Source organism: Perissodus microlepis, chromosome 8, assembly GCF_051167445.1.
Source record: "Perissodus microlepis isolate ML-2025 ecotype Zambia chromosome 8, ASM5116744v1, whole genome shotgun sequence".
Lineage (NCBI taxonomy): Eukaryota > Metazoa > Chordata > Actinopteri > Cichliformes > Cichlidae > Perissodus > Perissodus microlepis.
This window is the reverse complement of record NC_140468.1, coordinates 22,143,975-22,266,987: the sequence shown is the minus strand read 5'-3', so window position 1 is coordinate 22,266,987 and position 123,013 is coordinate 22,143,975. Positions and strand designations below refer to the sequence as shown.

The 123,013-nt window shown below is 40.4% G+C and overlaps 5 protein-coding genes and 1 long non-coding RNA gene across 10 annotated transcripts; 3 read left to right on the top strand and 3 right to left on the bottom strand.

Moving 5' to 3' along the window:
* Nucleotides 1–43,137: 43,137 nt before the first annotated feature.
* On the bottom strand, nt 43,138–49,321 carry LOC146382018 (uncharacterized). The gene is made up of 5 exons (XR_014801189.1): nt 48,971–49,321; nt 44,742–45,131; nt 44,437–44,589; nt 44,067–44,150; nt 43,138–43,966 (listed from the first exon to the last, which is right to left on the bottom strand). It is a non-coding gene; the product is annotated as an uncharacterized LOC146382018 (long non-coding RNA).
* A 24-nt stretch (nt 49,322–49,345) lies between these two features.
* LOC146382017 (urotensin-2 receptor) lies at nt 49,346–60,189 on the top strand. Its single transcript, XM_084938283.1, has 2 exons — nt 49,346–50,454; nt 60,086–60,189. The coding sequence occupies exon 1, from the start codon at nt 49,346–49,348 to the stop codon at nt 50,420–50,422; it is 1,077 nt and encodes a 358-aa protein (XP_084794409.1). The 3' UTR covers nt 50,423–50,454; nt 60,086–60,189.
* On the bottom strand, nt 59,513–102,069 carry ogfod3 (2-oxoglutarate and iron dependent oxygenase domain containing 3). Its single transcript, XM_084938284.1, has 9 exons — nt 101,891–102,069; nt 100,147–100,373; nt 98,284–98,359; nt 98,104–98,146; nt 94,925–94,989; nt 94,069–94,125; nt 93,460–93,613; nt 82,828–82,951; nt 59,513–60,272 (listed from the first exon to the last, which is right to left on the bottom strand). Exons 1-9 carry the CDS (start codon nt 101,956–101,958, stop codon nt 60,136–60,138), a joined length of 951 nt encoding a protein of 316 aa, XP_084794410.1. The 5' UTR covers nt 101,959–102,069; the 3' UTR covers nt 59,513–60,135.
* A 26-nt stretch (nt 102,070–102,095) lies between these two features.
* On the top strand, nt 102,096–108,338 carry hexd (hexosaminidase d). The gene is made up of 11 exons (XM_084938277.1): nt 102,096–102,439; nt 102,528–102,643; nt 102,837–102,924; nt 103,003–103,167; nt 103,246–103,429; nt 103,627–103,698; nt 104,075–104,273; nt 104,352–104,513; nt 104,607–104,714; nt 105,388–105,477; nt 106,510–108,338. The coding sequence occupies exons 1-11, from the start codon at nt 102,353–102,355 to the stop codon at nt 106,679–106,681; spliced, it is 1,443 nt and encodes a 480-aa protein (XP_084794403.1). The 5' UTR covers nt 102,096–102,352; the 3' UTR covers nt 106,682–108,338.
* On the bottom strand, nt 106,862–110,363 carry cybc1 (cytochrome b-245 chaperone 1). The gene is made up of 6 exons (XM_084938285.1): nt 110,252–110,363; nt 109,395–109,482; nt 109,230–109,271; nt 108,965–109,135; nt 108,716–108,860; nt 106,862–107,758 (listed from the first exon to the last, which is right to left on the bottom strand). Exons 2-6 carry the CDS (start codon nt 109,480–109,482, stop codon nt 107,608–107,610), a joined length of 597 nt encoding a protein of 198 aa, XP_084794411.1. The 5' UTR covers nt 110,252–110,363; the 3' UTR covers nt 106,862–107,607.
* Nucleotides 109,129–120,787, top strand: narf (nuclear prelamin A recognition factor). Of its 5 annotated transcripts, none has more exons than XM_084938279.1 (13): nt 110,370–110,459; nt 110,699–110,842; nt 111,724–111,798; nt 111,906–111,971; nt 112,267–112,395; nt 112,478–112,610; nt 112,901–113,035; nt 113,630–113,748; nt 115,089–115,221; nt 116,777–116,849; nt 117,049–117,186; nt 117,673–117,830; nt 117,923–120,787. In XM_084938279.1, the coding sequence occupies exons 3-13, from the start codon at nt 111,742–111,744 to the stop codon at nt 118,171–118,173; spliced, it is 1,392 nt and encodes a 463-aa protein (XP_084794405.1). In that variant the 5' UTR covers nt 110,370–110,459; nt 110,699–110,842; nt 111,724–111,741; the 3' UTR covers nt 118,174–120,787. The 5 variants fall into 5 exon arrangements, with proteins under 5 accessions (XP_084794407.1, XP_084794406.1, XP_084794405.1 ...); XM_084938282.1 differs by having other exon boundaries at nt 110,699–111,056; nt 115,092–115,221; XM_084938278.1 differs by having other exon boundaries at nt 110,699–111,056.
* Nucleotides 120,788–123,013: the final 2,226 nt, after the last annotated feature.

The following is a 123,013-nucleotide window of genomic DNA, read 5'->3' as shown; positions in this document are numbered from 1 at the left end:
CAATATTTCTGCTAAGTTCTGCTATGCTATTGTATTTCTGCCAAGTATTATGTTTCCTCTAAGATATTGCAGTTCTGCTAAGTTATTCCATTTTCGCAAAGTTCCTTTGCTTCTGCAAAGTTTTTACAATTTCTGCAACTTTTCAGCTTTTTCAGCTACTTTTTGCATACAGCTTCAGCTTTAAAGCATCCACACTGCATTTTCGCAGGAAATGCAAATTTTTCTAGTTTTATCTACTATTCTGATTTTATCTACTGTTTTTTTTTCTACTGTTCAATCAATTTTAAATCATGCTTTTTATTCGTTTTTGTTTTTTAATGTCTCTGTAAAGCACTTTGAATCACCTTGTTGTTGAATTGTGCTATATAAATAAACTTGCCTTGCCTTAAGAAGACTAAACACAGCAGATGTGACAACGCCCTTAAAACATGATACAAACCTTAAGTGGCATCATTTGAATTCCTCCTATGTAGAGTGACGTAGGAATCAGCTCTTACCTTCACAAGGGAGAGTAAGAGCTGTTAATGCAGTTGGTGCGATGCTTTAATACTGTAGCAGGTAACATCATGTTCCCAGCCACACAATATTGAACAAAGCCTATTATTTGTAATTAGGGTAACCAGTGAAAAGGCTTGAAAAGGTAAATGTAGAGCATTTATATCAACAGCAGTAGATTTTCTACTGTATCAAAAAAGGCCTCTGTTTATAACATGACACGAGCACCACCACTCACTGAAAAAGACTAACCATGGTTATTTTTATTAAGGCACTAATAATTGTATGATTGTTGTCTTGGAGCCTTGAGATTCCCTTCAACTGCATTCACTTAAAAATAGAGTAACTTAATTCTGGAATGATTGTCTGCAGTACCACCTGTGGCTCACTAGAGAGCCAAAAACTTCTGGGGGTCTTTTATTCTATTTTAATTTCGAACTACACTGCTTTGGTTCGGTCTCAGGGTTCTTATCAGAAATGTTTTCACAGAAGGCAGCTGTTCTTAGTGAAAAAAAAATTAAAATCCTGAATACTCATACTGTAGATCAGTGGTAGTCAGTCCAAAATTCACACTATATTCAGTTACCAGGAGGCCCATTATTTCCCATACTTCTCGGGTTTTGAAAGGCATAAAATACAGAACTCTGATTCAATATTGGCCCGAACAGACACAGAACTGCAAAAAATAGTATTGATGCCCTAAAGGTAATCGATACAATACACTTTCTGTCAATTCTAAGGTTTTGCATATAACAGCATAACATATAGCAGCCTGATTTTCAAGCTCACAGTCAGTTGCTAGTGGACTTTCCAGGCTCCAGTCTCGCTCTGATCATTGCCCTCTTCCTGATTTTGTAGTTTTTTGCATCTTTGTCACACTTAACTGTTTCAGACCATCAAATAAATGTTACTATTAGACAAAGAACACACATGGAAATACAAAATGCAGTTTTTAGATGACAATTTCATTTATTAAGTAAATCTATCCAAACCTAACTGACTGTGTGGAAAATAATTACCCCATAAAGCTAAAAACTGGTTGTGCCACTCTTGGCAGCAAGACCTGCAGTAACTGTTTTTACGATAACTGGAAATGAGTCTTTCACATTGCTGGGAACCATTTGTGGCCCACTCTTCTTTGTTAATTTGGTGCCACTAGGGAGTTTTTGAGTATGAACGGTCTGTTTAAGGTCATGTCAAAGCATCTCAATCTAAGTCTGGACTTGGTTACTTCAAAACCTTCACATGGATTTTTTTTTTATGTTTCAGAGGTGGACCTGCTGGTGTCCAGCTTCAAGGCACCAACTAATCCTCCTTTAGGATTTTTGGCACATTGTTCAGGTCCTGAAACAGCAAAGTAGCCCCAGACCATCACACTCCCACCACCATGTGAGTTATAAAAAGGACAAATCAAACAGGACTACAAAAATAGATCACTGGCAATTTAAAAAAAGGATGACTGCTAATGTGCAATTTTGATTCACAAAATAAATGCATGAAGCTCTTTTCAATAACATGAACACAATATTTTTTATATTTTTAAAGGTGTGGTGGTATCCTCTGCTAGTTTGTTTAAACTTTCACATTCTTCCCACTGAGTTTTATTGTTATGGCTGCAGGGAGAGACAATTATAATTAAGGGAACTTGGATATTGTGAGATTTTTCTAACAAAAAGATCAGAAGAATGAGCTAATTTTGCATTCTGACCTGATCCTTGATATTTAAGCATAAAGATTTTGACAATGTCTACTGAGAATTTAGTTGCTGTTTTTTTTTTTTTTTAAATTGAGTCTGAGGCACTTTTAGAAGATCAAATGATATTTGGTGCAGGAGAAGGATTTACTCAGGCAGCTATGATCACTTACAGCAAAAGAGACTTTACAAGATCAGACAGCAGGAGATAAGAGATGGGACAGAAACAGCGCTTGTGAGCATGGCCGTGCACGTGTGAGGTGTACATTTTACTTTTTCATCTTTCACATCAATTCTCTTTCATTTTCTTTTGTTTCTAGAAAACCAGCATTCACAATGAAATGTTATGCTATGGATTTGCTGGACAAAAACAGGTCTGCATTAGGGAGTCTTGCATTAGAGGTTACCTACAGGGTACCTACAGTCATAAGTTAAGGCATCTCTTCAGCTGTAAGACTTTGGGGTGGTGGAGAAGGGTGGAGGATTAATACTCTGTCAAATGCATAAGCCACAGTTCCTAATGAACCTCTTAACAGGTTGGCTTGTAGAGGTCATCAAGGATTTAAAGATCACAACTGACAAAGTTGTATGAGTGACTGTTTATACTATGCTCACATCATGGCAGATAACAGCATTTGCATGTGTATCTTTATTACTGCATCACTATGTGACAAGTCACAAAATAATCCAGCAACTGTACAACAATATGTTAGCCTCATATGAACCCCTGAAAGATCGGATCCTTTTTTTGAACTTTTAAGTAAGAGAGAGTTTGCATTATTTTATCAGATGGGGGAAAAAAGTGAAACAAGAAAAAGATTCTTTCGTGTGCGATTAGTGTGAAACTCGTGAAATTAGATCATGATGCAACTATGTGTTTGCTGTCTTTCTGTTTGAGCTAACTGATCAAGATACCAGTCAAGTTGATTAGCAGAGTGCTAATAGTTGTGTTAAACCAGACAAGTTCACCATGGAACAATGACACAGAATTTACAAGTACAGATAGATCTATCATATAAAGGTATGTATTAGATTTAGCTTTAAAAATGGCTAATAATAGTAGTCTGTGTATGTGGAGTGGATATTATGTGGCTCTTCACAAATACTTTGGAACAAAATCAGATGCCAACAAAATATAATAATAAAGAGACGTGTTCAGTTCATTTACTGCAATAAAAAAACACTTTGTAACAGAAGGTTAAACTCTGTTATTGAGGTTTTGTACACATGTGACGACTAACTATGTGACGTTAACTTGTCCACCTTCTGAATGGTTGAGGAGGTTCATAGCAGTAGTTGGGAAAAGTAGATTGCTACAGTCCCTGTCACAGATCCTACAGACAAGTTATAGTAATTACACTGGTCAGTAGACAATTGGTTCGGTTGTCCATAGTTTGCATGTCAGTAACAGACTTGCCGACAAACACTGGCCAGCTACCTTTTGAAAAAAGGTTTTAGCACTAGGGGACAACTAATCTCCATTGCTGGTTTGCATTGTACTATGGCCACTAAACTAGTAGTTAGCAAGTATTTGCAGACAAACATGAAAAACTACCAAAGCAATCAACTGGAGGTTTTTGGTTTCAGCTGATTTCTGACAGCCAGTAACTTCCAGGAGCCACTGCCAACCAGTGGGAATGTTCTCCACAAACAGGCAGTTTTATCATGTCCAATGTTGTAAATACCTCTTGAGAGTCATGTGCAAATAACAGTTTTAACTGTTATAGCACAACCATCTTTGACTACAACCTTTTCTCTCCAATTGATTTCCCATTTAGATATGTCCTTGTCTATATCACTTGATATTTTCTGATATTTATGAAAAACCCAAGAGTTAATTTTTGATTATCTTACCTGAACCTTTACCATGGTTTGTTGTGGAATATAGTTGAATAATGTTTGTGACTCAAGTCCTAATGCATAGCAGGTTGTTCATACAACAGTAGACACAATTATAATTTCATTTTCTGCTGACAGACAGAAATAAAAATGCTCACCTCTTTTGCGGCCTCAAAACAAAGTCATCATCACAAGCTCACTATGACGCAAATCCGTGCAGCAGCAAGCAATTTGTCTGCATCTCATTTGCTCATCTACTTTCACAAATTATCCACCAGAGACCACTCTGAAAGGGAGGTCAGCTGAAGTGAGTATTTAAATCAATGGATGTGCACTGGAGCAGCTACCTTTTTAAACCAGACCCCTCCTTGAAGCAGAGAACTACACTGCTAAAACAGGAAGTGGAAACACGAGGACTATGTTAATTAGGATATTTGCAATAAAAGAATGGAGAGTGATAGATAACAGATAACAGCACATCAACTTAAAGGAGACACAAAGCTTTTCTTTTTTTCTTTTATCATTGTTATCATTTTCGTGGATGTCATTTTTTTAAACTTTTTTATGCCGAAAGAAAGTCGATTCACATTTAAAACACCTTTACGAACTTCATTGACTTCTTGCTCATTAGTAGGAATCCTGCAGTCCTGAAGAACCAGTGCATCAGCACAATAGGTTGTCCACTCTGTTGCTGGAGCGGAGCTTGTTGTGACTGTAAAGTTGTTGGTTGCTTTCTCATCCTGTTAATGTATGTCTTCATCAACACCCTGGTGGCCCTGGAGCAGCCTCTGAATAAAGAAGGTATTTGGGGTATTTCTACCATCCTCTATAAAATGCACATGGCTGTGCCTGCAGAGGCTTCTCTGCTTAATGAGTGTGTACGTGGATAGGATCTTCATTGTGAAGAAAAACTCCGGCTCATTTCTTGGTGGGTCCTGTCTATTTTGCACCTGCATATAGGAGTCCTCTCGCCACATGAGATACCTTTTTTACCTGCTTTTAACATAATCTTACTGAGTATTTTAGCAGATAAATTTGAACAAGAACTTTTTTCCATCTTGTTTGAGTTTATGGATTATCAGTTTTTCAAGCAGCAGGTCAAAGTAAGAACTCTGCTTTCTGTCAAGTAGACCACTTCCCCTCAAGGTTGTGTTTTAGCTCTGTTGTTATTTATGTTGTACACCAACTTTTGCAAAACTCTTTTCCAAACTGACGTTTTATTAAACTGATACAGATTTAGTGAGCCTCTTACACAATGAAGTCCAAGAGCATGGGCAAATGTTTTGATTAAATGGTTTGAGGCAGTGTTGTCCTCAGCAAAGACAAAGGAAAACATCAAGCCAACCCACCTTTGTTTATGGGGAAATGATCCAGTCTCTAATCAAGTGCAAGTACCTCAGAGTTGCGCTTGATTAGAGACTGAAATGACTGTTGGACTGACTGCCTGGGAAAAGCGGCATAACACAAAAGAACATGTTTATTGAAGAAACTTTTATCCTTCAAGGTTGATTCTATGCCTCAAATTCTATTGTGTTTTTATTGAAAATGTGTTGAATTTCTGTGTTTGTTGTTTTGAAAATAGCTCTGAGGTTCAGACATAGGCGCCTAGAAAGACAGTACCAATGGCTCGCACAAGGCCTTGATGACCAGTGTGGAAACTGTGGTGATAATTCTGTACCTTAATGTAGTGGAACAAAAATGGACATTAAAAAAGGCAGTAAATTCAGTAGAGATTAATGCTCTGCATCCATACACTGACAAATATACTGGCATTTGCTTAGTGCTTTCTTAGTCTTGCTGACAACTCAAAACTTTATTGTTGTTCACCTGCAGCAGGATAAGACTGCACCAAGGGCTACCAGGCCCAGGGAGAATAAAGGCAGACTGGGAGTCAGGGCGGAGTGCCCACTCCGGGTCAATCTACGCCCCTACCCTCACCCTATGGTCACGAGCTGTGGGTAGTGACCAAAAGAATGAGATCGCGGATACAAGCGGCTGAAATGAGCTTCCTCTGAAGGGTGGCTGGTCTCTCCCTTAGAGATAGGGTGAGAAGTTCGGCCATTCGGGAGGGGCTCAGAGTTGAGCCGCTGCTCCTCCACATCGAAAGGAGCCAGTTGAGGTGGTTCGGGCATCTGACAAGGATGCCTACTGGGCGCCTCCTGGGTGAGGTTTTCTGGGCATGTCCCACCGGGAGGAGGCCCCGGGGCAGACCCAGGACACGCTGGAGAGATTATATCTCTCGGCTGGCCTGGGAATGCCTTGGTGTTCCCCCAGATAAGCTGGAGGAGGTGGCTGGGGAGAGGGAGGTCTGGACTTCTCTGCTTGGGCTGCTGCCCCCGCGACCCGGCCCCGGATAAGCGGAAGAAAATGGATGGATGGATGGATGGATAGAAGTCAGAACTTGAATGTATATCTTGTTTCTTTTTACATCTGATTGATCCTAAACTGTAACTTTAAAATGTTGAAGATATGGTGAAAATGTGTCAGGTCCTGTTTTTGTACTTTATTGGACCCTCAGATTACTGTTGTTTAGGTAGAGCATTTAGCTCTTGGAGGGTGCATTTCTGCAGGGACAGAGTGTACTGGCTTTCTAATCACTGAAAAACAATAGCAAGTTTCATACACTCATCTATTTGGATGGTTTTCAGAAATAATGAGGGTTTCTTTGTGACATGAAATTCAAGCACAACCGTTAGAATTGTACAAAGCTCAAGGTTTTATTATTCTGCCCCCATTGCTATAATAAGAGTGTGCTAATTCTTGTAAAAATATGTTGTAAGTTATAAAGTGATTAAGTAAAAATCATCAGTGCAACAGCACTGATGAAGATAAATTGCACACTTGGCTCAATAATTAATGCTCTGGACAGAAAGAAAGCTGCCAATATCAGTCTCACTGAAGAAAAGAATTCATAGTTGATAACTACACCAAATATCCCTGCTAATATGATTTGGATGACCGCCCATGTAGGTCAACACTGATGAATGCATATTTATCCAGTGTGAAGCCTGGTGACAGTACACTGACAGCTTTACAAAAGTCCCATATCATTTGTCATTGTGCACTTGATTATAACGAGAGAAGAGGTGCAGGATTATGCACTTATATGTTCATTTATTTCAGTGTATTGCATTGTGTTGCCATTTGTAGTCATTGTTAGGCTAATTTCTCTTTCAGGGAATTCTTGTTGTCAACTACACACTTTTTGTCACACTTTTTTCCCCTCAATTTCTCCCATATTTTAAAATGCATTTAAATATTTTAAGTGTAAAACATGCATTGGGAAAATGTTCTGTGTTTGATTAATGTAAAGCCAAGAGATCATCTATGATCCACATCTACATAGCTGGCAATCCTGTTAGATCCTTGCTATAGCTTTTGTTACTCTACTACTGTATCTTAAGAGTGGTCCTGGGTCTTGGGCCCATAGTTTTCGAGTTACTCAGTTTCCTTTGTTTTGGTTATCATTATGATTATTATTAGAAATTACCTCGTGGCTTTTTGCATATTTAGTGTATTGTTTGAGTCTTGATTCTTGGTTATCTGTTAGTATTTTTTGATTGATTGAGTTTATTTTGGTGTCTTTCTAGTAATTCATAGCATCAGTGGTTGAACTGAGTTCTGTTTCTTATTTAGGTTGCTTCAGAGGGCCACCTTTCCCTGAGGCTCATTCTGCTAGAGGGAAAAGGGAGTTTTTCCATCCCACTGTCGCCAAGCATCTGCTCATCAGGGGTCATTTGTTTGTTGGGGTTTTCTCTCTGTTAATGTCAGATTTTTACATTACAAAATAAAATACCTTTGAAGTGACAGTTGTAATTTGCTGTTATATAAATACAACTGAATTTAAATTGTATAGTTCTAAGGCATTTTAGTTTAGTAAGACAAATTTGTCCTTCTTGTTTCTATTAAATCCTCTGTGTTCCTTTGTCCTTCGTCATGTTTCAGTGTGAGTTCATGTGTCTGTGCTTAGTTGCCTGGTTTTCCTTCATCCCTTAGATTAGATTTACTTCCAACTTGTGTTTACCCTAAGTGAGCTCACCTGTAAAACTTTTCATTTATTTAATTAAATAAATGAAAAGTTCTGTGTGTGATTTATTGATTGCATTGTGTGTGGTCAGTTTTAGTTTCAGTCTTCCCTCTGTCCTTTGTCATATTGGGTTCCTGCTCATAAACCTTCGTTACCCACCGTTGAACTTAACTACTTTACATTTCATATAAGTCGTGATAATCTGCGACTTCAGGACATACTAATAACTTTCATTAGTTTTTGAGCAGTTGCAGTAGTAATAGTGGTAATGACAGGTTGTCACATGGCATGGCACATCTGGACTTGCCTCAAGTCACAACATTTTGGGACTACACTATGAATGACAGTTGCATGGAGGGTTGGAGGGTGTTCTGCTCAAAAAGGACAGTTCTAAGCAGATCATTAAAAATTCAAATGGAGTTCAGAATGAATTCTAAACTTTAAGTTACTAGATCATTTTAATCAGTGTGAAGTGAACTGGGCAAGCTGTTAGAAAGTTTGACCTTGAACAGCATTGGTCACATAAACAAACCAGTGTAAGCGGATGAATATTCTGGAGATTAGGTTGTTGTAGATTTGGCGACTCCTCATTAACCCTGAATTCTACAACTGAAATGAAGGGTTCAAGGTTAGGATTACACTTATAGCTGCAAATAGCACACTAATGGGAAAAAAAGCTAGGTTGAAATAAATGGGATTTTTACTTTAACTGCATGAAAAACAAACTCAGAGGAAATGAGTAATGGGCCCAACATCTCATCACAAAGCCCTTCCACAAACTACATGTACAAAGAAGTCAGCAGCTGATCATTTAACGGCTCAGCCTCTGAGCAAGCTTTACTGTTTCCATCCAAACAGTATAGCCTTTAGCCTGGCTTTGATTGCATCACAGAGACAGAGTACAGACAAGGCACCACTGTGCGTGTTTGATCCCTGTGGGGCCACACCTGCAAACTGCTCGTCACATGTTCATGCCCTTTTCATTATATCTAACCATCTGTATCTCTGATTGACTAGCTAATTAGCTGTCTGCATAAGTAAATGCATCACTAATGCCTCATTGCAAGAGCACAATTTTTCCACATTTCTGTCATCCGTGACGCTCTAATTACAGGGTAAGTGTGCAGTCAGTGTCTTTTATCTGATCACATTACAGCATGAATGAATGAATGAAAAGCATTCATCCTGGAATTCCTACTCAAGCATAAAAAAGCTTTTTACTGCATAAAGTTTTTACGATATTCAGGCTAAAGATAGGGAGACTCATTTGATGTGTTGTGATTGGCTGTGATGTGAGTTGTGAGCAATTACATAATCTCAAAGTCCATCATGTCATCTGAAAATAGGAATTAATGTCTGCTTTTACAGAGGTGCTCACACTTGCTGTTTATTATGCTCCCTAAATCCAGGAATCTCGGAGTATAAGATATATATGCCACAATGTTACTCCAGTTCAACAAACTTCTAATAATGAAAATATAGCTATATACAAAGAACAAACACGAATAAGGGAGCTGGGCGCCCAAGCAAAAACAGACAAAAGAGAAAGAAGACCACGAACCCACCACATAATGAGCTATCGGATTCTGGCTTTTCCCCTAAACTAATATTGGTAAGCTAAAGTAAGAGAACCTAAACTGAAAATAGGACTGGCCCCCAGATCAGCTCATAATAAAAACAAGAGGCACCACGAGAGCACAAACCTTCATCAAGGCAGCTCCCTCTCTGGGTAGTACACTCAAAAAAATAATTCATTGGATGAACGTAATTTTATCTTGCCACTTATATTCCATCTAAACAAATCATGTTATATTAATCCATCTTGATTGTGTTGTGTCAACACGATATATGTGTGTAGGTTTAACATAATATTAACATTAATATTCAATTAATTTGACTTTTGTTCAATCAACATGTTTGCACCACGTTAGTCTAATTACATTTATTTAAATCCATCTTATATTGTTTAAACACTTTGGCACATCAAAAGTCAGTCTTGTTACATGAACTAGTAAAATATTTGTTTGTTACACCAATGATAACCTTGTTGAATGAATGAAATGTAACTTATGTCTGTAGTACATGTTGTATTCATATTAAGTAATGTTCAACAAAAAAAAAATCAATGGATTTACAGCAACTTCCAATCCACCCATCTTCTTATCTTTATCTGGGCTGCGGAAGTGATAGGGCAAGAGGGACAGGGTACATCCTGGACAGGTCGCCAGTCTATCATACAGAGACAAACAATCATTTGCACTTTAACATCTTTGGGCAATTTAGAATAACCAGTTACCCTTACAACTGCAACTGTGGAGGAAACCAGAGTACGCAGAGAGAACCCACTGCAAACTTCAATACATTGTGGATTTGAACCCAGGATCCTCTTGCTCTGAGGCAACAGCACGAACCACCATGGCATTAATCTGTCAATACAGACTTAACAAAAGTAGGAAAGCTATGCTTGATGATGCTTTATGTTGTTGTCCTTGACAAGTTAAACCATAAGAAATAGTAACAGCCAGTGTTGGGTAAGTTACTTTAAATTAGTAACTTAGTTACATTACTAGTTACTTCTATCAAAAGTAACTCAGTTACTTCAAGTTACTCGTTACTTTCAGAGTAACTAGTTACTAGGGAAAGTAACTTTGGTTTTACTTAAAATTCTCTTGTTAATGTGTTGCTTCCGTAACCGGATACCCAGCAAGATTACCAGTCTTCTAGCTTGCTTACTTGCCACAAGTGCACTGTGCCACCTACCAATAGAAAGGAAAAAATAATGTGCACATTTCCACGAGAGAAATCCCACGCCTGATTCTATCCTAGCCTGCTTTTTACATCCAACACAAAAACTGCAGTTGTGGTGCTTTCGATTGTACTCAGAACTCGGAAATTCTGCCTTCTGAATAGGAAGATGTAGGTAACACCAGACTGCAGATGAGCTGCATACAGAGCTGGACTGGGACAAAAAAATCGTCCCGGGCATTTTGACTAGATACCGGCCCACCATTATAGGAAAAATCATAAAGCTTTTGAATGAAAATAAACACTGTTGTGACAGTGATGTACACTGTTCTGATGGTATATATGTATCAATCTATCAATTGTTTGTTGTAAGACTCAGATAATTATTTTTTTAAAAGTGAGACATTTTAAATGAGAATAAGAAAGTATTTCCTTGTGCCCCCCTTTCCCTTTTAATTCCCTACATGGACCCCTGGCAACACTTTGCTAGACCCGCCCCTGCACAGTTACCAGCTGTCAGCTACTTAGAAAAGGATCCTGGTGTTATTTGTCTCTCAGAAACAGTTCATAACTTCTCTTCAACTCATTCATGTTAACTAAAAGGTAAACCTGTTTCTCCATCACAGCTCTGATGATTCAGTAAGGACATCTCCTGGTTTCATCTTCATGTTTCCCTCTCACCACATAACCAAACCGATATCATGACCAGCAGGTTTACAGCTGTGGCTCCAGCAAACATCAGCTGATACTAGAAATTAATATTAAATAAATTCTAACAACAGCTGATCAAGCTTAAAAGTGCTGCTGTTGTTTACCGCGACATCCGCTGGTTTCCTCTTTCTGGCGCAAAGTGGGCGATAAATAAACAAGAGAGAAAAGCCGATCAGCTGATCATTGATCAGTTTCATGATTGAAGTAGAAACAGGAGAGGGAGGGTGAGGGGATGAGAGAAGAAGAGGCAGCTGTGCAGCGTAAACACAGAATAACTCCAGCTTTGTGTATTTTTTATTGTAGCTTAAGTCCGGGACAAACTGTGTTCCTTTTCACCTCAATACGAAACGCGTAATATTTTCTCTGAATACGAGATGATTCCGTTTTTTACGGGAAGGTTGGCAACTCTAATAATTAACCTTATGAACAAAATAAAGTTCAACATCAGTAACATAGCACCCATCCAGCTGTATAGAAACTCCGTCATGCTAGCTAGCACGCAGTACAAAAAAGTCAGCATAACGAAAATAAACTCCACCTAAACTTGGTTCATATCTGACCCAGATGGACTGCAGGTCATAACTTCTTACCTGAAGTTCAGTTCACCTGACACTCTCGGACCAGCGGCCGCTTCGGGTCTCTCCTCTTGCCTCCCTTTTCCTTCATCCACCTGCTGCCTCCACCACTTGCTAATGTTATTGAATCTGTGGAAGCTCCGCGATAGCCACCACACGAAGTAACGAATAACGAGCCTATCTAAATCCCAGTAACGAGTAACGCGTTCCTGGTTTTGGCATAATAACTAGTTACCGTGCTCGTTACCACAATAATAACGTAGTTACTGTAACGCGTTACTTAATAACGCGTTAGTCCCAACACTGGTAACACCATACACGTGGTGTGGTTGTCTGCCTCTTGTAACCCCACTGATTTTCCTGTGGTTTGACATCTAATGTGATCTTGTGAATTTCGTGAGTCGACTCACAAAAATGAAATTGGGTGGTTGTTACATGCATAAGATCCAAACTTGTAATTTGAACTAAATAATTCCATGTTTCTATGGTGAACGTAATTAAATCATGTAGCATCTGCATGAAATTCAGCAACTTAATTTGTTGTTGTTGAGATGACATCATACAATCTAGTAAGAGTGGCTGGATCCAGGCAACTAACCGCTCTTACTAGATTGTATGATGTCATCTCAACAAGAACAAATTAAGTTGCTGAATTTCATGCAGATGCTACATGATTTAATTACGTTCACCATAGAAACATGGAATTGTTTAGTTCAAATTACAAGTTTGGATCTTATGCATGTAACAACCACCCAATTTTATTTTTTTGAGTGTATTTACTTTTAAGGAAATAGTTTTTAAAAGTTCTTTGTTTGATTTGGCTTAGTTTTTTTGTTCTTTTTAAAAGTACATGAAGATCTTTGTAGAGCAATAAAAACAAGTGCGAAGTGCAGACTCTTGTTATTTGCCTTGTTGAAACACATTTTAATGTACATGAAACAATTTTTTATTTTGTTTCCCAAAAAACAAACAACTAAAGAACAGGAACAGTGTGTATGTATTCAAACCTTTTATGTATTTAAACGGTTACAACCTTTAACTGTAATGTACACAACAAAAGTCATAATACAGTAATTAGCTATATCCAAAAAAATATCCCATATTGTTATTTTAAAGAGCTATATATAGCATTACTGTCACTTTGACCAATGATAGCCAAAGAAGAATACATGTGCAAACATTACATGAGCTCCTTGGCAGTGGTCATAATGAACAAAAAACTGCGAAGGGAGAAGAGGATGACATCCGTGCTGATGGAGATGAGGGAGGAAGACAGAAGGACCAAGAAACCAAAAACAAACCTGCATGCCCCGCCTTACCTGGCTGGATACAGTATGCATGCCAGTGAGCCTTCCAATCAGCACTGGGGATAATTCAGTGGAGAGAGCAGGTTAATGAGGATGACACAAAGGCAGATGATAGATGTACCAGCACACTGAGGCTACGTGAACCACTGATGACCAATTACTCAAGTCTGTTTAATTAGCAGCACCTGGCTGCTACTTAATGTCTGTGGAGTGCACTTAGTTTTTGACACACTGCTTTTGCATTTTGGGTTAATTTTTGTTAAATAAATGATGACACAATGTCATGTTTTGCGATTTATCAGAGACTGCACTTGGTCTGCTAAGGACCAGTTTGTGTTTATGTAAAACCTTCAAACTGAGGGAGTGTACTTTCTGCAACATGACTATTTAAGCTAATGTAACAATAAAAATAAAGGTAGGTGTAGCCAGAGACATTATCAGGCTTCTAGGATTTGATGTAGCTTTAACTTTTCCATCCACTAACTTGTGTTTTGCTGAGCTAATGCGGCTACATTAGCCACATTAGCTCTAGCAATAGATATAGTTCCTGTAGAGCAGGGGTGTTGAACTCCAGTCCTCGAGGACTGAAACTTTTATATGTGTCCCTGCTTTAACACACCTGAATACATTTAGTATGTCACTGGCAAGACTCTATAGAACTTGACTGTATGCTGAGGTAGCACTTCAGCCATCTGATTCATGTTACAACAGCTCAAGAGTGAATGAACATGGTGCAATAAAAGTAATAAAAGGAAGTACTTTTTTTTTAGGTTGCCACCTCGTCATGCAGTCAAGTCCTGCTAATGACCTACAAATTTTATTCAGGCGAAGAATAATAAAGACATTGGGGTAGATTATAAAACAAATACAATTTTTAACACTTAAAAACAACCAAATTCCTGGGAAGTATTGAACAGCTATTTCAGAGAAAATCCGTTATATAAAAAAAGAGATTTCCTGAAATGGAAATGTTATGAACTGAGCTATATGGAACATTGAAATTCTTTGTGTTAAATATTACTGTGACTCATACAGGAGTGACAGTCTTGTTTTTCAGCTCTTAACTGTTTTGTTTTGTGGATTCACAATAATCACAGAGGAAGTTTAGTTGTCACATCAGTTGAGTTCAGTGTCAGTTGTCAGCTCAAAAACTCTTTAGGCTTTACATCGAGGAATAATCCTTCCTGTTACTCACTGACCTAAGGGGTGTCTGAGTGGTGTCAAATGGGATGACAGGTTCACTGGCGTACTCAGTCAAACGCACCTTCAAGCGTTCTGAGGGGGAAAAAAGAGGCAGTCTGTAGACTTCCAGTCTCACTGTTTCTGAAGAAAGGCCTGAAGAGGATTCGTTGTTTCACCCTGAAAAAGCTCTTGGCCCAAAAATAATTGTCTGACGCTCGCAGTTGTTGCAGTTTCACCCCGGTTCTTTTTATTCCTCGGGCATCCAGAGACGGCACCGGACTCAGTAGTCATTTTCACAAAAACCTTTATTCATCTTTATTCATCTTCATTTAAGCATGCATCTTCTAGAAGGGGAGATGTGCAAGGCCGGTGTCCCTCTGCAAATCTTCCACTCCTTTCTTTGTTACAGTCAGCTTTATAGAAGCGACCCTATCATAAAACCCCCATGGTGTGCTGCAAATTCTGTGTCTGTGTGTGTATGCACGAGCACGTGAGTGCCTGTGTGTGCGCGTACCCATGTGTATGTGTGAGTGCACGTGAGTGACTGTGCATGTAGGTGTGGGTGCGTCAGTCAAAGCACTGTGTGTGTGTGTCTCTGTGTACGTGATCTCCTCACCTAAGCTACACCAAATTCCTCTACACAACAGAGAAAACAGAGTTAACATATTACAAACACTGAGACCCCCACCCAGGTCTCCCCTGGGGAATTTCCACTCAACATTAACTTCTCTTTGTCTTACTTTCACAGTTCAAAGTGGGGGAGGGCCTCAATACGATTACGTTTCAGGAGCAGTAATCAGATAAACTTGTGTTCTCTCCACTCTGAGAAAGAGTTAAGTTAAAGTGGCAGCTTCAGGTGCACCTGACTGTCCTGCTTTGTTCTCAGCTGTGCAGAGGATTTCCTGCTCTCTGTGTCTTGCTTGTCAGGCAGCTATTTCCACTGCTGTTGTTGTAATTTTGTGCCTGATTTTGTTTGATGAACATCAACAGGCAAAGGAGTGAACAGTCTGAAAACTGGAAAAGGAAAAAATACGAATGCATTAACATGCGTTCACATACATGTGCTATTAAATAAAAATTGGACTAGTTGCCTTTAATATTTTGTGATAATCTTCTCCCTATATGCACATATATTCAAGGAAAAGTTCAGTTTTGAATGTTCTACATTTAGCCCCGCTGCAGACTGGTGACATGTCCAGGTTGTCATGTTGCTGCTGGGATAGGCTCCAGCCCCCCACCGCAACCTGAAATGGATAAACAGATGAAGATGGATGGATGATTTTATACAGTGTAGGCAGGGGTAAACAGGTGTACGTATTTAATCAAGTATTCAGCAGACTCAGAGTAAATAGAGTATAGTAAAAAGATTCAGCTTTTGCTTTGCTTCGATTTTTTTATAGCCTGTATTTGCATTTGAGGAACCATCTTGCTTTGCTCCATCGTCATAGCGACACCAACCAGTCCCTCACAGGAAAGGGCAATCTCACTGAGTTTAACAGTTAGCACGATCCAAGCTAGCGATGTCTTACTAACTTTATTCGTATACAGATGAGTCAATACTCATCAGTGATCAACTTCTCCTTTAATTTGATGCCAAAGTAAAGATGTGACCGCCTCACTCTCACTCACGCGATTTGATTGGTTCGAGGCATTTATGCAAAATTTGGAGAAAAAAAGTGTTTTTTGAAAAGTTAAACTTTTCTTAACTTTTTAGCGTGAGCTGGCTCCACAAGTCAGTTTGGCAAAGTGCATGAAAGGTGAAAGCACTGAAGCCTAAAAGTGTACATGTGTATTTTTTCCAACCCAGACGCTGGTAAAGTACAGACAAGACGCTTTTAGAGAAAGTTAGGTCCTCCATCTTAACGATTTTGTGTCTCATGGTATGGCATGACAAAAAACAAGCCCTAAATTTCATCTAAAAATGCCTCCCTTGCTGCATAACAGAAAACTGACTTCTTTTGAGACCCAGACAAAAGCCAAAAACATGAATGTAGAGGCTGCTCTGAAATAAAAGACTGAGCAACAGCAAGGGGTGTGTCAGCATCTGCTGTTAGCAGTGATCGATGCACTGAAAAACCTTGAGGTGGTTTACTTCATCATTGTGGTCGACTGTGCTGTGGATGAAAAAACTAGAAGCATGCTGAAGGTAAGCGGGTCTTCTCAGATTGTCGGAGAGACTCCAAATGGTACAGGAAGCAGGTTATGTACATATGTATATATCTGGTATTATATTCAAAGATAAACGATCAGGCACACCTTTGGTGAGACATTTGGACACACCAAATACTCTTTAATGAACTTTCCTAAATAATCAGCTACAACTTTACAAAAGACCACCCAGATAATGGTGATAGATGGTTTGTAAACATCTTAATGACAGTTTAGTAAACACTAATGATTATTGTGGCTGAACATATTTTTATTAACGATCCATTTTTAATGGCTCCCATAGTCTTTTCTCCTGTCACCCTCCCTCCTCCCAAACAGTTGTGGCAGATGGCTGCCCCTCCATGAACCTCCTTCTGCTAGAGGATTCTTCCTGTTAACAAGGAGTTTTTCCTTCCCACTGTTGCCAAGTGCTTGCTCGTAAGGGATCATTGGATTGTTGGGGTTTTCTCTTTATTATTATAGGGTCTTTACAACTGTTGTTTCGTTGTTGTGATTTGGCACTTTATAAATAAAGTTGAATTGAATTGGTCCCCTTCATAGAGCAGAAAACACTCAGGTTTCAGAGAAAACCAATCTGTAAAGTGTATTTCATTATTTTGAAACACACCCTAATGTACAAGACAGCTTATTCATACAGCACGTTCTATTACCGAAGCTATAATAACACAGCCATGTCTCTGTGTTTAAACTGTAAAGCCAAAGCTAACTGTATGATATTGTGAGGAATGGATTCATAACATGGCAGAAAAGTCAAAGTTGTTTATATTTTATTCTACACTTTTCTGGCATGTGTTTCCGTTACTGTGTTACTGTTGTTGAGTTATATAGAAAATTCTCTAGAAAATGCTTATTCCTGTTTTATTCCCCGTTTTCTATCGCTATACTTATTCTTAGACAGAGGGCCTCTAGGAGGAGCACAGAGTCGTGGAGTTTTGTTTAGAGCTTCAGGGATGGCAAATTAAGCATGATGAAACAGTAGCATGAATGAGATGTCCAAAGCAGCTCCATTGAAAATAAAGCTAACAGCATTCTTACTCTTACTGATAATGATGAGCTCAAGCAACTTGAGACTTGAATACACTGCTTAATAATCATATTCTGAGCTTTAGTTTATGTGACTTTTTGTCAGCAGTTTTCTCAGAGACAAGCCAAACTGTATCTATATAAAAGGTCTCATATTTAATCTTTAAAAGCACACAGGGACATAACTGCGACTGCTAAATTACCAAACTGACTGCGACTAAAAAAGCTGATCAGGAACAGCTCTGCAAATTGGCCGAGTGGTCAACATCCAGAATTTAGCATTTCAGCTAGTGAGTCATCACATCTCTAAAAGCAGCAGAAATCTGCAAACTACAAACAAGTCATCAGTCACTAAGTCCCTACCTGCAGTTTTTTTATACGAGTCTATGATGATGAATGGTAACACAGAGAGGTGATGTAAAAATAGACCTGTGCAATTTGTTTCTATTTGCTGCCCACACACGCGCTGCTGCAGTGCTGAAATTGGTCCGCTACAGTACTTTCATTGTAAACACTGGTACTTAGAACTTGTGTCAGGAGCAGTGGTTCTACTTTGAGCTCCTCACCCTGTTCACAATAGGGCTCCAAACCACATGTACCCATTAACCCTTACTTGTGATGTTATGACCCTGCCTTAGACTCCTTCACTTGGGCTTCACTTGGCAACCACTTGTGAATAAGGGAGGAGCGGAAAGTAGCAATAGAAAAGTACCTATTTCAAACTGACGGTTTAAGATACTAAGCTTAAACTGTCGAGCCAAGCACCACAAAGTTGAATGTGCCTAATCCGAGTTTCTGCTTTAAAGTTTAATATGATCTCTGCACGGCTTACATTTTAGGGATTGTCTCTGGGGTGAATGTAGCTCAGGTAGAGCAGGTCATCTGCTAATTTGAAGGCTGATGATTTGATTCCTGGCAAATATCCTTGGGTAAGATACTAACCCAAGTTGCTCTGCAATGCGTCCATTGGAGTATGAATGTCTTTGAATGGTAGCTAGAAAGAACACAGCACAAAATGCTTGTGTGAGTATGGGTGAATGAGACAATTTCTGTAGAGCGCTTTGAGTGCTCAGATTAGAAAAACAGTCCATTTAATTCAGCTCAATTAAATTTTATTTATATAGCGCCAAATCACAACAACAGTCGTTTCAAGGTGCTTTATATTGTAAGGTAGATCGTACAATAATAGATACAGAGAAAAACCCAACAATCATATGACCCCCCTATGAGCAAGCACTTTGGTGACTGTGGAAAGGAAAAACTCCCTTTTAACAGGAAGAAACCTCCTGCAGAACCAGGCTCAGGGAGGGGCGGGGCCATCTGCTGCAACCGGTTGGGGTAAGAGAAGGAAGACAGGATAAAGACATGCTGTGGAAGAGAGACAGAGATTAATAACAGATATGATTCAATGCAGAGAGGTCTATTAACACATAGTGAGTGAGAAAGGTGACTGGAAAAGAAAAACTCATCATCATGGGAATCCCCGGCAGCCTACGTCTATTGCAGCATAACTAAGGGAGGATTCAGGGTCACCTGATCCAGCCCTAACTATATGCTTTCGCAAAAAGGAAAGTTTTAAGCCTAATCTTGAAAGTAGAGATAGTGTCTGTCTCCCGAATCCAAACTGGAAGCTGGTTCCACAGAAGAGGGGCCTGAAAACTGAAGGCTCTGCCTCCCATTCTACTTTTAAATACTCTAGGAACAACAAGTAGGCCTGCAGAGCGAGAGCGAAGTGCTCTAATAGGGTGATATGGTACTACAAGGTCATTAAGATAAGATGGGGCCTGATTATTTAAGACCTTGTATGTGAGGAGCAGGATTTTAAATTCAATTCTGGATTTAACAGGAATCCAATGAAGGGAAGCCAAAACAGGAGAAATCTGCTCTCTCTTTCTAGTCCCTGTCAGGACTCTTGCTGCAGCATTTTGGATTAGCTGAAGGCTTTTCAGCGAGTTTTTAGGACATCCTGATAATAATGAATTGCAGTAGTCCAGCCTGGAAGCAATAAATGCATGAACAGTTTTTCAGCATCACTCTGAGACAGGATATTTCTAACTTTAGAGATGTTGCGCAAATGGAAGAAAGCAGTCTTACATATTTGTTTAATATGTGCGTTGAAGGACATGTCCTGGTCAAAAATGACTCCAAGGTTCCTCACAGCGTTACTGGAGGCCAAGGTAATGCCATCCAGAGTAAGAATCTGGTTAGATACCATATTTCTAAGATTTTCAGGGCCGAGTACAATAACCTCAGTTTGATCTGAATTAAGAAGCAGAAAGTTAGCGGCCATCCAGGTCTTTATGTCTTTAAGACATTCCTGCAGTTTCACTAATTGGTGTGTGTTATCTGGCTTCATGGATAGATAGAGCTGCGTGTCATCTGCATAGCAGTGAAAATGTATGCTATGTCTTCTAATGATGCTGCCTAAGGGAAGCATGTATAGTGTAAACAGAATTGGTCCTAGCACTGAACCCTGTGGAACTCCATAACTGACCTTAGTGTGTGAAGAGGACTCTCCATTTACATGCACAAACTGGAGTCTGTTAGATAGATATGATACAAACCACTGCAGCACAGTACCTGTAATACCTACAGCATGTTCTAATAGGATATTATGGTCAACAGTATCGAATGCTGCACTGAGGTCTAGCAGGACAAGCACAGAGATGAGTCCACTGTCAGAGGCCATAAGAAGATCATTTGTAACCTTCACTAAAGCTGTTTCTGTGCTGTGATGAGCTCTGAAACCTGACTGAAACTCTTCAAATAAGCCATTCCTCTGCAGATGATCTGTTAGCTGTTTGACAACTACTCTTTCAAGGATTTTTGATATGAAAGGAAGGTTGGAGATTGGCCTATAATTAGCTAAGACTGCTGGGTCTAGAGATGGCTTTTTGAGTAAAGGTTTAACTACAGCCAGCTTGAAGGCCTGTGGTACATAGCCGATTATTAGAGATAGGTTGATCATATTTAAGATCGAAGAATTAATTAATGGCAGGACTTCTTTGAGCAGTTTTGTAGGAATGGGGTCTAAAAGACACGTTGATGGTTTGGAGGAAGTAATTATTGAAGTTAACTCAGAAAGATCAATTGGAGAAAAAGAGTCTAAATTAATTTCAATGGTACTAAAAGTAGCTGTAGATGATGTTACATCTGTGAGATAATTATAGGTAATTTTTTCACTAATGATTAAAATTTTATTTGTGAAGAAGTTCATGAAGTCATTACTAGTTAACGTTAAAGGGATGGTTGGCTCAAAAGAGCTCTGACTCTTTGTCAGCCTGGCTACAGTGCTGAGGAGAAACCTGGGGTTGTTCTTATTTTCTTCAATCAGTGACGAATAGTAAGATGTTCTGGCTTTGCGGAGGGCTTTCTTAAAAAGCAACAAACTATTTCTCCAGGCTAAATGATGATCCTCTAAATTTGTGACACGCCATTTCCTCTCCAGCTTACGAGTTATCTGCTTTAGGCTACGTGTTTGAGAATTATACCACGGAGTCAGGTACTTCTGATTAGAGTTTTTAGTTTTCACCGGAGCTACAGTATCCAGTGTCGTACATAGTGAGGAGGTAAGATAATCGACCTCTGTTGGAGTAGCGTTCAGATAGCTGCTCTGCTCTATGTTGGTACAGGGCATTGAAGATGATAACAGTGGGTAGATTATATTCTTAAACTTAGTTACAGCACTTTCAGAAAGACATCTACTGTGATAAAGTCTACTCTCCACTGCTGTGTAATCAATTATTGTAAATGTAAATGTTATCAGGAAATGATCAGACAGGAGAGGGTTTTCAGGAAACACTGTTAAATGTTCAGTTTCTATGCCATATGTTAAAACAAGATCTAGAGTGTGCTTAAAGTGGTGGGTGGGTTCTTTTACATTTTGAGAGAAACCAATTGAGTCTAATAACAGATTAAATGCCATGTTGAGGCTGTCATTTTTAGCAATGGCTGCACTGCTAAACTCTTTTGGAGTTGTTTTTAATAATCCTGAAGAAACTCGTAAAGGTGCTGGTTTCCTTCCTGCTGCACCTGTTCATTATCAATTAACCATCAAGCTGCACTACTCAAGGTGGGGTTCTCCTGCCCAAGCTCCTCCATTTTCCTCTGTCAGTCACTGCAGTAGAAATGCTCGGGGTCTGTCTAGTTTACCAGTTGTGCTTCTGAGCTCCTAATTTTGTATTTCCCTTTACTGTATCATGCACCACACAGCTTAGCTCCTCTCTGCCTCAGCTCATTGCTCACCTGACTCCCCAGCCTTACCTCATCTCTTGGATCACCTCTGCACATTCCAAGTCTTGCTAATAAACTTTTAAACTGATCCCCATGTTATACTCTGCGTTAGAATTTGCCAGTTCTTGTTTCAAACACAATGCTTTCTAAATCCATAAATCCAGGCCTGTCTGCTGAGTCTCTGACCTTTCAGTTCAACCAGACTGATTACAGTATAACTGCATCCTTATAGCCGAATCCTTCAAACGAGGTAAAAATTCCAATGTGTTCTGCACACTGCTTTCTTTTCTCTGAGAAATAAAATGAAAACCTTTTCTGGAATGTTTGCAGGGTTTTGAAATGATGATGCACCCTGAATGTGTTTCAGCCTTTTGAGTTGTGCTGGTGAAAACAGCTTTAAGGATCCAGACCTTTGATCTAAGTAGAATATTTCTCCATTTTATTTCAGGAACCATTGGATGGACATAAAATTTGATTCAGATGTTTGTGATCTGCAGAAGAATTATGACATAAAAAAGAAGGGCATTAAACATGACTGAAAACACAATGATATTATTACATAATGGGATACCAAGACAGATTTATAAGTATGCATACTAACAGAGTAGTAATGTTCATGCAGCTGTAGTTTTATGTTCTGGGTTGTCATCTTGCTAAAAGACAAATCTTGTATCAAGTGGCAGTAGCAGATAGCAGCGAGGGACATTTATGCTCCCCTTGTACATTCATGAGCCTTTCAGATCGTTCTGCAGATGAATATCCCCAGAGCACCACCTGTCTTCCTGCTGGGGATGATGTACAACAATGAGTTACCTTTGGTTATAACTTTACTTTGTTTAAAAGAGCTCCCTGGGCCTTCTGGCACTTGTCTAGATGTCTCTTGAATTATTTGTTTACATTTAAAATAGAATCGGGGTGACAGTTTTCTGCTTTTGGATTATGACGGTGACAGTTGTGGATCATCCTTAGTTGCTGGGAAAAAAGGATTTCTTTGTGTGTATTTAGGAGGCTTTAACAGAGCATAATGTTAATAAAAATTACAATTTAAAGGATCCAGACAGCATGTTTAGATTCCTGGAGACAACTGATATGTTCTGGTATGTATTACATGGTCTAGTGGTGTTTTCAGGCACACATATAGATAGATAGATAGATAGATAGATAGATAGATAGATAGATAGATAGATAGATAGATAGATAGATAGATAGATAGATAGATATACATACATACTGAATGTGGTGATGATTTTACTTTACTATATACTCTTGGCTGACACAGTGATTAGCAGCAAGGAAGTTTGGGGTTTGAATCTGTGTACTCTGCATGTTCTCACTGTGCCTGACTCTGCTCTCTCAGGATACTCCAGCTTCCTCCTACAGGCCAAAGACAGGCTTGTTACTTGGTCCCAAAACGGCCTTAAATGGGGAGTGTGTATTTTAGTGGCTGTCTGTCTCTCTAGGTTAGCCCTGCAAAAGACTGGCAACTGTGTGGTTCAGGCTCCAGCAACCCTGAACAGGATAAGCAGTTGAGCCAGATATCTGGTGGCTACACTGGAAGCCCTGAAACACTGACCACTGCCATCAGAGGCTAATGCCAGTATTGTAGTTTGTAGTGAATTTCATCATCAGAGGGTGAATGTAGATATAGATATAGATATATATCTAATTTTCCGTGACCACAGTGTATTACAAAACCCATCCCCAAAAAGTTTGGACGCTGTGTAAAATGTAAATAAAAGTAAAATGTAACATTTTTCTTAATCCAATAATTTATTTGCAATAGAAAAAGAAACATATCAGATGTTTAGACTGAGAAAATGTAGCTTTAAAGAAAAGTAATTGCTCATTTTGAATTTTATGAAAGGAACATGACTCAAAAACACGCGGGCAGGGCCGTGTTTACCACTGTGTGGCATCACATTTTCTTTTAAAGTGTAATCAGCTGTGAAGTAAAAAGACCACCTGCTGGGCTTTTGGGAGAAGAGTGGTGTCCTGTTGTGGTCTGATATGGGATTCTAGCTGGTCGGCAGTGTTGGGTCTTTTTTTATTGTATTTCTTGTTTCATGATCCACCCAAATGTTTTCAGTTAGTGAAAAGCCTGGACTTTAGTTCTGTTTAGCACACAGACTCTTCTACGAGGGTCCAGTGCTGTGGTAATAACTGCAATATGCCAACATGTTCTCGCTCCCAAACAGAGATGGGCAGTAACGCTTTACAAGTAATGCATTACTGTAATCCGATTACTTTTTTCAAGTTACAAGTAAAGTAAGGGATTACTATTGCAAAAAAGGTAATTAGATTACTGTTACTTTCCCGTAAGCACGCTGCGTTACTGCGTTACTAAAACTGTGATTTTTTTTTGCTAGAGTGTCTCATGACAATGACGTAAGCGAGTGCGACGTTTGTGACAACAGCTGTGTGCAGATCAACAATGGATCATATATCGAGTGCGGGAAAGAGTATGAGCGTGCAGTGTTTAAAGCGTGGAAGTACTGACCTTACTTTCAGTTTGATTCCGTAAAAAGTGACAAAAAGATTAGCCTCCGCTGCTCACTGCGTGGGAAGAAAAATCCTTTTTACAGCGAAAAAAAACCCTAAACTTCCGAGCAAGCACCGACAGTACGCTGCCACAGAATGAGAAATTCACAGAGAAACTCCCGGATTCTTCCACTGACCGCTGCAGCACACCTGCACCAGGGCAAACCTTCGCCTGCCCCACTCCTGCGTTACAGGTGAAAATAGAGCAACAGGACCGCTGAGTCTTTGATTTTATTTATTTTCTGCTGTGTTTTACTTGCATTTATTTGACAGAGTGAGTGTAAACACAAAAACCTATTTTATTTTATGTGCTGGAATGTGCAGAAAATAGATTTAAATGTTAAACAAATTTGAGAAATTTGAGAATGTTGCATATAATTTAATGTTTGCTTGATGCATAAAGTTAAAAGATTAAAACTAATAAAACAAATTTTAAAAAGAGCCTTTTTTTTTTACATTTATATGATAGATTATGCAGAAAAAGTAGAATTGGGCTGAAAGAGCTATCGCTTTATTACCTATTCAGGTTGTATTTTTTTTAAAGTAACTAAGTAACCAATTACTTGAAAATATGTAATCAGTAAAGTAACGGGATTACTTTTTGGGGGAAGTAATTAGTAATCAGTTACTGATTACTTTTTTCAAGTAACTTGACCAACACTGCTCCCAAAGCGTAACATTTTACGGTAAGTGACAAATCATTGGTATATTACACTTCCGGGCACCCAACATGTATATTACAAGAAAACATGAGAACCGTTTGGAATGAATCTACACATGTACATTTATTTTACTTAAATCGCTTTGGAAAACACTATCTAACGTCATTAAAGTGCTGGTTAAGGTTAGCGATAAGGTTAGGGATAGGGCTGGAATACATGGCTGGAACGTCTATTACCGCAGGACCGCAACCCGGGGCGTAGCATAGGAACGTGAAAGGTCGCCTTTTGCATTCCCATGGAATGCCTCAGGATGTGGCAAAATTGTTGGTATATTAGGCCTCAGGAGTGAGAACGGTCTGAGTTTGCAGTTTAGAATTGTCTTGCTGAAATATACAAGAGTTTCCCTGAAAAGGTCATTGTCTGGTTGGGAGCATTTCTTTCTCCAAAACCTGTATAGACATTTCAGCATTGAAGGTGACTTTCCAGATGTGCAAGCTTCCAATTCCATAAGCACTGGTGATGATTTCTGGAAGTGTTCCCGAGCCCATGCAGTGATTATTTATTTATTTATTACCATGCTTGGTTTGAGGGCCCGAGGATCACGGGCACCAGTAACGATTGCACACAGAGATTTCTCCAGATCATTTGATCTGCTGATTATATTATGTAGTGAAAATGATGAGACATTCAAAGTGGTCACAATTTTACACCGAGGAACAATATTGTGAAACTGCTCCACAACTTTCAGAGACAGTCTTTTGACGATTGATGAAACTCTCCCCATCTTTGCGTGTGAGAAGCCCGTCTCTGTAAGAAGAGATCCTGTTACTGACCCGTTCTCAGTTAACCACATTAAAACGTTCCTCCAGCTCTTTCTTTTTAGTACCACTTACTTTTCCACCCTTTTGCTGTCTCTATCCCAATTTTTTTGGAGATTTGCTACAAATTCAAACTGAGCTAATGTTGTTCTGATTGTTCTTAAATCTGAGTTTATTTGATTTGCAAATCATTGCATTATTTTTTCCATTTACATTTTACACATCATCCCAACTTATTTTGAATTGGAGTTGTATATGTCCAAATAGACACAAAGTATAATAAGAACAACTAGTCGTCCACGGTGTGCACAGATGTCCATGTGTGCGTTTGCCGTTGAGGCCAGAACTTAATTTGTGCCATTTGTTGCAAGTTTCAGGGTTGATAACATCACAGGAATAACATCAATAATTCTTCTTTACATGTTCGCTTTGACAGCTCGTAATGAAAAAATGGCACTATTCAGATATTTAAAAGTAAATGCTGGTAAGTTTATCTGCTGGCAAATTGTATAAAAAGTTTTTAGCTTTAAATATTAATTAATTCTAAATAACATGGAGGAGATAAATATGTTAATTTTCTACAGGTTACTTTGGGTTTTCTGTAGCATTTTATAGTAGAGATGGTGCACGTGGTCTAATATTAAAAGTCCATTCTCCAATGCCTGAAGACATAATAACATTTCTATGATATACAGAATGAGGTCCATGAAGCCTCGGGGGAGGCAAACAGTGATGGTACTTCACACAGCCGAGAAAACACATTTATTCTCTTCTGTTGACTTTGCATTAATTCAGCACAGCAGCATTTTTGGAGTTTCTGAAAAAACGGGCTGAAGTTAGTTATAGAGAACAAGTTTTCCCTTTACACTGACCAGCGGGACTTTATATTCAGGGAATATCATCTGGCTTTTAATAATCTGATAAAACGAACTGATGAACCAAATCTGACCTGTAGTCATTCACATAGTTGGACCAGTGATCATATCATCCCACTCTAACCCAGTAAAGATTCTGATTTTGCTCCTGAGTGGAAAGCTTCTGGTGCCAAGGGAGCTCGACCTGTCCTGAATCCTTAAAGTAACAACTATCATTTTATTAGCAGTATACTAGCATTTTATAGACAAAATAGGCTTTACTATAAGAAAAGGACAGAGAAATCCCCAAAATCAGATAACCCCTATGAACAAGCACCTGGCAATAGTTGGAAGGAAAAATGCTCTTTTAACAGGAAGATGCCTCCAGCAGAACCAGGCTTAGGGAGGGGCAGCCATGAGCTGCGGGGGTGGGTGACAGGAAAAAAGGCACTGTGGAAGAGAGCCAGTGCTTAATAATGACTTATAATTAAATGCAGAGTGGTGTATGAATACATAGAGAATGAAAAGTGGTGAGTGACGAAACATCATCAGCTCCATCCACTCAGTATTCACTTAAGGCAAATCACTGAACAGCAGCCACTTTCTACTGTGGATTTTAATATGCAGTGGAATAGATGTCCTAAAAAATGACACTCGAGTTGGCTGTTTAGTTTCTCTAGTAAGTACAATGTTTAAAATTTGCATACCGTTTACTATGACGATAAATTATGGATCCATCTTCCTAAACAAGCCACAGTAGTCCACGAGCCAGTAGATGAGATTACCAATGCCACATCTATCATTTGTATGGATGGAGTCTATGGTTGAAACCTATCTTGGATACACAATCAACAGTGAAATTCGGGGTGAAATTAGAAGTCCATTTGTATTCATATGCACATGGTTATCAGAAAGTACCTGTTCTACAAAAGCAAAAAGTACATCAATGAAGTAAGGGATCCTTATGTCAGCAGCTGCACATTGATTTGAGCCTTTGTTAATCAGATTAAGTCCCACAGCGGGAAGAAGAAGCATTGAATTTGTGTTCTAAGAGGGTGGTCTATCAAGAAGCTGACAAGGGAGAATGAAAGCAAAGAGTTAGAGGGGAAACTAAAACTGGAATGAACCAGATAAAAGGCCATCGTGATAGACAGGAGCAAGATTGAGTGCATAGAAAGCAATAGATAAAGGTGCAAGATTATGATAATGAAGTTCAGCGAACACGTTTCTTTCTGCGAGCCGACATCAGGAATTTAAAATGTAACAGAACAAAGGCTGTGAGTTCTAGAAGACTTTTTTAATGCTAAGATAAGAGCAGAGAGGGCTTTACGAAATACCGGCATATTGGGAAATGTACTTGGTTGCTTTTTTGCCGCAGGTAAGATGAAATGATTGAAGGGGGTTCAACTCTGTGTACGAAATATTGACCTAGGGCTAACAGGTGATTAGCTTTCGCTGAGCATGAAAACTGAAGGACATAGATTAGATCTACATCAGATACTGACAATTTTTTCAAACCCAGTATTATCTCACAAACACACATAACATTTCTTTTTGCAATTATTGCCTGACACATCAGGTTAAGTCAAAATTATATCCAATGGGCTTACATTCTGACGCATTGGCAAAGTGTCATCTTTCAAAATGTAGGTTTAATGTTGTACAGCATTATATTTTAACTCGCCCAAGTCTAACCGTCTGTTTTTTCAATGCATGAAGAAGTTGTTAGTGTGTAAATTTCGTGTAAATTTCAAGTAAAAGCAGCATTAAGCTTCTATTATGGATTTTTTTTATTCTTTCAACACTAATACTACCATTGGTAATGGCACCAGGCACCAACACAGAAGAACTAAAAGCATTTTCTATGTACAGCATATGGGTGCTTATAGGCTTAATGCATAAACAAATTAATTATCTTTATTTACATATTAGTTTTGCAGGTTTTCTAAGTATTGCAAACACAATTAAATGCATCATGTTGTCAAAGTAACAGTCCTATGTCAAATGACTCATGCAGTAATTTTACGGATCAAAATGTCCTGGAAAGGTTTTGTATTTATTGACACTAATTGTGCAAGTTAGTGCCAGATATATACACGAGCTTCCTGCAGTACTCCATCGGTTTTGTACTTTTTGTTATTAAGCAATTTCCTTCTATTTCAAGTCACAAAAATAACCCAATTGTACTCTGACATAGTGATAACATCTATGAATGCCCAGATGATTACAGAGAATGGTCAGAGAATATAAAAACATCCACTGAGAGGCAATTCTTTGTGCAAAAATCCTCTGTTAAGGCCCAAGGACAGAGGAGAGGAGATGTTAACATTTACTCAGGTAACCATTAGTTACAACCAAGCATTTCTGAAACTAGCACACGTCAAACCTTGACGCAGATGCAGAATACCCCACCATGGGCCACTCATATCAGATAATAACAGGAAGCTGTGGCTACACTTCACAAAGACTCACCAAAACAAGAGAAGATTGGAAAAACATGGTCTCATTCATTATATCAACAGCTCAAGCTGATGGTGGTGTGATGATGTGGGGAATATTTTCTTCACTTTGGGCTCTTAGAGATAATTCGACATAATTAATCAAAGTGACATATTCTGTTTTATGTGACACAAAGAAAATCACAAAAGTCCCACCTGCTTGTTGTTGAAAGGTAAAATGATGCAAAATAATGCACCAACCATCACTGGGACATGCATTGATGAACAATACTAGAAAAAGTAAAGTGGAACAGATGGCTTTAATCAACAGCTAATTACACACTGTGCTGAATAAAAACTTAATTCTCCTTTACAATAATTCCCTACATGTTTATAGTCTGGTAGATAAACTCATTAATTTTCAATTCAATTCAATTTTATTTATATAGCGCCAAGGCGCTTCATAGATACAGAGAAAAACCCAACAATCATATGACCCCCTATGAGCAAGCACTTTGGCGACAGTGGGAAGGAAAAACTTCCTTTTAACAGGAAGAAACCTCCGGCAGAACCAGGCTCAGGGAGGGGCGGCCATCTGCTGCGACCGGTTGGGGTGAGAGAAGGAAGACAGGATAAAAGACATGCTGTGGAAGAGAGACAGAGATTAATAACAGATATGATTCAATGCAGAGAGGTCTATTAACACATAGTGAGTGAGAAAGGTGACTGGAAAGGAAAAACTCAATGCATCATGTAAATCCCCGGCAGCCTACGTCTATTGCAGCATAACTAAGGGAGGATTCAGGGTCACCTGGTCCAGCCCTAACTATATGCTTTAGCAAAAAGGAAAGTTTTAAGCCTAATCTTAAAAGTAGCGATAGTGTCTGTCTCCCGAATCCAAACTGGAAGCTGGTTCCACAGAAGAGGGGCCTGAAAACTGAAGGCTCTGCCTCCCATTCTACTTTTAAATACTCTAGGAACAACAAGTAGGCCTGCAGAGCGAGAGCGAAGTGCTCTAATAGGGTGATATGGTACTACAAGGTCATTAAGATAAGATGGGGTCTGATTATTTAAGACCTTGTATGTGAGGAGCAGGATTTTAAATTCAATTCTGGATTTAACAGGAAGCCAATGAAGGGAAGCCAAAACAGGAGAAATCTGCTCTCTCGTTCTAGTCCCTGTCAGGACTCTTGCTGCAGCATTTTGGATTAGCTGAAGGCTTTTCAGCGAGTTTTTAGGACATCCTGATAATAATGAATTGCAGTAGTCCAGCCTGGAAGTAATAAATGCATGAACAGTTTTTCAGCATCACTCTGAGACAGGATATTTCTAACTTTAGAGATGTTGCGCAAATGGAAGAAAGCAGTCTTACATATTTGTTTAATATGTGCGTTGAAGGACATGTCCTGGTCAAAAATGACTCCAAGGTTCCTCACAGCGTTACTGGAAGCCAAGGTAATGCCATCCAGAGTAAGAATCTGTAAAATAACCTCAGTTTTATCTGAATTAAAAAGCAGAAAGTTAATTAATATAAGCAACAATTAAGATCAGCGTCTGATGGAACAGTTGCATTAGAATCTGCAATCAAATGTGGCCTCTTATGAGTAAAGCTTTCATTGGGTTAGCTGTTTTCAGACTAATCTCCTGTAAAATTAATACGTTATGTGTTTTCCCTTCCTTTAAATGTCCATTTACTAACTTGCACTTATTAACTTGCAAGTCAATTTGAAATCAGGTCAAGAAGCCAAATTACTAATAATCCTGGTACTTGCAAGCAGAGATGGGCAGTAACACGTTACTGTAATCCCATTACTTTTTTCAAGTAACGAGTAAAGTAAGGGATTACTATTGCAAAAACGGTAATTAGATTACCGTTACTTTCCCGTAGGAACGCTGCGTTACTGCGTTACTAAAACCATGATTTTTTTTTTTGCGAGAATGTCTCATGACAGTGACGTAAGCAAGTGCCACGTTCATGACAACAGCTGTGTGCAGATCAACAATGGATAATATATGGAGTGATATATGCAGCGTTTAAAGCGTGGAAGTACTGACCTTACTTTGAGTTTGATTCCATAAAAAGTGACAAAAACATTAGCGTCCGCTGTGCGTGGGAAGAAAACTTCTTTTCACAGCGAAAAAAAACCCCTAAACTTCCAAGAAAGCACCGAGTGCGCTATGACGTAATGGGAAATTCACAGAGAAACTCGCGGATTCTTCCACTGACCGCTGCGGCACACCTGCACCAGGGTAAACCTCCGCCTACCCTGCTCCTGCTTTACAGGTGAAAATAGAGCAAAAGGACCGCTAGTCTTTGATTTTATTTATTTTCTGCTGTGTTTTACTTGCATCTATTTGAAAGAGTGAGTGTAAACACACAAAAAAAATTATTTCATGTGCTGGAATGTGCAGAAAATAGGTTTAAATATTAAACAAATTTCTTCCAGTCAGAGAATGTTGCATATAATTAAATTTTTGCTTGATGCATAAAGTTAAAAGATTAAAACTAATAAAACAAGTTTTAAAAAGGGACATTTCCATTTGATTACATTTTGTATGATGGATTATGTAGAAAAAGTAGAATTGGGCTGAAAGATCTATCGCTTTATCACCTATTCAGGTTGTAAATCATGTTTTTAAAAAGTAACTAAGTAACTAAGTAATTAATTACTTTTAAAAATAAGTAATCAGTAAAGTAACTGGATTACTTTTTTGGGGAAGTAATCAGTAATTAGTTACTGATTACTTTTTTCAAGTAACTTGACCAACACTGCTTGCAAGAGATGAGCACTGATTTGTGTCTGAGTGCAATCAGCAAAAATAAACCTCCACCACCCACCACCTCTTCCATACATCATGTCACATACACACCACATTTCCTTTATCTGTCCCTATAAGCTGTTTACACACATCCCCGAAGATCACTATGGAAACTAAGCATGCACATTCAGTGTGAACTGAAGATGAACAGGCAAAGACGACACATGCAGTTTCTCTGAAATAACGTAATTCTGAGGTTATGTAACACAACAACCCTGGCACAAAGTTAAGTCTGAGAGTTTGTATTATCCATAAATACACAGTAAAAATCCCTTTTTCAGGACAAGGACGATGCACAGCGCAAGATTTAGAGCAACAAAAGGAGCAACTCTGACTTTCCCAGATTTGTATACTTGTGTGTTCCAGTAATTTGGATGTAAAGGACCTCATAAATAACATATCAAACACCTCATCTCATTTCCATCTGTGGCAGGTGCTGGTAAACATAAACAGTTGATGTTGTTTCTCTTTCTAGCCAAAGCGTAATGTCATTTAATGTTCGCCCACAGTTTCTGCAGCATCTGCCAGTCAGCTGGTGATGCTAGCGTGTTCTTCCTGCACAGTGAACCTCTTTTTTTCATGTTTATTCCCCCTCCCTTCATGTATAGCTTGCAGAATGTTTTACTTCTTATGTGGGATTTTTTTTAGCTTATAGTGTCTGAAAATAGACCCTGGCCTTTGCTGTGCAAACCCATCTGTGTACCAACTGTAAACAGAAAGTCTTATTTTTCTCCCGCTTCTCATTCACAAAGATAGAGATGACATTTCTACTTCTTTCTCACCACAAAAATTAAAAAGTAAAAATCCAATTTCTTCCTACTTGCCTGATGCTCTCTATCCTTTTTTCTTTCCTCTGTATGTTCCCTTAATCAGGATGCCTCATTCCATTGAAACTGAACTTAAAATGCATTCAGTTCTCTGTTTACAAAGCCTGTAAATGGGGAAAAAAATAAATATATATGATCTCTGTGCTCTACTATACGGACATACTGTGTAAAAGGCCTATTTTTGAAACGTTACTAAATCTACGTTTTTTTCTGACTCTTGCTGCTTTTTCTAGATCTAAAAGTTGCTTTTATCAACACAATCCTCAGCAGTGGGATGAAATATTCTGAAATAGGTATGCCAAGTAAAAAGGAAAGTTAACTAAGTTATAAAAATCATATTCACAATAATAATAATCTTTATTCATGTGGCAAAAACAGCTATATTTGTAACTTTTTAAAACACACAGTTACAAAGTACTTCAAAGTTTGAATAAAACCACTATTAAACTTAAGAAGACATGTTATAGCATGCAGACGTGCAGTCAAACATACAATCTTACAAATATTCCAATGTACATATTTCCATGTATATGTTAAATGTGAACTATAACTATCTAAAACAATGGAAGAAAGATTAAAGAATTGATCATCTATAAAAATGTGATTTCAGAAGTCGTTTACAACAAACCACAGATCAGCCGACATGATGAGCTGCAGAAGGCTGTTCCAAAGTTTGGGTGCTTCAAACTCAAAAACATGGCTGCATTTATAATCAGAGACTGCAACAGTTGGCTGAGGCTGAGTGGTTGTGGCAAGGACCCCACGCACACACACAGTTGACAGTTTGTTCAGGTATCTTTTATTGTCTGTGGGCACCAGATACTGTTGCTTCAGTGCTCTGCACGGTGGAAGCAGTCACTGCAAGGCTGCTGCCACACACACGTCCTCCTGCTTTGCCACCGCTCCTCTGCAGCAGGCCAGACACCACACCTCCACCACAGTGGTGTTATAATGTCTTAGTAGCTCTGATATGGTAAATGGACTGATTCTTATATCGCGCTTTTCTCTCTCTCCTGGAGTTCTATACAACACTCTGCATTCACCCATACACACCCATTCACACAAGCACTCTATGCTTTGTCAGTGCTTTTTAACTAACATACACTCATACACATTCCTACTCCGATGGATGCATCAGAGAGAAAGACTGGAGGAGACTTACACTGGGGGAGTCAGGAATCGAACTTTCCCATCAGCAGATGACCTGCTCTACCTGCTCTACCTCCTGAGCTACAGCCACCCCCTGTATGCAGGAGCCTGGCCACATAGAGCTCCATATGTTATTAAAATGTTTTCAAATGAATTCTGAATTTTGCTGGAAGCCAATGAAGGCCAGCACGAACAGAGGTAATGTACGAGCTCTTTCATTCTTGTAAGTAGCCTAGCTACAGAAAGGCTAAGGGCCAAGAGTTGCATGTGAAAGGTGAGTTACAATAGTCACAGTGGGAGAAAATTTAAGTTTGTACTAAAAGTTCCAAATTATTAGATAACAGTAGAGGTTTGATTGCTTCAGTATTTCTTAGATGAAAGAAACCAGATTGGATGAGCTTTGAAAGATGAGGGTCAAATTTTAGATGCTGTCAAATAATACCAAGGTTCTTTGCAGACTTGATACTGCTCATTAGGCAGGAAACATTGTTGAGGTTGATGGGCTTAACAGAGAAATACTGTGTATTGTCAGCAAAGCAGTGAAATTGCCTTTCACGCTGTTACACAGATGGACCAGAGGTAACATATATAATGAAAATAGAATTGGTCCAAGGATTGAGCCCTGGGGGATTCCACATATAAGCGTGGAGACACGACATACAGTTGTCAATATAAATTCAGAAGTGTCTTTCAGTGCTGTTAAAGAATTAAGTCTAATAGTACTAAAGTGGGAAATTCACCCTTATCTAAGCACATAAGAATATCATTAGTAAATTTCTATAATGCTGTTCCAGTGTCAGTGTCCAGCCAAAAGAGTGATGTGTGACAGCTCTAAGTACTTTTGAAATCAATGGCAGTTTGGAAATGAGCCTATAATTATCTAAAACAGCAGGATCTAAGGTGGGTTGTTGTTTTTTTCAATTAGAGGGAAGAAGATGCCTATTTTAAAGTACCTTCAAAAACAAAGGTAACAAAGTGCTTTGACAGAACAGAAAACTCTGAGAGTAAATTCAAGCCAAATGTGACAAATAATTAAGCTAAAGTTGGCATAGAGTTAAAGCAGCCGTAAGATCAAAAAACTGAGAGGTGCAGAAAACAATGACTAATAAATGCCAAAGAAACAGTAAAAGCAGGGGAACTTGGAAAATTAAATAAGGCAATAATTAGACAATTTAAAAAAACTTCACATGTTATGGATTCACATAAAAGCAAGTCTATAAAAATGTGTGCTAAAAAGTGATTTAAAGGAGATGAGTGATTCTCCAAGCCTTACATTATTAGGCAGATAATTCCAAAGTCAAGAAACCCTGAGAGCAAAAGCATGTTTAAGTTTCACCTACTTACGGAAAAATCTGTGAACTGGCTTATATTGGCCAGTATTTGTACTTGTGTAGGATGAGACAAGACCCAGATGAGGTTTGGAGATTTTTTTATGACTGTATATGAAAAAGCTTTACTGCTAACATTTGCATTTTTAAATGTATTGATCAAATCATGCTGAAACATTTTGAACTGCGTTCGATTATTTTTGCCCCTATTTATACTTGAAAATTAACCCTAACTTAAGTAGACATGTTACTTCTCTGAGCATTGCTCCAACTAAATTAAAACAACAACCTCTATAACCTCTCACATACATAGTTGCATAGTAGGAAATGCCTATCATCCAGGGGAGGAGTCGCAAACTCCAGTTTGATCCAGTTTTCATTATTTTTCCGAGCAGCAATTTTTTTTTCAGTCACCATTTTCTGGCACTCGTTACAGAGCTCTAAGTGGTTGTGGATGATTGTGTGATGATGTATGATTCTGAGGCTGAACAGGCTAGTTTAGACCAGTTGTTTGGCTACACTGGGATATTGTCAGAAGCTGCTCCACACATCATTTCTTTCCACATGCATACAGGTCCTGCCAAAAATGTAATGCAAACCTATGTGACAGTAGACTGTGCTAATGTTTCAAGAGGAAAAAGAAAACGACTGCTACTGCCATGTGGTTTCTGTTATTTTTTCCTCTTCCTTTGTATTTGTGCCTCATTTCTATCCTCTGTCTTCATCTGTGTGAGTGTTTTTCTTGGTCTCTATTTCAGGTTACTTTTTGTTTTATTTTGAAGATTAGTAGCTTTGGGTGTTTTTACCTCCTTCCTTTGTTCTTTTCTCCTGTCTCTTTATTGTCTGGGTGTCTATTCACTCAGTCTTTGACAGGTCATAAATTATAACTCCCTAAAGTACCCGAGTACCTTAATTTCTCATGGAATCAACATACATGATCTTCCTTCCAGTTTTAAAACAAGGAGCATTCTGTTTTTTCAGACACCTTTCTTATACTTAAATGATACATAAATACTAGGGGTGCAACGATACACAAAATTCACGGTTCGGTTCGGTTCGATACTTTGGTGTCACGGTTCGATATTTTTTCGATACAAAAAAATGTTCATGCCTTTTTAATTTGTCATTTATTAAAATTATAAATATATATTTTAACTCAAAAGTACAGTTTTTAAATTTAATGTTGCTGAAACAACAAAGTAATAAAAAAAATAAATCTATCTGATCGAGAAATCAGTCATCTTTGGAAAAGAGAGTTTATTACAGAGAAATGGCTCTTTCCAAAATAAAAGCTATACTATACGCTTCTTCTGGGCTATATTCTCAGCAGCATATTAAACATATCAGGTCCCCATAAGGAGAATCATGTGCTAACGGCTGTCTAAATGACTCGGGTAAAGTTTGTAGCATGCGTGCTTGTTGTTTTTGTCTGCTTCCACTTGTCTTTGCACTAGGATGATATCGGCGTAAATGTGCAGTCGTAATCATTGTGTTCCCACTAGTGCTGTCAGCATTAATCTCGTTGAAATGACGTTAACGCCACAACACGGCAAATCTCCGTTAACGAGCTACCGCGGATCGCCCCGTGCATGGGGCTGGACGGCCAACACGTTAACGAGCTAACTGCGCTAACACACTAGTTCCCACCAATGTAATTGAGCATTGCGTGGCACATCCAACATACTGTTTTACTTTTGTCCATGACGCACTTACCTTCAGGGTCATACGTCACATGAAAACCAAAATAGTTCCAAACGCCACATCTGAATGAGGGTGGGGGAGGTTCAATTTGCCATGTTGCAAGGAGAGCTTAACTTCTGTCTTGCTAGCTTGCCCTGCGCTCAGTGAATCTGCGTTCGACTACTCCACCTAGGCTGCACTGTCGAGCGCAGATCCACTGAGCGCTCAACACAGACAGCATCGTCAGAAGGAAAGTTGATAAAATAAATTAAAAATTTTGTATTGTTCGATACATATGCGTACCGAACCGAAAGCACTGTATCGAACGGTTCAATATCGATACGAGTATCGTTGCACCCCTAATAAATACATAAATATTACTTTGTTTTTGTTTGTTTTTTTACTTTGTTTAAAGCTACATCGGTGAAGCCTTGTCTGTTAGCATTTACAAATGACTCAGATTGAATTAGCAGAAACTCATTCGGAGTCATGTTTTTTGGTCTTCACCAAACCATCAATGCTAAAATACACTCTGGACACGTTATAAGGTGCACCTGTTCAACAACAACAAATCTCTAATCAGCCAATCATCTGGCAGCAACTTAATTTAGACATGTAGACTTGATCAAGACCACCTGATGGAATGGTCAGCCTGCCTCGAGCTGATAGGACTCCAACAGTAACTCTGTCATTCATTAAAACTAAGAGCATCACTGGTCAGAATTTGGCATAAACAACATGAACGCACAGATCCATCCAGCCTCGTATCAACAGTTCTGGTTGTCGGTGGTGCTACAGTGATGTGTGGGGACATTTTCTTGGCACACTCTGAGCCCTTTAGTATACCATCGTATAAATGCTTCAGCCTATTACTAAAGTCCATCGTTTTACCCACGGTGTACCCATCTTGGTTCCAGCAGGAAAAGCATCATGTCACAAGGCTCAGATCATTTCAAGCTGTTTTCCTGAAAACAACGATGAGTTCATTGGTTACATTTCACTGTGTGTTATACTTGTATAACTATCCATGTGACAAATAAAGAACCTTGAACCTTCATTGTGCTTAAATAGCCTCTGCAGTCACCAGATCTCAATCTTTGTGGAACGGTAAAAACACGTGAAAGATGTGCACCTGAGAAATCGCAGGAACTGCACAATGCTATCTGGTCAAAATCTCTGAATTTTTCCAGCACCTTGCGAAGAATTATGGCAGGTTGTGGAAGCAAACGTGGGTCCAACTTGAGACTAACATGATGTACATAATAAAGTGTCCAGTAAGTGTACTGCTTGTTCCCCTGTTTTAATGGTGGCCTTGAGAAGAGTATGTTTCTGAATCTTTTTCAGTCTTTTTCTTTTTCAGTTTGATGACCCTGAGTCAAAACACTAAGGTCCATTCGCCAAAATGCTGACTGATATATGCTATTTTAAATGAACGACAGTGTTTCTGTGGTGTTTCTGCTGTAACCAGGGCGAAGAATTAAAAAATGGCTGTGACTGAGTTAACTGCCACCATGCTTAACCCTCTTTGCCTCTTCAGCTGCACTTGGAGTCCCACGTGACCCAGCTAATGACTGTAATATCTCTGGCTTCAGCGCTGCTCTTTTTTGGCTTTGAGGATGGATGGTACAGTATCAGAGTTGGCCACAGAGCTCTATCACTTATGGATGAATGAGTGTGAGGACACCTACGCTGTCTGGGGAAGATTATTGGCTCATGATTGCTGGCTCAGGACACACTCATCGATCTGGAAAGACAGGGGCTGCAAGAGAGAAAAGCCCAATAGCAAAGTGACGACAATAAAAGGACAGCTTCATGAATAATAATGTGTAATGTGTAATAATGTGTGTAGTGCGGTTTAATACATTTAGTTTTGGAGACATTCTCTGTCTGTTTTTCTTGTCTTGAATATAATGGGACCAGATGAAACGCGTCTTCTGGTGCTTAAAAATACAATTGAAAAAATAAACAGCGATACCTCTTTCAAGAAATCCTGACCCAGTTACAAAGCAAGTTTTACAAAACTAAAGAATACAAAACTTGTTTCAGGTAAGAACTTTGTTTGCACAGGGGCCTGATTTTTTGTACTTTTATTGATTAAATATTAATTATGTAGGAGGTTATTTGCCTAAAATTATTAGAACTCCACTGACTTATCTCATTTGTAAAATCTCTGTCATGATGATCTCACACTGCTTCAGTAATGTTGAGGTCCGAGCTCCGGGGAGGCTATGAGTGGGTTTTTTTCTGTCCTAACATGCGATTGTTTCATATGTCGGTGTTTAGAGTCTTAACAAACATAAAACATTCATCTGACAATAGTCAAGTGCAAAAGCTGAATGAAAATGAATTAAAATCAGCCACTGACCAACAGAAACCTTTGAAAGACCTTTACAAATCCTAAAGGCTCACTTTAGAAATTAAGAAAGTCTGTGTACTTGGAAGGAAAAATGTGAAGTAGTGAGAGTGGTTTGAGACTTTTGCACAGTGATCTATAATACTTGATGTTCATTTTATTGATACAGTGATCCATTCAGGGTAAAACTACGGTGGCCCTGAAAGGCCAAAAAGACTGCAACTTAAGAAAACACCAGCAATACGAAAAATGCTGGAAAAGCAAACAAAACACAAAAGAAATATGAAAAACAACAACGGAAATAGGAAAAAACACAAGGGAAGTGTTTCTGGGGAGACAATAACCCAGTGATCAGTTGCAGGAACCTAAAACATGGTAGGTGTGTTTTATCATAATTCATATTGTCAGGGTTTCTGGGTCGTTGACCCAGTATTTTCAGTTCACGTTCACTGTTTATCTACTGCCTGTTCCACTTCCTGTTTTATTGTGTTAGCCTTGGTCTGTGTGCATTATGTTCAGTCCTCTTCCCATTTATCATTAGTTCATTAGGTTCAGCTGTTCACTCACCTGTCTCCAATCGTTGTCATTGTTAGTCATGTATTTAAGCCCTCTCTTCCCTTCAGCCCTTGTCGTGTCATTGATGTTATGTTGTCGTTTCCACCTGCGTTCAGCCAGCCAGCCATTCAGTCAGTCCTTCAGTCCTTCAGTCAGTCGTCCAGCCAGCCAGCCATTCAGTCAGTCGTCCAGCCAGCCAGCCATTTCCTACCTCTGTTCTGTTCATCCACTCCTTATAATAAACCTTCACCAGTCTTCACCTACCTGCGAGTCCTGCGTTTGGGTTCCTTCTTCCTCACCTCCACACAACGCCTGACACATATAATACTGATGACGGATTTTTAGGCTAATAGTTAGGCTAACACACTTACCTCTCATCTTTTCTTTCCTCACAAAACCGATAGATCCTCCACTTCTTTTAAGTGTCTCCCAGCGCAATTCTTAGCATATTTTGGTTCCTGCAACTGGTCCGTCGGGTTATTGTCTCCCCAGAAACACTTCCCTTGTGCTTTTGGAAATCTGTTTTTTCTGTTTTCGTTTTCCTTGTTTCTGTTTTGTCTTATTTCCGTTGTGTTTTGTGTGCTTTTGCAGCGTTTTTCTTATTGCTGGTGTTTTCTTAAGTTGCAGTCCGTTTAGCCTCTCAGGGCCACCATATAAAACAGACAATAAAACAGAGCATGCTTTATGGTGTGGGTACCAGAGATGGGTAATCCGATTACTTTTTTCAAGTAACGAGTAAAGTTAGGGATTACTATTGCAAAAAAGTAATTAGATTACTGTCACTTTCTCATAAGCACACTGCATTACTAAACTTTGATTTTGTTTGTGAGAGTGTCTCATGACAATGATGTATGAACGTGCGACATCCGTGGCAGTAACAGACGTGTGTAGATCAAAAATAGATAATATGGAGTGTGGGAGAGAGTACGACACTGTAGTGTTTAAAGCTTGGAAGTACTGACATTACTTTGAGTTTGATTCCATACACTCTACATGGGAATTTTTTTGTTGTGTTTTACTTCCGTCTATTTGAAAGAGTGTAAACACAAAAAAATATTTTATTTTATATGCTGGAATATGCAGAAAATACGTTTAAATGTTAAACAAATTTCTTCAAGTCAAAGACTGTTGCATACAATTTAATTTTCGCTTGATGCAATGTGCATAAAGTTAAAACATTAAAATTCATAAAACAATTTTTAAAAAGAGACATTTGATTCAATTTTATATGAGGGATTATGCAGAAAAATTGAATTGGTCTTTATTACGTATTCAGGTTGTGTCATGTTTTTTAAAAAGTACTCTAAGTAATAAATTAACTAATTACTTTTGAAAACAGGTAATTAGTAAAGTAACAGGATTACTTTCTTGGAGAAGTAATTAGTAATTAGTAACCAGTGTTTGTCAAGTTTCTTGAAAATAGAAATTGGTTACTAATTACTGATTACTTCTAAAGTAATCCCATTACTTTACTCATTACTTGAAAAAAGTAATCGGATTACAGTAACGCGTTAAACATTACTGCCCATCTCTGTTCGTAACTAATTACTATTTTCAAGTAACTTGACCAACACTGGTGGCTACTACACTGAAAAAAAAAGTTCTTTCAATTTACTTGATTTTATTGTGTACATCGGTCCCACATAATATGAATAAGTATGACTGACTTAATTTTCCACTTTCCCTCAAGTAATTAATGCTTGTCAAATCAAATTACTTTATTTACATCAGATTACTTAAAAAAAATCATGTTTGATGTACTAATATTAATCTGTTATCATAATATCAATGTATTGCATAATGTCAATATATTTTAATGTTTAACACCAACTTATTTTTATTTGCCAGTGGTATGCAATGATATTATGTAATGTAAACACATTGCAATTATGTTCCTGCAACGCAACTTATGGCTTTAAATCCTACTTAATTTTTTCAACTGAAATATTAACTGATCATTATTGACAAAAAAGGCAAAGACTGTGAGTGCTACTGAACAATTCACATTTATTAAACTGTAACAGCAGTGAAAGCAGCAATTCTGCCATGAACAAGTCCAAAATCACATCCATATAAACTTGTTAACACATTTTTAAAGATAGCCTGCAGAAATAACTAAAAGAAAAAGTTAGTTTGAGAATATATTTACAAATATTTCACAAAAAACTGACCTTAGCAGCAAATAAAAGAAAGTGCTTATAGATGATCCTGTCATCTCTTACATATAACATTTGTATTAATTACACAATTGAAAATGTAAACTAAATTAAGACTACTTGAAAAAAAGCAACACGCTTTTATGAATAAACAGATTTACACAAATATAACTTGTGTATTATTTGACAACAGTTTCAGCTTCTGTACAAGTATTTATCTGTACAAGATTTCAACTAAGTTGAGCCTTAAATGACATTGTTACATAACTAATACCAAACACCTACATGAATTTTAATCTTCATTTTAAACATGTAAGCAGGACATTAAGTTTGACTTAGAACATATTGCTAAAAATCGTCAGTAAAAATTTCTTACAACATGATACCAAAAGGAAAAATCATCCTGCATTGCAGTCACATGAGGGGAAAGCAATAAAAACATAATCAGTATAACGTTACTGAACACAAAATGAAAAACTGCAAAGAATTGCAGAAGTGCAGTCTTTGACTTCTCAATGAAACAGATGGTTTTTGAAAGCAAGAACTTTAGAGAGTTTAGCTCCATCCAGTTCCATGAAAACCTTCTGGAAAACGTCAAAGTTGTAGCGAAGGTCAGCAGGGTAGGCAAGGTTTAATGCATACATGAGTCCAAATAGCATTATCACAGCAAATGCTACATTATCCAAATTCTTCGCCACCCTGATGCCTGCAAGGACAACTCTTGTTTATCTGCTGAAGCTTGCTCTTTAATCAGAATCAGAATCAGAATACTTTATTGATCCCTGGGGGAAATTATTTTTTGTTACAGTGCTCCATTGTAAACCAACATAAACCAACATTAAGACAAGACAGACAATACGCTAACTAAGAATAGTACAATATATATATATATATATATATATATATATATATATATATATATATATATACATACATATATACATATATACATAAGTCACTCATTAATAAATAGCTGGAAAAGAAACGTGTAGTTGTAGCAGTAACCAGTGTGTTAAGTGGATGCGTTGTACAGGGAGATGGCCACAGGCAGGAAAGATTTCCTGTGTCATTCAGTGGTGCTTTTCGGTAATCTCAGTCTCTCACTGAACGAGCTCCTGTGACTGACCAGCATGTCATGGAGTGGGTGGGAGGTGTTATCCAACATTGTCTTTATCTTGGACAACATCCGCCTCTCCGACACCACCTTGAGGGAGTCCAGTTCCATCCCCACAACATTACTGGCCTTACGGATTAGTTTATTAAGTCTGTTGGCATCTGCGACCCTCAGCCTGCTCCCCCAGCATGCAACAGCATAGAGGATCGCACTGGCCACAACAGACTCGTAGAAAATCCTGAGCATTTTCTGGCAGATGTTGAAGGACCTCAGTCGCCTCAAAAAATAGAGATGACTCTGGCCCTTCCTGTAAAGTGCTGTGGTGTTTTTAGCCCAGTCCAGTTTATTGTCAATGTGTACTCCAAGGTATTTATAGTCCTCCACAATGTCAACACTGACCCCCTGGATTGAAACAGGGGTCAAGTGTTTCCTGGTCTTCCTGAAGTCCACGATCAGTTCCTTGGTCTTTGCCACGTTGAGCTGCAGATGATTCTGCTCACACCACGTGACAAAGGAGTCGACCACAGCCCGGTACTCTGTCTCATCATCCCTGCTGATGCATCCAACCACCGCAGAGTCATCAGAAAACTTCTGAAGATGGCAGGTCTCTGTAAGAAGATGAATTCAAACAGTGGTGTCTTCAACAGTCTCACTGATGGCACGTTCTTCCATGCCCTGTAAAAAAGAAGCCATGTTAGTCATTTCATGCCAAGTAAATAATATGACACTGTGGAAAGTCCGAAAAAAAAAGAAAAAAAAAAAGACAAGTACATACCACATACTCCCGGATAAGCATGCCAGGGTCTTCACCCATGTAGATACACACTCCCTTGACAGACGCAGCATCAACATCTTCACACTGAAATGAAATGTATGTAATTAGCATCTTCATTCAGCCCTTGTCCTTCATTTAAGTTTTAATAGTGTACTTTACATGAATGTTTTTAAAGTAAAGGCACACAAATTAATAATAGGTTTACTGGCAATTAATAATAAGTTGACAAAGTGAAGGTTAAAAAAACAAGCAGATGTAAAAATACAAAATGAGAGAATTTATCATGGGAAAACATTTGAAATCTTCAACAATTATAAAGTTTCATCCAAAGAGGATCATGTTCAGTGAATGTTGAGGCTTAATCACTTACATTATCCATTTATGCCACAATTCTTTTCAGTATTAGTCCAAGCTCTCCTCTTCTGTTGACCAACTTCACCAGGTTGTCCAAGTGGAGAGCCAGCTGAGCCAGGAACTTTGTCTGAGGGGGGATGGTGGCAATTCTCTTAAACTCAGCGTTGATCTGAAAACATGAGCACAGAGGAATGAGCTTCAAAGGTTTAATGCCTGGAAGAAGGCTGCAATCACTCATGCTGAAGAAATGGGCTGTCAAATAACAACTGTGCCTTAACCATTTTAGGCTAATACCACAAGAACACCGTGTATCAGGCAAACCTTATCTCATGGAAATCAAGTAGATGAGGCCATCTTGCCATGAAAGCCTCCACCATTGGTGCATTACGAACAACTTCATGTCTTCTGTATGAAAAAGTCTTTTCCATCTTGAGTTTCACCAACTCTGTTACTTTTTTTTATGTCCATGTGGTGGGCTTTGACATGTCAATAGCTTTAAGAGTCCCTTTGTCTGCTACTTCTGAAACTGAGGTGAGGTTAAGAAACTCATTCCCAAACAAGGAATCCATAAACTGAAGTCTGAAACTGCCCTGAAGACAACACTGTCTCTTGACTTCAACGATGAGATCCTCAGTTGATTCAGGCGCTCCATTAGAGAGTGAGCCTTCGACAGGTTCTGTCAGCCAAAACAGTCTTTAGGACCATAGGACTCTGTAGGCAAAAAAGAATTACATATTCAGAAAGAATCATTTCAGTTTAGTTTTCATAAAGCTATCCATACCCAATAGTCAAAGTTATAAAGATCAGACATAAAAAAAAGAAGAATTTATCTAATGACATACATGAGACTGAACCTATTACACTTATATGAACACCTTTTATTTCTATATGCCTTTTTAAAGTCACAATGTGGACTGATCCAATCTCATAGTCAACCAATGGATAAGTATCAAGGAGTTCACAGAGTGAAATGAGAGTGAATATTCTCGTGGATACTGGGCTGAGCGCAAAAGCTCTGTCGTGCTCTCTGTACCAGCCACCAAGCTCTCTGACAATGTAGAATATGCTGTGGTACAATGCAGATATGGTTTTTCAGTATTCTGGCAATCCACCTGCTGCCCTTTCGGCCAGTACCATTCCCTTTCTATAAGTTATACTCTTTATGTCACACACTGTCCAAGGTCGACCTCTAGAATGTCAGGGAATATTACCTAATGATTTAAGCTATCTTCTCTTTAAGTCTTTAACTCTTTAAATCCACTAGAAAGGCCGATACAGCTGAGCCCTCTAATTCAGAATTGCCAAGAGATGGGGAGTTTAGATGGTAAGCTATCATCATCTGATGTTTTGACTTCTGTAATCATAAAGGTAAAAATTCCACCATCACAAAAAACATTAATTTTAATTGAAAAAAGGTATTCCAGTCCAGAAGAGCATCAATGGTTTCTTTAAAGTACCAATCTTTCTCTCATTTATACATAATGTTTTGAGAAGCAGCTCACATATGTTCTACACAAAGTAGAAAAAGGAGGGGGGGAAGGGTCCTAATTTTTGTTAGGATGATGTTGGAAAATTCACAATACATCACTTAATAAGACACTCTGTTGAACAAACTTATCTCCTTGTAGATATCTGCTGTATTATTTGAGCTTCACCAATAGAATAGTCAAGTAAGTGACACTTCACCTAAAATAATGACTAAATGGAAAAATGATTTGGCATTTATGGGCACAGGTTCTTAAACCCACGTCTAAGGTGGCAGGATCCTTATTATAACTTGAGTGCGTGTCAGCAGCAAGAATTAATGTATGGCACTGTGGGGCTCCCAGCTTCTTAAACTCTGACGGTTACAGCCGGACTAATTAGCCACTGTAGCCATAACTAGCACGAGTAACACAAACACTATTGCGGTCTCTCAGTGACGTTTTAACTTGCTAAGCCATCAAAAACGTCAGTGCTCTGTGTCACATGCATAAATTCCATATCTGACCGACAACAGCTGCAATTTGTTACTATTTTTCAGTTTTAGCCACAAAGCTAATACCAACTTTAGCTAGCACTGTAAAAACAACATGTAGATGGATTACAGATTACTTTTCATATAGCATGCACTACAACTATTCTGTGAAAACGTACCCAACCAAAACAAATGTATTTAAATTACTTACCTTCTCAGTATGCCTGACTCAGTGCCAAAGGTTGCATGTGGCTAAACAATCTTCCAGAATCTGGCGGTCAATTGCGCTCTCCTTAAATTATGTTGTTGTCTTATTGGATAAGACTCTAGGTCTTATTATCCAATCATATTTAGTTGTTGTCTTTGAATATATTGCATCATTTCCGGTTGTGGTCAAACATGATTACAATGGTTTTAGTATTCTAATTTAGTCACTTTAAATCAATGCAAGAAAAATGAGTAGTCTCAGTATTGTTTATAATCAAGTAAATGGTACTTTATTTAATCATGTAAATAAGAGAAACATGAAAGGCTTGTGTAGCATTAACTAAATTCATTTGTGCAAATTCAAAAGCCTGCCAATTCCCATTTTTTCAGTGTAGGGCTGGGTATCGTCACTGATTTCTAGAATCGATTCAATTCCGATTCACAAGGTCCCGAATCGATTCGATCCACGATTCGATTTAATTCGATTTGAATCTGGGAAATTTTGACAGTCAGAAATATTATAATTCAGATCAGTACATTTACATATTTTTGTATCTATAAAAAGGAAGCTGACACACGCAAGACTTTATCAAAGGTGTGAGCATCACAGCAGAGGCCTTTGTGTCAAAGTAGCTGAGGATAAAACGCAGAAAAACATGAAGGCGATTTTCCTGGCCTGGGATTTTATAAAAAAATATTCTGCAGTACATCAAAAACGAAAGAAAACCATTAATCAACATATGAACGTTACCTCTGAAGTTACAGCGGTTTTATTACAGACACAGCTAAGCGTTTTGCATTTTGCATAATTTTAAAAAGTTTAAATTTGTTCAATATTGAACGGCAGAAATTAGGTTTTCTTTTCGGAAGTATGTGAAACGAAAAAAAAAACGTCGGCCGACAGCGCTGTAAACAACGGTAGACTTGTGCGTAACAAGCAAGCGAATAATGAAGAAAACAGACAGACAGGGAGAGAGAGAGAGAGAGAGAGAGCTGTGCATGAAGTGTGATTTTATCGTGGTGGAAGCAAAACAGCAAAGGTAAGAGGGAATTAATGACGATATTTATGTGAAGCGTAGTTTGGATCTTCTTTTGCTGCTGGTTCGGTCAATATTGTTTGGAGAGAGATAAAACTAACAGCTTTAGAATCAGCGCAAAAAGGGCGTAAACAAAGCGCGGACCCGCGGATCAGAATCAGCGAGCTGACGGCTTTCAGCCCCGACCGTCAGCTGAGAAAGGCGACATCTCACTGATTCTGATCCGCGGGTCCGCGCTGTGTGTTTACGTCTTTGTGCAGAATCCGTGTACCTGCTCTCATTTACTGTCTTAGCTGTTTGGTGGTTGTTGAAATTTTGTGATCTTTCACCTGAGATTCTGGCGTTTCGGGCAAAATAAATTAATATTAAAAAATCGATTCAGGATTTTAATGAATCGATTTTACGTTATCCAAGCCAGAATCGATTTTAATCGATAAATCGATTATAAAAACCCACCCCTAGTGGCTACCTTTTCACATGTTGCTAACATATGAGCATTCAGTGTTTGTCAGTGAGATTCAGACGTATGTTGTAAATTCTGGCAACAAAAAAACAACATAACAAGATGACAACAGCCCAAAATGCCAGAGACCACAAACCAATAGGTCCATGTTTGTTTAGCCTATTTCACCTTGTCAGATTTGCCCAAAATATAAGCTGCTTTGCCGTCCTTCTGGTCACTAATTGGGGCTGTGATGAACAGAATAAACCAAATCAATAAGACCTGAAAATAGCAGCTGGGATAATAAACTCATCAGGAAAGTGTTTAATGAGGTCAGAGTTCAAGAGAGCTGGTTTTCCACACATTTCTTTACAACAGGATTTCATCTTTTGCAGACAAAGACCCCCCCCCCCCCCCCCCCCCCCCCCATCCACACACACACAATACTGGCACACCATCTTTGTTCACAGCCTGTGGGAAAAATAAAAATAACTTCCAACATAAGAGAGAAAAACAGATGACTGTGATTGTAGATAAGAGCAATAAAACCTATTTATTTAATCTTGAGATGATAATAAGTTTTATTATAATAATTGGAGATGTATTTATTTTTTTCCGTGACCTATAATAAACTATTTGCATAACTCAATGCCGACCTGAGTGTTTGCTAATATTACACAAACACCGAGCTGCACAAAGGAAATGCTGGCACAAAACAGCGCGTGAGGGGCTCCGACTGCGCTGCGGTCAGTGAAAGAGAAAGTTTTCGCTTTCTGCTCTGGTGAGTCTCAAGAAAATGGCACACTGAAATTAACTGCAGGGGATTTATTCTTTTTTTGTGTTTGGCGGTGGGTGGGTGGTTGTTTTAACACATGTTCCTCTAGCAAGTATCTATGCGTGACATTACCTGTGTCCTAGCTTTTCATATGACATTTTAGCAGACTCGGTCCTGCTTTTGGCATCAGGTGCGCGCTCAGTGCTGACTAAACTTTTAATAATACATTCCAGTCTCACATCGTTGCGCCGAGAAATCCACCCGCTCTTCAAGAAAGAAAAAAGAAGCCGATGCTTTCCTCTTCGTCCATCTGAGCATTGTTTACCGGTGAGACAGCTGACTGTCAGATGTATATGGAAGTAACGTTTGTGACGTCAGGAGCAAAGAGCAGCAGGCGGAGAGAGAGGAGGGAGGGGGGAGGGAGCGAGACACAACCTGTGCCAGTGCGCATCTTTTCCAAAACTTGTCCGGAGCTGTCAAAGAGCAGGGAACGGATCCGAACACGCCATGAGTAACAAATCTTTAAACCTGAACACCAGCCCGCCTCGGGCTGGCGGCACCGTGGACCACGAACTCGTCATCACTTCCACTTTCGGGACGCTCCTCTCCGTTGTCTACATCATCGGGGTCTCGGGGAACGTGTACACGCTGGTGGTGATGTGCCACTCGATCCGGTTCGCCACCTCCATGTACATCTCCATCATCAACCTGGCTCTCGCGGACCTGCTCTACCTCTCCACCATCCCTTTCGTGGTGTCCACCTACTTCCTGAAGGACTGGTACTTCGGAGACGTGGGCTGCCGCATCCTGCTCAGCTTGGACCTTCTCACCATGCACGCCAGCATCTTCACCCTGACCGTAATGTGCACGGAGCGCTATCTGGCCGTCACCAAGCCGCTGGACACGGTCAGGCGCTCTAAGAGTTACCGCAAAGCTCTGGCGTGGGGCGTGTGGCTGCTGTCGCTGGTGCTCACCGTGCCCATGATGATAATGGTCGCTCAGACAACTAAAAGCACGCCGGACGGGGGTGTGAAAAGGATGTGCGCGCCCACATGGGCTCCACTGGCTTATAAAGTTTACGTAACGGTCCTGTTTGGCACCAGCATCATGGCCCCGGGGCTCATCATCGGGTACCTGTACGTCAAGTTAGCCCGCACTTATTTAGAGTCCCAGCGCAACTCTGTGATCAGCAAAGGCGGCAAAAGGTCACCGAAGCAGAAAGTGCTGATCATGATTTTCACCATCGTGCTGGTGTTCTGGGCGTGCTTCCTGCCTTTCTGGATCTGGCAGCTGCTGCCTCTGTACCACACCAAGCCGCTGAGCCTGGCCTCGCAGACGCACACGTGCATCAACTACCTGGTCGCGAGCCTCACATACAGCAACAGCTGCATCAACCCTTTCCTCTATACGCTGCTCACCAAGAACTACAGGGAGTACCTGAAGAACAGGCACAGGAGCTTCTACAAGTACACGTCGTCGTTTAAGAAGCGACCGCCCAGCCTCTACTCGTGGGGCAAGTCGGCGTCCTCCAGCAATCAGTTCGAGTTCAACTCCGAGACGCTGGTCATGGGGTCACTGAAGTGAGGAGGAAGCGTCTGGAGCCGGAGCAGCGACAGGTAGGCGGTGATGTCTCCGTTACGCACGGGCTGGAGTCAGAGCAGCTCCGCATAAAGCAGGAAGCAGCCAAAGTTTGTTTTCTGTCATTTTAAAGTGCGGCTGTTCTTTAGTCACACACATGTTGTTTGTTATTTTATTCTGTCCATGATGGACAGCCCACTGAGCCACTCTCCCTCTCTGCTGCGCTCCTTCAGCTCAGCCTCAGTGGAAGAACTCTTCCTGCGGTGCTGTGTTGCAGTACAAGGCCGCGGCGGTAATTAGAGAAGCTGAAGCACCTCTTAAACGCAGAAGTGATTTTAAGAAGCACATTTGAATGTTTAATTTAAGGGTGTTTTAATCTGACATTACATTATTTGTATTAGAGCAGTTAAATAAAGGGGGCAGTCAGAATTTATGCTATTGCAGGTTTAACCTTCTACTGACACGCCTACACTACAAACCAGGGACGTGCGTTGGGATTATTTTAGGATCATTTGATTTGGTAATCTGAACCTCTGTAAACCACAAAATAAAACAGCCCCTACCAAGGACCCATTTTACAAACGGAATAAGTCAGCGGAGTTCTGATGCCTTAAAGTAACCTCATAGTCCCGAAATACATTCACATGTAGTCAAATTCCCACACAGTAAATTAAAAAAAAACGAATAACAATAAAAATAATCTGATTAGGGTATAGATTTTTTTGTCCCACCTTCTGCAAAGGTTATGTTTGACTGAAGAAAACATGTAGTGCACCTGTAGGTAGATGGAATTCCAAAGCCCAACTTTCACTCCATATTACTGATACATACACATGTCTCAATAATATGCACCAGAATATTAACTTTTAGAAGGACCAGAGGTTTACAAGCTCTATATTAGTTTATGCTGAGCACATGTAAAGTTGGTCGTCATATTTCTTCAAGCTTTTATTGTTTGAAGTAACTGATATAGATGTTACTGTGTTATTCCTTCATAGAGGTACTGGACTGCTCTAACAAGTATATACTCTCACCACTACTACATCTGACATCCAATATTATATTTGCATATACACAGAGAGAATGTTTGAACTACGTTGGAATGGGAAAACTGATTTTTTTTGTTGTTGTTGTTGTTTATTTCTTTTGTTTTTAGTAGCATTGCATCTCCCAAACTGGTCAAGGACTTAAACTCATTGCTGCTTAGCTATGATGCTACTCTGCTGCATGCACTGCAGATAGTGAAAAAAGGATCATAAACAGCTGAGTTAAAGCCATTCTGGTGGGCATACTATGCGATGATAACATTTCTTAATTACCCTCCATTTAAGGATTATAAATGTTTCACATTTGCAGTTATCTGACAAAAAATAAATAAAAAACAAATTTATAGACATACAATATGTCAGGTCACTATGAGCTGAGCTGATCCTTAGCAGGTCTTAAAACCAGGTAAATACAACCTCAGATGAAAAACAAAACATGAAATATTACACTGCATCATATTTTTTTAACCCAAAATGCAGAAACAGTGTGTGGAAAAACTAAGTACACCCTCACTGCTGTTATAGGAATAAAGAGGGTCAGTACTGCAGCAGGCAGGTGCTGCTAATTAAATACACTTGACTTACTGATCATCAGCAAGTGTGAGTGCCTCTATAAAAGCAGAATTTGGGGCAGTTTGGTGACCTGGAATATTGAGGTGTGTTAACACAATATCAAGCAGAAAACAAAACACACCAGCAACAATCTTAAAAAAGCAACTGTTGCCCATCTATTTGTGGAAAGTCAAAAACACTCAAGACAGCTGCTAATCTTCAGAGGAGTGGTGGTCCCAGGAAATCCAAAGAACAAAGAGCTACATCTCCAACTCTAAAAGCCTCAGTTAGCATGTTAAATGTTAAAGTTAAAGACAGCACACTATTTAAAAAAAAAAAGACTCAATAATTACGGCTTACATGGAAGGATTGTCAGGATAAAGTCTCTTCTTTCTAAAAAGAACATTGCAGCACAGTCCAGGTTTACAAAGTTGTATCTGAACAAACAGCAAGACTTCTAGAACAATGTCCTTTGGACAGATGAGACCAGAGTGGTGACGTTTGACCATAATTTACAGAACCATGTTTGATGAAAACCAAATACGGCATATCAGCACAAACATCTCATACCAACCGCATGTTGGTGGAGGGGTGATGAGCCTACATCTAAACAGGTGAATTGACCTCGATGCGTTGTGTGACAGCCATAATAAGAGCTGGTCAAATTCTCTGAAAACAAAAAGGTGCTTTAGTATTTCCTTTCTTACCTCCTTTAGTAGAAGACACTGGAACATCCCTTATGAGAGGAAAGGAGATAACTTCTTCTTCAAAGTAAGACAGCATCTGACTGTCACTAAAACAGCAGATCAACATAACTGATAAGCGACATGTTTCACATTGTAAAATGCTGCTTTTTTCAGTTTTAACCCACAGGTGAACGAGGAGTATTGCACTACTCTACTAAAACCTGCTTGATTTGAATTTGTTCCCTTGTGTGAAGCACTTTGTAAAGCGGATTTTAAAAAAGTGTTCTACAAATAAATATAATTACCCACATTAAAACAATCAAGCTGAAGTGGACCTAATTTGTGTTAATTGTGTCCTCATTCTGAGTTGCTGTATTTTCAGCTTTTAGAACTCATTAATTGATTTTACTTCAGAGATGCTAAAAACCTTAATAAAGGAAAAGTGAAAATAAGGGGATCATCTCTTTAGTGGGGGAAAAAAAAAATCTGATTGGATAGCAGCACGAGTATCTGTTAAAACAGCTATTTAATTTGAGTGTTACTATCATTACTTGTACACAACTATGCAAGCCTACATGAAGAAACACTCTAAGAACACAAATGGAGGAGTGTGTATCTAATGCTAGTTTAAACCATAGACTGTATAAAAAAGATGGCCACAATTACGTCACTCAATTGATTGAGCTAAGCATTTTCATCATCCTTTTTGACTCTAAGAGTGCTCTAATTTACTAACGCACTGCCCCAGCATAAACTGGGTTTTGGTGTAAATTTTAAAAGGTACTGTTGGTATTTACAAAGAGTGACAATCATCCATAAAGCTAATCATGCCCTCACACGCTACTTTGTCCCGTTTTAGTAAATTTGGCCCAAAGTAGAACTGAAAATTAGAAAATTGTTGCATGATCATGTTGCAAGAGGACTTAAAACTACAGATAATATAAGCTAATAGGCAAAGAGTTTACTGAAGTCACTCATCAACACAGTTGAGGGTAGGTTTGAGTGATATATGAGTCTGGAGCTATTTGTCAATATATTAGTCCCAGAGAGTAACTTTAAAAAAATTTTAAAGAAAATTTAAAAAGAACAGATGGAAGAAACACCTTTGTTGATGTTGTATAGTTTGTTCACCAGGGCCAGCACACCCGTTTAAAATGCCTCAAACATGATAATCAGTTCATGTGAGCAGAATTATTCAGAGTGTAAATAAGCAAGGTACAATTTGTTGTTCCAATAAAACCAGTTTATGTTTAAGATACATAGTCATATTTTCCTAGTAGGGAGTGATGAATAACTACATGTAACAAATGCTAGGAAGATGCGTTTGTTTTGTGTCTGAAAGAAACAAAATATTGTGCAGTAAATCACCAAATATCAACATCAAAAATCTTATATTTTCTGACTTCTTCTTATCCCAGTCAGAAATGCACCTCCTGCTGGTCATTAGAATGAATGCAGGTTCAATGAATTTCAAATGCCAGGAACCTTGGTTCATCTTTTATATACAGTTTACAGATTTTAACTGCAGAGCCATCACATTATTAAGCAAACAAGTACGAGCTGAACCCTCTGAGCACTATAATTATCTTTTCCTAAGTTCTTATAAATTCTCCCTTACGTCTTACTTTAAGACGCTCCCCATCACCATCAAGGAAAAGTGATTAGCAACAGAGATAATTTTCTGAATATTTAATTGGAATCCTGAATTTTGGCAGGAAATGGAAAAAGAAGAGAAAAAGAAGCACACACATGGCATGTCACTGCCATTGGATTTGCATGCATCCACCCGCAGAGACAAACACACTTCTGCTGCTGTGGTAAAACCTGAGCCAAAACACCTACTCCTCAGCGTGCTCGCATCCAGGCTTTGTGCGCTCTGTTTACTGTGGCCCACTTACCTGAATGGACAGACAGGACTTCCTTTCATGCCGTAGTGTTTGTGTGGTAATAACACAGTTAATAGCATAGCACCTGCACCCATTAACAATTACTGCAAAAGTTTAGAGGTTGGAAGGCCTCAGTGGCAAGCATGCTAACAACAGATGCATAAAGTGCCTGTGTTTTATGAAGAGTTCACAGTCTTTAATTAAGACAGCTCTTCACTCTAATCTGGCATGTTGTTTCCAGCTCACGCAGCCTTCAGCTGTAAAGCCACTGTCTTCTTAGATTCATAAGAAGCATGGAAAAAAAGACTGTTACACACCAAGAGTGGTGGAAATATTATGCACGTCTAGGCAGTAAAAGTAAAATGTCATTAGTGACAGATTTCCTGTCATTCTAAAACATATCTGAATATCTAGAAGTGTGACATTTTGCAAATCATGTCCCAGGTGGGACTGGGCACTTTGGTACACTGACCTTTTTGTGTTTGCATGTCAAATTGTCCAAACTCATGCATAAATTCATTACAGCTACATCGTGCCACATCACAGATATGGAAATCCCCCACCCTTTCTTCCTTTTTCTTCCTTTCTCCACATATTGACTGACAAAACTTTGCAGAAGTTTGAAAATTCTGGATAAGACCAGGTCTGTGTGGGATTTAGCAGCTTAAATATGCATACATTTGAGCTGAGAAGTTTAGCCTGGATTTGTAGATTTCTTCTAAGCGTTATCTTAAGAGCCACTTTTGGGTTTCCTGTAAAAATGTAATACGTTAATCCCAAAAGAGAAATTAGAACAATGGACGTTAAAGGTCTTGAAGAAATTTGTGCCATTTGATTCTGTTTAGTTTCAGCAGAGGTGCAAGCACACTTTTTTTTTTAGTGTGTAATCGTTTTTTTTATCTTACATCTTAGCAGACAAGCATCAGCAGTAAGGTATCCAAAATTCCTATAAATAAAGCCATAATTCAGTGTTTAACCTCCATGTAAAGCTCAGCAGGTTTTTGAGCTTGTGGATGAAAGAAAAAAGGGAGAAAATCCCTCCTAAAGCACAAAGTGCTAGATTCTTTCTTTACTGTAACGTGGTACAGATAATACTGCTGTCTGTGTCTGCAGAATATTGCATTACATTAAACATTACATTAACTTCCAGCGGTTTACAGCTCTGTGTGAACTGTTTATATTGGCGGCTGTTTCCCTGCATTTCATTAAAGTGGAATTTAGACAGCTCACTAGAGTCTGAGTCCTGTTTAAGCCTTGCAGAGACTATCTAATGGCGCCAGTTAGCACAAGCCAATGATAACACCTGTAATAATCAGTCACATCTAGACTATTAATTACACAACCCATATCATGATAAAATACTGCTGAGGGCAATATGTTCTACAAAGAGTCTGTTCTTTGTTTAAATTACCTTAAATAGGCCTCAACTGATCCTGCATCAATGCCTACAGCTGTCAAAGCCTTAAAAATAATACTTGGCACAGTCTGCACCATACATTTATTTGCAGTCCAAATCAATTACACCCACTCCTGCACAAATTTATCCTGGCATGCATGATAATAGTTATTGGTAAGTAGAAGTATTTACTGTGTTATTGTCGGGCAAGGCCAGACGGGTCATTTACAATCAACTATTGGCTCAATTCCATTCCCACACAGTATCAACAACTAAAATAAATCACATTTAGAAGCAGTGTCCTTGATATTTAAAGAGATCAGAAGGCAGTGTTTGTTTTTCCAGTCTGTTCAAACCAACAGGAAAGATATAAGGAAATGAAAAAACTGTGTGTCTGCTTTAATATAGGCTAGTACAGACCTTCCCAAAATATGTGGCCCCCTAGGGGGGGGGCGCAGAACCATTGCAGGTTTGGGAACCACTGGGCTAGTACAACCTTAACGTAATCAGCTAGCAAGTGATGAAAAGCGAAAAAAAAAACCAAAAAAAAAAACCAAGGCTTGGACACTGCTAGCACGGGGCGCCCACACAAACGCAAAGCAGGAGATGAAGCATCGCTGAATATGTTTCCAAACCAACTTCATTCTAAGCCAAAGACTAGAAAATATGGTGAAGCATATCTTCCCTTTGGTTTCACCTGCACAAGTGCCGAGGTAGGTCTCTCTGCAGAATTGGTTTTCCCTTCATCGGGAACACGTGCTGGGCTCTTCAAATCACAGACAAACAGTATCCCACATTCTTGATTTTTAGTTCACAAACACTTCTTGTAATGACTAACTACTCCAGACATGTTGGAGATGTTAGCTCTTTATACAGTAAAGTTACAGCGGGATACAAATAATATCAGGCTGATCCTGCCACGATTTGTTCCCCCTGTCTAAATCACGGACAAACAGTATCTCACAGTTGTTTATGTTTTTAAACCCATTTTGCACAGAGAGGCATTTTTTGAAAAATGTATTGATAGCAATGTTGAATATTATTACACAGAAAAAAACAACTACATGTAAAATAATCGTGTGCACGCGCGAGAATGGGGGGGGGGGGGGCGCGAACATTTTTCTTGTAAAACAAAGGGGGGCCCAGCAAAAAAAGTTTGGAAACCACTGGGCTAGTACAACCTTAACGTAATCAGCTAGCAAGTGATCACAGTATGTCACTTTAGAGCATAGGTGTCAAACTCTGGCCCGCGGGCCAAATTTGGCCCGCAGCCTAATTACATTTGGCCCACGAAGCCATACCAAATTATTATTAGAGCTGGCCTACTGGTATTATACAGCTAATATATATATTGTTTAGTATTAAGCTTTGCTTGTTCCATATTCAGTTTTTCAGCAAAACGTGTTTGAGTCCATAAGAAAAGATTCATTATTATATCTGGAGGAATAAATATATTTCAATAAATATTAACGTTAGCCCGCGACTTTGTTCCAGTTTTGAATTTTGGCCCACTGTGTATTTGAGTTTGACACCCCTGCTTTAGAGGGAAAAAAGCTGACATCAATTCAGTTCAGTTTTATTCATAATCAATCATGAATAATCAATTCATAATTGTCTGATCAAATTTACATTCCAACCACAGCAAAGCCTCCCAACCTGCAGTACAAGGACAACGCAATTTCTTATGTTTTTTTGTTTTGTTTTTAAATAAAGCTTTGGCATCTTTCAGCATCATTAGCCAGAAAAGTACAAGTTGGAAGATTCTTTTGCAAAAATTTGTCTTAGAAGTTTGTGAAGTGTGCTGAATTAGTTTGCTAGCTAAAGCTGATTATGCAGAAGCAGCTACAATATATATATTTGACCATTTCATTTATGTTTATATTTATTAACAGTTTCATGTGGAAATGTCACCACAACAGTAATAGATGAAGAGTACAGTGACTGGAACCATTATTTATAAGGTTAGAGGTAATTAATGGCTTCTTTATTAGTAAATTCATACGTGGACATCTTTATCAGATCAGTTATAAACTCTGAACAAGGTGCTGCCATTTAACAGCTGTGTGACCTTGTCACATCAGAGCATAAATATATATAAATATGCAATGTATATATATGTGCTATTGCACAGTGACCCAACACCATGCTCATTTCAAATAAACTCCCACACAGCACAGCACAGCATAGAAAGACTTACCTCTGTTCTTTATATCACCAGTGAATGTGCTAACAGCTGTGCAGCAAGGTGAGAAAAGTGTGAGAAAAAATGTTTTTTGTTTTTTTTTACATGTATCTTTGGAATATGTGAGCTCACTAATGATAAATTATAAATGTATACTTACATTTTTGAGAACCAGTGTGCAACTGGCACATCTTTCTGTAGCACAAAAGTTGCAATTCTTAGCAACAAACTAACAGGGAAGCATCACCTCACTTCAGTTTTTCATGACCTTTACGAGCATTCTTCATTTACCATTCATCTATTCATTTATTCTGCTTTATCGTGCAGGTATTTTTAATTTAAAACTAAAAATCTGTAATAGTCCAATGTGCAACGTACACAACCAACAACACCCAGACAAAATTAGTTTGGGGTTTTTCAGAATCTATCTACACAGCCTGATATTTTCAGTAGGAGTTGGAACAGAAACAAAAAGAGCTTAAAAAAAGAGCGAATATTGGACATGCATCAGACTGTTGCACACAAAGAGAAGTGCACAGAAGCAGCAGTTTACTAGCATATTTATGTTAATGAGTCAACTATATACAAGTGAACCTAGTGCCAAAAAAATGAATGGATCTGTTAGTGTAGGCGATTTATAAAACTTTTACTTTCAAATGCCAAAAAATGCAGAATTGCACACCTGATTTTAAATATACACTAAAAGATTGTCCTAGTTTTTTATTAAGTGTAAAAAACCTGCTGTTATTTTAAATGACATGAAGAGCCGTTTTTTTGTTTTGCTTTTTTTTTTTAATGGAAAATGGCACCACGTAATAATATTTTGACTTTCTCTTTCTTTCTTTCTTTGATGGCTGGCTGACATTTTGTTTCTGCTACCTTTAAAAAAAAAAAAAAGAAAAAGCCCCAAACACACCACTGTTAAATGTTGACAAAGAGAGTAGCATTAACATTTAAAATCACATCAGAGCATAAAAACTGAAATGGGTGTTGGCATATAAAATAAACACAAAATTGTGGATCCTAAAAACAAAAAACTCCAGAATCGATAAAGAAAAAATGAGAATGGAAACGGTGGGTGGTTCGGTGCAGCTGTGTGAAAAATAAGAAAGGTGAGGATGATGACTTCCCAACCACACGATAGTCTCAGATCAATCAAGAGATTCCTCAAGTGGCTGGCTCACAAAGGAAGGGCGGATAAGACTCTAGTAGCAACCAGCAGGAGCAGAGATGGGTATAACACTGATTAATTGAATTTAAAAAGTAGTAATACATAAAGGTTTAATATTCCAGGCTGCTGGGTTTAAAATAGAAAAGTACAGAGAAGTATGACTAACAAAACCAGGCAAACTTTTGATGTCATTTTATTTCAAAACATCCTCAAGACTGCACAGAAGCATAAGGTAGGAAAAACCAAACGAACAGGACAGAGAGACGGTTCTTCTTAGAAGAAAATACCTCAACGGGTCATAGGACGGGGTATGAGTGGTACTTGGTGATGAAACGTTGATTATTCAGTTGGCAGTTCATAAGTTTCAGATCTCTTCTTCAGGGAATCAGCAGCTCTCTTAAAATAATAAACAGAAAGGCAGAAAACAATCCTGCTTTGGCAGAAAGCCTGCAGGGGAACTGAAAAACCCTTAAAACCAGAGATTAAGATGGTGCAGGAAAAAAAGACATATCTGTAGAAAACAGGATAAAAACACAAGGGTGTGTAACAAACAGGAAAGCACAGAGGGAGACCACATGTGGCTCTTTTTTTCCCTGTTGCACCATCAGCAAGTCAATACTTGAAAAATAAACGGAGAAAATCGAAGATATTGACCGAGCAGCTACAGAATACCAATGTAAAAATCCATGTAAAAGCTCTTTTTCCTTCCCCTTGTTCTTAATTCCTGCCTATCCTGCCTCTTTGTTGCAGGGCCTATCGGAACCAGTGGGCAGTGCCGTCATCCATCATCCGTGGTTGCCTCATGGCAGGGCAGGGTCAGAGATGGCGTGTGCAGGGTCGCAGGTGAAGGACACAGTGATGGCGTAGCGTGTCCCCCACATTACCTTCTCCACGCGGTGGAGGTTCTCTGAGCCAGAAGAGAAGAAAGAAACTCTCCCTAAGGGTGGGGACAAAAGGAACAAGAGGAACTCTTTAGGAGAGAGGAAATATAAAAGCTGTTCAATATTTACCGATTCAGATCCAACACACACACAGCTGGTGTTACCATGTGTTGAACAAGGCTTTTAAAGTCAGAGAAAACCTCTATTAATCTCATGGTCAGTTGTTACATCAGAGGTATTGGCAAGGCAGAGACACGGCACTTGACGAATAGAAATCTTGAAGCGAAATCTATTGGAGAATGCTGTAAACCCAACTATAGAAGCTGCCAACCATGCCTCTTTTACGAGATGCGATCACAAAGTTCTGGGATTACACTTCTACAAATCAAAAACAGCATTAGATTTAAATTTAGACGATCTGTCCTTCAAGGGCATCTTCTCGTATATCTCTGGACTAATTTAAGCGCCTCTGTGCGCACGCTGGATCCTCCGCTGTGTCAAAATGACGATCAACTTGAATTAAATCATAGGTGTCAAACTCTGGCCCGCGGCCTAATTATATTTGGCCCGCGAAGCCATACCAAATTACTATTAGAGCTGGCCTACTGGTATTATACAGCTAATATATATATTGTTTAGTATTAAGCGTTGCTTGTTCCATATTCAGTTTTTCAGCAAAACGTGTTTTGAGTCCATAAGAAAAGATTCATTCTTATATCTGGAGGAATAAATATATTTCAATAAATATTAACGTTAGCCCGCGACTTTGTTCCAGTTTTGAATTTTGGCCCACTGTGTATTTGAGTTTGACACCCCTGAATTAAATTGTATGAAAGTGGGGGAAGTTGCAGGAAGATAAATCTGGCAGTGAGGCAGGTGGTGAGAAACGATTATGCTGTCATGGCCACAAACCTGTAGCATTTTTCATGAGCCGTGGGGGCTCACAGACACACACGGCAGTGCAGGTCATTCCAGCTCAATATTCTTTCACAGATACTTCATAGCTTTAAAGCAGCGGTCCCCAACCTTTTTTGCGCCACGGACCGGTTTATGCCCGACAATATTTTCACGGACCGGCCTTTAAGGTGTCGCGGATAAATACAACAAAATAAAACTAGTACCGGTACCGAAAAAAAGAAAATTTATTCATAACACACGTGAAAAGACCCAGGAAAACCGAGTAAACGATAAAAACGATAACAAAATAACGCTGAAAACTGATAAAAACCCTGAAAACTATATATTTCACACCTGAGCCTCAACTCTCGTGGCCCGGTACCAAACGACTCACGGACCGGTACCGGTCCAAGGCCCGGGGGTTGGGGACCGCTGCTTTAAAGGAGAACTCTGCGCTGACAGCTCAAGCCCCGCCCACCCCCAAAACCCCCCAGCAGGTATGCTCCTATTTACAAAACTTAGGTGATGTGCTGTGCTGGAAACTGGACATTTCAACAAGAGAAAGAGAGGGAAAAAGAACATGTAGTCTCTGTATCATAATTCAATACAACAATGATCCTCTTCAAGAAAGTGTTTTCAGTTTGACACAAGCTGAGGTTTGCTTTCTGTGCACACTTGAGTCGCTGAACTTGGATCATGGTGAAATCACAGAACGCACAATGTCGTTTCCAGGGATTTATATCAGCAGCACTGGAAGCTGTTCAAAGGCGTATGAGAAGATGACTTTAAAGTCAAACTAATATTAACAAAAAATGTTAATTTTTTTAATTATGATCACATCTCATCTCAACAGTCAACCTAGGAAACATATAAGCGAGTTGACTGGTTTAAACTGTCATAGTAAAAGATGATGATGGTACGTCTGCTTGTTTTTAATGGCTGATCATTCACATGATTAGCATATTAACATTCATTACAGAGCAATGCCAGGGTAAGAGAAGTGATTGTGTCAGAAATCTGGGTAGAGGTGTAGATGAAACTTGGGGCATGTGTACTAGAAATAAACGTGTGGGGAAAAAAGATTTTTAAAACCTCTTTCTGGTGAAAAGTCAGCAAACTTTTTAAATGATTCTTATGAGATTTAACTGGCTGCAAACATTCAGTTTTTATGAATTACTGATCATGTATATAAAGTTATGGCCTCCCTAACCTTCTTTCAGATACGTATCTGGTCTTAACCCAAAATAAATGCCTAAAGGGAGTATCAAGTGGCAAGACATCAAGAAAGGACGCAGCTAGCGAAGCTTGGTATACACACCAGAGGCAGCATAAGCAGTTATTCTGGTTAAACACTTCTCATTAGTTTAACAAACCCCACTGTGGGGGTGGGGACAGAAAAATGTCAGTTTGGGCTTGGGTGACCAGGCTAAAAACCCGGAGTCAAACTGTATTGAATGAATATGATAAAAAATTAAATTGCTGATACTTTTGTGCATACTGAAATTTTCTTTTATATTGTTGATTTATAAAAAATGTTTAAAATATGAGGCGTGTGAACTATTATTGACTTCTAAAGTGGGACATAGTGGAAGTAGTTTGCAATCGATTGGTTTAACCTGTTCACTGAGAAGACAGTCGTCCCTGGTAGAGCCCGACCAGAGATTTTTAACACTGATATTTGGTGATTTTAAAATCTGGCATTCTGAAATAAAGGCTGATCGTTTTAATAAATTCCGATATCGATATTTCGGCAAAATGTTAATATCAGCCAATAATATCAACTCGCTGGTAAAATGGTAAGGGTCTCGAGACAACTCCAACTCTAACACCATACCAACACCATAGAAGCAGAAGTTTAATCAACTTGATGATAGCTTACTAAACGGCTATGCTGTTCATAGAGAAACTGCTATAACATCCAATTTGAAAGTGTTGGTATGCACTTTTTAAAAATTATTGTTATTATTTTAACCTTTCGACAGATTATACCTTGCTTATTAACCATGCTTCCAGGTTTAGCCTAATATAGCTTATAAGCCTTAAAACAGTTCAAACACTCCCCCTAAAACTCTCACTACAATCACAAAAGCTGGATGTTTATTTCGAGCCAAACTTGCTGTTTTGTAGTTATTATGCAAAGCAAGGTAAACCATGTCCTCCCTCTGTCTGGTTGTAATATTTTCCTTTCATTTGCAAAAAGAAAGTAAATAAGGTGAAGCTATTATTAAAAAAAAAAAAAAAAAAGTATTTGCAATGATGGTGGAGTCAAAAACCATTGATAAGGGAAGCGAACACAAAGACAAGCAGTTGGTAGCAATTTACTTATTCTAGGGTTTCACTTTATTGGACTGAAATGCATTTCCTTTGACTGAAAAGGTTTTTTTTCATTAAATAAACAAACAGTCTGAGTCTGGTGAGGTTTCCTCGGGATAAATTTTCTTCACTTATCAGAAGCTCTGCGTCACCAGGTCATCTCATGAACTACTACCAGTTACTAGCCAGTGTTGTTTTACCTGTGCTCTGTGTTAGATAAGACATTTCCATTCAGTTTGGAAAGTTTAAGCAGCAAGCCCACAGTTGTAGATTTTTATTCAGAATTCTTTCAGACTCTTGGTTTGCTAATAAACTTACAGTGTCTCAAACCTTTTGAAGAGAATATCTCATTATCTTATGCCATGAATAAACAGCTGGAATCACTGAGCCCCCATTCTGTTGCTATAATTTCCCTTACAGGCGCTTTATACATTTGTGTGTCTTTGTGTATCTGTGTAAGAGAGTTTGAATCCCCCTGGATAGCATTAGCTGACGACATCAGAGGTGCTCGCTGTATAACAACACAATTTATGCTGCAAACTCTGAGAATAAGGGAAAAAGGAGAAGGAATTAAACAAAAAAGCGCAAGCGTGAACACAATAAATACTCTAGTGTAGATAAGATAATAATAGTAATTCAAGATGCAGGGAAAAAAGCATTTTGAGAAAAAATAATTGCCCCCTACCCCTAATAACTGGTAGTGCCATCCTTGGCAGCATGAACTGAAATTGGGCACTTAAGATAACTAGCAATGAGTTTGTACGGCTTGATGAAGGTCATGTCAAAGAATCTCAATCAGATTGGACTGGGCCACTTCAAAACCAACAGTTTGTCATTTAGAGCCATTCAGAGATGGCCTTGCTGCTGTGTCTCAGATCATTGTCCCGCTGCATAACCCAATTTTGCTTCAGTTGAAGGGCTTTCAGGGTTTTCTGGTAGAAGTCAGGTTCAGTCAGTTACAGCAAGTCATCCAGGTCCTGAAGAAGCAAAGCAGCCACATAACTTCCACCACGTTTGACTGTTGGTATGATCTTTTTAGTTAGTTTTACACCAGATGGAACGGGACTCAAACCTTCCAATGATGTTTTGTGGCAAATGTGAGACTTTGTTTTCCGTTTGGTTAACAGTGGGTTTCTCCTTGGATCTCTCACATGGAGGCCATTTTCGCCCAGCCTCTTTCTTACTGTTGAATCACAAACTTTGACAAGTTAGCCGTGGAGTTCTTTAGATGTCGTTGTGTGGATAATGGCTCTTTGTGGTTCAGTGGAGTCCCAAAGCCTTAGAAATGGTTTTGTAACTCTTTCCACAGTGATAGATATTACTGACTTTGTTTCTTTTTGTTTTCTTTTTCTTTTAGCCTACTTCACTTCATTCTTTTTTCTACAATAAAATTATCATTTAAAAAATAAATTTTGTATTTAATCTAGGGCAGGAGTGGGCAACTCCAGGCCTCAAGGGCCGTTGTCCTGCAGGTTTTAGATATCACTCTTGGTCAACACACATGAATCAAATGATTAGTTCATTACCAGACCTCTGGAGAACGTCAAGACATGTTGAGGAGGTAATTTAGCCATTTAAATCAGCTGTGTTGGATCAAGGACACATCTAAAACCTGCAGGACACCGGCCCTTAAGGCCTGTGGTTGCCCACTCCTGCTCTAGCCTATAAAATACTGATGACCAACGAGTAATGCATTTTTTTAAAATTATGTAACATCAAAACATCCACTTCTATAATTACCTAATAACTACCTTACAATATCAGCCACATCATCTTGTCTGCTAGAGTCTAAATAGTACTTTCTTCATTAAAAGCACAACTAAAAAGGTCTTCATAATAAATACAACATGTTTATTAGCAGAAAAAAGGCAAAACTGCTACTTCTTAAAAACAGAAAAACTATATGTTGTAATTATTGCTTTACCTGCAGTCTTTCCCAATAGTATTTTAGCACTTTGCGGTGTCATGAAAAGGAGTAATGCATCAGTACATTTCTGTCATTTAAGGATTTAAATAGAAATTTTCCCATGAAACAGAAAACTTTAGAGAAACAATTCCACTACCTGAGCTTATTCTTGAAGCACCTGGGTCAACAATAAGTTCTGTGGAGGAAATTTATCCTCCAAAGCTAACGCTTAAGTGATAGTACTTCCTAAAGATTGAGAGTATTCTGGGTTTAGCTTGAATATGCTACCATTTACAGGATACACAGCACTGCTAAACCTCTGACGTGGCACTTAACATTGTCTTCATTAAATGTATAAGGGAAGTTTTGCCTCATGCTACTCATGTGTCATGCCATTAACCCATGAATATTTGCCCATAATCACCAACGGGATGAGCAAGAGTACAGGTCTAACAGTAAAGCTGAACCATAGAGCTTCAACTGCCATCAAATGGCTTTAATAAGCTTGTCCTCTATTTCCGATTGTGATTGTCAGAAGCATCCGGAGAGAAGGTGATAGATTTTTGTGACACAGCATGACAGGAGCTAAATCTTTTAACTTGCGTATCTACGGATTTGCCTCTCTTTAAATACCCTGTTGTAAAATTTATTTTGATCTCAGCTTCCTTTATTATTTCCTGTGTTAGTTTATCACTGGTTCTTGAATATAATATCCATCCATCCATTTTCTTCCGCTTATCCGGGGCCGGGTCGCAGGGGCAGCAGCCCAAGCAGAGAAGTCCAGACCGCCCTCTCCCCAGCCACCTCCTCCAGCTTATCCGGGTGAACACCAAGGTGTTCCCAGGCCAGCCAAGAGATATAATCTCTCCAGCGTGTCCTGGGTCTGCCCCGGGGCCTCCTCACTGTCGGACATGCCCGGAAAACCTCGCCCAGGAGGCGCCCAGGGGGCATCCCTGTCAGATGCCCGAACCACCTCAACTGGCTCCGTACGATGTGGAGGAGCAGCGGCTCTACTCTGAGCCCTTCCTGAATGGCCGAACTAGTGCGAGCTGGAGGCCGTCACCTGATGAAGCCAACAGAACCACATCATCTGCAAAAATCAGAGATGAGATCCTGAGACCACCGAAGTGAAAGCCTTCCGCCACTTGGCTGCGCCTAGAAATTCTGTCCGTAAAAATTATGAACAGAATCAGTGACAAAGGGCAGCCCTGGCGGAGCCCATCACCCACCAGGACCAAGTCAGACTTATTGCCGGCTATGCGGACCAAGCTCTTGCAATGGTTGTATAGGGATTGAATGGCCCGTAGCAATGGGCCAGACACCCCCATTGCTGAATATAATATGTACTTAATAATGTATAGCATTGATATTTTGTAGTACACTGTATGATTTTTTTAATTCTTTAATTTTATATAATAGAAAAGTCCAATGTATATAATTTTAAAGTCAAGTGAAAAAAATTGTTTTTTTTATTATTTCATGGAAAAGTGGTTTGGGAACTAGTTTGCTTCTCTTGTACGTCAACAACTGAGCATCATGTCAGTGTTTGACTGACAGCAGGCTGCGGTCCGGTAGCAGAGCGAGAGAAACTGTGATTAATTTTTGATGGATGGAGTGAGAAAGTAAGGACCACACGCCTCCAACTAGACCTCAGTGAGAGCTGCAGCTTTGTTTACATGGAGTTTAATGCGCTGCAACCAAGCAGCAAACTAGGCATCTAGCCTTCAAACTAATGTTAGCGCACTTTTCCCTGGTGATGTGTGCTTTTTGAAGCAGGAATCTCCTCCTTGAATCGCTACCTTATCGTGGTGGAGGGGTTTGTGTGTCCCAGGGATCCCAGGGGCTATGTTGTCTGGGGGCTTTTGCCCCCTGGTAGGGTCTCCCATGGCAAATTGGTCCTGGGTGAGGGACCAGACAAAGAGCGATTCAGAAGACCCTTATGAAAAGAACATCGAGGGAACAGTTTACCCTGCCCGGGATAGGGTTACCGGGGCCCCGCCCTGGAGTCAGGCCCGGGGAGGGTGCCCGAGGGTGAGCGTCTGGTGGCCGGGCCTTAGTCCATGGGGCCCGGCCGGGCACAGCCCGAAGAGGAGACATGGGCCCATCCTCCCGCAGGCCCACCACCCGCAGGAGGCGCCATAGGGGTCGGGTGCATTGTGTGCCGGGTGGCGGCCAGGAGCGGAGGCCCTGGCGGACTGACCCCCGGCTGCCAAGACTGGCAATAGGGACATGGAATGTCACCTCTCTGGTGGGGAAGGAGCCTGAGTTAGTGCGTGAGGTTGAGAGGTACCGGCTAGATATAGTCGGGCTCACCTCTACGCATGGCTTGGGCTCTGGAACCAGTCTCCTGGAGAGGGGCTGGACTCTGTCTCAGTCTGGAGTTGCCCCTGGTGAGAGGCGGCGGGCTGGGGTGGGTATTCTAATATCCCCTCGGCTTGCTGCCGGTACGTTGGGGTTTTTCCCGGTGGATGAGAGGGTTTGTTCCCTGCGCCTTAGGGTCGGGGAACGGGTCCTGACTGTCATCTGCGCTTATGCGCCAAGTGGCAGTTCGGAGTACCCAGCCTTCTTAGAGTCCCTGGGGGGGGTGCTGGAAGGTGCTCCACCTGGAGACTCTGTTGTCCTGCTGGGAGACTTCAATGCTCACGTGGGTAACGACAGCGAGACCTGGAGGGGCGTGATTGGGAGGAACGGCCTCCCTGATCTGAACCTGAGCGGTGCTTTGTTATTGGACTTCTGTGCTAATCACAGTTTGGCCATAACGAACACCCTGTTCGAACATAAGAGTGTCCATAAGTGCACGTGGCACCAGGACGCTCTAGGCCGTAGGTCGATGATCAATTTTGTAATCTTATCACCAGACCTGCGACCATATGTTCTGGACACTCGGGTAAAGAGAGGGGCTGAGCTGTCAACTGATCACCACCTGGTGGTGAGTTGGATCAGGTGGCGGGGGAGGACGCTGGACAGACCTGGTGCACCTAAACGCGTAGTGAGGGTGTGCTGGGAACGTCTAGCAGAGGCCCCAGTCCGCGAGATCTTCAACGCACACCTCCGGCAGAGCTTCAACAGCATTCCGAGGGAGACTGGGGACATTGAGTCCGAATGGACCATGTTCAGCGTCTCCATTGCCGAAGCTGCTGCATTGAGCTGCGGCCGCAGGGTGGTTGGTGCCTGCCGTGGTGGTAATTCCCGAACCAAATGGTGGACACCAGAGGTGAAGGGAGCCACCAGGCTGAAGAAGGAGTCCTATCGGGCTTGGTTAGCCTGTGGGACTCCGGAGGCAGCCGACAGGTATCGACAGGCCAAGCGGAATGCGGCTCGGGCAGTGGCTGAAGCAAAAACTCGGGTGTGGGAGGAGTTCGGAGAGGCCATGGAAAAAGACTTTCGGACTGCCTTGAAGAGATTCTGGCAAACCGTCAGGCGTCTCAGGAGGGGAAAGCGATGCTCTACCTGCACTGTGTATAGTGCTGGCGGAGCGCTGCTGACGTTGACTGAGAAAATTGTCAGGCGGTGGAAGGAATACTTCGAGGACCTCCTTAATCCCACTGACACGTCTTCCGAGGAGGAAGCAGAGTCTGGGGATGAGGGGAATGACCCGCCAATTTCCGGGGGCGAGGTCACTGAGGCAGTTAAACAACTCCTTGGTGGCAGAGCCCCTGGTGTTGATGAGGTCCGCCCCGAGTTCCTGAAGGCTCTGGACGTTGTAGGGCTGTCCTGGTTGACACGCCTCTGCAATGTTGCGTGGAGATCAGGGGCAGTACCTGTGGACTGGCAGACCGGGGTGGTGGTCCCCATCTTTAAGAAGGGGGACCGGAGGGTGTGTTCCAACTACAGGGGGATCACACTCCTCAGCCTCCCTGGGAAAGTCTATGCCAGGGTGCTGGAAAGGAGAGTTCGTCCGCTAGTCGAACCTCGGATACAGGTGGAACAATGCGGTTTTCGTCCTGGTCGCGGAACACTGGACCAGCTCTTTATCCTCTCGAGGATACTTGAGGGTGCATGGGAGTTTGCCCAACCAGTCTACATGTGTTTTGTGGACTTGGAGAAGGCATTCGACCGTGTCCCTCGGGGTGTCCTGTGGGAGGTGTTGCGGGAGTATGGGGTGTCTGGCCCATTGCTACGGGCCATTCGACCCCTATACAACCGTTGCAAGAGCTTGGTTCACATTGCCGGCAATAAGTCGGACTCGTTCCCGGTGGGTGATGGGCTCCGCCAGGGCTGCCCTTTGTCTCCGGTTCTGTTCATAATTTTTATGGACAGGATTTCTAGGCGCAGCCAAGTGGCGGAGGGCTTTCGCTTTGGTGGCCTCAGAATCTCATCTCTGATTTTTGCAGATGATGTGGTTCTGTTGGCTTCATCGGGTGAGGGCCTCCAGCTCGCACTGGAACGGTTCGCAGCAGAGTGTGAAGCAGCGGGAATGAGGATCAGCACCTCCAAATCTGAGGCCGTGGTTCTCAGCCGGAAAAGGGTGGAGTGCCCACTCCGGGTCGGGGATGAGTTCCTGCCCCAAGTGGAGGAGTTCAAGTATCTCGGGGTCTTGTTCGCGAGTGATGGGAGAAGGGAGCCGGAGATCGACAGATGGATTGGGGCTGCAGCTGCAGTAATGCAGACGCTGCACCGGTCCGTCGTGGTGAAGAGGGAGCTGAGTGTAAAAGCGAAGCTCTCAATTTACCGGTCGATCTACGTCCCTACCCTCACCTATGGCCACGAGCTGTGGGTAGTGACTGAAAGAACGAGATCGCGGATACAAGCGGCGGAAATGAGCTTCCTCCGAAGGGTGGCTGGCCTCTCCCTTAGAGATAGGGTGAGAAGTTCGGCCATCCGGGAGGGGCTCAGAGTAGAGCCGCTGCTGCTCCACATCGAAAGGAGCCAGCTGAGGTGGTTCGGGCATCTGACAAGGATGCCCCCTGGGCGCCTCCTGGGTGAGGTGTTCCAGGCATGTGCCACCGGGAGGAGGCCCCGGGGCAGACCCAGGACACGCTGGAGAGATTATATCTCTCGGCTGGCCTGGGAACGCCTTGGTGTTTCCCCGGATAAGCTGGAGGAGGTGGCTGGGGAGAGGGAGGTCTGGGCCTCTTTGCTTAGGCTGCTGCCCCCGCGACCCGGCCTCGGATAAAGCGGATGAAGATGGATGGATGGATGTGTGAAACAAGACATGCTCATCTTTTTAGGACAAGGAAGAAAAAGACTTAAGTAGTAAAGCTAAAGTGAGTTATTTTCAATATGCAGATGAAACAGTGCGTGGGCTCTGTGTTTGGCAGATAGCCGACATGATGTAGTAGTGGTAAGTTCAAGGTTTGGTATCTACCATTGGTTAGTGAAATTTTAAAAAAGCAGACCTTTAAATTCCAAGCTTTTATGTATCAGAACACTTGAAATAATCAGATCCTTATTATATCTTAAACATCTGAATCCCACTGAAGTGCTTTTGGTTGATTTTAAACAGGCAGTATAAGCGCTACTACTTGTGCTTCTAAAAGACACGGGGCTGGGTATCGTCCCTGATTTCTAGAATTGATTTGATTTGATCCACGATTTAAATTCGATTCGATTCGGGGAAATTTTGTCAAAAATATTATAATTCTGATCATTTATCAGTACTGACACTTGTGAGAGCTGTGTGAGAGCTTCTTATCGTGGTGGAAGCAAAACAGCAAAAGTAAAAGGGAATTCGTGATGATGTTTATGTGAAGTGAAATGTGAAGCTTAGATTTGACCTTCTTTTGCTGCTGGTTCAGTCAATTTTGGTTGGAGAGTGATTAAACCTGCAGCTTCAGAATCTAGTGCAAAAAAAGACGTAAACACAAAGCGCTGATCCGCCGCATCAGAATCAGTGAGCTGTCGGCTTTCAGCCCCGGCGGTGTGTCCGTGTACATGCCGTCGGGTGAGAAAGCAGACATCTCACTGATTCTGATGTGTCGAGTCTGCGCTTTGTGTTTATTTCTTTTTGCGGAATCCGTTTACCTACTCACGTTTGCTGTTTTAGTTGTTTGGTGGTTGGTGAAATAGTTTTGTGAGGTTTAACCTGAGATTTTGGGTTTCTGGCAAAATACATTTATATTTAAAAATCAATTCAGGATTTTAATGAATCGATATCGCTTTATTCAAACTAAAACCGATTTTAATCGATAAATCGATTATTGAAACCCACCCCTAAAAATACAGTAATAAACTGTTAAAATTTCCACATAAGATTTACTTCTACTAATAGTTTGTAAAATGTTTTTTTTAGGTGATTCTTACTTTTGACTGTGTTTAGGAAATTCTCCGTTATCTGTGGGTATCCAGTCATTAGGATCAAAAGTTTGATGCCATATAAGGGCATGCAAAGTCAAACATTTTCCCTGAATACACGTTTATTTTTTAACATCACAGTGAAATCTGCATTTTGGAGTCTCATAAAGTGATTATGTGCACCATGATGAATTTTTTTCTTTTGTTGTGTATTATTCAAATGAACGAATTTGCCTTGAGAATCAAACACGGTTAAACATTCAGAGAAACAACGACCACGTACAAAAATGTCTTCTAGATAAATGTAAACGCCATCAACGGGAAGTGAACAGAAAAAAAAGTATGTCATAACACTTGAGACAGTAGGAGAAAAAACCTGCAGAAACACTGCCGTCTCTCTTGGACCTGCTAATAAGAGACTTAAAAAAAAAAAAAAGAAGATCCAATTAATACCATCACAGAGGTACTACGATGCATAATAGTGATCAGCATGAAATGCTTCAAGTAACGCCACCAGACTGTTTTTGTTTTTAATAATAAAAAACAGCCACATGCTGCTGATTAGCACTTAATGAGCTCTTGAACTTCACAGACCCAACTGGGATGAGTGCACAATTCTAACAAGATGCTAAACAACGCATGACTCATCCAGTGCCGATAACAAAATCGCCTGCTGGAGCGAAACGCCTCTTTAGACTGCCGGCACAGTCACAAGGTGCGTGGCACATTGACACAATGTCCAGTCAATTTATTACTCCCATAGCCTTATAATTAATCAGCTGGGGAAGAATTAAAGAGGGTGTTTGGTGTAACCAGAGATGAAAGGGATAAAAGTAAGATAAAGATAGATCACATTAAGCTTGAGCAGACAGGACAGAAAAATGTGCTCCCAGATGCAATTACCTGGATTACATTGTGACTGACTTCAATTTAAAACCCTTGAGAAGGCTGAAAGGAGTGTGGTCGCTTTCCATTTGTCACCATGCGTCAGTCTAAAGAGCAGCTTAAGCAGATCCGTTTCACTCTTTTCTTTTAACGATAACTGGATACAGCTTAAGATGGCGAGTGCTGGAAAATGTATGCCTGCTAAACATCATCTTATTAGCATTATCACTCTGAGAGTGTTATCACCGTGAGCTTCAGACAAGAACAGAGCTGCAAAATGTTCTTGTTTTATTCACTGTGAAATTATTCTGGACATTTTCAGTAGCATTTGGGCGTCTCACCACTGGCTGTCTGTCGGTGTGTGTTAGCTGTGTGATAGACTGACAACCTGTCCAGGCTTCACTTCAGCTCCCATCCAGTGACAGCCAGGATAGGCTTCAACGCACCGCAAAGCTCAATGGGAAGAAAATGCATGGAACTCGAGCTCTCAATACATTTATACAGGCTTACACTCGATACTAAAGTCATAAATGATTTCACAAGAATCAAGTACAGATGTCATCCAAAGCTGTTTCCCGTCATTTGTAGAACAAGAAGGAGAAAATCCTCTTCAGGCGAGCTCTGACTAGACAAGTGGAGGGCATGCAGCAGGACGCATGACGCACAATGCACAAACAATTACTGTGAATTCTCTGGTCAGTTAGTTGTGCTATTCTCACATCTCTGCAGTCTTAATCCACACTGACTTTGGATTCCAGAGCTGGGAGGCTAAAAGCTAACTTGCTTTCTCACATCCACCTGTAGAAAACTGTAGGGCAGTGCTGCAGGCATGAAAGCATCTTAACACAAAATCTGTTTGTCATTGAAAAGAAATGAGCATTAGACAGGAGTCTAACAAACAGCTACAGAAATGAGAAGTGTGGGATCCAGCCACTGTTACGTTGATGTTAATCATTCTGTCTGTGATGAAACATGAGGAACCAAATTTTATACAAAATTCAAGGACTCTTTTACCTCTTAATTCTATAAATAATTCTCACTTTAACCAAGTGGCAGCCTCCAGAGATGAAAAATCAACCGAGTGCAGACATGCTAAAAGTCTACAGTTTCTTCAGTTCAGTTCAGTTCAGTTCAATTCAATTCAGTAATAGTTATATATCGCCAATTCACAACAACAGTCACTTTATATTGTAAGATAAAAACCTTACAATAATACAACAATCAAAGACTCGCTATAAACAAGCACTTGGCGACAGTGAAAAGGAAAAACTCCCTTTGAACAGGAAGAAACTTCCAATGAACCCAGGCTCAGGGAAGGGCAGTCATCTGCTGCTGGGAGTGAGGGGAGGAAGACTGGACAAAAGACATGCTCTTGTATAGAGCCAGAGATTAATAATAACTAATAATTAAATGCAGAGTGGTGCGTAAACGCACAGTGGATGGAGAAAAAAAAATGTGGGTGAAGAAGAAACGCTTAGTGAAGCTCCCAGCAGCCTACGCCTATTGCAGCATAACAAAGGGAGGATTTAGTGTCGCCCTAACTATAAGCTTTATCGACAAGGAAAGTTTGAAGCCTAATCTTAAACGTACAGAGGGTGTCTGTCTCCCGAATCCAAACTGGCAGCACAGAAGAGGGGCCTGAAAGCTGAAGGCTCTGCCTCCCATTCGACTTTTAAATATCCTCGGAACCACAAGTAAGCCAACCGTATGAGAGCGAACTGCTCTACTGGGATGACACGGTACTGTGAGGTCATTAAAATAAGATGAGGCCTGTATATTAAAGACCTTGAATGTTAGAAGGATTTTAAATTAAGTTCCAGTGGCCACTTGAGGCTGTATACAAAAGGAAGTTGATCCCCAAGTGCCCAGCTATGAAATATATGTTTAGACCCTGGCAAAACAAATGGTTTTGGTGTCCTTTCCCTTTATGGCAGTTGTGTAGTAGGTACATTTAAGTAGCCAGTCGGCGTCACTCTGTGCTTCCTGTGCCTTTAATTAAACTACCTGCAGAATCCTACAACTTCCTGTAACACTGCGAGCTGATCTTCCACATACGGTCATTTCTGACTAACATTGAAGGCATCATATCGACTGTGTTCATCTTTTACATTCAGTCTATGATTTTGCCCACACACACTAGCAGCATCTTTAAAACAACACACCTTCTCAGAGTGAGAGATTAATGCACATATTTTCACTCCATACACTGTGTGTGTCTGTACAAGCACAGCGGGCAAGGTCAGACCGGCCGTTTTAAGGTGTCTGCCCAGCTGAGGTTATCTAATTCCCCCGTGGTTATCCAAGCAGCTGGAGCTGCTGGCTCCTCCAACTGGTAGACGTGTCTTTTTCGCTCTGTCCTTTTATTACCCTGTTTGTATCTGCCATTCCCAGCCAAACACCATATCTCTCACGCCATCACACACTGTATTTACTCTTTATCTGTCTCCCAGCCATTTTCTGTGTCTGACCTACCTTCTTGCCCTATCGGGGGCACTTTTCACATTCCACAAATCTATCCATCATCTCATCTAATCCTCCACTTTTTCCTCTGCAGTCTGAACACCTCCACCTCTGTCCCCCTACTGCTCGTTGTCATTGCATCCTTGACTGTTGCACTCTCTGACAAAGTCCTGATTGTCTTCCTGGTGTTATAATTACACCTTGTTCATTGCAGTCGCCTTGAAGAGACATGATTATCTCGGCAAACTAATCATCCATCCAGATATGAGGATCAGACTCTTATCAAGTCAAAACATGTCAGTGAGCTACCCGGGATCCATCCCAAACAGTTTCTTGATGAGGTGATGGTGGATTTTAGTGGAGAAAATAAAATGATGGGATGTTGATGCATTATGAATGAGCCTGTATCATGTCTACTACTCGACGCACACACATAGCAGGTTAGGATTTACCAGCTTTACAGATTGCCAAGCATTTAAAAATCTATCAAGGGGACAGACTGTACTTTTCCTAGTTCACTGTTCCATGACCCTCTTCCCCACCTTCCTCTTCCTCCTGCAATGTTCACTGGGTTTAAAAATCCTGCTCATGTCGCCCTCTTTGCTGTCTGGAGGTTATTCTCACCTCGCCGATACAAGACAGCTGAGCTATTCACCTAAACCCGTCACAGGAGACTAGAAGGCAGACACGCTGCAGTCACTCTTTATTATCATACGTCCTTCAGTCGATGTCCAAGACAGTGTCAGCAGCCCAGGATCCTTCACTGCAGCTCACTGAGTATGACACATGAGCGAGAGGTAGCAGAGATTAAATGGAGGTGAAAAAAGGCACACAAAAAAAAGCATTTAAGGTAAGAGAAGTAGTAAAATATCCTATTTCTGAATTGCTTTTGATTAAAAGTGGCAGAAGACTTGGTGTAAATGGCACGAGATGATGGACAGTGGGGAGATAAAGGGAGAGAGCAAAAAGTGGTGAAGAAAGAAGTTCAAGAAGGGACAAGGTGAGCGGAGGCAGTCTGGGATGGTTTGCTGTCAGAAGTAATCGAGAGGAAGTTTTACTTTGAGGAAGAAGGAAAACGCCTCAGGCGATGTTTCCCATACAGAATCGTTCAGGAGTAATGCCGTACGTGGGGGAATATGAGCCGAGAAGGAAGCTGCCCCGAGTTCTTGTCACACTTTTTGCACAAAAGCTAGGTCACACAAATATTACAAACCATGACACTTTGGAGCGTCACCTCTTTTCTTCCCCCACAGTGAGGCCTCCACGATCAGCAGACTATACTGGCTAACCGAGCTAACGCCACAGGCTAACGTAGACCTATGCGGTTTCACATCCGTGAGAGCCGATAGGGACACGCAGGCCAGCGGAAAAAGCAGAGGTGGGGGACTCATTGTCTACGTTAACAACAGATACTGTAACCCTGGACACGTCTCCGTTAAAGTTTCGGTATGCCGTCCGGACCTGGAGCTGCTAGCTGTTAGCTTGCGGCCATATTATCTACCTCGGGAGTTCAGTCATGTGATCTGTGTGTGTGTTTACATCCCTCTGAGGGCCGACGCAACAGCTGCCTGTGAGAAAATACACACAGTCACAGCAAGACTTCAGACACAAAACCCCGAGGCTTTCATTATTATATCTGGAGACTTTAATCATGCCACACTGGATTCTACTCTGGCTGCTTTTCAGCAGTTTGTGAATTGTCCCACAAGGAGCAACAGGACAATTGACCTACTGTATGCCAATGTGAGAGATGCATACAGAGCCACCCCCCTCCCCCCACTAGGGAAGTCAGACCACAACCTGGTTTACCTACAGCCACAATACACACCCCTCGTCCAAAGGCAGCCTGTCACAACGCGCTCCATCCGGAGATGGACCCCAGAAAAGGAGGATGCTCTGAGAGACTGCTATGACACCACAGACTGGGATGTGCTTCTGAGCCCACATGGTGAGGACATAGAGGGGGCGACACACTGTCTTACAGACTACCTCAACTTTTGTGTGGACACAGTCGCCCCTGCTAAGACAGTACGGTGTTATCCTAATAACAAACCGTGGGTAACACAGGAAGTCAAAGCTGTCCTCAACATGAAGAAGGCGGCTTTCAGGAGCAAAGTGAAGGAGGAGATGAAAGCAGCACAGCAGGAGGTGAAACGCTGCCTGAGGGAAGCAAAGGACACCTACAGGAGGAAGGTGGAGCAGAAGTTGGAGAGGAACAATATGAGGGAGGTCTGGAATGGTGTGAAAACCATCACAGGCCACAACACCAAGAAAAGCACAGTGGGGGGGACTGTGGAGAAGGCAAACAAACTCAACAACTTCTTCAACAGGTTTGACCAGCCCACAACCCCCCCACCCTCACCCTCACCTTTACTACAGAGTCCTCTCCCCACTCTCCTACCTCCCTCGCTTCCCCCCCTTCCTGACACTATGACACCCCCCTCCTCCAATCCCTCTCTCAGCAGCAAGACATCTTCTCCCCCCCCCTCCTCCCAAACATCTCCCAGTGTCACAGTGGATCAGGTCAGGAGACAACTGAGGAAGCTTCGCCCCAGAAAGGCAGCAGGCCCAGACAAGGTGTGTCCTAGGATGCTAAAGGCGTGTGCTGCTGAACTTGGGGAGCCGCTACAACGAGTCTTCAACCTCAGTCTGCGACTGGGGAGAGTGCCCGCCCTATGGAAGACATCCTGCATCGTCCCGGTCCCCAAAAGGAACCGGCCCAATGAGCTGAATGACTTCCGACCGGTGGCACTGACGTCACATCTTATGAAGACTCTAGAGCGGCTCTTCCTCAACCTCCTCCGACCACAGGTACAACATGCCCAGGACCCACTACAGTTTGCATACAAGGCGGATGTCGGAGTGGAGGATGCCATCCTGTACCTCCTACACAGAGCCCACTCACACCTGGATGGGGGAAAAGGCACGGTCAGGATCCTGTTTCTGGACTTTTCCAGTGCCTTTAATACCATCCGGCCTTGTCTGCTTCAGGAAAAACTGAACAGGATGGAGGTGGACCCCTGCCTGGTGGCTTGGATCTCCGACTACCTCACCGACAGACCACAGTACGTCAGGCTGAAGGACATCACGTCTGACACTGTGGTCAGCAGCACAGGAGCACCACAGGGAACTGTGCTGTCCCCTCTTCTCTTCACCCTGTACACCTCTGACTTCTGCTACAACTCTGAATTATGCCATATTCAGAAGTTTGCAGACGACACGGCCATCATGGGGTGTATCTGGGATGATCAGGAAGAGGAGTACAGAAGTCTGGTGAGGAACTTTGTCGCATGGAGTCACACAAACCACCTGCAACTCAACACCTCAAAGACTAAGGAACTGGTTGTGGACTTCGGGAGGTCCAGAGAAGGTCCACTGCCGGTTCAGATAGAGGGGAAGGAGGTGGAGGTGGTCAACAAGTACAAGTACCTCGGGCTGTGGGTGGACAATAAACTGGACTGGTCATGCAACACAGAGCACCTGTATAAAAAAGCCCAAAGCCGACTGTACTTCCTCAGGAGGCTGAGGTCTTTTAACATCTGCAGGAAGCTCCTGAGGATGTTTTACCAGTCAGTGGTTGCTGGAGTACTTTTCTATGCTGTGGTGTGCTGGGGGAGCAGCACAGCAAAGAAGGACTCATCCAGGCTGGAGAAACTGATCAGGAAGGCTGGCTCTGTGGTCGGCATGAAGCTGGACACTCTGGTGACAGTGGCAGAGAAAAGGACACTAAAAAAAACTGCTGGACATTATGAACAATGCTGGGCATCCTCTGCACACGGCCATTAACAACTAGAAGAGTCTGTTCAGTGACAGGTTGCTTCTCCCCAAGACAAGAACTAACAGACTTAAAAACTCCTTTGTCCCACACGCCATCAAACTGTTTAACTCCTCTCTGGAGGGGAGAGGGAGGGGAAACAGGAGGACAAAGGAGGGGGGAACAACTAAGCTGTAGTGCCTCTTCACCTCACTGTGCAATACCTTTTGTGCAATACTTTTGTTAATAGTCAATGGTGCAATAGACCTCAATACTTGAAATGTGCAATTCACTTGTATTTTTATTTTTATTCCTATTTATTCTATTTATCCCCTTCGTATATTTTATTTATATATGTCTCTGTATTTATATATATGTGTGTGTGTGTGTGTGTATATATATATATAATATTCTGTAACTGTAACTTCTGTCGGTGCTGTGCTTTAGGAAACAGAATTTCCCAGAGGAACCCACCCGAGGGATTAACAGTGTTGGGACTAACGCGTTATTAAGTAACGCGTTACAGTAACTACGTTATTATTGTGGTAACGAGCACGGTAACTAGTTATTATGCCAAAACCAGGAACGCGTTACTCGTTACTGGGATTTAGATAGGCTCGTTATTCGTTACTTCGTGTGGTGGCTATCGCGGAGCTTCCACAGATTCAATAACATTAGCAAGTGGTGGAGGCAGCAGGTGGATGAAGGAAAAGGGAGGCAAGAGGAGAGACCCGAAGCGGCCGCTGGTCCGAGAGTGTCAGGTGAACTGAACTTCAGGTAAGAAGTTATAACCTGCAGTCCATCTGGGTCAGATATAAACCAAGTTTAGGTGGAGTTTATTTTCGTTATGCTGACTTTTTCGTACTGCGTACTAGCTAGCATGATGGAGTTTCTATACAGCTGGGTGGGTGCTATGTTACTGATGTTGAACTTTATTTTGTTCATAAGGTTAATTATTAGAGTTGCCAACCTTCCCGTAAAAAACGGAATCGTCTCGTATTCAGAGAAAATATTACGCGTTTCGTATTGAGGTGAAAAGGAACACAGTTTGTCCCGGACTTAAGCTACAATGAAAAATACACAAAGCTGGAGTTATTCTGTGTTTACGCTGCACAGCTGCCTCTTCTCATCCTCTCACCCTCCCTCTCCTGTTTCTACTTCAATCATGAAACTGATCAATGATCAGCTGATCGGCTTTTCTCTCTTGTTTATTTATCGCCCACTTTGCGCCAGAAAGAGGAAACCACCGGATGTCACGTTAAACAACAGCAGCACTTTTAAGCTTGATCAGCTGTTGTTAGAATTTATTTAATATTAATTTCTAGTATCAGCTGATGTTTGCTGGAGCCACAGCTGTAAACCTGCTGGTCATGATATCGGTTTGGTTATGTGGTGAGAGGGAAACATGAAGATGAAACCAGGAGATGTCCTTACTGAATCATCAGAGCTGTGATGGAGAAACAGGTTTACCTTTTAGTTAACATGAATGAGTTGAAGAGAAGTTATGAACTGTTTCTGAGAGACAAATAACACCAGGATCCTTTTCTAAGTAGCTGACAGCTGGTAACTGTGCAGGGGCGGGTCTAGCAAAGTGTTGCCAGGGGTCCATGTAGGGCATTAAAAGGGAAAGGGGGGCACAAGGAAATACTTTCTTATTCTCATTTAAAATGTCTCACTTTTAAAAAAATAATTATCTGAGTCTTACAACAAACAATTGATAGATTGATACATATATACCATCAGAACAGTGTACATCACTGTCACAACAGTGTTTATTTTCATTCAAAGGCTTTATGATTTTTCCTATAATGGTCTAGTCAAAATGCCCGGGACGATTTTTTTGTCCCAGTCCAGCTCTGTATGCAGCTCATCTGCAGTCTGGTGTTACCTACATCTTCCTATTCAGAAGGCAGAATTTCCGAGTTCTGAGTACAATCGAAAGCACCACAACTGCAGTTTTTGTGTTGGATGTAAAAAGCAGGCTAGGATAGAATCAGGCGTGGGATTTCTCTCGTGGAAATGTGCACATTATTTTTTCCTTTCTATTGGTAGGTGGCACAGTGCACTTGTGGCAAGTAAGCAAGCTAGAAGACTGGTAATCTTGCTGGGTATCCAGTTACGGAAGCAACACATTAACAAGAGAATTCTGAGTAAAACCAAAGTTACTTTCCCTAGTAACTAGTTACTCTGAAAGTAACGAGTAACTTGAAGTAACTGAGTTACTTTTGATAGAAGTAACTAGTAATGTAACTAAGTTACTAATTTAAAGTAACTTACCCAACACTGGGGATTAATAAAGTTTTATCTTATCTTATCTTATCGTATCTATACGACACACAAAGCTTTTGAGTTTATCTTTCAGATTTTCTTCAGTGACGACCTTTTTACACTGAAGGGGAGCTATTATAGTTTTCTTTATTTTCTGTGATATATCTACTGTTACAGTGATGAATGCGCAACCTACAAAGTTTAAAACATGAAGTCACCATATGAGCGTGGATATCCCTAATATTTTGACTTGCTGCTTTTTATTACCAAAAACCAGTTTCCAAAAATCAAACGTCAGCAAAGTGTTCTCATATTTTTTCCTCTTCTTAGTTCAGTTTAAGAAAACAAACTGCTGCTGTCATCTGTTCAGTTTTTCTTATTTACACACGTTTTAGTCCTGATGGAGCGCTTAGTTACGCTTAGTTACACTTCGTTACGAATCATGTGGACAGATTTGTGGATAATAAATGATTGAAGTGGTCCTATTATTCTTCCTAAAGCTTCATATTTTTATCCCTGGACTCCACATAACTTAATCACAATCATTTTATTTATATGATAGATAGCCCCTCAGTTGATCCATCCCCTGAAATGAGCCGTTTCAGCTCCTCTCCCTTTAAGCCAAACTTTTTCCGATAAAGAAACCAAAAAAGGATCATTTAACAGCGCTCCATGTCTGCTGGCTGTGCAACAGTGCATATATTACAGAAGACAGGAGATATTTGCCATTTGTTTTAATATTTGTGCCCCCTGTAAACTGTGCTACATCTTAAAGCTGTCAGTGTGGCAGGTGGATGTTGTTCACTCTGCCTGGAAGCATCCACAATTTTAATATGACAAAAATAAGGAAAAGTAAAAAAGGTGCACATTACCAACGACTCAGTTATTATCTATTTAATAATAATTCCTTATTGATATTTGATAATTACTTCTGTCTTACATCTTTACTCTCTTCTTAAAAGCAAGTATCTTAAGTGTGTCTGTATATTGGAGAGCCTCTATTAAGTATTGACAGAGCAAAATGTGAGGTAACCAGTATTTCACCCCAGAAAGCGCAGACATTACATTTAGACTTAATGGACAACAGAAATAATTAAATAAATGTGATTTTTTTAAAAAGCCATGTTAGATCTATAACTAGAAAAAGAATCCAATCACTCTTTATAAAGCATGGCGTGCCATATGTTAAACAGGAAGAACAATTTATTGCTCACTTTCAATATCATCCAATTCAGTATATAAATAAAACAGGTTTACATGTTGTGTCACATTCCTTTAAAGTGACCAGCTTGGAAACTTTCCAGATTTCCTGCATGCTCCCCCTGAGGACGGATTCAACTCCTCTGCTTTAAAATGTCTGAAAAGCAGATGCCCCTCTAGGCTTTTCTGCTTCAGTCTTCAAGGTGTTCATTTGCTTATAGTGTTGCCCATTTTCTTTCCTTAATGTGAAGTGTTGACACAGACAGATCATACTGACAGATCACGTTACTTCTAAAAAAAGACCACGTGTAGTTACTTCTAACTTTTTAGGTCCTAAAAGCTCAATAAAAAACCAAATCCCCTGCATGCGCACTGTGCTACAGTCTGTGCTGCTGATTACCCACTTACAGAGGATTACGCCCACTTTGCTGCACATATTAGTGTGCTAAAACCACCTCCAGGCTCCCTAATGCAGCTCAGCAATTATAATTTTAAACTCTGCTGTGATAATGAAATCATTTATCTGTCTCACATAATTTACTTTAACTTTTAGGCTTATGAGAACAAAAACAGCTATCAGGTGTTAACGTCGACGGCCTGCGTTTACACCATCCTGTCTTTAAGCAGGTCAAGCATTAAAAAAAGGCTTAAAGCTAAAGAAGAACGTGTGTTAGGTAGATTCAGCTTCTAATACCTGCCCGTGGTTCCACAGTCCGGTTGCCATTCTGGTCCATGAAGACAAATCTACCTCCAGTGAAGTCAGAGCCGTAGTCAGACAGGTACAGGAGGGAGGTGTAGTCGAAAGAGCCATAGGTCACCTGGCAGACAGGGAGAGAGGAGGAAAGCACGAGTTGAGAGCTGAACCCTGCGCTGGTAGTCCAATCAAGGTTGTGTTGATGGATGATGGTGTTGGGCATCAGCGATCACACTGTTTTTTTTAGCTCATTTTTCCACTGATGCATCACAATTATATTAGCATTATAATAAGACTCAGAGTCAATCGAATCTGCCCCGCTATAATTTCATGTCTCATCTCCATATTCAACCAACACTCACAACACACACGTGTCACAAGTTCATTCCCAAACTTCTGCATGCTTTAAAATTGAATGTGTTCATGTGGAGCAGCAGCACCGCTCCATCATCATGAGCTGACGGGTAAAAAACACAAGCAGAATATTTCTGACTGCTGGCTTGATTTTTGAATTAGAGCTAGTGCAGTGTTCACTATGGCGACTCCTAAAGGGAGCAGCTAGAAAGAAAAAGAAGAAAGGACGAGTGACACTGCGCTTAGTAAAACATTTTTTCTCCTTTGTTTGTCCTTGAGAAACAGCGCTGTAGACCTATCAGTCTATCAATCTAAGATTAATAAATTATATTCTGATTCTGATCCTCGCCCCAACAGAGGACTATAAACTGACCAGCAGCCTGTGTGAAAAAATTAATTTATCAATATGACAAAAAAACAACAAAAAAAAGGATCAGTTATGTCAGTTTTGTTTCATTTTAATGGCGATGGTAAGGAGGTACAAACTAGTGTTTTTGGAGCTTGCCTCGAGTGCATTACAGTTTTTATATGCACATTAGAAGGTTTTCGAACACAATTGTTCCTAAATGGTGTGGCTCCTGATTCTGCAACACACAGACATTATTACTGCCAGTGCAGAGGCCAATTCTGTACTCTTAAAGAGAGCCCCAGTGGCCAGCAGCCATATGCTGGAAAGTATCACAGTGCAAAACGCCACATTCCCGGCACAAGCATCAAAAATTCAAGACGGGCAGAATGGATTACTTTATCATCCAAAACTAACAACTAGCACAGTACAATCTCTATATATCTAAAGAAAAGAGGGAGAAAAAACTATCATATAAGCCTAGCTAATGCTGCTGGTTTCACATGTATCAAATGTGTTCCCAAAATACTTTCACAATACAATGCCTTTGGCTTTTGCTTTGTTGTATTCCTCCGTGACAAAACGTTTGAAAAGCACTAACCTAAGGCTCCGGTAGAGTCTGCCTATGGAGCGTCACTCCGTGGATTCCCAAAGTTATTGTATGGATTCTTACTCAACACTGATTTTAAAAGCTCCAAAAAGCATTTACAGCTGTGGAACCGTTCACGCATGCATTCAATGCATATCACTTCATGAATCATATCCCTGAAGGTTTTATCCATCACACTGTAAAAGAAGCAGCAGCAGCTCTCTTTCTGTACATTTTGGCTCCGCGTGAGGTCCCCAGGCTCTGAGGCACAGTTTGGATCTACTCACTGCAGTTTCACACATAAAGATTAGGTAAAATATCCCACCTGCATGTTCTTTACAGGCAGGTGGATTTGTTACTTTCTGCATAAACTCATTGTGAAGTTCCTTTGTGTATACACCACACAGCTTTTCCCACAGCAGGATGGCAGCCACCTGTTTGTGCCCACTGTGTCGGCGGCTCATGTGGAAAAAGAAGAGCTTTGTCTTTACGTCTCTCAAAGATTACCTGCTGCCAGGTCCTCCCTCCCACTCCCCCCATCGTATCTGTAATCACTCAAATACATGTCAAAATGATGCCGCTTTGAGCAGCAGCAAGCTTTATTCATGGGAAGTGAACTGTTGCCTGTTTCTGCAGAACAACTAATAGCAGTGCTAACGTGAAAGCGCCTGATCTCAAAACCTTAATATATCATCTGAAAGTAAGCTGAGAGGGAACAAGAAACGGCTGCCTCTCTTATTTCAGAGCAAGAGTGCTCTCACTTCAAAGAGAGAACAAAAGTTAGCTGCTAAGAGTTTTATGAATCCCTGAAACGACGTCAAACCGGCATCGTTCACAAAGCGCTCGTAAGTGTTTCCAATCGAGTTCTACAATAGGAAACTTTAACAATTCATGAACATTTGTCTCTTTGTGTGCGTGTGCCCGAACGCCTGTGTTCTCTAATTAGAGAAGAGTGTGAAATGGAAATATAGTGTAACCATGGGGACTGAGAAGCTGCCTGAAGTTAGAATCATGTTATGTAAGATGTTATTTTTGGCTAACGTTTAAACACATTTTACTAACATACACTGTAAATCTGAAAAGTTAACATATTAATGAGATTTACAATGCCAGGCAACACACCTAGCACACATCTGTTAATAGTAAAAGCCAATTGTTGCTTATACACTGTTACTGTAACAGAAGCTCACAGCAAACGCTGCTGAAGTTTCAAAAGGATTTTGCAGGTCTGAAAACCAAACTAGTGAGTTTGAAGATGCTTAAAATCCCCTAGGATTTAAAGTCATGTGAAAAATAATTTACACTCCATTGAATGTAGTTAAATGTAGACGCTAGTTAGAATATCTAACTGGCTTTCTAGACTTGAAGGAATCCACAACTTTGAAAAAAAAGAAAATGGTTTAGCGTGTATCTTACAATGACTGCATAGAAAGCAAAGAGAACAGCACGCCTTAAACATCAGTTTTAAATAGGACAGGTTCCACCTATCTCGAAACACTGAGTTATGAATTTGACATTCTGACACATTTCTATGACACATTTATTGACAATTATTTCCAGACACCGATTCAAAGAAGTGCAAATGTTTACTTGATCATTAAAATTTAAATTAAATAAAATATTCTGCAATAAATCAAAAACTGAAGAAAACCATGAATCAACATATGAACATTACCCGATACTGCTGAAGTGAAGCAGAGTAATGTTTTATTAGAGACACAGCCAAGCATTTTGCAATTTGGCAGAATTTTAAAAGTTTAAATTTCTTCGGTATTGAACAGCAGAAATGAGACTTTCTTGTCAGAGGTTATTTTTGAAAGAAAGAAAAAAACAAGGTGAGAGCTGTTGTTGCGATTATTCAAAAACTTTAAGAAACAAAATGACCATCGATCTTCCTTGATGGGGTGAGGATGATCATGAGAAAGGAGGTAAATTATCTCAAAACTACACGATGGGAGCTTGTTAACGATCTGAAGGCAGGTGGTCCACAACTGGTAACACACCTGCAGGGTCTCCTGCTCAAGAAGGCACAAGTTTGCTGACTTCTAAATAATTTACAGGAGCTATGGAGAAAGTGCTGCAGTTAGAATTCATGCACTAATGCACCAAAATCGAGCTGTTTGGCAACAACTTGACCCGCCACGTTTGGAGAAAGAGAAATGTTCCATGATCCAAAGTAGTCTAAGGAGCTTGGAAAGAAAAGCATCTAGACTTCTTTAAGTTGCTTGAAGACGTTTCACCTCTCATCCAAGAAGCTTCTTCGGTTCTTAGGTCAAATGGTGGAGAGTCCCAGATTTAAACCCTGTGGAAGTGTCCCCCCAAGAGAGACATAGACCCCCTAATGATCCTCTACCTAATCACACGAGCCAAGGTGTGAAAACGGGTGTGGGTCACAATCAGCCAATCAGACTCAGGATGTGAGTGGGCGTTAAGGCGTCTGGGAAGGGATCTCAACACTGGATTATAGATGGCAGACAGTTGGTGTCGTAAACCACCGCCTCTGTTCAAAGATGGTCATTCACAGTGGACATAGATGGCTTATTTCACTCCTCCTTCAAACTATCTGTCCTCTCTGTCCAAAATGTGAACATTGGCATCCTCGAAAGAGTGTCCTTTGTCCTTTAGATGCAGATGGAAAGCCGAGTCTTGTCCTGTGGAGGTGGCTCTTCTACGTTGTGCCATGCGTTTATGAAGTGGCTGTTTGGTCTCTCCAATGTAGACGTCTGGGCATTCCTCGCTATGCTGTACAGCATACACTACATTGTTAAGTTTGTGTTTAGGATTTTTGTCTTTGGGATGAACCAGTTTTTGTCCGAGTTCGTTGCTTGGCCTGAAGTACACTGGGATGTCATGCTTGGAGAAGACTCTCCTGAGTTTTTTTCCGATACACCGGCTACATAGGGGATGACAATGTTGTTACATTCGTCTTTCTGATCCTCCCTAGTTGGGATCCAAAGCACGCCATGTCCACAGTCAAGCACAGAGGTGGAAGCGTTATGCTTTAAGCCTGTTTTTCCTACTAAGGGTACAGAATGACTGCATTACAGAGCCACGTACCAAACAATCTTAACAGATAAACTTCATAACTAAGAACACTGGTGGGTCATGGATGAGTCAAACACACAACAATGTCCTTTCAACTGATGTGGGGCTGATCAGAACTGCACCATTTTATATGTTTGTCACGACACACATTCATCTGACCCATTGTCAGTGTAAAATAATGAGTGTATGCAAGATGCCATCTTCGTGTGATACAGTGAGACACAGCCTTTGTAAAAAATGGACCAGGTGCTATTTGAGGCTGTGAAAAGATCTGAGTTTTGGTGAAAATGCGTTTGTTTGGTGGAGTTGCAAACATTGTCTGAAGTGAGTGCAATTATCCTTGGTGGGTGCATCAGAGCGGTTGTATTTCAGGGTAAATCCAGGGTGATTACCATGTTAGTAAGTTGATGTGCAGCTTTACTCCAGCAAAAGTCAAGGAAGGGTCAGGAATGAACAGACTACTTGACACTCGTGTCTTCACCTTCAATTCCATTTAATTACAACTCCAGATATGAGATAAAACACACTCTCTGTGCTGTCACACCCCAACTGCTGCTATGACACCGTATCAGTGCTATGATCGATGGGAAGAAAAATCGACCACCCAAGACAGCCAAGGGCCATTTACATTTAAATGAGAGTTGGGTTGGCCAATTAGCCCCAAAATAGCAGCAGAGACAGATGGAGGAGAAAAAGTGGCTCTTTCTGATTAAGTTTTACCAGCTGTCAAAGGCCAGCAGGAGACGATAAGGTGGCAAATATTAATATGGCCACAGGGCTCACATTAGGTGTTAAGTATACACCAAGGATGAAGCGAAAGCAAACAAGAATAATCTTAGAAAGATAGCACGATCGTCACAAGCAAAGTGAACACGTAACAGAAACATGTCGTTTCTGCCTCGTGTAGCAGGAGAACCACAGAATAATATTCAGACTGACGTGCAGTTTAAACACTATTGCAAAAGCAGCATTCAGGGACATCTCTTAAATTTTAAAGTGTTTTTCTTTCACCAGCTCTTCAGTAACACATTAAAAAAATACAATAATAAATCCTTACAATAAGAAAACTCATTTCAGAATTTACTTACTAACACATTTTTCACTCTTAATAACATAATTTGTAAGCCATGAAAAGTTTGTTGGTCTTTTCCTATCAAAACACATCTAACTCAGTTGCCTCAAGGTCTTCTTTCAAACGCAGAGCAGAGAATGTCTCATGTAGGGCTGCCACAAACGATTATTTTGACAGTCGACTAGTCACCGATTATTTCTGCGATTAGTCAACTAATCAGATCATGCATCCATTGGATGTAAAACATACAGCTTATTGCACCAGCATGCATCTGCTCTTATATAACTATCATTAGCTTACAGCTTGAAGTGTTTAAGGTATGCGCTAACTAAAAATAAAGACAAGATGATAGTTTATTAAATTTTAATGACATCTGCAGATTGTTTCGGTGGAGTTTAATAAACTCAGCCGTCTGCTCCTTGCTATCTAAAATATAACAGGACACCGGAGTATACTCTCGAGCATCTCACACTTCTGATAATCAGTTGTCTGCTTGACGTTTATTCAGCTGTGTAAAAACTATAACTTTATTTCTCAGCCAAACCGATTTACTCAGGAACAAATAAAATACTTAAAAAAAAAAAGCCAAACAATAACATTTTTAAGTTATCTAAGTGACTTATATTAAATGTTTAACCTGAGTAGCGAAAGACAGCGGTGGGTTTGAAAACGATTTGCCGGGAGTCCGGTGTTCTCACAGGCTCGAGTGAGCCTTGAACCCCGGCTAGCTATCGAGCTAGTGGATAACAGACCTCTCAGAAAACGTCAGAGCGCTTTTGAAAATATGTGGTGTCTTGATAAACTGAGCAGATATTTGAGGTTTACACAGCTACATTCTCGCCTGAAAATATGTTAAACTTTATTTTGTGACCCAAAAAGAATAATAAGAGTAATATTAAAACTAACTAGCTGCCGCCATTGTTGACAAATGCGCTGGGCCGCGCTATGAATTCTGGGACACAGCTTCTTCTTCTTAACGGCAGCTGGCATCCTTGTATATGCAGTGCTGCCATCTTCTGTTTCAGTCCTTTATTACACTCTTAAATACTACTACTTATTCCTGCGTCTTTTGGGATCTTACAAAGCTTCAAACGACGCGTCGACGATTTTAATAGTCGATGTAATCGTGACTAGTCGACTAATCGTGGCAGCCCTAGTCTCATGACAATGACCAAAGTGTAAAATGAAAGAGCGAGATTAAAGCAGCGAGCTTTAAAGCTGCACCTCATGAATAGAAATTATGACTGAATGATGTAGGATGTGAAGAGTTTACATAACAGAGACATGGGCTACAGGAAATTAACAACCTGCCTTGCATGGCAATGTCACCTATTTGAAGCCATGATCTATGTAAAATCATGTCTAAATGTGAAACAGCAGCTGTTTTAGAACTGCTGAACTGATGATATAAGGGATGATCAAAAAATATTAGTAGGTGTTAGGGCTGGGCCATATCATACCGTTCATGGTAATACCGGTATAATGTTGGGCAACGATAAGAAAATGAAATATCGTGATAGAATATGGGTAAAGCGTGCATGCGCAGTGCCTTTGTTTTCATACGCACATGGCGGAAAAAGCATGGCGGCGATGGAGAATGAGGAGGGTGAAAGCGGATCATTGAATGAAACGGATGAACCAGAGTTGGTTTGTAAAAATGCTGCAACTTCAGTGGTGTGGAACTGGTTTAGCTTTCGTCCGTCAGATACACAACAAAGCATTTTTTGGTAGAGCATGCTAGCGGGCCGTCGTTAATACCGTGTTTTTTGGGAAAATACGGCACACTTAAAATCAATCCTTTGATTTTTCTGAAAATCGACCTGGGTTTGGGAGTAGGGATGGGTATTGATAAGATTTTCACGATTCCAATTCCATTTTCGATTCTGTTTAACGATTCGATTCTTTATCGATTCTTTTTAAAAAAGGAGAACACTAAGGTCGATTAGCTTAGAACTTTGTTTTATATCTTCTCTTTGAACAAGATAGAAATTTAGGAGTAACATGGCCTTACAAACCCAACAGTGAGATCTTAAGAGATCCACAGCCTACGGCTCTTCAATGGGGTGTCACAGGGTCCCCAGGAAAATAAATTGTAAATGTAAAATAATAAAATAAATATTCTTCTGTAGCAATAACAAAGTATAACATAACTTATTCTGTAGAAATTACACAAGAATATCCAGTAATGTCCCTGCCTACAATTAAACACATTCACTTACCGAAAATCGGGGGCATCTGCTGTGGCAAATGGGTGCAAGGCTTTGACCACAAACTTAGTCACTGCTCGGTGACATTCGTCTATCCTGGCCTGAAAGGAGACGCTAACGGTAGACTGCAGCGAGAACTGCCAGCATCTGAGCCAGCCAGACTCTGTCTGTCTCATCATGGTCACCTAAATGCACAGTAATGGCAGGTTTTGTAATAAGGCAGATCGCGCTAACATAATATGCACTGTTAGTAGATTATTTACCTGCCGCATTAACGGGAGAGGACGTACAAACGTTACCGCTGCTGCTGGGTTGAGATTCACGAGTCCGGAGCAGAATTAAAAACACGACATTCATTTAAGGTCATCGCGTGTTTTGTGAGCAAATGCTTTTGCATATTCGTAGTGTTTCCTCCCTTAAATAAAATATCTACTTTGCAAGTATTGCAAGTTGCCCTGTTGTCATCCGTTCTCGTAAAGTATAATCAAACTTTTGAGCGTCTGAGCCGCCGTGTTTCCTGCCAGGTAAATGACGCTCCACAACGTGGTGACGTCATTCGGGGCGACTGGAATCGATAAGGGAATCGTTTGCAAAAATGGCAAACAATTCCAAGGAATTGAAACAGTGGGAACCGGTTCTCAACAAGAACCGGTTTTCGATACCCATCCCTATTTGGGGGTACATGCTTTGGAATTTGTACGTGCTTTTTGCAGTTTGTACGTGTTTGTACTCTAGGGGCCACCGTATATATTTATATATAAACATATATAAATAAAACCACTTTTTTTTTACATTAGTAATTCCTTTTGTGCATAATTTTATATTGTTGTTAATAATAAATTAATTAAAGCAACAAAACAACCTGAAGAGCCGGTTGGGAGCCGAAAGAGCCGGCTCTTTTTAGTGCGCCGAACCAAAAGAGCCGGTTCTCTAAAAAGAGCCGGAATTCCCATCACTATCACATATGTGGCAGATACAGACCGGAGTGGGCTTGGCACTACATGTTTGCAACCTCGCTTAAAGGTAGAAGGAAAAGTCTTCCAGTACTGACAACCTTCTCTTCTTTGAAAGTGACCTGGTAGCAAACAAACTGAGCTTAACAGAAATTCAGATCTTTGTTCATTTCAGAAAAGTCTACAATACATTTTAAGTGAGAACAAGATGTGGGTGGAGAGGCCTTGAGATCATTCTCACTGTTGCTTTGATGTTGCAAAAAGGTTCCCACCCAGTTCAATAAGCCTGGAGATAATGAGATACACCCTTTTACTAACCTGAATGGAATCACTGGAGACACAAAATCCATGGGGCCACTGTTTTCTAATCTCACTTGATCTTCATCCTCTATGGGGGTCTCTCTGCCAGATAATTGACTTTAGCCTTCAATAAGAAACCATTTGCTTTTTTGCGCTCAGCTGCTATCTCGATAATTCAGCAATCCGGCACTGAAATTGTCCTGTTAATATTCGCTCTGAGTTTTGCGTCTATAAACAGTCTTGATAATTCAGGCCATGAGGCTGTAATTGCAGCCATTATCATCTTATTACAAACCAAAGCTGAGGCGAGTGAGTTTTTTCAATTTTACATTAATACCCACTAAAACAAATGTACAAGTGCAGCATTTTTCAGTGAATCCTGGAGAAATCCACCACTGTGTCAAGGCATCCCCCCACCCCCTACCTCCACCCTCTTCTCACACTGTATGTATAGATGAGAACAGCTCCCCCGTGGAAACTCATTTCAGCGGCTTGTATGTGAAATCAAATTCTTTCTGTCACCACCTAAACCTCAAGGACACGGTGAGTGTTGGAGGGTAGACTGACTGGTACATCAGAGGACTTTGTTTACAGTTCAGCCAATCCTCTGAAGATATCACCGAACATGATTCCCAGCAGAACCATTTAACAGCAGATGATTACATTTTGGCCCTGGTTTGTATAACATATAAACATGTTTAAATGACGAGTGGGGTAAAATGAGCAGATTTAGCTGAGTTTAACAATGCTGTGTTTACTAATCTGAACAAACCAACAACAGCTTGCTTCATAATCATTTCCAGATACACTGATCATTATCCAAACTAGTTTGAGATGATCTTAGCTTCTTGATATGGTGAAGCAACAATCAGTGCGCTGTAGCCATAAAGGGATGGACGCTGTCAGCAACGATTCTCAGCTAGGCCGTGGTTTTAAAATGATGCTCAGACGGTATTAAGGGCCCAGACTGTGCCAAGAAAATATCAACCACACCACTACACCACCACCAGTCTGAACCACTGATAGAAAGCAGGAAGGATCCATGCTTTCATGTCATTTCTACCAAATTCTGACAGTACATGTCAAAGTTACAGGTCAAGTGGTTATTTGAGTTACTGTTACCTTCCTATCAGTCCCCCATTCCCCTCTGATCTCTGGCATCAGACATTGTCACAAACTGGATTCACTCACTGGATATTTTCTTTTATTTTAAAAATTATTTTTAATCCCTGGAGATGATTGATTGGGAAAAAAATCCACAGTTCATAAATAGTTTCTGAAATACCCAAACAAGTTCACAATCATGCCGCGTTCCAAGTCACTCACGTCACCGTTCGTCCTCATCCCGATGCTCAATTTGAACTTTAGCATGTTGCTGTCACCATGTCTACATGCCTGAATATATTAGACTACTGCCTTGTGATTGACTTATTAGATATCTGCATTAATAAGCAGCTGAACAGATGCACCTAATAGGTTTCCAGTGAGTGTATACCACAATATAAAATTCATTAATCGCCTCTATTGCACAGACTACTGACACGGACAGAGATAACTCACTAACATTAGTAAAAATTCATTTTTATTTCCTTATTCTGTTAATTTAATGATTAATGAATTAGCCTACCTTATGAAACCTACCTTGTGGAGGGCTTTAAACTTAACAAGGTAACGTCGCTGACAACAACACATAATGTCGGACTGGTTCTTTTAGTTTTTCTTGCTTGTTCTGAAAAACAGACGAGGATCCGGTTTTTGTGCCTTACCTTATCAATGTGCGGGTGCCAGTACTCGTCGTGTTGGGTCTTGGCTGTCGTGCTGTTGATCCTGGAGAAGAAGGTGGGCTTGGTGAGGTACATCAAAGCTGGGTCCAAACCAAACGTCTGAGCGATAACTTCCTGGATTCGCCCACGCACATTTCTACCGGGGAAAAACAGACACAATATGACAGGTTGAAAGCTCTGACTTTATTTCTTCAAACAGAATGATTTATGACACCGTCAGGCAGCGCTGCTCGAGCTTTTAAAAAAATATCCCAAATAAAGCTCTGCAGGGCTCAACAAGCACTGATATTTACACAAACGCTCGAGCACTAAAACTGCTATTAGCAAAAGGTTTGTGACAATGTTCAGTCATTTTAGTTCTGTGTTACTTTTTAATAATAGAAAGGTTGTATGTGCACATTGGGAACAATGAAACCTAAATATGTGTACATCTAAATGATGTAATAGTTGTATATTATCGATGCAAATAAAACAGGACATGTATTAACAACTAACATTGCGTATGTCACAATTTTAAAAATTCAGGTGTCTCTTTTTGGTTTAAACTCTAAAAATATACAGAAAGATTTTTAATAACGGTTCCTTCATCACCTGTAAAGCTGGAAATCCTCTTGTGTGAATACATCCTTGAGCCGTTCCCCAAAATACCTGCAGTCACATCCCCACCGCACAACCACAGGCAGGTCCAGACACAGCCAATCAGAGACACAAACACAGAGAGGAGGACGGGGGGGAAACAGAGCAGAGGAGATGGGATCTGTTAGGAGAAATTAATATTTCACAGCACAGTGCGCTATTATCCAGACAGGTATTCCCACCCAACCGTCCAAACGCAACAGATTCTGAACATCTGACTGTTTCGCATGAGGAAGTCCCCAGCTGAGGGGAGGCTAATAGGGTGGGAAGTGAGCTGGGAGTACCACCGTCACTGTTTCCTGATTAAAGTCAGCCAGATGGTCCCTGAGGATCTCGTGTCAGCCACCTGCGCTATGTGACTAGAGAGCGACGGAAGGAAACTGAGGCAGAAAACTGATTGTACCAGCGGTGATGAATGAGATTCGTGCAGGTCGCTGAACCTGGAGAGTTCAGCTCACAGAGTCCGTCATCATTAAGATTGATTGTCAACTCGATAGTACGACTAGATTTCTGCACATGATGTTGTAGGCGGTTCCTGCTAGGGAACAAACTGGAAAAACCTTGTAGACATAAGTACTGAGTGTCTAGGGCTGTAAAATGAAGCCAATGCAGAAGCACCAAAATCTGCAGTTCCAAAACGGAGTCAGTCCCCATAAATCAGCATGTTAAAGTGTTTTCAGCCTGGTATGTAACACAGTTTTGCCTTTATGGATAGTTTCCCCATTCATAAAAACGAACAGTCTATGTTTGTTACACAGTTTCTGTGTCGATCTATAGAAGAACAAATAAAAAAACTGATGTACTTTCCCACCTGTATACGTTAACAAACTGTTTTCCCATCGACAAGGCTCCAGAGTGCAGGTCCAGTATGGAGGCCTGCAGGGTACAAACAAAAAAACTGGAATGTGTGCAAATAACAACAAAAAACAAGTCAGCTGAACAAATAATTCCAAAGTGTTGATGTGCACTGGTACAAGCATGACACAGTGACCGTTTCAAGGGTCAACACTGATCCCTCAGTGGCCTTTTTGTGGCGTTCTCCCTCTGCCCTTTACTTGTTATTGCTTATCAACTCCTCGGGGACACTGATCTGAAAATAAGTCATTTTCAAAGAAGTCTCTCTGTGGCTTCCCCTCGGTTCATGTGAGTGTCTTAACACTCCATAAACAGCTCCTTTATTGGCTGTGGACCAGGCCTGGGGGGAGTGGAAAGCATTACTGGAGAGTGCCCGGAACATCCAGGCAGTCCCAGTTTCATCTTCCACAGCAAAAGAGCCAAAGCTCTAGTTATTGCTCAAGCCTGCCCTCAAGTGCTGAGAGGGCCCATTACAGCAGTGGTGGTTTCTACGTTCATACTGGAGTATTATTTCATTCACATCCAACAAAAACACAGATGTAATAACTACAGCACATACACATTCCTGTTGTTGAACAGGCTTACTAGAACTGCTGATAAAACTTCATTAGACACTAATTCCTAATAAATGTGCCACATACCAATTAGTTTTCTAAAAACTACAGTGCCCAGGTGTTTAAGAAAACAGTTTAGACTTTCTCAAAAGAAGCCATTACATACCGAGTCATTTACATATCACACAGCCCATGACAAATTCAATGATTTTTTTATTTAAAGAAAAACAAAAAAACAGCTGGATTTCCTTCTGTTCCCCTGTCAGCTTTTTCTTTTTTTTTTTAAAGACGGATGGGTTATTCAAAAGCTCTGCTCACACTCCCAGATGGATGTAGACAAATGCATACATTAATCATCCGAACAGTGTGGGATCATTTTGACGTAAAATACAAAGTTGAAGGGAGATGGCTCATAGTCACCCTCAGTGTTCATTTACCTTGTTGTATTAAAGCTTGCCCTCTGCAGATTGCTGCTTTGCAACAAAACCCACAATAAAGCAGTCAAACAAATACTGACTTTTAAGCTTTAAAGAATTGTTTTTGCCTTATAAACTGTATTTCCATCTATATTTGCACATTTCAATAAATCCCTGTGCCCAGTTCTCGTTTTCCTGGCAAAAGAAAGAAAAATGTGTCTCTTAAAACAAATGTTTACATTTTTCTTGTTTCCGTTATTGTTCTCTATATTGTCCTCTGCTGTCCACTCTTCTTGTCATTGTTTGTTCTAATATGATGTCATCACTGTTTTTGTCCTTTTTGGCTGTAAATAGTGTCTGTATGTTTTTACTAACTTGTGTGTAACACCAACCTGCCAGAGGGTCTGCAGATGGAAATTAAGGGTATAGGCTATAATCATTTGCATTTGTTAAAATGTTCATTAATATGCATTGTCCCTCTTTCTAAATAAGATAAGATAAGATAAAATTAAATTAAACTGTGTGGTCTGAAATTGGGTTGCATATAAGCATCCACATACCTGTATAACATTTTTGTCACTATGATCCAGGTGTGACAGTCTTACTAGACTGAACCTACTAATGTATCAGTTTCAACATGACAGTATGAGAGGATCCCATCTTACTAACTGGGTAAAGTTTCTGTCACTACTAGGGCTGCCACGATTAGTCGACTAGTCACAATTACTGATTTAATGGTCGACGCGTCGTTTGAAGCTTTGTAAGATCACAAAAGCCGCAGGAATTAGTAGGATTTAAGAGTGTAATAACGGACTGAAACAGAAGATGGCAGCACTGCATGTACAAGGATGCCAGCTGCCGTTAAACCCCGAAGAAGAAGAAGTAGCTCTGTCCCAGAATTCATAGCGCAGCCCAGCTCAGTTTCCAACAATGGCGGCAGCTAGTTAGTTTTAATATTACTCTTACTATTCTTTCTGGGTCACAAAATTAACGTTTAACATATCTTCAGGCGAGAATGTAATTGTGTAAATCTCAAATATCTGCTCAGTTTATCAAGACACCACACACAAAAGGGCTCTGACGTTTTCGGAGACATCTGTTACCCACTAGCTCGATAGCTAGCCGGGGGCAAGGCTAACTAGAGCCGGTGAGAACACCGGACTCCCGGCAAATCGTTTTCAAACCCACCGCCGTCTTTCGCTACTCAGGTTAAACTTGATATATAAGTCATTTAGATAACTTAAAAATGTTATTGTTTGGCTTTTTTTAGTATTTTATTTGTTCCTGAGTAAATCGGTTTGGCTGAGATTAAAGTTATAGTTTTTACACAGCTGAATAAACATCAAGCAGACAACTGATTATCAGAAGTGTGAGATGCTCGAGAATATACTCCGGTGTCCTGTTATATTTTAGATAGCAAGGAGTTTATTAAACTTCACCGAAACAATCTGCTAATTTCATTAAAATTTAACAAACTATCATCTTGTCTTTATTTTTAGTTAGCACATACCTTAAACACTTAAAGCTGTAAGCTAATGATAGTTATATAAGAGCAGATGCATGCTGGTGCAATAAGCTGTATGTTTTACGTCCAATGGATGCATGATCTGATTAGTCGACTAATCGCAAAAATAATCGGTGACTAGTCGACTATCAAAATAATCGTTTGTGGCAGCCCTAGTCACTACTAATAAAAAATGATTCTGTCATGTTCCTCTAATACTTCTGTATCTATAAAGAGACTGAAATGTCTATAAAATGAAACTTTACATGACAGCATTTACCAGGATAGGATGAATTTCACAACACTGCACATGAATGCACTCTCATTACAAGTTATAGGACCCATGTGTAAATATCAAACTGGCTATAAAAATATACCAGCCATGATACAAAAACTCTAATGCAACATACAATCAACACTCAAGCTGAGTAAACAAGGTGGGAGTGGATGTTTTGGAGTGACGTCCATATTTCTCATGTTAGTTTTAACTTCAAAGGCTGTTTGTTAATATAGTTCATGCTTTATTAGTATTAAAAACACAAACCACCCATTTAATCCTGTATAAATGCACTTGTTGAAAGCTTGCTGTCTCAGAGACAGCCGGGTTATCCCTGCTTCACTGTCATGTTATTCCAACAGCATTATTTGGGGATATACTCACTCCTCCCTCTGACCCAGCCAGAGCCAGCCCCCTCTCAGCCAACCTGTGTGCCAGAGACAAAAACACAGAGAATAATTCAGCTGCACTGCAAAACACAGAAGATGATGAAGGGGAAAAGCACAAAGGTAGCAGGGAAGGGAGGGAAATGAGACACAGCGCTCTCAGAATGACATTGTTTACCTCCTGAGTGTCTGAGCCTCCTCCCTCGTCACCACGGCATCTGTGACAGCACGGCCACACTTCTGAGGGGTGCATCCTGAGGAGAGGACAGCCAGGAGAGGTTTTCAAAAACAACAGGAGCATAAAGATAATTGTCAGTAGACAGGGAAAGTGGGTAATAATAAAAGCAGTACTGCCAAAACATGTCCAGTCTTACTTCCAGATTCTTGACTGGTATAATTTCTTGCTTAAAGCTTCTCACTTCATTATCTTTAGGCACTGGAGAGGCACAGTTTGAGCTGTGGGCAGCCCTCATGTTTAAGAGAGAACAAATACAGATGCAAGCCTCGATCAATTATCCATGACTTCTGGGAATGCAGATTATTAACAGTTCTTCAAAAGTGGCACATGATATGCTCAACTTCTGTTCTACAACACACCAGTACAGTACCACTTTAGTACACAACTGGACAGGACAGCAGGCTCCATATCTCCCAGTTTGAGTGTATATCATTAAGACAGCATTATATATCACAAAGAAACCTGAACCTGGACTATGACTGCTAAACCCTTAGTGATGGAACAGAGCACTGCCTAATGAGGTTAGATGGACTTTTGTCATTTTATTTAATATTGTTTGTTTAAAAAAATGCAAATGTATAGAAAGTCTTTGAACTTATACTCTTGGAATAACAGACAGAATTATTTGCCGTCAAGATATTTGATTTGCTGAAATGCTTAGCAGCTAGATTGACTATTTTGCTAGAATAGATTAAACATTATCAGGCTCCTCCTCCTCATCCCTACGAAGAATAATATTTTTTTAAAAACAATACTGAAACTAATAATAAAACCTAAGCTAAAACTTAACACTAAACTAACACTTAACACCATAAAAATACTAGCAACTGCCAGTACTACCCCTCAAAACTTGACCTCTGACCTTGAGGTCGCTGAGATTCGAACTTGTCTGAGATTTTGGTATCAATTTGAAGCTCTTCCGTCACCTCGTTCTCCAGCTATCCCCTTCACAAACTTAGGTGTCCTCTGCCTGCCCAAGCAGCAGGGTTACAACAATAAATACTGAAGTGAAACTAGAAAATCCACTCTAGAAGCTAAACTGAATTAAAAAGAAAGTCAAAATAAAAACTAGAATAGGTCAGATTTCCACTGACATCATACAAAGAAAAACGTAAAAGAAAACAAAAAAAACTTTCTAAAACTGAGCATTTCGAGTTTTCGCTTACAGGGATTACTTACACACATGTTGACAAAAGTTTTTAACTTCATCATGTAACAGTAGATATATGCCAGAAAATAAAGAAAAATAATAGATTCTTTTTTAATAGAGTGATCAGTGCTATAAGTAATAAAAGAAATCACTTATTGCCACATTACTCACAATCCAAGTAGCAGCAGATTTCCAAACAGTCTGTCACTCATTCCAAAACAGGGGGATGTTGACTCTTAGCTGTATTCTTTTTACCGTGATAAAGGCCTAAGCACAGATGCAGCGATACAAACCACAAACACACCGATGGCCGCAATTAGCATATTTGGGTACAAGTACATAAATTTGGGGCGTCACCTTACGCACTGTAGCTTTGTAGAGCCTTGTAAAGAGATGTGCAAGAGATACTGTACTATGCTGCCATCTAGTGGATGAAACCTATGCTGTTTTAAAATCAACCATTTGAGAAATTTTAAAAAAGCAATTGTGAAAAACTAATAATAACAGTTCCAGTTTGATTTTAAAGCCAAAAATGTGCTGCTGGATTAAAATGTTATTCATTAACTAGACAGAGCCTCAACCCTGTCATGTTTACACAGCACAGGAGTGTCAGCTGATTAGCTGACATTATGCAGTAAGAACAGGAGCCTTACCTGGGTAGCGTTTGTAGTTGTCATAGTCTTCAGAGCACTGGACGCTGTAGACTCTGGGCTGAGGTGCGACCAGCTCCCCTTGGCTGACCAGAGTTTCTGTGACGTCACTGTCCAAAGAGGTCATGTACAGCCACGTTGCCGCCCCACATGCAGACAAAGCGACCAGCAGCAAGGCCACAAGCAAACGGGACCCCCGCCATGACGATCCTTGCCTCAGCGCATTACCTCTGACCAAGACATAGAAAAGCTCCAGATAATTAGCTGAAGTTGAATTCTGAGAGAACTTCCATAACATGTTTAGATGAACTAAAGCCATTTCTCTCTCAGGTAACAGTTAGAGGGATGTACTGAGTAATTATTTGACTTCTAAAAAGATTCCCACATTTGTGTGTATAATAGGAAAATCTGAGATTGTATTGTTTCATACTTGTTTCCATTTCTAATGCACAGAAACTACATAGCAAATTCAAAACAAATGACATTCTTCATTAAATGTCATGGCTAAAGAAATATTAGCTTGAAATAACAGTGAAATACATAATTATGTGGCTATAAATGAAAAACTGCCTTAAATTGATGAACAAATAGTTGAAGTAGTGAAATCTATCAGTGGAAACTAAATAACACTAATAACATCAAAATTCTGGGATATTGATCTGGTCAGTTAATTAGTTACAACTGGTTCATTAGAGGAACCACAGGTTTTACAGGTAGAGGCCACTGACATTTTCCCCCATCTTATCTGTCTTATCCCATCTATTTCTGGCTGTTTTGTTTTTTTTTTTACTAGTTTTGCATTCCACACAGCTTCAAGAGCATGAAGGAAATTGCATGGAGACAGGTAGGAACTCTAGACAGAGCCATAGAAGCTCCTTAACCCACAGATGAGAGCAGGTTCCCCCAGAGCCCATGTGACATGTGTGAAAGACTCTGGTGAAGCCGTGGAAAACATTACGCTGCCTGTAACGTTTTTCAGAATGACCGGTTTGGGGGTGGGTCAGTGACAGTCTGAGGAGGCAAATCCATGGAGGGATTTAGGTCTATTGATCTAAATCCAGTAGAACACCTCTGGGACGTTATCTTCGGTCCAATCCTTGCTGCCAGTTCACACCTCAGATTGTGCAGGAGCTCAGTGATGCCCTGGTCCAGATGTGGAACGAGCCTGCTGCGTTTTTTCCCCACTTAGATTTTTTGGGGTTTCTTTGATCTCTGTAGGTTGATCATTTTCATTTCTATCAAACAGCTGGCATCCTTTCACTCCTAACACATTACCCAGTCCATATCAGTGTTGTGACATGATTTTTTTCCCCCAGTGAGTTGTGATGTGTTTTCAAAGTGTTCCTTAATTTATTTTTAAGCAGTATATATGCAGTGTACATATACATATAATACATGCTTAATGACGAAGTTTTTAGTTGGGGCTGGATCATTGTTGAACCGGGCATTAATACTCAGTCAATAAATGTCACTACATAATTATGTGAAATGCAAATATTATGTGCATATTATTAATTCACTTATGAGAAAACTGTGTACAGGAAAGCACAACTTCAAAGTATTTGGTTCACCTGAACACTATACCTGTGTTATTTTAACATTAGCTTAGCATTTAGCCAGCTGACGTTTCATCGCGGTCAAACACGGTGACAGCACCTGACTGGCACACACTCCCCTTTCACACCGTACAGCTGTGCACAGGTGAGCACATTAGCACGTTTTTTTTGTTTGTTTTTTTTAAGCTCACCTTTTAATTTTCTTCTCTATCTCGGCTGCATTCGCACCCTTCGCGTTTCTTTGCCGTACTGGAGCCATTCCACCTTAAAACATCTACTACGTAGCATTTAGAAACGCATACAGTCACACACGGCCGCAGTCTCTTGCCTTCTTCCACTAAACCATACCGCTCACCCCGCCAACAGCTTGTACAAGCTCCCGAAACTCTCTACTTCCTGCTTGCCCCGTATAATCCAATCCTATTGGCTCCGGGGAAGGGAAAGCCTTTTTTCTATTGGACCACGTTCGGGTCTCTTTGAGTTGCACTTACAGAGCATAGCTAGGCTACAGTGTAGGTAGCTCGGCTGTTATCATCATTTTGATAGTAAACAGTAAGAGAACGGGCTTACGCCACAATATTAAGAACACCAATAAAGGACATTTTATCTGTGATTAAAGTGTACAAGTGAGTGGGGCTCTGTATGCATGCAGAATGAGCTGTCCACCTTGGCCTAAAGGGAAGAAAGTGGTGCACCTGGACTTAAAAGGTGCTCCTCCACGAGTTGAATACCTGCACAGGGTAAGCTTCCACTCGGGTCTTGCTGCAACATGAACAGTATTTACAGTTCTGTCACTTTTTAGTTCCCCATGTGTGTTAACATCCTCAGCTGATCGAGCTCTTCTCTGAGCTGGGAGTGGATGGCCTGCTGGTGGAGTATGAGGATGTGTTTCCTTATGATGGGGAGCTGAAGCTGCTCCAGGCAACAGCACAACCTGCTTACAGGTGCAGTTTGGGGATCTAGTGCTTCTTAAATAGTTTTTACTGTGTGTGGATTTTTAATCTCTTTTCATAATAAAAGATCCTCTAATATAATCATAACCCTCCCTGTGTTTGATAGAGATATTTTAAGTGCAGACTTGCTGTAGAAATGCTTTGGTTTATCAGACTGTCTGATTTTTGCGTGCTGTACTTTCAGCCGAGATGAGGTGCTGTCTATGCAGGAATTCGCCAGATCCAAGGGGATGGAGGTGATCCCACTCGTGCAGACATTTGGTCACATGGAGGTGAGGTGTGTCGCATGTGGCTCAATTTTAAGATGGGAGTTCTGTGTCGCCCCTGCGCTCATCTCATCTCTGTCATAGTTTGTGTTAAAGCACCGATCCATGTGGCACCTAAGAGAGGTGGCACACTGCGTGGGAACCCTGAACCCCCACAGAGAGGAGGGGGTGAAGGTGGTGATGGAGATGCTGAGGCAGGTAGTGGAGTTGCATCCGGGGCTCAGCACGCTCCACATTGGAGCAGATGAGGTGAGGGGTCGGTCTTCAGGGGGGAACTAGTTGTTTTTGTATAACTGAATCTCTTACATTCGTCTTCGCATCCTCAAGGTGTACATGCTGGGTGAGGGCGAGGAGTCCAAATTGTGGCTGGCTTCACCTGGGCGTACAGTGGAGCAACTGTTCTTAAGTCATGTGACCAAGGTGGCCAGGGCTGTCAAGGAGGCGTGGCCTCATATGACCATCATAATGTGGGATGATATGATGAGAGGCATGAGCCTGGACACACTGAAAGGTGACGTGATTTTCAGGGTAGTTTGAAGTTCTTGTACGTGTACGGGTCTAACTACTGTCTAAAACCACTTTGCAATAAAGTTAGTACAAAAAAACATTTCAGACTCTTGTGCTAAAACTGTACAGTATAAATGATTTGTATTTATTTATGATAAAATATTCTTAATTACTGTTTTTTTTTTTTAATCCATATGGAAGCCAGTGGTTTAGTGGGACTCGTCCAGCCTATGTTGTGGGACTACACCCCAAACCTGGATGTGTCCCAAACTGGTAGGTAAAGTACACAGATGTACATTATCAAACAGTGCACTGCAAAACTATTGACTTAAGACTAATAATTCACCTTCTGTAGGTTTTCTTTTTGCTAGTACAGAATGTTTTCAAATGCAGAAGCTTTAAGAACTTGATATCAATGAGGGGTAAAAATGAACAGAGTAAATACAATCAAAAATATGTGACCTAATGATGATTCAACATGTTATCTTAAATTGACTGAGCTTGTTTTGCTAATTTAAGTTGAAATTCTGAATGGCCATTTTTACATTTTAAAGACTTGGGAAAAATTCAACCTATATGTGCACTTTATTCATTAAGTTACATTTGTAAGTAGAATAAACACTGAATATTCTCAAACTATGTTTTTCAGTGTCGCTGCTGGAGAAGTACTGTAGTGCCGGTATGGCAGATCTTTGGGCAGCCAGCTCCTTTAAAGGCTCCACCAGTGTTTACACCTGTGTGACCAGCACGCAGAGACACCTGGATAATCACCTGCAGTGGCTGAAGGTGGCTGCTTCTTTGTCTCCTGCTGTAAATATAAAGGGTATTGCCATCACAGGCTGGCAAAGGTAAGAAGCAGAGGACGTTCTCCACGGAGTAAAAGGAAAATAAGATGTTTATGTGGGCCATTATTTACCCTTTATCAGGTATGACCATCTGTCAGTGCTGTGTGAGCTGATCCCAGTGGCTATTCCATCACTAGCAGTCTGTCTCCAGACTCTCCTTCACGGACAGTTCAGTGCTGAGGCCCAGAGCAAAGTAACCGGGAAGCTGGGGATCTCATCAGTGGAGGTGGAGACCATGGGAATGTGAGATTTAACACCGTTGTAATAAACAACACCATCACTGTATCTATGTATGCATCTCCAAGCTAACAGGATTTTATTCCCCACGGCCCTCAGGACATGTGTAGCTGACACAGTGTTCCCAGGAAGGAGGCTGGCTGAGTTAATCGTGGAGCTCAATGCACTCCTCAATTCAGAAGATATAAGATTTTTTGAAAACGGCATGTAAGTTATGGGAAATGATCATAACATTTCATTTTAAATGGAATTGAATGCCAATTCAGCCTCACGTCTGTAGACTAGCATCTACGATTTGTGCACAGTGTACCACTTTATTAAGGATATTTGTGTGCTGCGAACATGAACTAAAATTTAGTCAGTCATGTCGTTATTGAACAACAGTTAGTTTCAGTGAGATGTGGGAATGGATTAAGTCTTTAGACAGATTTTAAAACATTCTAAAAAAGTTATTAAAAAATATTTATATGTGTTGCTACTTGCTACTGTTGCTACTGTTACAATTACTACAAGAAAGCCAGATATGTTATATTTTTGGTATAGTGCACGGGCTACTTGTTAGCAGTGATGTAAGCTATGCTGCTAAGTTTATAAAATGAAGTCTAAATATGAAGCCATCGTAAAACAAATTTCATTTTTACATTTTAGGTTTTGGACAATTAGCTTTAAAGGTTATACTACAATTTTTTCATTCTTCGTTTGATCTTTTTTTTTTTTTTACTTTAGTTAGAGCCTGCTTTTAGCTAGCAAGCTAACATTAGCGCTACGTATAACTTAGAAATATGAAGCTAACAGGTGCCAAATATATTTTTATTAGAGATTTGTTGAGAGTTATTTTTTTCCAGTGTAGAGATTTAACTATATGCTTGTGTTTCTGCAGGTTTGTGAGAGGATGGTTCAGCCCATACCAGCGGCAGAGGAAAACTGTTACCCCTCTAATCACCATGCAGATTCACAACCAAGCATCCCTGTGAGCACACCTTCCTTATGTTTTACCAAAATGTGGAAAATTAAAAATACACAGAATATGCAGTCATAGTAAAAAGAAAGTACAGCATGTACAAGATATATTTAAAAATCCTTAAAATTAGGCAACTAGAACCTCAATTAAACTATATGATATATGTGTCATGATATTTAACAAAAGCTAAGCCAAAATGAAGAAGCGGTGTGACCCTGTTTGGCCAACAAGGACTTTGTAATCCTACATGTATGCTGAGGTCAGAGCCAAAAGCGATTTTTCGTAGACTCTGTGCAGCTAATGGGATCGCTCCATGGTGACCAATGAGAATAATTCAGGTTTAGGGCACTTCACAACAGCTTCACTTTTCAGACCCAGAAGTTTGGAGCATGTTTTATGCTGTCAATAAACCACAGAGAGATCATTTCTGACATGATTTTGTGTGACAGTGGTAGCAACACACCTATCTAGGTAACTAGTTACCAGAGCCAGTCTACAGAGAATGTCTTTATTTCCTGAAATTCTCAAAGGGATGCTCAGAAGATATGAAGTGACGCAATTCTAATGTCCTTATGATGCTCTTTTACCCATAAAATCTAACAGGACTGGCTTAATGGCACCAGTTTCCTGATAATAAATGCAACAGATGTTGGGAAAAAAATGTACAAAAAGGAGCTTGCTGTGGTGCCAGATAGGCTTGAAGTCCTTAATGCAAGAACGAATGTTTTACAGCAGTTACAGTTCTGTGAGAAAAACCTAGAGATGAAACTACATCTGCTTTACTGATATCTTCTTCAGAAATCACAAAGAAAACAGACAGAAAATTTGTTTTACTTCTACAAGTTACTTGTTTTTGGGCTATAGTTAAAAAGGGCCCCTGTAAGTAAGTGCTGCCATGAAACTCATATTTTGTGGTTCCATTTATATGTGCTAAGCATGTGCAGAATAGAACAGTTACTTAAATCGTTAGCTCAGCCTGTGAGCTAGCAAGTCTTAACCTTAGTCTGTATGGCTTTAAACTCTCTTCCGGTCACGTTGCAGGTATTTGGCTACATTACAGCAGAAGGTGGAGGCAGTGAGAGAGGAGATGGCAAGTCTCTACCCAGATTCAACAGTCCAGGAGTGGATAGAGGAACACGTCAGCCCTGTAACAGCTCCTCTTCAGAGGATAACAGAGGATGTTGCAGCCTGTTTGAAGGAGATGGTGCCATAGAATCACTTTTCCGTCTTTGACATTGCTGATTAATTCACATAAAGCCTTCCTAATTTCTGCCACACACTGGCACTAAAGTTCAAAGGAGTGATTTTATATAGGGTTCTACGCTTATGTGAGAGTAAACTGCTATATGTAAATGGAGCTACATGTAACAATGACAATAAAATCAAACCCTAGTTTAAAAAAAACAAAGTGTTTATTCCCTTAAAGCAGCACACATTTGAACTTGGAATGAGACAAAGTTTGACAAAAGCACAAAAGTCTTTTCCTGAGATTCAGTCTTTGGTTCACTTAAAAAAAAAAAAAAAACAACAACAACAGGTAAAGGTTACAAGATAGACAAGAATGACGTCAAAGCATTTGACACATAATTCACTCTTGACTAAGCTCAGAAGATCCTTCATGCTCAATTACAGTTTACACATGCATTCATCTGGATTGTCTACTGGGTTCAAATAAACACGCAAAAAGACAATTATGAGCGCGGTGGTCCAGAAAACTGTGGGAAAAGCACTTTCCTGAGGCTCACATACACAAACACTCAAATTCAGTAGGAAGGCACGGGAAATCTGTAATCTGGAGTGTGCTCTCAAACAGTAATTAGCTCAAAGATGATGAAATAATACTCGCTTAAAGAAGACTCCACTTAGAATGTAACAAAAGGGAAATAAAAAGGTCTGTTCCAAGATTGTGAACATAACTGAATGGTTGTATTACCAGTAAAAATACAAACAAGGAAGACTGTAAGTAGAAACTAAGGGTTACTTTCCCTGCTGTTCCACATGCATGCACATGCTTAGAGTTTGCTATATATTAAGGCCCTTGCACAAACCTCACCCTCTGTAATGCCTCTGCATTGCTGCAATGCCCCTAACTAAATCTCCCTTACATTAGAGTAACACTACACTTCAGACAGATCACAGCTAGTCTGCTTCATCTGAGTCGGTGCTATTGTCTTGAGAATCTTCATCCTCTGCGTCCCCGTACTCAGCCTCATACTCCTGCTGCTGACGTTTCTGCAGTTCCTCCAGTGCCAGGAAGCGCTTGAGCAGAGCAGCCACTGCCTCCACATCACTGAGGAGTAACCAGAGTGTAGAAAACAGATCCAAATAAATCCAAATATTAATACAGTGTATTCATAAATAAATGTTCATCTCAAATCGTAGTAATCAAAGTCTTGTGGTACTTTTTGTGCAGGGTATTATTAGCCATCACGTCTCGATAGCTAATTAGCATGCAACAATAATTCCTGTTAGCAATCTTAAAGTGAACACCAGAAAGCAAACAGTGTGTCTTTTCTGTCCTGTCTCCCACACCTCACCACCAACCGGACGTGGCAGATGGCTGAGCCTGGTTCTGCTGCAGGTTTCTTTCTGTTAAAAGGGAGTTTTTCCTTCCCACTGTGGTCAAGTGCCTGCTCATAGGAGGTCATATGATTGTTGGGGTTTTCTCAGTGTCATTATAGGGTCTTTACTTTAAAATATAAAGCGCCTTGAGGTGACCATTGTTGTGATTTGGCGCTGTAGAGATATAATTGATTTGAACTGATTTAAACGGTGAAGACAGGCAACTCATTTAATGTTTATATAACACTTGGCACACACATCTACTTGGTGGTTTGTTAGCTAAAATAATTAAAATCTAATAGAACTGTTTTGGAGTCAATTCTGTGTTCTTTGGTTTTTGTTTGAACTGTGTAAGAGAGCTATTGATTTATTTATTGATGAGGGCAGGCTGAATAACAAACATCTATCTGTAGAAGTCAGCACAGTTTAACAGCAACATAAATTCTAGCCTCTAGATTGGCCACGAAATAAATCAATGCAGGAAGGATCTCTTATACAGTTGTTGTGTTTTACCTGCGAGCCCCCTAATAAACTGCTAGCTAATCATGTATTAACTGCAAGTTTTAATTTTATGGGCTTAATATACTGAAAATCTGAACATCAAACCTCTATTTTATCTTTCATCTAGCAACAACTTCATACTAAATCAGATCCTGTGCTGAACTGTCAACTGCCGGTGACCTACCTGCGTCCCCCGAGCGTGGCACTCTGAGTGAGGGGGTAGGAGAAGCCTGCAGCCAGCTTCAGCATCAGCAGATAACCTTTTCCCAAATAACGCACCCTTTCCTCCTGTACGCAGATATCGCACAGCTGGTCCAGATCCAGCACAACTGGGAGATGGAGAGAAAAAAACACAATGGTAAGATCCATTATCGTGGCCTCTCAGCTCACTAATGGAGCTGTAGTGACCAACCCGCTCTGTGGTTTTACTCACCCTTTTCTTGGCCCTTCCTCCACAGAGTCAGGACTAAAGTGTATAAACTGAAGGTCTTAAGCTCAATCAGGTTCTTGGTTTTATCAAACACAGCCTCCTCCCATTCCTCCATGTTCTGCATGGCCACAAACAGACAGCCGGCCACGTAGAAGAGCTTCCACGGGATGCTGTCTGCGGGATCGACGCAACACAAGGAAAGAAAAGAAAGCTGTACTCAAGTGTTGGAAGTTAAGATGACATATCATATAAATTTTAGCTTGCATACCTGAGCTGTAATATGCAGCTGTTAAGCCAACAGATGCTATACCTGCAGTGAAAATAAGAGGCTTATGGTTTTGGAGCAGTTCAAGGGACTATTCCATCACTGAAGTGTGAGAGCGCATGTCATATTTGAGTATGGGAACAACATTTGCACAAAAAACAAACTTACCAACAAGAAGAGACCACGAACGGATCCCCGGGGATCTCTTTAGGTGGAGCAGGGTGGAGCTCTGGTCTTCTACTGTCATGTATCCCATCTAAACAAAGACAAGAATCCAGCAGTTTAGAAACACTAAAAGCCAAATTTCCTGTAATAACACTCAATTAAAAGGGCCAGTTCACCCAAATCACATGCCAAGTATTTATTTATAATATGGTAAAAATAAAGTATTTGTTATCAATCTTAAAAAATATATATATTAAAAATACATAAGTTTGCACTTTGCTATGAGTAGAATAAAGTAATATCTACTTCTGAGATTGATTAGATCAGTTAAGGTGAATGAGTTTAAAATTACAGTAATGTTTTTTTCTATAGCTGGAATTTACTTTTTTACCCCAGAGCCTCCCTTGCAAATCAGACAAGCTACGATTTGGATTACCTCAGAATAAACCAAGATGGTTTCTCAAAAATAATCCAGACAAGTTGCTGTAAGCAGTGGATCTTTTGTTTGTTTGTTTGTTTTCTAACTGAAGAAATATCAAAGCTGAAATGTGTTTCATGGTCACACATTGATGTTTTAACATGTTTCAGTCCTCTGAGTGGCATAGACCTACCTGCTGCTGTACTGCTGTACAGGGGTGATGGCAAAATAAAACTCAAACTGTTCTCGTGGCTTGATCTACATTTTTGTTCCATATATGTTTCTGATCAGACATACGTTTTTTTTTTAACTGGATCTGAAAACACGAGACAAGAAAGATGCCCCTGCTGCTGCTGCTGACCACGATCACTCAGCGTGACGTATACCAACAATCTCTGCAGAACAGGTAAAGACACAGTAATATGAAATCTGTATTGCTTACCTTAAAATCGCCTTTTTTCTTATAAATTTTTGCCTTGTAGATTTAGGAAAGAAGAATGTGTACAAGGAAACGCAACCGCTGAAATTATAAGGAAGTTCTATTCATATTATTGCAACAAAACAGTCCCGAAGGGGAAACACTTCCTTCCAGGAACAGGGCGAGCTTTACTTCATCACGCCTTCAAAATAAAAGCTTAAGAAAGAAAAAAGTAAGTAAGAAAGAAAGGAAGGTTTTTTTACTTTAAACTTTACATTTAAACATTACATTTGCCTGCATACGCCTACCATAAGCAAACAAGTAGTATATATGATTGTGTACTTAAATGTTTCAAACATAGTAACAATTTGAAAAGGTGTTCATAACTCGATAATAACCACACAGGTTTTCTTTTCAGAAATACCTAAACTTTGTTTTTATCAAAGCTGTTTCTATCACAATTGAATTTAGTGTGAAGTGAGGTAAGAAGACGTCTTTCTACACACGAGCTTCCGGAGCAACTCGTACCCAGTTTGCGCATGCGCTCAGAGGTCGCCGGGGTACACAATGGAGTCGGACGACTGGCTTGGACACTAGAGGAGTCTCGTCGCTTTTGTAAGCGGCAGTTAGAGTATTATGAAATAACCGCAGAGGTTCAAGCCTGGCGGCCAACAGTGGCGGTGACGCCGTCCACAGACGAGTTGACCGGAAAACGAAGGGTGCTGAGTAACTGTCGAGTTCACCTGTATGTAGTCTTCTTTAGCACTGGCTGCTCGTCTACATTTTTCCCCATGTCTTTGTCCGAAAGAGCAGTGAAATAAACCGTCCGGTGAGTTACCTTAAAATTCGACCTTGCAGCGTTAACACTGCGTCTGCCGCGCCGTTAAACCAGCATACACGCTTCGGTCCCACACAGGAATTAATGTAGAAACCCCAAAAAAGGCCTGGACCGAAATAGCGTGTTTTCAAGTGGTAAATTTAAGGGCAGCAAAACTAAAGTACCAGGTAGCTTGTTAACGTGAGGCATGCTTAAGGATTTGGCTACTCTTATTTAAAGATATAAATACATTCACCCCAAACTAGATTTTTTAAAAAGTGTTTTTGTATCATATGAAAGTAAGACTGTTTCTATACAACAAGCTAACTCTCTATAGGTTTTAATAGCACGGTAGCTTCCAGCCCATACTTCTCGCGCTTCCCGCAATCTGATGTAATGGACTTCGTGGCGGTTTCTGTTGGCTCTGTTTATATAATTAACCCGAGCAATTTGGGATGTAATGACAGAAGACTAGTTTGTGCTTGCACTCAGTTTCCCACCATTATAAAGCTGTTTTGTTTATGATAAAACGCCCGCCTGTGATAGGACGCTGGAAGCAGTCAGTGGAGGGTGGAGTTAATTAAACAGCAAAGAGTAGTCGCCTCTGCCTTCATTACAGGAAACCTTAGACTGTGTGGAGCTGGGATGTTAATCTCTGTGTGTCTCTCTTAATTTAAAGATATAACTGCTGAGGAAAATGTCAGAGGTCAACATAGCCAAGCGCAAGGAGAAGTGCGAGAACTGCACCAAACAGGTATGATGATGGCTCTGTAGCACTACGCTGTCTCATAAATGGGTTGGTTGACTGCCTCTTTCTTGCTCTCAGTTCTGAGCTGAGTTTATCAATCTTTCTACACACAGTGCAATAAGAAGCAAAGCGAAGATGGGGCCAACTCAAACCAGGAAAGCGAAGAAGTCAATGGGCAGGTAGTATCTGCTTACCCAGTGCACTCTAGTCATTAATTGCTCTACATGAATCAGTCCTCATCATGTTCCCATGTTAAGCAGTTTTCATGCATGTGCATTTCAAGCATCCTTTCACACTGTTTGGAGTTCACAGGGAGGATAAAGTCTAAAAAGTTACAGTTCTTTATTTCAGCATGATTCAGACTAAGATGCTTTTAGCAGATAGTAGGCTTAAGGCAGGTAATAACCAGTACAGGAAGATGAAACGTAGCCCACTTCAAAGGTTATTGGGGTGAAAAAAATCAAATTTTTTCAGGTGAATGAAGGCTCCCAGCTTTTGTTGAGCTCATGCCTGTCCTGTGACGGCTGTCTGTCAGACGAGGACACCTTGAAGATTTCTCAGCAGGGTCTGGAGGAAGTGGAGCGAGTTCTGGAGTTGAATAAGGTACACTTCCTCTGAAACCAGGGAGTGTTTCTGCGCTGCCTTGTTGCGCTTGCTAAACAACACCTTCCTCTGTCCCTGTCAGAAGTGTGATGCGTCGAAACACAAGGTGCTGGTGGCGTCGGTGTGTCCGCAGTCTCTGCCTTTCTTTGCTGTCAAGTTCGGTGTGGACATCACTGAAGCAGCCCACAAGCTCTGCGGCTTCCTCAAGCACATCGGTGATTTGAGTTTTTTTCTTTTATGAAATACGAAGTAGACTTTACCATAAGTTTCCTACTCTCTCCATTTTGTTTCTTTCTGTTGTTAGCTTGTTTTGTTATTTAAAAAAAAAGCTACTTCTTTTTTTTTTGGCCTTTCTTCCCACTTTTCTGCTAAACAGACTTAAGTTTACCTTTCTGCAAGCAGGTGTGCACGGATTACCCGTACGCCCTGGTATATATCATACATGTTCAACATTTCCCTGTTTGTTGTGTGCATTCTGCTTCGTCACTCTGGGTTTTCCCTGCAGGAGTGCAATATGTGTTTGACACCACTCTGGCAGCTGGCTTCAGCATCCTAGAGAGTCAAAAGGAGTTTATTCAGCGATATCGCAGGAGGCACCATGACTCCCACGCCCTGCCCATGTTCACCTCCTCCTGTCCAGGTAAACCGTCCTCTCTTCTTTCCCTTCCTCATACTCCCCCTACTCTTTACTGCTGCTTCTTCTTCTCCTCTTTTTTTCAAACCCCCACCCCGTTGTACTGGTTTTCCTGTCAGTGTGATTATCATCTGTGCTGGTGTTTGCCTCAGTTTTAAGATTTCTTTGTTCTGCAAGTCCCTGGGCTCTTTCTTGAGTGAATTTTTGTGCGTGTGCTGAACCTGGGGTTTTAGAGGTGCAGAGAGCTGCTGGGGAAAGATAGGAAGCTCTTCCTGCACCACTCCCTTTATCAGAGATAGGACACTAGAACTTTTTTGGTCTTTAATTGCGGCTATACACATGCATGCAGACACCCAGGCATTCATCCTGTGGGGTCTAACACTGGCCATGGAGGAGGGCTTTGCTCGCCTCCAGGTGAGGAACGACCAGTAATTAAATACTTGTTACATTCGGTATAGCAAGCTGGCTTATCATCATGAAAGAAATGTATTGGACTATGTGGATTTTTTTCCTCTTATCTCTTGGTGTGTGTTTCTAAAATAAACAACTTCAATTCATGCACAGTAGGCTAAGGGTTATTTTAACATTGTGTGTTTACAGGGTGGATCCGCTATTCAGAGCGTGTTCTGGGCAGCCTGGTCACTCCTCATATCTGCACAGCCAGGTCTCCCCAACAGATCATGGGGTGTCTGGTCAAAGAGTACTTCTCTAAACAGCAGGTAAGCATTGATCCACTGTGACAACTCGCAGTCAAAGGTCTCAGGGTAATTGGAGGTCTTTCTACCACTTGTTTAAGTGTCTGTTGACAAATAAGGAAGGGTAAATAAATGAAAACTGATCTGTTGTATAGGCGTAAGAGTTAAATATAATAGAGGTAAGAGGTGATCAGCCTGATGGGGACTGATGGCTAACATTGATTGGCTAAAAGGTCTTCATGCTGCTCTAAATCTTTTTTCTATTAGAAAATTCTCTAATAGGTTAAGACCGGGAACTTTGCTCACCCAACATGTGGTTCTAGGACTTGTTGTAGTTCAGGAAGTGCTTTACCAAAACAAGTTTCACCACTTCTGAGGCCCTGTGTTAAATTACCTCTAATTTAAGCTGTCACAAAATGCAGAAACGGAATGCATCAAATGAACTAATGTTAATGAACCGCTCCTAAAATCTTAACAGCAGCTCAGCCAAAATTTCCTGCAACAGAAATGAAGCCCGACAAATGTGTAACACCTTGCGTTAAAGCTCTTTTATTAAACTGTCATAGAGGAAAAAGCAGAAGGTTAAAAAGAACATGCTTAGTTATTCACGATTGCTAGCTGGGATGTTTTGCTGGCATATTCAGTAGTGCCAGTAGCACTTGTAAATGCAACCAGATATAACTTCATTTATACATACAAAGATCATCCTTTTAAATGACTTGCGACCCACTAAAATAAGCCATAACAATGCAGGCAGATGACCCTGGCACTTGTCTCCATTGCTACATTTTCTTGTTATTTTGCTGTGTTCAACATGTTCCTGGGCTTCAACCTTTGGGCTGTGGGTGTGTGGCATCCAGCCAATAGTAGTGCCAAGGGTATCAGATTACATCACTCTCAGGTGCAGTGAGAACACATACAGAGTGGATCTATGCCATTACGATTTTTTTAATTTATTCTTTTTAATGATAACTGTCATTTTAAATTATACTAAAAAGAATACTTAAAATCCTTCAAAATAACTGTTGTGGGTTGTTTTTTGTTTGTTTGTTTTTTTAATGATGTTTAAAAATGTAGCCAAAGTTTAAAATAATGTAAAATTAAAGAGGTAAATTTACCAAACGTGTAAAAATCACTGTGAGCCAAAAGGCTGTTCTAAATGTTCAGTATTTGATCACCTAATGTGGTCACGTCGTCCCAAACCACACATTCCATCTGAATCAGAGTGTTTGTACTGTGCAAATTTTTCGAGGGAGATAATGATGTCTCAAACCTGAACAATCCAAGGCTAATGTCAGACTCAGTTCTGTATTTTATGAGAGAGAATCTCTCTTATTATGTCTTTGTTGTGTTTTCTGTACTAGCAGAAGTTGAGTCCAGAGAAACTCTATCATGTGGTGGTGGCTCCCTGCTTTGATAAAAAGCTAGAAGCTGTCAGAGAAGAGTTCTACAACAGTATGCTGGAGACCAGGGATGTAGACTGTGTACTTACCTCAGGTAAGATTTTTAAAAAGACCATATTTGCAACCATATTAGAGTTTGTTAGACCCCTCTCTCTGGTTTCAGCAGAACACATTTACTGTCTAGAGGTGTATCTGAAACCTGAGGATTGTTTGTGCAGTGGAAAGGCTGAATTACTTGATATCCTTAAAAGGTTTCCTCCAAGAGTCTCGTCAAGTTGCTTTAAACAGCTACAATGTTCTGCAGAAAGGTCATAATGGATACTCAAATATAATCACTGTAATTATGCCAGCAGGATGCTGATCTGGTTTCTTTTGTTTTCTTGAGATTCAGCCATTTGTCTCTAGATCTATTTAAGATTAAGAGCAGCTGACCCCAGTATGACAGAGCATGTCAGAGTGAGCAACTGTGGGAGAGCTGCAGCTGTGGCTAAAAAAGAAATCTGCACTCGCACTCATTTGATGCACCTGCATGTACCAACCAACCAACCATGTTTCCTCTTCTTCACTTTCTTTGTTTCAACCAGAGTATCACTGCATGTATCATTGTAAAATGTACACTCACTGGCTACTTTATTAGGTATACCTTGCTAATACTTGGTTGAACCCCACTTACCTTCAGAAAAGCCTTAGTGGCATAGATGGACAGATTCAACAAAGTGCTGGAGGCATTCCTCCAAGGTTTCAGTTCATACTAGTATGATACACAGCTGCTGCACATCTATGATGTACCACATCATCAAGTGCTCTGCTGGATTAAGATCTGATGACTGTTGAGGTCATTTGAGTACAGTGAACTCATTGTTATGTTCAAGAAACCAGTTTGACATCAGTGCAACTGTGTGCATTATCCTGCTGGAAACAGCCATCAGAAGATGGGTACACTGTGGTCATAAAGGCATGGATATGATGAGCAACTGTACTGTGGTTTTTAAACAGTGCTCAGCTGCAGTCCAAAGTGTGCCAAGAAAATATCACCAGTAACCCCACAACAGCAATAGTTCATACTAGGCAGCATGTTGTTTATGCCAAACCAGCTGAATGTCACAGCAGAAAATGACATATTCGAGTTACTGTTGCCTTCTTGTCAGTTTACAATATTCCGTTCATTTTCCTCTCACATGAACAAGCCATTGTGTTTTCTTTTTTACAAATACAAATTTTATTTGTCACATACACAGTTCAACATATAGTGAACATGCAGTGAAATGCTTGTGTCCTGAACTGCGAACAGGCTACAGACATAGCCGTGCCACCCTTAGTGGATACCGGGTGGGAATCGAACTTGCGACCACCACTCCAGAAGTGTGTAGTCTTACCACTACACTATCCAGCTTTTAAAACCTAGAGATGGTTGGGTAGAAAAACTTTAATCTGCAGTTTCTGAAATACTCAGATCAACAAAAATGCTGTTAAATTACTTAAAGGACCTTTCTCCCACATTCAGATGCTCACTTTGAACTTCAGCAGGTCGTCTTGACCATCTGTACATAAGCCTTTAAACAGGTGTAGCTAATAAAGTGGCCAGTGAGTGTTGTAGTTGATAATGAAAGAGAGCACTGTCAAAGTAAGAGTCATGTTTCATGTTCCAGGGCAGATTTATTACCTGATGGAGCAGAAGAAGGTGTCGGTGGAGGAGCTGGACTCAGTTCCACTGGACCAAGTGTGAGTAGCTGGGATCATTGTTTTTAATCATGTAAACGATGACGTCAGTGCTATGTAGTTGGAGTGTTAATAAATTGTACATTATTTTGAATGAGTTAATTTGCTGTTTACGTGTAAGATTCTACTTTCATGTGTAATGTTTACGTGACTGGATACAACCTCTGAGCCTGTGTCAATGCAGCTTTGACTGTGACTGTAGGCTCGGAGACGGTGGAGACGTGGCGCTGGTGAGACATGACGGCAGAGGCTCTGAAGGTTTCCTGGAACACGTGTTCAAACACGCTGCTAAAGAACTCTTTGGTGTGGATGTCCAGGAGATCACATATAAGACCCTCAGGTGAGAGACGGCCCAGTCGGCATAGTTGTGTTCTAATACCTCTCGGTTGTGTCATTCTAGAGATGGTGTTAGGGTTTTAATCCATTTGTCCATCTGTTAATGTGAAATTATGACATTACTGTGGTTGTTTGTACGTTTGGCGCATCAACAGATGCGCCGAAGGTGTTTTTTCCTTCTTCATTGTCAACTTTATGCACATCTGCTGCTTTTAATTTCCTTTCAATTCAATTATTAACAATGAGCAATACAAAATTTGTTGTCACACCAACTTCACTGTGAGCTAACTTTGAACTAAGACTGACCCTGTGATCCTACACTCCCCACATTGCTGTGTCAGCCTGTACTTAAGAGCTGCTAGTTTGTCTGTGTAAAGGTGAAAAACCAGTTTAATCAGCTTAGCAGTGTGATGTGGGTGTTTAAAACACAGCAGTGGATGGGATCAGTTAAAGATCCCCTTTTATCATCCCTTTGCTGGTGACTTTACAGGAATCGGGACTTCCAGGAAGTGACACTAGAGCGGGATGGTGAAACACTTCTGCAGTTTGCTGCTGTCTATGGTTTCAGGAACATCCAGACTCTGGTTCACCGTATGAGAAAGGGACGTGTGCCTTATCAGCTGGTGGAGGTGCTGTCCTGCCCCGGAGGTAACGCCCATCACGGCCCATGAGCTCAGACATGCTGCTGCCAGCTCTTTAAGATTTATGACCCTTAACATTCCTCCTATGTTTCCCTTCAGGGTGCTTGAGCGGCCGCGGTCAGGCTGAGAGTGAGGGAGGTGCAGGCCGGCTGGACAAAGCCTTGGTCAACCAGATGGAGGAGATCTACAGCAGCCTTCCAGTCCGGCTCCCAGAATTCAACCCTACCCTGCACACCCTCTATCAGGACTGGCTGGAGGGTCAGGACTCGTCACAGGCCAGAAAGTTGCTGCACACAGAGTACAGAGATCAGAGTCACGGCCACGCACAGCCCCCACACATGCAGTGGTGAGAAGAAAGGGAACGTCTTCCTTTAAAGACATGAATGGACAGCTATTCGATTGTGCTTCTGCCTGGACCATCACATATTCTAAAAAACTGTAGATGACGCAGATTGACGTACCAGTGACTGACGTCTCAATAGATCATTCTTCCATTTAACCACAGGGGGGTGGTTAAATCTTTTGTGCCGAGCCTGATGATATGTGAGGGGCAGAAAAACAAACACTTAGAAATGATACAGAGTGAATCAGTGAATGCAGTGAGGTGTTCTTAAACTGGCAAAAAACAAGATCACCTGCTGTGCCAGCTGTTCTAATAAGTGACATCTGTAGCAAGTGTGAACCATCAGTCTGTCGAGTCACAGAGCAATAACCCCTTGAGAAAACAGAAGCTTTTATCACAACTGGAACTCATGAACTGAACCTGTGGATGCTGAATGTATATTTGATGAGTTTGAATCTTAGCTGTCCAGTATGAATCATGCAGTTTTCCATGCTAAAGTCATCTCCACTGTTCCTAGCTGAAAGACTGCGTGTTCTCTAACACAGTGATAACTATGCAACAGTGTCTTATTGAATCAGTCACAGTAAGTCTGATGCATTATTCAGATTATCCGTCCCAGAGGAAGGACAGTCCTTCTATTTAAGGCTGCAAGAGGGTTTCATTTGTATCACTGCTCCAGTTTCACAAACTAGTATTTTTATTAAGTTATGCATATTGTTTTACAAGATCAAACATTCATGTCCTATGTAAAGCACAAAAAGAAAAATGCTTCTCACAAATAAGTGACTTGTCTCATTCTGATGCTGATGTTTTTTTTGTTTTGGTCGGGGGACCTGGTCATAACATAAAGAGACATCACTCCAGAAACTTTTAAACTTTTTTTTTTTTTTTTTTTTTTTTTTTTTTGGTCCTTTGAGAACCAAAAGATGCTGATCTCTCCAAACCAGGCTGATCACCAAATAATCTAGATAGAAAAACAGTACTACAGGTCACAGGAGAAATGTGTATAGTCTTAGTGGAAGCATAGAAGAACTAGAGAACAAGAAGGGACCAAAATTTGAGCCTTAGGAGCTCCACAGACGAGAGGGAGCTCTAAAGAGGAGGCATCACTGATGATTGATGGCTGAAAATATTTAGATTTTCTATGTTGTCATTAAGCAAACAAATGGATTAATCTTTGAATTTCTTCAAAAGAAATATTAAAACTGGCAATTTAAAGAAAAAGGTTATGACACTGTTGAAATAACATGCATATTCACACTTATTATTGCTTATTATTTAGATCCAGGTTGTCTCTGAGTCAAAGGGAAATGGCTCATCTGACGTTTTCTCACCAACACCTGCCAAGTTGTTCAGTCTGTAGTCGCGTCAAATGAAAGCAAAATATGACATTTATTATTTTCTTGGAGGGAGAAAAACACATTTGATGGACATGTTTTTGATTTATACAAGGAAACAAATCCGTTTTCACTCAGTCAAAAAGTCAATATTGCAAGCTTCAAAGAAGGAAAGATATTAACATAGTTAATTATCACAACAAAAAGCCAAACGTGCCTTTGATTTTAAATCCCCCTTGTTTTCAGTCAGCATCAGTAGCATAATTCAGATGAATACCATTTCTTAAAATCATCTAAAAAACACTTGTGGGGTGTTTTTAATCTTCAAAAAGTTTGTAAGAGTTTCACATCAGCACCATGTTTCTCCGGCAGCGCTGGTGTGTGGTTAAAAATCCCCCCAAAAAAACGGCGGTGGTGTTACTCTGAGTCGTCCCCAGATGCTCTTAAAGCAACAAGCTCTCTAACAGGTGCGTGCTGCTTCTTCTTCATATTTTAACAAATGATAGACATGCGTGAGGGTAACTGAGACGTGCTGATCCAAATTTACAAAAGCAAAACGTTGAGTCTAAAAAGTGAAATTGGTTATTACGTCAAGCTTTTTCCTTTCAGCCAGCCTATTTAAATCCTATTTGAATTACTTTGATCTGACTGTTTAGACCATTATTGACTCCTGTTGGATTTTAATATGGACTTAAGTTATTCCATAACTTTCTCAGGATTTGATCACTTTTCCATTTTATTTTTCTTTTTTTTGGCTTGCTGTGTCAGCCACAGAAAACCATAACTCCCAGTGACTCAAAATTATAAAACCAGTGAGTGTGTTTGTGTATTTATGGGACATCTTAATCTATTAGTTTGTTGTGCATGTATCACAGTCCACATCCTTAAAGGGCAATGCTGAACAAGAAAGGTTGTTACATCTGAACCGCCCATAGCGTTTTTCATTTGCTGCTGTTATGAGCATGTTAACACAGCACTTATCACACACTGTACAATTTACCAGTTCAACATTACAGATGTGATCACTTTGAGTACATGCCTCATCAACTCATACACCTACTTATATTGAGTCGTTCTACTTTAATGTGTGTGTAAATGTAAGTGAATGGACACATGACAACAGTTCATGATCTACATGAAGTATTCTCACAAAGTTAACACTCTTTAGTACAATAAGGACTTGGAGATGAAGATAAGCAGAGACACAGAAATAGCATCTGTAATCTGTCTTGTGGGTTTTTCATTTAGTTTCTGTTAAGCAATAAACTCAGAGATCTGCTGATATGTATCTGTACCTCCCTTTTTTTAAACTACTCACTGTTTGCACCACATCAACACTCACCACTTGAGAGATTTGTCACCATTATAACTGCTTGTATTACCTCAGAAAACTGTTATGATTGGTAAGAGTAACAGTACAATACAGCGTGGCATGGTTCTGTATAATATTGCCTTGCCAATTGTGACAACTACAGTTGAGGTGTAGAAACAATACACACAGCAGCTTTAAACTCAGAAAACACATAAAGATGAAATAGTTCAATGGAATCCAGAGAAATCCTGAAGCATTCAGGTCTGGTTAGTCAACTCCATGACCTTAATGTGCTTCTTCTTTAGTCGCTCCTTTGTTGCCTTGGTGGTATGTTTTAGGTCATTGTCATGCTGGAGGTCGTCCCCTACCCTTGGCAGAAAAACAGCCCCATAGCATAATGTTTCCACCTCCATGCTTAACTGTGGCGATGCTGTTCTTTGGGTCATACTCCTCGATTTAGGTTTTATCTGAGCAGCACTTTCTCTACAGTCTCGTCCTTGATGTCCTTTGACAGCTCTTTGTTGAAATGCAGGTTTTAATAACAGCTTCTTCTCAAACCTTGATGTGACTATAATTTATGAACAAAACAGTAGGAGTAGGAGGATGGGGTGAGTTGTGCCAGGTTTTACTTAAAACCATGACTGTAATGCTTCCAAATAAAATATGTAAATATATTTCAGGATGTCGTGCGTCCCTGGGAACAATCACACATATAGTATTTAAGAAATATAGCTTTCTGAAAAAAAGTGGTCTTGTGGCACAACTTGCCCCTGGTGCAGGGTAAGTTGTGCCTTTGGAGAGAATACCTTGGGTGCCATTGATTATGAAAGTAAAACAGTAGACTTTGATCTCAGAAACTGTAATGCTATATAACAGCTAGACAAATTTAACACAAAATTAATTATCTAAGGTTTATTTAAACTTATTTTAAAACCTCAAAGGCCAATTTTACATAAGCCAATTCTGCCACATGAGCACATCAAAAGTCAGTTTACTTAAACGAGGCCTAACAACACTTGAACTCGTTGATGCTACCCACTGCTCTCTTCTGGCAGTATCACCAAGTTTGTGTGGTGTGGATGGCTGTTTTTATGCACATCTACTCTAGGGATGACTCCGTCATCATTTTCAGTGAAGATGGGCTTTAAATTCACAGACCTATTACTACTTCACCTTAAAAACTTTGCACCAGTGTCAGCACCATCAACCAATCCAATGTAGGTGTAGGATTTGGTTTTGATGCGAACTTCACAATGACAATCACAACTACTTTCAGATTTACATCTTCAAAAATCAAAAATGTCCGGTCTCATGACCAATTTCTTCTATGGTTCACTAGAAACAAGGGGCGGCACAACTTACCCGCTGGCACAAATCACTGCACTTTCCCCTGCTGAAATTAAACGCTAGGTTTCAATAAACCAACCAGTATGTTTCTTCATTTTTTTTAAAGATGCTCTCAGAATGATCCTCATATCTTTTCTTCTTTCCTCTAGTTTCCAAACACAGTGAAGCTTCCAGCACATTCCATCTGTGGGTATGTCTGAGTCTGTTCTATGCACTACAAAGCAGTGTCTCATCAGGTCAAGGTATGTCTATACTGCTTGTAATAATCACTGTTAAACTGGTCACTGCAAAAACATTAGGGAGAGTAACAAATTGAATAATATCATATGTTGATGTTTTGTCTTTCAGCTGTGTCACTGAACTGCAACAAGACAAACTGTTTGTCTCACTTTTTGCATCAGCTATTGTTGGCGCCATTTTGGTTTTCGTGTATATAACTTACAGATGCTGAGAAACCCCACGACCCAGACAGAGGAAAGACTAAGATTGTTTAACATTGTGAATGTTGTGTTAGTCAGTGTACAGGTGGATGTGTGTGTATATGTGCGGTGCGTCACACTGCTTTCTTCTGAATTATCACACGAACATTTTTTAAATATATTTTTAAAACTTCTTGGTATCTTTATAAAGATCAAGCCATGTAAATATGACGATGTAAGTAAATTTTACTGCCGACCTTTTCGCTCCACCTTCTCTGGCTTTTTGTGGAATCTGAATTAAATTTTCTTGCATCTGGATTAAAACCTGAAAGTCTGCTACGACTCTCTCGTATTTTTATATTTCACATCTAGAATTTGTATTACCCACAGTGCAACCTGACTAGTGTGTAAAGATATATGTCCATGTCACTA

What these genes read in the sequence shown, in the direction of transcription:
- hexd (XM_084938277.1), top strand. Translation starts at nt 102,353, where the DNA reads ATGAGCTGTCCACCTTGGCCTAAAGGGAAGAAAGTGGTGCACCTGGAC. An exon ending in AGACATTTGGTCACATGGAG is followed by an intron (nt 102,925 to 103,002) that starts GTGAGGTGTGTC and finishes TCTCTGTCATAG; the next exon opens with TTTGTGTTAAAGCACCGATC. An exon ending in TCCACATTGGAGCAGATGAG is followed by an intron (nt 103,168 to 103,245) that starts GTGAGGGGTCGG and finishes CGCATCCTCAAG; the next exon opens with GTGTACATGCTGGGTGAGGG.
- LOC146382017 (XM_084938283.1), top strand. Translation starts at nt 49,346, where the DNA reads ATGAGTAACAAATCTTTAAACCTGAACACCAGCCCGCCTCGGGCTGGC.
- narf (XM_084938281.1), top strand. Translation starts at nt 111,742, where the DNA reads ATGTCAGAGGTCAACATAGCCAAGCGCAAGGAGAAGTGCGAGAACTGC. An exon ending in GCGAAGAAGTCAATGGGCAG is followed by an intron (nt 111,972 to 112,266) that starts GTAGTATCTGCT and finishes AAATTTTTTCAG; the next exon opens with GTGAATGAAGGCTCCCAGCT. An exon ending in TCAGTTCCACTGGACCAAGT is followed by an intron (nt 116,850 to 117,048) that starts GTGAGTAGCTGG and finishes CTGTGACTGTAG; the next exon opens with GCTCGGAGACGGTGGAGACG.
- cybc1 (XM_084938285.1), bottom strand. Translation starts at nt 109,482, where the DNA reads ATGGGATACATGACAGTAGAAGACCAGAGCTCCACCCTGCTCCACCTA. An exon ending in TTCGTGGTCTCTTCTTGTTG is followed by an intron (nt 109,272 to 109,394) that starts GTAAGTTTGTTT and finishes TTTTCACTGCAG; the next exon opens with GTATAGCATCTGTTGGCTTA. An exon ending in GAGGAAGGGCCAAGAAAAGG is followed by an intron (nt 108,861 to 108,964) that starts GTGAGTAAAACC and finishes TCCATCTCCCAG; the next exon opens with TTGTGCTGGATCTGGACCAG.
- ogfod3 (XM_084938284.1), bottom strand. Translation starts at nt 101,958, where the DNA reads ATGGCTCCAGTACGGCAAAGAAACGCGAAGGGTGCGAATGCAGCCGAG. An exon ending in TGGCTGGGTCAGAGGGAGGA is followed by an intron (nt 94,990 to 98,103) that starts GTGAGTATATCC and finishes TGTACCCTGCAG; the next exon opens with GCCTCCATACTGGACCTGCA. An exon ending in CAGTTTGTTAACGTATACAG is followed by an intron (nt 94,126 to 94,924) that starts GTGGGAAAGTAC and finishes ATGTGACTGCAG; the next exon opens with GTATTTTGGGGAACGGCTCA.